This window comes from Syzygium oleosum, unplaced genomic scaffold (genome assembly GCF_021117445.2).
Source record: "Syzygium oleosum isolate NSW1041296 unplaced genomic scaffold, Sole_v2.1 Sole_v2.05, whole genome shotgun sequence".
In the NCBI taxonomy this organism is placed as follows: domain Eukaryota; kingdom Viridiplantae; phylum Streptophyta; class Magnoliopsida; order Myrtales; family Myrtaceae; genus Syzygium; species Syzygium oleosum.
This window is the reverse complement of record NW_026607489.1, coordinates 14,010,500-14,148,459: the sequence shown is the minus strand read 5'-3', so window position 1 is coordinate 14,148,459 and position 137,960 is coordinate 14,010,500. Positions and strand designations below refer to the sequence as shown.

General features: G+C 42.2%; 17 protein-coding genes, 1 long non-coding RNA gene and 2 pseudogenes across 24 annotated transcripts; 12 read left to right on the top strand and 8 right to left on the bottom strand.

The window, feature by feature from the left end:
* Window positions 1-13,649: 13,649 nt before the first annotated feature.
* Window positions 13,650-18,991, top strand: LOC115668705 (uncharacterized). The gene is made up of 9 exons (XM_030590115.2): window positions 13,650-14,189; window positions 14,629-14,730; window positions 14,893-14,975; window positions 15,395-15,849; window positions 16,304-16,482; window positions 16,936-17,021; window positions 17,123-17,256; window positions 17,736-18,041; window positions 18,538-18,991. The coding sequence occupies exons 1-9, from the start codon at window positions 13,833-13,835 to the stop codon at window positions 18,723-18,725; spliced, it is 1,890 nt and encodes a 629-aa protein (XP_030445975.2). The 5' UTR covers window positions 13,650-13,832; the 3' UTR covers window positions 18,726-18,991.
* A 2,085-nt stretch (window positions 18,992-21,076) lies between these two features.
* On the bottom strand, window positions 21,077-22,847 carry LOC115663948 (putative pentatricopeptide repeat-containing protein At1g53330). The gene has a single exon (XM_030585912.2). The coding sequence runs from the start codon at window positions 22,511-22,513 to the stop codon at window positions 21,125-21,127; it is 1,389 nt and encodes a 462-aa protein (XP_030441772.2). The 5' UTR covers window positions 22,514-22,847; the 3' UTR covers window positions 21,077-21,124.
* A 1,067-nt stretch (window positions 22,848-23,914) lies between these two features.
* Window positions 23,915-26,506, top strand: LOC115667962 (ras-related protein RABA1b). Its single transcript, XM_030589485.2, has 2 exons — window positions 23,915-24,210; window positions 25,746-26,506. The coding sequence occupies exons 1-2, from the start codon at window positions 23,990-23,992 to the stop codon at window positions 26,176-26,178; spliced, it is 654 nt and encodes a 217-aa protein (XP_030445345.1). The 5' UTR covers window positions 23,915-23,989; the 3' UTR covers window positions 26,179-26,506.
* Window positions 26,507-26,625: 119 nt separating this feature from the next.
* LOC115663939 (pathogen-related protein-like) lies at window positions 26,626-28,045 on the bottom strand. The gene is made up of 5 exons (XM_056311668.1): window positions 27,728-28,045; window positions 27,527-27,670; window positions 27,306-27,418; window positions 26,927-27,275; window positions 26,626-26,823 (listed from the first exon to the last, which is right to left on the bottom strand). Exons 1-5 carry the CDS (start codon window positions 28,043-28,045, stop codon window positions 26,731-26,733), a joined length of 1,017 nt encoding a protein of 338 aa, XP_056167643.1. The 3' UTR covers window positions 26,626-26,730.
* Window positions 28,046-30,056: 2,011 nt separating this feature from the next.
* Window positions 30,057-32,145, top strand: LOC130138131 (uncharacterized). Of its 2 annotated transcripts, XR_008816540.1 has the most exons (3): window positions 30,057-30,195; window positions 30,362-30,479; window positions 32,136-32,145. It is a non-coding gene; the product is annotated as an uncharacterized LOC130138131 (long non-coding RNA). The 2 variants fall into 2 exon arrangements; XR_008816539.1 differs by lacking the exon at window positions 32,136-32,145 and having other exon boundaries at window positions 30,362-30,751.
* A 3,289-nt stretch (window positions 32,146-35,434) lies between these two features.
* Window positions 35,435-36,792, top strand: LOC115664612 (protein DOG1-like 1). Its single transcript, XM_030586528.2, has 2 exons — window positions 35,435-35,741; window positions 35,868-36,792. The coding sequence occupies exons 1-2, from the start codon at window positions 35,435-35,437 to the stop codon at window positions 36,386-36,388; spliced, it is 828 nt and encodes a 275-aa protein (XP_030442388.1). The 3' UTR covers window positions 36,389-36,792.
* A 1,874-nt stretch (window positions 36,793-38,666) lies between these two features.
* On the top strand, window positions 38,667-40,613 carry LOC115666883 (protein DOG1-like 4). The gene is made up of 3 exons (XM_056311888.1): window positions 38,667-39,114; window positions 39,376-39,391; window positions 40,054-40,613. Exons 1-3 carry the CDS (start codon window positions 38,728-38,730, stop codon window positions 40,341-40,343), a joined length of 693 nt encoding a protein of 230 aa, XP_056167863.1. The 5' UTR covers window positions 38,667-38,727; the 3' UTR covers window positions 40,344-40,613.
* Window positions 40,614-43,570: 2,957 nt separating this feature from the next.
* Window positions 43,571-47,630, bottom strand: LOC115666847 (uncharacterized). Of its 3 annotated transcripts, none has more exons than XM_056311791.1 (7): window positions 46,587-47,630; window positions 46,136-46,234; window positions 45,940-46,035; window positions 44,902-45,516; window positions 44,759-44,809; window positions 43,978-44,580; window positions 43,571-43,885 (listed from the first exon to the last, which is right to left on the bottom strand). In XM_056311791.1, exons 1-7 carry the CDS (start codon window positions 47,553-47,555, stop codon window positions 43,814-43,816), a joined length of 2,505 nt encoding a protein of 834 aa, XP_056167766.1. In that variant the 5' UTR covers window positions 47,556-47,630; the 3' UTR covers window positions 43,571-43,813. The 3 variants fall into 3 exon arrangements, with proteins under 3 accessions (XP_056167766.1, XP_030444353.1, XP_030444386.1); XM_030588493.2 differs by having other exon boundaries at window positions 44,720-44,809; window positions 46,587-47,628; XM_030588526.2 differs by lacking the exon at window positions 45,940-46,035 and having other exon boundaries at window positions 44,720-44,809; window positions 46,587-47,619.
* Window positions 47,631-49,871: 2,241 nt separating this feature from the next.
* Window positions 49,872-52,436, top strand: LOC115666397 (peptide-N4-(N-acetyl-beta-glucosaminyl)asparagine amidase A-like). The gene has a single exon (XM_030588134.2). The coding sequence runs from the start codon at window positions 50,131-50,133 to the stop codon at window positions 52,195-52,197; it is 2,067 nt and encodes a 688-aa protein (XP_030443994.2). The 5' UTR covers window positions 49,872-50,130; the 3' UTR covers window positions 52,198-52,436.
* Window positions 52,437-54,801: 2,365 nt separating this feature from the next.
* LOC130138310 (peptide-N4-(N-acetyl-beta-glucosaminyl)asparagine amidase A-like) lies at window positions 54,802-57,044 on the top strand (annotated as a pseudogene).
* A 2,894-nt stretch (window positions 57,045-59,938) lies between these two features.
* On the top strand, window positions 59,939-62,251 carry LOC115666387 (peptide-N4-(N-acetyl-beta-glucosaminyl)asparagine amidase A-like). Its single transcript, XM_030588125.2, has one exon. The coding sequence runs from the start codon at window positions 60,047-60,049 to the stop codon at window positions 61,874-61,876; it is 1,830 nt and encodes a 609-aa protein (XP_030443985.2). The 5' UTR covers window positions 59,939-60,046; the 3' UTR covers window positions 61,877-62,251.
* A 5,547-nt stretch (window positions 62,252-67,798) lies between these two features.
* Window positions 67,799-69,415, bottom strand: LOC115665026 (protein LIGHT-DEPENDENT SHORT HYPOCOTYLS 7-like). Its single transcript, XM_030586908.2, has 2 exons — window positions 68,721-69,415; window positions 67,799-67,925 (listed from the first exon to the last, which is right to left on the bottom strand). The coding sequence occupies exon 1, from the start codon at window positions 69,291-69,293 to the stop codon at window positions 68,745-68,747; it is 549 nt and encodes a 182-aa protein (XP_030442768.1). The 5' UTR covers window positions 69,294-69,415; the 3' UTR covers window positions 67,799-67,925; window positions 68,721-68,744.
* A 7,742-nt stretch (window positions 69,416-77,157) lies between these two features.
* LOC115665037 (olee1-like protein) lies at window positions 77,158-78,035 on the top strand (annotated as a pseudogene).
* A 4,604-nt stretch (window positions 78,036-82,639) lies between these two features.
* On the bottom strand, window positions 82,640-86,227 carry LOC115665045 (ubiquitin-conjugating enzyme E2 35-like). The gene is made up of 8 exons (XM_030586928.2): window positions 86,094-86,227; window positions 85,576-85,603; window positions 85,183-85,269; window positions 84,539-84,597; window positions 83,637-83,678; window positions 83,486-83,559; window positions 83,061-83,158; window positions 82,640-82,830 (listed from the first exon to the last, which is right to left on the bottom strand). Exons 1-8 carry the CDS (start codon window positions 86,127-86,129, stop codon window positions 82,793-82,795), a joined length of 462 nt encoding a protein of 153 aa, XP_030442788.1. The 5' UTR covers window positions 86,130-86,227; the 3' UTR covers window positions 82,640-82,792.
* A 1,340-nt stretch (window positions 86,228-87,567) lies between these two features.
* On the bottom strand, window positions 87,568-91,350 carry LOC115665016 (probable beta-1,3-galactosyltransferase 14). Its single transcript, XM_030586899.2, has 7 exons — window positions 90,761-91,350; window positions 90,311-90,463; window positions 90,149-90,231; window positions 89,953-90,052; window positions 89,416-89,529; window positions 88,233-88,375; window positions 87,568-87,998 (listed from the first exon to the last, which is right to left on the bottom strand). Exons 1-7 carry the CDS (start codon window positions 91,108-91,110, stop codon window positions 87,910-87,912), a joined length of 1,032 nt encoding a protein of 343 aa, XP_030442759.1. The 5' UTR covers window positions 91,111-91,350; the 3' UTR covers window positions 87,568-87,909.
* Window positions 91,351-99,854: 8,504 nt separating this feature from the next.
* LOC115667580 (cold-responsive protein kinase 1-like) lies at window positions 99,855-103,794 on the top strand. 4 transcript variants are annotated; one of them, XM_056311754.1, is made up of 8 exons: window positions 99,855-100,010; window positions 100,542-100,727; window positions 100,984-101,099; window positions 101,216-101,426; window positions 101,497-101,734; window positions 102,159-102,309; window positions 102,912-103,309; window positions 103,499-103,794. In XM_056311754.1, the coding sequence occupies exons 2-7, from the start codon at window positions 100,661-100,663 to the stop codon at window positions 103,299-103,301; spliced, it is 1,173 nt and encodes a 390-aa protein (XP_056167729.1). In that variant the 5' UTR covers window positions 99,855-100,010; window positions 100,542-100,660; the 3' UTR covers window positions 103,302-103,309; window positions 103,499-103,794. The 4 variants fall into 4 exon arrangements, with proteins under 4 accessions (XP_056167729.1, XP_030445012.1, XP_030445008.1 ...); XM_030589152.2 differs by lacking the exon at window positions 103,499-103,794 and having other exon boundaries at window positions 102,912-103,399; XM_030589148.2 differs by lacking the exon at window positions 103,499-103,794 and having other exon boundaries at window positions 100,003-100,104; window positions 102,912-103,399.
* A 93-nt stretch (window positions 103,795-103,887) lies between these two features.
* On the bottom strand, window positions 103,888-106,444 carry LOC115667573 (ABC transporter G family member 10). The gene has a single exon (XM_030589134.2). It carries the CDS (start codon window positions 105,883-105,885, stop codon window positions 104,035-104,037), a length of 1,851 nt encoding a protein of 616 aa, XP_030444994.1. The 5' UTR covers window positions 105,886-106,444; the 3' UTR covers window positions 103,888-104,034.
* Window positions 106,445-108,202: 1,758 nt separating this feature from the next.
* LOC115668664 (uncharacterized) lies at window positions 108,203-112,621 on the bottom strand. The gene is made up of 6 exons (XM_030590078.2): window positions 112,454-112,621; window positions 111,521-111,918; window positions 111,392-111,444; window positions 111,036-111,073; window positions 109,603-110,038; window positions 108,203-109,367 (listed from the first exon to the last, which is right to left on the bottom strand). Exons 1-6 carry the CDS (start codon window positions 112,471-112,473, stop codon window positions 109,137-109,139), a joined length of 1,176 nt encoding a protein of 391 aa, XP_030445938.1. The 5' UTR covers window positions 112,474-112,621; the 3' UTR covers window positions 108,203-109,136.
* A 3,924-nt stretch (window positions 112,622-116,545) lies between these two features.
* LOC130138228 (TMV resistance protein N-like) lies at window positions 116,546-122,545 on the top strand. Its single transcript, XM_056311667.1, has 4 exons — window positions 116,546-116,692; window positions 118,425-118,708; window positions 119,996-120,494; window positions 122,159-122,545. Exons 1-4 carry the CDS (start codon window positions 116,546-116,548, stop codon window positions 122,543-122,545), a joined length of 1,317 nt encoding a protein of 438 aa, XP_056167642.1.
* Window positions 122,546-124,352: 1,807 nt separating this feature from the next.
* LOC115664280 (UPF0481 protein At3g47200-like) lies at window positions 124,353-125,900 on the top strand. Its single transcript, XM_056311806.1, has 2 exons — window positions 124,353-124,700; window positions 124,916-125,900. The coding sequence occupies exons 1-2, from the start codon at window positions 124,512-124,514 to the stop codon at window positions 125,843-125,845; spliced, it is 1,119 nt and encodes a 372-aa protein (XP_056167781.1). The 5' UTR covers window positions 124,353-124,511; the 3' UTR covers window positions 125,846-125,900.
* The last annotated feature ends 12,060 nt before the right edge of the window (window positions 125,901-137,960 follow it).

Here is a 137,960-nt window from a genome sequence, read left to right as displayed (position 1 = left end):
TTGTTATGTTTTGATGCCCCTCTGTCGGGTTGTAGTTTTAAGAACTCTTAAGTTTTAATTTATAGCATTCTATTTCGACCAAAAAAAAATAATCTTGAATCAATTCAAGATTATTGTTGGAGATATGCGAGGATTATTTGAGGATCAATTCAATATTATAATTGATCGATTGTATCAATTCAGGATTAAATTTGATTTCATGTAAAGGATATCAAATTGAATCAATACAATACACAATATTCTCTCAACTTCCTCCTTTTCACTTTGTGTCAGTCAACAAGCTAAGCTTGAATAAATTGAAAGAGTCGGCTCATTATGTGTATAAGCGGTATGCCTGTGACTTTTGTTGGAAAGATGGAGGCGTAGCTTGAGCCGTCACAGCGTTAAACCTAGAGAAACTTGTCGGAAAAATTCTAAACCTATTGCGCTTTTACAAATTCAATCTCAAACCTTTTAATTTTGCTATTTAAACTTTTTCAAGTTTTGCTAATTGAGTAATTTTGATCGAAAATCGCTGACGTGAATGTCAGCCATTCTACATGGCACGGCCAGCGCTGATATGGATATTTTTTAATAATATTTTAATTTTTTTTCGATTTTTTATATCTTTCTTTTTTTTCTTTTTTGGTTCAAAGGGCTGGCGGGGCCGCTGGCAACCCCTGCCGGCCCTTGGTGAGGGCCATGAAAGAAAAAGGAAAAATAAAAAATTCAAAAACTATTAAAAAAAATTAAAATTTGTCAACATTAGTGCCGGCCGTGTCATGGAAGATGACCGACATCTACGTCAACGATTTCCGGGTAAAATTAGCCGGATGGACTCAATTGGCAAAACTGCCTTCTCTCTTCACCTGATATTTCAATTTGGTGCAAATACAACAACAGATTCTTGAAGTCTGAATTTGCTAAACAGGCGTAAATTAGATGTCATCATGTTAAGGTCCATCGATTCTCAAATCGTGACGGACTGCTATGCATAAATGTATACGATATGCATATGATAATGGTTGGGCACATTTAAAGATTGTAACATGAAGTGAGCCCATAAACCAGGTACTCAGAAGCTGATCCAAGTACACATTCTTGCACGTGAGATTTTTGCATTTCTAAGATGTACAAAACTTTATCTAGAAATATATATAATTGGTATATATGAATGGACTTCACTATGTAACAAAGAGGTACACGTACACATGGCCACATCATGTCCTTGAGTTATCTGTCTTTTCCTTTTTCATCTTGACGTGCGTTTTCTGACAGTATGATTACTTGGTGGGAGTTGGCTAGAATTTAGGCAAGTTTACTTATCATGCAATATCATCACGGAACTTGAGTAAATCTCGTCGACTGTTTGAGGATCGCCATTTTACTGTGTAACGCCTACTTCTTCAAGACTTTTAAGTCGCACTGTTTTCTTCTAAGTCAGCCATAAGTTGCGCGAAAAGCACTTTCGTATCAATCGCGAGTGTTGTTTTCCTTCTCCTTTTCCTTTGTTCAATAGACAAACTTGTCGAATCACAGTGAATCGACTGTACTGAAACGTGCATGGCGTGAAGTAGTTTGCCTTTCACCCGACTGGAGACGTGAAAGTCTGATGCGTCGTTCAGCTCCAAGACATTCACCGTTCAGGACGTGGATCATACCGTGTGCAAGCATGGTCTTCTTTTCGAAAATTTGGCTGCAAGCAGGATTTACTCACTAGGGAAATGAGAGCAGGACGGTACTGTTACTCATGTGAGAGTAACGGTCGTATGTACGCCACATATTTTTGGGATATGTTCACTAGAAGTCCTAAAACTTGTCACTAAAGTGCAATTGAGTCCTAAAACTTGTCAAATTGGTTCAAATGAGTCCTAAAGTTAACACCGTCAAATTTACTAACAGAAAATACTGACATAGCTTATTTTAATATTTTCTCTCTCCTATGTGGCTAAAACAACGTCATTTTGGCCAAAATTTGATTTTTAATACTACTTTTATTTAAATTAAATTTTAAAAAAGCTAATTTTTTTTTTTTAAAAAAAGAGGAGGACAGGTGGGGAGGGAGGGCTTGCCCTCCCCGCCACCCTGCCATCGCCGAGAGGGGCCAACGAGGGTGGGGGGATAGCAGGCGAGGATCGCCAGGCCCCGGCAGGCGAGGGGTTGCGGCCCTCCCCCAGATTGGGTGATGGTCACCGGCCCTCGCCTAGACCTGGCCAAGGGTTGCTAGTGGCGGCCTTCCCCCAGATCTGGCGGGGGTTGGCCGCCACTGGCGACCCTCGGCTAGGTCTGGGCGAGGGCCAGCGACCCTCGCCTGATCTAGGGGAGGGCCTGCAGGTCCTCACCTGCCGTCCCCCCACCCTCGTCGGCCCCTCTCGGCGATGGTGGGGCGGCGGCAGCGGCGGCGGCGTTGGAGAGGGCAAGCCCTCCCTCCCCGACTGTCTTCCTCCTCCATGTTTTTTTATTTATTCATTTTTAATTTTAACTTATTTTTAAATTTAATTTAAATAAAATTAATATTAAAATAATGATTAAAAAAGCCACGTCATTGCCACGTAGGTTATAAAAAATAATAAAAAAGCCACATCAGTATTTTTCGTTAGTCAAATTGGACGGTGTTAACTTTAGGATTCGATTAAACCAATTTGATAAGTTTTAGGACTTAATTGCACCTTTTGCAAGTTTTAAGATTCAATTGTATTTTGATGACAAGTCTTAGGATTTCTAGTGAACATATCCCCATATTTTCCCAAGGAAATCGGGTGACAGGTTTACCGGGTTCCTTGGGAAAATCATAAATCCCACTTGGTGGGTTTGCTAGCCCAACCGAGTGGGATTTCTCCTATTAGACAAAAAAAATAAGCCAAAATAGCAATAAGGGAATATAAAAGGAACTTATTACATCATCTGTGTTAGATATCTTTACAGTAAGTGCAAAAAAAACTTATCTAAACATCTTTATCTCAAGAGAAAATAAATGTAGGATTACTATTAATAGCAGCATTGTTGCAAAACATTTTAAACTTGTAGTTATTTAATCAACAACTTGTCTATTTCACTGAGAAAATAGAGAAAAAAAATTTAGCAACCCCAAAATTGAAAGAGCCAGTTAGTGAACCTAGTTTTTTTTACCCAAAAGTTAGCGTTCCAAATCGATGATTTGAGTGAATTCATCAAAATTAAAAACTTAACTGTGGGTTATTTTACCACTTAAGTAAAAGTTCATGCATTTTTTTTTTCATTTGAAAAGTGAGGATAGTTTTGTCCAGTATGTAATCCAGGCAATTTTTTTTTGGGTATTTGGCTGAGAGTATTCTAAGGGAAAACATTTTTAATGCCATTAAAAGGAACTACAGAAAAAAAATTGGGTTAATTCCAAAAAAAAGCACCAACTTTAGGTGGAGGGACAATTTTGGCCGGAACTTTTTTTTGTTCCATAAAAAAGCATCAACTTTAGGTCGAGGAACAATTATGGCCTGAACTTTTTTTTGTCCCGTAAAAAAGCACCAACTTTAAGTCGAGGGACAATTTTGGCCTGAACTTTTTTTTGTCTCATAAAAAAGCACCAACTTTCACTTAAATCTCAAATCTGGCCCTTATTGACTTAAAACCATTGATTTTCCAACTTGACTATTCCACTTTAATAATAAATTCACGTGACTTGCTGACTGGATTTAAAGCATTATTCATTGTCTTATTCTCTGAACCACAGCTTGAAGAATAACGGTGAAACTGTTCGTCTCCTTCACTTCACCGGCAAGTAAAAAATATCTCCAGATTGAATCTTTCTAGCCAAACTTCGTCGTTTTGTCGTAATTTGAAGCTGTAGACCACCGTCCGTCGACAGACGCTATGGAAGAGATTCGCCAGGCTCACCATCGTAACTTTTTTTCTCAAACAAGGGTAACTTCAGACAGAAAGTTAATGGGGGGCCAAATTTGAGATTTAAATGAAAGTTGGTGCTTTTTTAGTTGGGGCCAGAATTGTCCCTCGACCTAAAGTTGGTGCTTTTTTATGGGACAAAAAAAAGTTCGGGCCAGAATTGTCCCTCGACCTAAAGTTGGTGCTTTTTTATGGAACAAAAAAAAGTTCGGGCCAGAATTGTCCCTCGACCTAAAGTTGGTGCTTTTTTTTGGAATTAACCCGAAAAAAATTCTAAGCTCAATATTTCAGGATCTTGTCATTTCATAATAAAATAATAATACCCCATGAATTTGCTTTTCAATATCTCTAAAATTCTCTCTGACTTTCCAAAGCTCCGGTTGCCAAATCCTCATAAATGGGATTCTATGGTCATTGTAGCACCGTTATTTGCGGTAAATAACGGTACCGCCGTATAAGCAGAACCCCACTCACTATAGGAAAGTGTGTATGTGGGTGTCTTGTGTGGAGGAACAATTATAGTAAACGAGCATGAAGTGCTCATCTGCAATGGTCGAACGGAGGCATCGCTTAACAAATGTAGAGAGTACAACTTTATTTTCCATCTACTGTCAGTCTCACGAATCATATGGTGAAGTTAATTCAATTATGATCACCATGCCCTTCGCCGCCGGAGCTCGGACCAGAATCTAGAACTAAACTCGGCGAAGTTCAGCAGATTGATCACTTGGGGGGAGCCTCTCTTCCGTTCTTGTTTTCTCAAGCGCTTCTTGATGATGATGATGTTGCTGATGACCACCGTGGCCTGGTAGTGATGGAGCTGCGGATCTATTGGCCATCAGTGCATTTCGGGCTTCTGAAGAGAGCTTTGACGTTGAAAAAGTCAACAACAGAAGGAAGAAGACGAAACTTGCGCGCAAGTGAGCCATCTCGGGGTTTTGAGATAATTAGTTTTAAGTGAAGGAATTCTTGGAGATGGTTAATGTGTGTTGCTATGTCATCTCAAAGCAGATATATTTATGGACATATGTATCTGTTTTCCAACATGGAAGTTATGATAAAGTGGGCATGATTTCTCACTTTTAACTTCCCTTTTTCTTTTTCCGTACGAGCGAACCTAATACATGAACTCAAATGAATCTAGACTCTCAAATTCGATTAGACTCACTGTGACACTCTGGATCTATACTATATAATATTGTCCGCTTTGGGCCTGCTGATCCTCACGACTTTAAAACGCGTTACACGTATATAGAACCCCAAGCTTTATAGGCCAATCCAGGACTTCCTCCTAGGTGATATGGGACAAGAGAGGCTCCCCCTCCCTTCCCTGCGCACGTCCGAGGATCGAGGCACGGACGCACCACCATGCCTCCTCCCCGCGCACCGCCGCCTGGGCCGTCACACTCTCCACCCCTTACGGGCACAACGCCCTCGCTGTGGCTCCACACGCGGTTGGGAGTCAGCTCTGATACCACCTGTAACATCTCGGGTCTACACTATGTAATATTATCTGCTTTGGGCCTACTGACCTTCACAGCTTTAAAACGCGTTTCACACAAGCTTCCGCTGTGCTAAGAACAAAGCCTCGAGAGGGATGGCGATGCGTTCACGCCTCAAGGAGGACAATATTGGCCTGAGCTGAGAGATGGCAATGCGGCTGCACCTCTATCCAAGACAACGCGTTTTAAAGCCGCGAGGGTCAATGGGCCCAAAGCGGATAATATTACATAATATAGACCCGGGGTGTTACACCCACATGTGACTCACCATTGCTTCAATTTATTACATACGCATATACATGCACATACATATATAAATGTATACATAACATTTGTTGGTCTTTAGAATCAGAGTGCGAATAAAGATATTTTGTTTATGGCGATTGGACCATAATTAGGATTGCGTGATATATACTTATAAGAATGATTAATTATGGTCATGGTACTGATAAAACATGATTGGAGAAAGACCACATGATACGTATCAATTACGTAACAACATAGATGTAATAATTTCTTGTAGAATAGAAGAAGATTTGGTCCACTAAATGGTAGTTGGATTACTAAGTTGGATAACCCTCATATCAATTTCCACTTGAGTGATAATATTTTTTTATTGGGTGCGTTTATTTTATTGAAAACTTTGTGACAAAGGAAAATATTTTTAATAAAAATTATTCTCTGGGAAAATAGTTAGTTTTTATAGTTTTTATTTGTTTGGTGATTTATGGAAAGTGATTTTGTTCTTGCCAGAAGGAGAAATCGCTTTTTGCAAATCTAAGCTTGTTATTTTCAGTAGGTTGATTGGTTTTTCATCATCCAAACACAAAAAGTGAAAAAATAATTTCCCGAAAACGATTTTCTTTCAAACAAACAGACCTTAAGATTAAGATTGTTATTATGCCGGTCATCCCTCCGTTTCCTTTTTTCTTTGTGAAAAAGACATTATCTTGGCGAAAAATATTTTGCATGAAGGAACTAATTTGCTATGGAGTGTTTTTGTTTTTTTGAACCACCGGCATAATCGGGATATTTCTCGAATCGATGGGCATCATTATTTTTCAAACAAATATATTTCATCAAATACGCATTTCTTCACACTTTATTTCTTTTATTCACATCGCAATAATTGTTAGCTCGATATGTTTTTGCCAGAACACTGCATGATTAATGAAGCTTATGGGCACTTTCATGTTTTCCAATCTCCCTATGATCGAACCTGATTTCTGTCTTTACTATGAACTTTGAAAAATAGAACTTCAAGAACATTTGTTTTTGGTAATCTATTTTGGTCTAACTATCGTAGATAACAGTCACGTTCCGTTTGTTTAATGGAAAATTAATAATTTGCAAATTTTTTTCTAAAAACTAATCGTTTATATTACTTGAAATAATTTATCAATGAAAATTGTTTTCATTATTGACAACAATTTACGTTTACAAAATTTCATTGACGATAAAAATATTTTTCACTCATTAATTTTTGTAAACGATACAAGCAATTATTATTAAGAAATTATTTTTTAAATCATTCATTTTCCGCCAAATAAATGGAGCCTACGAGAGTCTTCTCCAATTTTTTGCAATTCAAAGTTTTCGACCAATGTGTTACGAACCTATGTTAAGCATGGCATTTTTTCTTAATCGGTCCAGTCACGATAGCCTTTGCTAGCAAAAGTTTTAATTCATGTTGTTCACAGAAATTTAAAACCTACCGAATGCCACATTTTTATTTTCCAAAATGGTCGTGATCATCTCCGTTTGGCCACAACTTGATATACATTAGTTCAACAATATGAGGGCATACACTATGCTTATTTCATCTCCAGAAAGCTTGAAGACACAGGGTATTTTGCTCATGTTTACACCAAAAAATGGCCAACTTGTTGACATGGTTCGTTTGTGCCAAAGATCATCAAGGGACATGTGGCGGAGACTTGAGATAACGTGGAAGCAAATATCATCAAGTTGCCAACATAAGAGACACGTCTCTGACATGTGTCATGTGTATATATTTACACCAAAAAATGACCAATTTTTGGGTATTATTGACAAGACTGGTCACGACTTCATCAAGGAAATTTCAGTTCTGCGCTAGCTCGGGAAAATGGTCATAACTTCTTTGATACAGATCGGATTGACCTGATTCCAAAGCCAAAAGAACGAAAACTCCTGGATCTACAACTTTTATGTTTTGAGTTTTCTCAGAAAGTCACTGTAGAAGCCATCAAGGTTAAAGGAAGTCGACGGTCGTGACTTCATCTTGTCGAGGACTTCGACGAAATTTCGGTTCTGCGCTAATTCGGGAAAATGGTCATAACTTCTTCGAGACAGATCGGATTGACCTGATTCCAAAGCCAAAAGAACAAAGACTCTTGGATCTACAACTTTTATGTTTTGAGTTTTCTCAGAAAATCACTGTAGAAGCCATCGAGGTTAAAGGTAGTCGACGGTCGTGACTTCATCTTGTCGAGGACCTCGACGAAATTTCAGTTCTGCGCTAGTTCGGGAAAATGGTCATAACTTCTTTGAGACAGATTAGATTGACCTGATTCCAAAGCCAAAAGAACGAAGACTCCTAGATCTACAACTTTTATGTTTTGAGTTTACTCAGAAAATCACTGTAGAGTTTTCGACATTAAGAGGAAGTCGACGGTTGTGACTGGTTGGAGATGCAGAAAGAATAAGTAACCGTTAACATAGTGGAGTCAAAGCAACCGCCAACGTAGTGGAGTAAAAAAAAAACCGTCAAGGTAGTGGATTCAACGTAACTGTTGGAAACCACTAAGGAGCATACATGCTATCTTAAAAGAACAGTTACTTGGAACCATGATTCAGAGTATTTTGCTCGTAACACACTGATCGCTTGATATATAAGAATTGAAGCATCTATATTCCACCTCCATTGCAAATTGAAGCATCTACATTCCAACCTCCATCGCAAATCTTGGATTACATATGGAAGCAAGAATGGTACATGTGTATTTCACTCCATGTATTCATTTATTTATTTATTGGAACGGCCGGACACATAAGTATCCGTTAGTGACCCACACCTGGACTGGGATTCGATTCCGCGAGCGGATAGACCCTACCAACACGAGCATCATAACCTCGACGACCATCAGCAAAACCCTTTGGAAGGGCACTCGAAACGGGACTCTTCTCTGAAGAAGGGAGTTGTTCATTGTCCTCTACGCCCATCAGTAGTAGCTTTCTCGCTTCAAAGCATGGAGAGTTGCAGATCACACCAAACATGACAGTTATCACCAGGAAAACAAAGAGGGATCGAGCCATATGTGTGTGAAGAGATAGGCTTTTTTGGGATAAAATATGTGAGAGTGTGAAGACTCAAGCTAGGATTTTGTAAAGATGAGGGTGAGTCAGGCAGTGTGCTTCTTTCATATGGAGGCTGTTTATGTAGAGTCGAGGGAATGCAGATCAAAAGGTAGCGTGAAGGTCAAGTCATGTCCATCACTCAAGAAGTCAACTATTTTGAATTTGTTGAACGGAAGTGCTTTTCATTCGGATTCGCCATTCGTGCAAGTGTGCACTGTTCAGCACGTAATTGCCTCGTGGGAAGTTGAGTTAGGTAAGAGATGTGATCCGGGAGCCGTCATTATCGTTTTTCTTCAAGTGAGTTCAATGGACTGCTCACCTCTTCGTTCAACAGTTCAATTGGGTGAACATCCACAGATGATTCTTTTGCTGGATTTGCTTTTCAATTCCCATTCTTACGGCCGGGTTTGGCGACGCGAGACAATAACTAAGTACGATATCGGAGTGATTAAATGAAATGAGTTGATTAGATCCCATCTCATTTTCTATCTTTTTACCTCCCCTGGGGTTGGCGCTTGTCACTGAGTAGGATATCGAAGTGATTAAAGAAACAAGTGAACCAACTCCGTTGCCATACTCTATTCTTTCACCTTTAAGGTTGGCGTAACTGGTTGGAACGTAATGAGATTTACTGAAAGTTACTTATTCAAATATCTCAATTTACGTGTAAACTAATTTGAATAAGAGCCAAACCTGCATGCATGAATAAAAAACTCGAATTTAGCCGGCCCGCTAGACTTGCAAGATGTTTCATGCACCTCCGAGTAATTGATCTTATGATGGACATAATTCCAGCCTTTCGTTCAAGAAATAGAAAAGCTCTATACCATTGAGCAAGTCAAGGCTTGCGATCCATATTCACTTTGGGTACCAGCTTTCCTGGATAAAAGGTACGGAAACATTCAGCAATTGGACCATTAAAGAAAAAAAAAATCACTTGCCACTATGGCTGCGAATGGTAATCATTCTATTTCTCTATTTCTGTTCCAGAAATAGGTTTAGAACAGAAATCTGTTTGGTAACGAAATTTCTATTTTTATTTCTGGAACAAATTTTTGTTCCAGAAATAAGTTTGGAATAGAAATCAGAAGTTTAAATTTTTTGTTTCTCTATTTCTGGAACAGAAATGAGAAACAAAATTTTTTTGTTCTTCTCATCACTTTCCCTCACTACTAGCCGGTCGCTCACCCGCCGCCCATCGCCGGCCGCCGCCACCCGTCGACCGCCACTACCCGCCGCCGGCCGCCGCTGCCAGCCATCGTCTCTTGCCGCTACCAGCCATCGTCTCTTGCCGTTGCCGCCGGCCACCGTCTCCTGCCGCCGCCTACCCTCCTCCCCCTACCAGTGGCCTATGACCGCCACCCACCACCAACCACCGTTTTCCGCCGCCACCCGTCTCCCACCCCCGGCCTCCCTCCTCCCGCCACCGCCGTCCGCCTTTGGCCACCGCCCACCTCCCATCGCTGGCCGCCGTAGGTCGGCCACCATCTCTCGCCGCCACTCGCCTCCCACCCCCGGCCTCTCTCCTTCCACCACCGCCGCCCACCTCCCACCGCCAGCCGCCCGGCCACCATCTCCCACCACCGACCGCCCTCCTCCCACCGCCACCTGCCTCCCACCGTGGGCCGCCGCCCGCCGTCCACCGGCCACGATCTCTCGCCGGTCGCCGTGGGCCGCCATCCACCGACCACCGTCTTCTGCCACCGGTCGCCCTCTTTTGGCCGCCACCCACCTCCCACCGCCGGCCACCGTTGGCCACTGCCTGCCGTCCATCGGCCACCATCACTCACCGTTGGCCACCGTCCTCTCGCCGCCGCCCGCCTCCCATCGTCGGCCACCGTTTCCCGCCGCCACCCGCCCTCCTCCCGCCACCATCCACCGTCCGCTGACCACCCGAGAAGAAGAAATTTTGTGCCGTTATCAAACAAATTTCTATTCCAGAAACAGAAATTTTGTGTAGTTATCAAACGTGTTTTTTTGCTAAGAAACTCCTCTAGGAACAGAAATAGAAAAATCAATTTCTGGCCAGAAATTGATTTCTGAAATAGAATGGTTACCATTCGCAGCCTATATTATTGGAGATCGACCACATCAAATGAGTTACTCGGACGACAAGATCTCAAGAAATTATTGGATAAACTAAATATATTGCTTACGCACTAGAAAGAGCTAAACGATGATCAGAGCGTAGAATCCATGCTACCCATTGTTTTCCCATCATGATTTACTCGGATTGACTAGATGAACAAGATCATGTCAATGTGAGGCGAATGATTATGATGTTGATATGAAGAACTGTTTGTCTTTGCGGATATTCAACGAGAACGAGAGAAGAAAAATCTTCCCAACTCTCGTGGATTCAATGCACCAGCCGTGGTGGTAGAAGAGCAATCTCTCCTTTTGGCTCGTGTCGTTTTCACGTACAAGATTCTTCCTCGTCCTTAGTTCAATGCTTAACAGTACGATGAGAATTACAGCTCTTCGCGACTTCTAAATTGAGCAGTCCTCTCATGGATGCAACTTTTCTGAACTTTTAGGAAGAGGGTGGAACCCACCTCGAGATGAAACACAAATTTTCATAATTTATCTGCGAAGCAATAGGTTTTGTATTTGATACGATATTATTCGTGTATCACTACGAATTAGTACGCCGGATTAAGGTTCTGATAATCCTTTGAAGCTCTTCGATCTATCTAATGATAGCTTCCTTGGTAAAGCACAGTTAGATTGAGCATAGTCTTACAAGTTTACCTGCTGAAGAAATGACTCAGGGCGCGAATGATAACTATTTTGTTCCAGAAATAATTTCTGGAACAGAAATAGATTCCAGGACGAGTTTTTTAGGAAAGAAACCCGTTTGATAACGACAAAAAATTTCTATTTCTGAAATAGAAACCTGTTTGATAACAGCATAAAATTTCTATTTCTTGGAACATAAACCCATTTAATAACAACACAAATTTCTATTTCCCAGAATAGAAATCCATTTTTTTAGAAATAGTTTCTAAAATGAAAATCAATCAACACACCCAAATCCTAGTATAGCCCTAAAGGCTTATTCATTCAAAGGATTGTGTTGTTTTTTAGGGGTAAAGACCCCTTTTGGGGGTTAAACCCCTTTTAAATCCCTAAACTAAGGAGTCTTCAAAAATATCATTTGGGCACCTCAAGAAATTTAAATTTCACTTAAAATGGGTAGCTACAGTTATTCTAAGTCATTCTGTGAAATTTTGAAATTTTTGATTTTTTTTGAAAAAATTCACCAAATTTCCTATTTCCCCAAAATCTGACTTTTTTTTATTTTCTGGAAATTTTTATGAATTTTTCTGTAATTTTTCAATTTTTATGGATTTTCTGAAATTTTTTTGAGATTTTTAGGAATTTTTTGGATTTTCTGAATTTCTTGATTTTTTTTTCTGATATTTCTAATTTTTTTTAGTTTTTTTTATTTTCCTGCCGGGAATGAACCGGATCGAATCGGTTCGGACCGGGGCCAAATTTAGAACAGATGTGTTTTGAAGAGAGAAGACATGTTCTTTTAGAAATGATTTTCATTTCTCATCTAGAAACAGAAAATCTACTGCTTTTTTGTTTTGATTTTTTGTCCAGAACCAGTTCTAGAACAAAAGGTTGTTCCAGAAATAGAAAAATGGAATTGCGTTACCAAACAGGTTTCTATTCCAAACTTGTTCCCGGAAATAGAAAATTAGTTCTGAACAAAAACAAAATGGTTATCATGCGCGTCCTTAGATGATAACCAGGCTATTAACAAGGGAAAACTTGACCAAATATTAGAAATAAAGGTTCCGTACTATTGCTTAAAATGATGAAGGACAATAGGAAGCACTAGAAAGATTGCTCAGATCAAAACAGACTTACATAATATCCCAATAAAAACTAGTAGTATAGTGGGTCAGGTCGGGCCGGGTTTTTCGTGCTACCCGACTAGAACAATAAGAGAAGCATGTTCTTTCAGACTCGAGTTCCACCCAAATCACATATGACCCAAACTCAAAACCCGGGTCGGGTTTCGAGTGTTAATAACCCTCTGGTTTTCTATTCCTTGTCCTTTGAGGTCGAAGGTGGGATTAAGATAAAATGTACCCTTTGATCGTCGATAAATACACATTGCTGGTTGGGACTTGCAATGTCTAAAAAAATAGGGAGACGATAGGATACCATTGACAATACCTTCTTTGATTTATCATTTTTTTTCCAAGTTCAAACTCAATAAGTGATAAAATCTTTATATGATGTCGCATTGTCTAAATCCAATAAGAAATATAAGCTGGCAGATGATAAATCGCTAAGCTTTAAATGTGGTGGTCATCGTGAGCATATGGTAATGACAAAGATAAAGTGCAGTGCCACGACATGGGCACTGAAACAAACACTCTCTCCGCTCTCGCTGCAACTATATATAATAGATTATAGATATATAAAGTCATTTTGAAAATTTTCACATTTTTTTCAGGAAAGTATTAGCTATCCCTTGAATATTTGTTAAACCTTATTTAATGCGCTTTACTAGACGATTTTATTAAATCGTAATTCTTCAATTTTCAACATGTCTGAAAAATCATTATTTTCTCCTTTAGTAAATTTAATTAGTGCACTATGGACATTTATTAACAGGACTTTTTAAAAAGAAAAATAATCTTCTTCCTATTACAATTTTTTTGGACGAAGACCAAAAAAAAGGTAATAAAATTCTTATTTCTTATACATTATACAAACAAATCAAAGTGTTTGCTTTAAATGATGGCATTTTTTATTTTCACACATTAGACTTTGTTCAATAGCAAACACGATAATATTACCAAAGGGTATTGCCTTTTTTTAATTTTTATCAAATTATAGAGTCTTGTTAACGACCGCTTCCTGACATCTGTTAATCGTATTCGCGGTAGTTTTTTTTACACAGGTGTTCAAACAAAATTCATATCTAAGTAATGTGAATCTTAGCATTCAAAAAAAATTATTTAGGAAATTTTGGTATAATTCAGAAATTAAATTTTGGCGGGCGCTTAAACCCCCGAAGGCGTTTAGGGTTCCCACGAACATATAAAATCAGATTGCGCCACAAAAAGATCCGTTGCAATTTGCGGAATTGCCAGCGGCGCTGTGTCAGCCATGTTTGAATTCGATGATGCGATGGAAGCGGAAGCCGATGGCGGCGCTGTTGTCGAGGAGGACAAGGAAAGCCGCAAGAGGAAGCTGCCGGCGAACGCGGAAGCCGACGGCCGCGGCGCCGGCTCAGCGGGCGACGGTAGGCTTCTCAAGAGGATCATGCTTTCCTTGACGAAGCCGTCGTACGTCCTCGGGCTCGGCGGGGGGAGCTTGCGGTCGGAGAACCGCCGCAGGTTGTATCGGCTCCTGCGCAGGCTCGCGAGGCGGCACAGCTGGGCCGAGGCGAGCGGGGTTCTGAGCGTGCTCTTGAAGGGGACGCGCAAGGATAGGTGTCCCGAGCACAATCGGCTCAAGTATTCGGTGAGACACGAATTCATTTCTCTAGACTGTTTAGGTTGTTGGATTTGTATTTTTCTTTTGCGGTGATTGTTAGGGCTGTGATTTAGTCACTGTTACGACCGGAATTGGGAAAAATTAATTCAGAGTAAAGAAGAGTGCTGCCATATGGGCGAGAAGAGAAAAAAGTGACCGTGTGCAAAGGTTAGAATCGCTGCTTCATGATTTCTTTCGGTTCAGGAATCGTAGAGAAGAAGGCACTCTTTGGCTGCATGTTAATTTGGAGATGGAATTTCTGAGTATCGATTTGCAATCAGCTTCTCAAAAGTACAAAATATGTTAATGTTTAGGCTAAACTTAGTGGTAGCCCCGGTTTTTTTACAGCAGTTCGACCTTGGTGTTTGGAGTTGCTTCTCTCCCAAAAAAATTGGGTACAGGCGGACTGTGATGCCATGTTTTTCAGGTGCTAATGGAGGTCCTTGAGCATATAGAAGCCAAGCATATCAAGCGCATTTACGATATTTGGATGGCAAGGATAGGATCAAAAAGGAATTGCCCATCACAGGTATCTATTGAAATTCTTGTGTCTGAAGACATTATTTTGACCTTCTTTACTTATTTTTATATGTATATAATTTGGAATGAAATGGTTATAAGTTCTTTGAGTGTTTCTATTTCTGCTGTAGTCAGCGGACTCTTATTAATATGTGGTCGTTTCCGTGGGCAGGATAGGCTTGCAGTTCATTTGGAGTTCATCCTCTTTTGTCTTACTCAAGGGAATATTGAGAAAGCACATCAGAATGCTCAATCGTATGATTTTTCCTCTCTCCTGAACTGATGTGTTACTCATCCTTGACGACTGGCTTCTCTTTAAATATGGAAATAATCCTTTCATTAAAACTCAAATGCATTCAGGAATAATCATCCCTTGATTTATGCGCTTTGTGCCTTAGTTAATATTTTCTGAATGATGATATGTTGTGACAAGACAAAGAAGGACAATTACATGCTTTTGGATTTGTGAGACTTGTTGGTATTGTGCATTGATAAGGACTTAGTTCGAAGGTGGTACCTCTTTAATGCACCTTTACTCAGCATAAGAAAAAGCTTTACTTAGCATAAAAAAAAGCTTTGCGAATCAAGGCGTAATGAACGCATATTGAAGGTTACATTAGATAAAAAAGATTGAAATCTTTATCTTTATTGACACTACCCATGTGTTTGCTCAGGCTCACGCAAGAACAAGAACTTGGGAGAGATTCTACTTCATATCTGATATTAGGTTTGACATTTTATCAAAGGTGGTATTTGAGTATCCCAAGAGACATGCAAATGATAGATTTGGAGCAAACTAATGCTTGTCAACAAACTGGGATGTTGGAGGAAAGATTTGACATTTCAGTTAGGAACTCAGAGGGATATCCTGCCGTTTATAGTTGCAAGCCCAGCACATCCTTACAATGCAATTCTGACACTTCTGTCATGAAGGATAAAAGGATATTGGTGGATACTAATCATGAAAGACCTACAAAAGTCCCTGTGGAGGTTGAGGCTAATTTGGAGCAGGAGCAATCACAACATAGTATCCAATCACACCGATTTTACATGAATTCTTCTGAAGATGAAGCCTCACGGTCTACTGATGTTGGAAATGTACATTGTGCTTCTTTTTTATCTGATCTAGGTGAGTGGTGTCATTTTTCGACAATAGTTTTGCTGTTTTGGTCAGCTTAAACACTTGATTTCATGCTAGGCATATAAGTTGCGGTGTAACAGAATGCTTCACTATTGTATATGGAGATTATGCATTCTATTATTTAGCAAAGAATAAGTGGTATGTGTAATAACTAGTTTTTGAAATTGGTGCCAAAATGAGATGGCTGATTCTATCGGGTGTTGAATATGTTCCATTTGCTTATATATCCACTCGCATTCTGTCATATCACTTTGTAAACAACTTTGTAGACCAATCTTACTAGACTTTGTTTACCACTCACATTTTGTCATATCACTTTGTAGCGTTTCTTTAATACAAATCATTGAAATCTTTGTTTTCTATTGCTTTCACTTGCTACAGTCTATTAAGAGTTTTTGGATTCTTCATTGATTCCTGAGTGTTTCTCATGGTCTTTAAATAGTTGGCCTGGATTCGTGGCTGTTGCCAATAAAACTGCCACAAAACATCAAGAATTCTGAGGACTTCATCCAGCAGTACCTGGAGATGCTTAATGGTGATTACAAGGACGCAGTAAAGTATTTGCGACTAGCTCTTGATTCATCACCCGCAAAATCAGATGCCCTTCTTCCTCTGATTCAGGTTTAGCAAAAGTTTGTTTGATGTAGACTCTAGAAATATCTTGAGAAATACTTTTGAAAGAATCTTTCTTACCCCTATAGTGGTCATCTTGATCCTATCTGTTGGTGCGTTGCCTTATGTCAATGCTCATATTATATTAGGGCTACAAAGTGCTTTTAACTTGTTGATCTAAAACAGAAGGAGTTCTTGAGTGTCTGCTTTCTTTGCACATTGCCTCTGCCTTGCGTGAACAAATTGATTACGGCATACCCTTTTTATCTGGAGCTAGAACTTTGTTGTGTATTATGAAATGGTTAAGACTAAGTGAGCTTAATCCTGCAGAAATGCAGAAGACAAATCACTTATTGGGGTTCTCTCCTAACTGGTTAATTAGTTTTTGCATGTATGCACCATATCATTTGCTTCTCCATCATATTGCAAGAATCTCATTTGATTTTTCCAATTTTTTGTTAGTTGCTACTGATTGGCGGACAAGTAAATGAGGCATTGAATGTGCTCGAAGAGGTCTGTCATCATGTAGATACTGCCCTTCCTTCAAGGTACTACTGTCCTATCACAAGTTTAGGTTTGGATACAAGCGAACAAAGTTGGAAGTAACATATACAAGTTTCTGTGGAAACTAACATTTGAATTTGATTAGAGTGCGAGCTGCTCTGTTGGAAAGTTTCGCTCGTGAAAATGTTGTTGAGCTCTCATCATGCTATGAAGAAATCTTAAAGAGGGATCCAACGTGCTGCCATTCAGTGGCAAGGCTTGTCACTATGCATCAAAGTGGTATGTCAATGAAGCCTCGCTGTTAATCCCCATCCCCCCAATTTTTCAACAAATTTAACCAAATGTAGGTAAAGAAAGAGGAAAAATTTCTCCATACTGCACATCTCTCTCATAAGGTGGGCAAAGGTTTTAGTGCACATGAAGGTCGGCAAATGGGCTAAGATCTTCTTGGCAACCAAATTGAAGTTTGGATGGTTATTAGTTTCTGACAATGGGAACTTAAATTTTATCTAAGGATTGTCTTGGGACTCGACATTTTTCTGTTTTGTATGCGGAACTATGTGCATCGTGAGAATTTCAGACAGATGTATTGTCCAGCTGCTTTTGTTTTTCTTCTTTCAGCAGCTATTATTGACATGGTTAGGGGTGGATTATTCCATTCATAGGAAGTTACTGTGATGGCATCCATACAAAGCAGATGGCACTTCTTGATAAGCTTTATAACTTTCCTTATGTTAATGTCCCATCATAACATGCAGGAGATTATCATCCTGGATCCATGCTGGAAATGATCTCTCTGCATCTGGATGCTACGTATGCTGAACACCAGATATGGAGGGAATTTGCAATGTGTTTCCTCAAGCTTGCTGGGCATGAAGACGATTGCATGTCAGTGCACTTGGATGGTAAAGAAGGTGGATTTAGGCAAAACTATTCTGTTCGTTTTAATAGGATCCCTGTCCATTTCCTGAGGAATGACTTGGGCAAGAATTGGAGGTTCCGGTGCAGGTGGTGGTCGACGCGTCATTTCAGTTATAGCATTCTTGAAACAGAGATTGCAGCTGGTAATTCATCTGATTTATGTCTGAGATGTCTGCATGGTTTGTCATGTCATGTTATGTATAGTACCTTAAGTTGGCTTTGTGGACTGTGCAAATCAATGTCGAATGTGCCATTTAATGGTGTATATTCTCAACCACTTACCAAAAGGAGATTCAAAACCAGGTTTTGTAGGCATGATGAACTTTTTACTCACTCCTGTCTTAAAAAATTAAAGTTACCGCAGTGCATGATTAGCCGCTTATCAATGGGATAGTATTCTGAAAATAGGATGTTCACATGATAGACTGGCCAAGATGATGAACTGCGCAGCTCCATGAGATAGAGTGACAATTAATTCAAACTCAACAAGTGTAATATTTGACTTCCTTTGAGTTTAATTATTTAGCCAGTGGTTGTTTTCGCTGGTCTTCAATTGATTTTAGTCTGTGTCAGGTTTTATCAGTTTTCCGTGGTGCATTCTAGATTAATTTCATTTTTACATTTGCCTTTTCCCTGCAGGTAATATTCAGCTCCTAACTTACAAGGCCGCATGTGCTGCCCATATGTATGGGCAAGAGTTTGAATACGTTGTAAAGGTTTACAATAGTTTAGAAGAGGGAACTAATGAGGACTTCTTGTTGTTCTTGCGAACGCACTTGCGAAATTCCGTCAGGCTCCTGTCAAGCTTTCAGCCGAAACAGGCATGACTTTCACCGTGTTGTTTTCTAACTGGTGAGTTTCATCAGCATTTTGTGTGCCCATGGCTGAGAAAGGTGAGGATGCACGGTCGGCAAATCTGATTTGCTCAAACGAAAAGGTTTATGTTCACATTCTGTATAGAATTGGTGGTTAGGGGTGGGAGTTGTCACTTGTTTGGGTAAAAGCATCTACAACGTGCATACCAGGAAACGTGTCACAGATTTTGCTCCTCCTGTGCTAACATTCTCCTTGTATGATTCTGAATTGTGTCTCAGTTGTTTTTTTATTTTTCAATTTTTAGGGAGGTTCCTTAGATATGACAGGCAAACTCTTTCATGCATTTTAGCCATGACCGGCAGTTGCAACTCCTGCATAAAAATTGAAAAAGAACGGTCCAAGGCTACTACTACCAAGGAATTGGGAGTTCACGATCTGCCGTGTCTAAAAAACACGCGGGCGTGAAAAGTGAATTCATGTCGTGCATACGCTATGCGAAGGATACAAATTATGGGCTCAAAATCTTGCGTCCCCGCAACATTTTCTACTTTTTACTAAGGACCATCAAGCTGATAATCTCAAGAATAACTACACCCCAAACAAACCGTCCCAGCCTAACTGGAGTGTTTTGAAGGATGTTTCTGTTGTTGATACCTGTTTGTAGCATATATCACGCTTGTCACGAGCAAATAAAGCTTGAGTTCACAAACGAGAGGAGTGCTTAGCCTTTTTAATTTCACTCTGAATGATATTAAGATGCTTCTGAGTGATATTTAATCTGATAAACCATACAAGCGAACACCTCACTTGGTAATTACATTGTTGGGTACTCATCATCAATTTGTGAAACGCCTGCATTATCTGCGAGTGCGGTGCCCTAATACTATGTTGAGAAAGGAGGGATTATGATGGAAGAGAGAGGGATTCTGAAAATTTACAATCTTATTTGGATAGAGGGAAAGCAATGGAGGGAAAGGACTAAAGGGGGATTGGTCGACTCAATTGCATGTTCGTTCTAAATCCCTCCATATCCAATTAACGCTGTGTTTGTTAGGGAAGATTAGCTTGGGGGAAATAAGAGATTTGAATAAATATAAGAGAAAGAGGATAAATGAACTGAAGAGATAGAATTATACTATTGTTTGGATGCAAACGAGGGAAAAGAAAGGGAAGAACTGCATTATCACATAAATATCTTTTTATGTACTTAAAAAAAAAGAGGCAATAAAAGCAAATATGAGAAAGAATTTCAAGTTTATTTGTTAATTATTGGAAAACCAGTCACTTTTTCCTTCTTCAACTGAGATAATCTCAATGTTTTGCTGCGTTGAGTCTTCTTCATAAGCCTTTGAATAACCAGTAAAGCACCTTCATCTGAACCAGCTGAGTGTCGTACTTCATCATCAGGTTAGGCCAGCAATAGATCTAGGTAGACTGCTCGCGCTTCTGCAACAGTGGCCTTCTGAGAGCTTCCGAGGTAGGATTCATCAGTCTAGTGCATCTCATTTGATGTCGCTTTCATATATGCTTTTGATCTGGTAAACGAAAGACTCGAATGCGAAACACTGGTGATCCGGTCTCCAGTAAACAACTCCTGGTTCTATTGCGCTTGCCACCCGCACCGACATCCTAGTCAGCAGATTTCATCTTGACGATCAACGACCCTACGAAGCTCCGGATGGACTTCACAGTATGGCAAAGTATAGTGACGAAATAGTGAGGACTCAGGCCAGAGAGGTGAAGACTATCCAGAACAGATAATGGGCCACTCTGATTTAACCTCTTCTCTGTCAATCTGTTCTTGTTGTTTAACTTGTCCAGCTTCTGTTTAAGAGATGCAAATTCAGAGTCCTTGAGTTTCTGCAGCAATTCCATTTTCTTGCCCTTGTTTTCGTATGTTTTCAAAAGAGACTTCTGCTCTTGGATTTCAGCCAGAAGCATTATGGTTTCCGGCGAATATCAAATTGTCTCTTCACATGAAATCGCTCCAACTCGGACAACTCCATCAACTCGAAACAATCATTTGGCCGGCGGACTGAATCCCATCAGCATAATAAAGAGGACTGACCAAACTGTAACTGGTTGGTGAATATCAAATTTTGCGTAGTAGAGGACTCTTTAATTGCTCTGTCTCATTTGAGAACCTACCGGTACTATCACATGTATGAAAAGCAACTTATTCAGAACCACAATCGCAGAGGCCCACAATTGATCAGGTTATCGCTAAGTGACCAGACCACAAAGCAAAATATCAGGGAGCAACTGATGGAAGGAAGGGCGGGCCATCAACCTTAAGCAGTTGTAATTAGAAGCATCTGGTGATGCAAGGTGAATACTGCTCCGCGGACTTTAATTGGATGAGTTAAGAGGTTTTGCATGAGATACAAGAATTAATTGCAAAATTTCCAGATTATGAAGTTATTAGACGATCTACAAGCTCGACACTGGAAAACTCATTGTTCTTGCAAGCAAGCGAAATCATCCTTGGCCAATAATCAGCCTTCACGGCCTTTCCTTTCCTAAGACTATTCAAAACCTTTAGCAACAATTCATGATTCCCTTCCTGGCATAAAAGATCCACCAATTTATAAATACTTGCATCATGAGGGGTGTATCCTTTAAATACCATTTCATCCAACAAAAATGCTGCTTCCTTAAGCTGCATCTTCTCGCACAGACCACTGAAGAGTATCCGATAGGACACGACATCCGGAGTGCACCCACGTCTCGGCATGTCCTCAAATAGATCAGTTGCTTCTTCAAGTTTTCCTTCCTTGCATAATTCGCCCATGATCACATTATAGCTCGTCACATCAGGTTTGCACCCATTCTCCGTCATCGCATCCAGAAGTCCGTAAGCTTCATCGAAGTCCTTCTTCTTACAGGACCCACTGATTAGCACGTTATAAGTCACGGTGTCCGGCTTACACCCATTTTCTCGCATCTCCTCCAAAAGTCCAGAAACTTCAGCCGTCCTCCCAACCTCGAAAAGAGCATGAATCAAGGTCGAATATATCGCAGCATCCAACTCGATTCTCTCTCTCAGCATCTCCTCTTTAAGCTCAAATGCCATGTTCACATCACCAACCTTGCAAGACCCCTTCATCAATGATGCATACAGACGCGCATCAGGCCGGATCCCATGAACTCTAACCATATCATCTTTCAACTTAAAAGCCTCCTCTAACATAGAATTCGAACACAACCCGTTGATCAACGTCAGGAAAGTCACCCCATCAGGCCGGATCCCCCTCAGGGGCATTTCGTCAAGCACCTCCCGCGCATCCTCCAACCTCCCACTCCCGCAGAGAGCTTTGATCAAGATATTACAGGTGCACGCATCTGGGCTCGCGTGATTCCTAAACTCGCCCAAAACCTCATCCATCCTGTCATATTCCCCGCACTTCAGGAGCGCGTGCAGCACGGAATTCAAAGACCTCACGCTCATGCGGCACCGGAAACTGGGGATCGAGCGGTAAGTCCGCAACGCGCGGTCGAAGAGCCTCGCGCGCGCATAGAAGGAGATGACCCGGCAGAAGATGGGCTCGGGGACGGAGAACCGGGTCTCTCGGCTGAGCCGGGCGAGGACCTGCTCCATTTCGTCGAACATCTTGGCGGCTCCGAGCTTGGTGACGATGAGGTCGTAGGAGAGGAGCGAGTAGCGAAAGGGCTTGGCGTCGGGGCTCGGGTCGACGGATTCGAAGAGCCGGAGAGCGAGGGAAGGGTCCTTTTCGCCGCGCAGCAGGGAAGCGAGCCTGAAGGGAGACACCCGCTTCGCGCTCCGACCGAGCATCGCCATGTGAACTTGGGAGCGCGAGCTCGCGTTCGCTCGCTCGTCGTGAAAAGCTTCAGAGCCGGAAATGGGTCGGCGCGGTGGCGACTGACCGGTGAGCGACCGCCGTGTCGGAGCGCAGGTCAATCATCAATGGTCGTTCCGCCGGAGAGGGAGAGGCGGCGGAGTTCGGCGGTCGAAAGGAGTCCCCGGACCGGCCGGTTCGTTGGTATTCGGTGCAACTTTAATGAAGCGTGTATTATAATCTAATGGAATTTTTATAGATGAATTGTAAATCTTACTCCCTGTATTAAATATTCTGGTTATTTTCTTAATCCGTGACCCTGAAGGTCTTGTTTCGAAAGTCGAGGTCGACATAAAATTTTTTTGTTTCGAGAATATTATTAAAATTTTAAGATTTGGTTTTATCTAGTCACAATAGTGCGTTTACTTGAGTTAAAAAAATATTTTAATTTTTCTTTTAACAATGATAGATCGGATTGATATTGTCTACTACGAGATGAACTTAATGTGAGTCGCGCTCATCTACACTTAAAAGCATGGCTCATGACCAGAGATATACTCGAACGATCAGACAAGATGAGCACATCATTTTCACTCAGATATTAACTCACTTTAACCTTTGCATTTATGCATTATTACAAGTCGTTCCTTCACTAAAAATCGAATTACACATGAGGCAGACAATATATTAATACCGATTAAAATTATGTTATCCAAATCGATCTTTTGGTTTATCAATTTAATTAAACGACGAAATTGCATTAGTAAGACTCGAAGAAGATAGAGGTAAAAAAGACTTGGGCGAACTCATCCCCGTTTGATCATAAAACAGGTTCACGAACTTACGACCTTCACCGTGTCAAAATCGTAGTTTAGGCTTTTTTGTTCTACTACAAATAACCTGAAACGACGAATGGGATCGGATGTAATGTTGGCCTTTTTATCTTTTCCCTATAAAAAAAAAAAAGAACTCGCTGTTTTGAATACGAAAAATTTGGGAGGGAGAAAGCGAGATTTTGAGAGCGAGTGTGGTGTGTTTTGTGTTTTTTTGGTAAATTAAAGTTGAACCAAACGAATTCACGATCATTCGCGGGGTCCCACACCCACCCTAATATGAAAAAGAAAGAATCTACGGAGTAGATTGAAGCAAAGCACAGAAGAGAAGGGGCGCACAAAAACTGAAACTATATAAAAGAAATCTCTCTCTCTATTCTCTCTCTCTCTCTATATCATGCGATATCTCTGAGACCATCATCATTTTCGTGGCGCTTTTTTAATTCAAAAAAAATAAAGGCCAAGCGCGCCCCCCCTTCCCCTTCACATTCCCCACTTACCCTCTTCACCCAAGAAAAAGTTCCTTCCTTTCTCGCCTTGCAGCAGATCTCGCACTCCCCCCCTTCTCTCCTTCCCTCTCTCTCTCCATAGGAAGGAAGGAAGCAAGGAAAGAAGGTTAAAGAGGGAACAGGGAGCGCAGCAGCAATGGCGGGTTACAGAGCGGAGGACGACTACGACTACCTGTACAAGGTGGTGCTGATCGGGGACTCCGGGGTGGGCAAGTCCAACCTCCTCTCCCGCTTCACCAAGAACGAGTTCAACCTCGAGTCCAAGTCCACCATCGGCGTCGAGTTCGCCACTCGCACCCTCAGCGTCGACGGCAAGGTCGTCAAGGCTCAGATTTGGGACACCGCCGGTCAAGAAAGGTTCCTCCCTCTTTTGAATTCTTGTGGCCTCTCTTTAGCTCTGCTCTGTCCCGGATTTGGGTTTTTCTGTGGATTTTTCTTGCGAGTTCCGTGCCGAGGTTAGATGATATTGTTGGACATGTGCGTATTCACGAACCCATTTTGAGGTCACTCTCTTGGGAGGGGGGGAGGATGTAGTTTCTTTAAGGCTCTCTTCTTCTTCTTCTTCTTCTTCTTCAGGGTTTCGCGAAACTTTTGATGATGACCATTGCCTTCATTTTCTTGCTTTATTTATTTGCATTTTCGCAAAATCACGTGGAAGCCTTTCAGGGTCCTTTGGGTTCCATTCTGCGGGTCTTGCTAGTTTACTTCTGCTCTGCGTATGCTTGAGGAGTGGCCACACGCATCGTTCTTGGTTCTGTGTGCGCCCTGTTTTATTATGAAGAACATGTTGGACAGTGTTACTGTGTATCTCATGTACTCTGAGCAATCGATAGCTGATTACTCTATGACCATGAAGTGGGGACGTATTCGTGAGAAATCATTCGGTTCGAAGGACAGACCCGCTAAAGCTAAATTCAGATAACTTATCCTAAAATGGTCGGTCAGGACTGCGGATCTTAAATTCGCTTCTATGCCTCTTTAATATTTTAGACAAAAGAATTCACTTTCTCCTGAACTTTTGCTGGCTGCTGATGATTATTTACTTTTCCTCAATAGTTCATTCATTATGCTGAGATGATTGGATAATGTGAACTCAAACTCATTTTTTCCTCTGCCCTGCTGAGGGGTTCATAGCTGCCTGGAAGTGATTGTTGCTCAACTCTTTGTGATTTAGTTCGAACATCTTATGCACACTAGATGACCCTGTAGGAAGCATGTTGAGAAACGCAGTTAATAATAGCATTTTTGGTACTATTGCTGGCTTATACGAGCATCTGGAGCTTTTTCAGAAAAAGCAAGCATTATCTACTGGTCATGCTTCCACCAGTAGAAATCAAAGTTTCGCCGAGGTTAATGTGTTAATGCACTTCGTGAACTGACTATGCTGTTGTTATCCGCTACTACTGTACCCTAAAGTTACCAAACTAAGTCACCTCAAGTGAGGTGATGATACAATATTGTGTTTTTTTGGATGTTGGCACGGTCCTTTGATGCGGGGAGGTTCTTGGAGTTGCATGGTACTCTATTTAAAGTTTATTTCTTAATGCGGCTGGCAAATTTTTTGCATTATCACAGAGACCAGAAGAATGTGTAGTTTTCCTCACTTCCTTCCTTAACTAGATCTCACCGCACGGATTTCGTCAACAATCTTTCTGATAATGGGTACCTTGAGCTAAAGAAGGGAAAAGATGACGATGCTTTCTTGTGTAAAAGTTGTTGCTCCATTGGCATGGATCGTTAGATTAGACAATTTCTAGTCATCACTTATACGACATTTAGCATCACACCATATAATCGGGCAAAAGGTTTGCTTTGTTGCAATTTTTTTAGTGCTCCCCTTTATATGGAAGTTCTGTAGATGTTTTTATATGTTAGGAAATTTGACATTGCAGGTACCGTGCCATCACTAGTGCTTACTATCGTGGAGCTATGGGTGCACTCCTTGTGTATGATGTCACTCGCCATGCAACGTTTGAAAATGTGGATAGATGGCTGAAAGAGTTAAGGAACCACACAGATCCAAGCATTGTGGTGATGCTTGTTGGGAACAAATCTGACCTTCGTCATCTTATAGCAGTGTCAACAGAAGATGGGAAAACCTATGCCGAGAGGGAATCGCTGTACTACATGGAAACCTCAGCATTAGAGGCAACAAATGTAGAAAATGCCTTTGCAGAAGTTCTAACCCAGATCTACCGTACCACTAGTAAGAAGACAGTGGAAGGAGATGATGGATCTGCTGCCGCATTCCCTTCTCAAGGAGAAAAGATAAATATCAAGGATGACGTCTCTGCCTTGAAGAAAGTTGGCTGTTGCTCAACTTAAGGTCGGAGATGATTGTTGCTTGCATAGATTGATACTTTGATTTCAGTTGTATAACATCTTTCATTCCCAAAAGCTGAAGAAAAGTTAGCTAGAAGAAACGAACGAGACGCTAAAGTTGCGCAGCAAAAGCTTAGTACATCATGCCTTTGGTGTGACTGTAGGGTAGCTGCATAAGTTAGTTATTTCTCTGTTCTGATTCACGCAAAGCCATTATTTGGGGAGTTTCATCTTTCTGAGAACTAACAAGATTTGTTGCTTTATGTACTCTTTCATAGTGTTATTACAGTAATGATGGCTGTGTGTGTGCATCTCCAGGTTTCTGAAGAAACTTTTTGATTTCTTTCACCATATAGACAAACACAGCTCACTGCAACGATCTGCAGGCAGGAATGAGCTTATTTTCTTGTTAAGGCTTTGTATCGAATATACAACACAAAGATAGGACTGCTGATGCTAAAGAAGGAGCTTTAGTTTCTTGTTGAGAAGGGACATCCATTTTTAGTAGCTTTTAATGTCGCAGCAGCTTCGTCTTCTCTTTCACGTGCATCAGAGTTAAGAGATTGGCTTGCCCTTCAGGAGCCCCCCAAAGAGTTCTGCTGGATCATAGTATTTTTCAACTTCTTCGGCCCTCATAGATTCATCAACCTGCGAACAATTTCATGTGTTACTGGAAATGAAATCAGGGTCTATGTATAGTTTTTCAGTGTTTTCATTTTCAGAACACTAAACAGATGAACAGTGGATGCACCTTCATAATTCCAACGCCATAGAACTCAACCATCTCTCCAGTGGCAGCGTGCTCTTTGAAAGGACCCTCAAAATAACCCCAGCGCCTGAACTTGTAGGTAATCACTGGAGGTCCAGAGTAAACACTAACCACTTCCCGTGCAAATCCCCTTGGCAATGCTAGTCTGAACGCGTCATGGGACGATTGGAAACTCTCTTGATCTGCTTTGTAATATCGAAATTCCTCTGGTAGTGAATTCTGCATAAGGGCATTGTAGCTACCTAGCCTGAGTGTCTCTTCTCCCGACAATCCCTCTCTGCCTGTTTTATTGCGAAAACCGAATAGTTGAAAAATGATATCAAATATGCTGCTGCAATAGAAGAGAGAAAAATAAAGTCACGGGTTTGACTTGATGGTCTTGAAGTCTTGCAGCCTAGTCTTGTGAGACAGCTCCATTTCCCATGACTTCACTGCATTTTGAACAGCTTCTTCTATTGATCCTTGTGGCCATTCCTGCAAATAATATTACGTACTGTTCACAATCACATATGAGAGAGAGAGAGAGAGAGAGAGAGAGAGAGAGAGAGAGAGAGAGGGGTCAGTGTTATTCTCAAACAAAACCTTGGTTCGTCCTTCCTCGAAGAGCTTGTTAACCGCATAAAAAATGGGGGGTCCCCCATGTCTCCACTGGGTATTTTCCGTCTCTTCGTTCAACATCGATCGATACTTATCGGCCGCAACTTTTACATCCTCCACTTTGCTTAGCTAAGCTCTCAGCCTCTTCACTAGCCATAATAGCTCTTGAAATCGATGTCGTAATACAGGCTCGACTTTGAGTAGAAGAAGACGGAGCGTGATTAATGCAATGCTTTCTCTGCAACGCCTATTTATAAGCACAATGCAGTGAGTAGCTAAGCATAGGAAGAAAAACCCAAGACGATGAGCAATGGCCGAGTCTGTCCAAACGCCGTTCATGCCAAAAGTTCTGCGAGTGATGATTTCAGAGGGGCTCGTCTTCTTTATGTCAGAAGTCGCCGCATAGCAAATGCGATGCATGCAAGGCAAGGCGAGGAGTGAGATAAGCGAGGCGGCATTCCCATGTCTTGCTCCGCTTTGAGTTGAGAACAGAGTCGACCCCATCAACACAAGCAAATGCCAGACTTCTCTACAAAGAATTTGTTTGAATAATATAAACTTGATTGTTGGATTTGAGCGCGTCGGTGTTACTCAAAGAAAACCTCGATTCATGGTAGGTGCCTGAAGAAGAATGAAAATGCAAGCATCTAATGAAGAAGAGGTACTGGAGCATGAAAACAGAAAGAAATCAATAGACGAGATTTATGGTGGGCTGCGTGAACTAGAGAACGAAGACCACTATGTGAAGACCTCATTAAATCCTAGCAGGCGCATCGAAAGGAAAAGATTATGGGCACGTAGAAAAATTTCTTCTCCATTATATGCTACGTCGTTTTGGAGCAAGTAGTCATAGGGTTCAACAATTTTTTGAATAGTAAAACTTTAGCCATAAATAAAAGCATTATAAGCTAGCCACAAAAACAGAGCGAGCTTCACAATTAGAAAGTTGTCGCACGAGCATTTGCATTTCAATAAGACCATCGAGTCTTTATTTGTGCTTTTCTTCCAAATTGCCAAAGTTACCATTATTCTTTTGGTTCCAACAGCATTTTCACATTATACCATGTGGTCTGGATATTGCAGCAAGTAGCGGTGAGTTCTCATGTAAAAAGTATGAAATGAGGCCTACGTCGAGCTATTAGAAAATAGAGCTATTCTTTTCACCATAATTAAATTGTAAAATATACCAATTAAGAAGATAATTTTCAATTTAGAAATCAGGCAATATGAATTGCTAATATATAAGGGTGCGCATGGCAACGATTCTGTGCCCGGAAACTAATTCTGCTCGGAAATGATTCTTTTTTATTCCGTGCCCGGAACAATTTCTAAGCATTTGAAGGCGTTTGGTAACTGCCCAAAATTTCTTTTCTTAGAATAGAAAAAGAACAGAAATGCGTTTGGTAACTACACAAAATTTCATTTTATTAATAATATTTTGAATTTTTAATATTTTTTTATTTTTTTTCCTTTTTTTTTTCTTTTCTTCCTTGGCCATGGCCGGTTGCTGGCGCCAGCAACTGGCCACAGGCTAGGGTTGGCGAGGGCGAGGTTGGCCTCGCATTGGTTAGGTGAGGCCTCGCCGTCGCGGCCGCAAGCCACCTCGCCGGCCACTGGCGAGGGCCGCGACGCCCTCGTCGGCCTTGGCCGGCGGGTGGCTAGCGGCATGCCGGGAAGAAGAAGAAGAACAAAAAACAAGAAGAAGAAAACCAAGAAGAATCGGAAATGGAAAAATTGTTCCAGAATCAAGAAGTTATTTTTTTTTGCTTCTTGATTCTGTTCCAAAACTGATTCTGGAAATAATTTTTTACAAAATTGTGCTCAGGCACAAAAAATTTAACAAACGGATTTCTGTTTCCAAACTGATTTCGGGAACAAAAAAATAGAAATTTTTACTATTTGGTAACTTGCCAAACGAGCCCTAAATAGCTCTCCTCACTACGTTGCTTTTATTTAACTTAACATTCAATAAAACAAAACTCAAAAAAGAAGAAGTTGAGGAAAAAACAAATTTTTTTAACAGCTATTTTACACTAATGCTTGCATTTAAATTAGTCAGCAATACACGGCATAATAATAAATGTAAGGGAAATAACACAAATGGTCCTTAAACTTTGGCTCAATATGTAATGTGATCTCTGAATTTTAGCCTAATGTGCGACGTGGTTCTGAATTTTTAATTTGTTCAATATAATCTCTCAACTTTTGGTACATGTTCAATTTATTTCTTGAACTATATGAAAATGTTCAATTTTGTCAATGATCTTGAATTAATGGAAATGCTATATTAAATATTTTTATATAGTTCAAGAACCACATTGAACATGTGCCAAAACTTCAGGAACCATATTGAATAAATTAAATATTCAGGAATCATATTAAATATTAAATTAAATTTCGGGAACTACGGTAAATAAATTGAAAGTTGAGGAACCATACTACATAATAAACAAAAATTTAAAGACCATTTATGTCATTTGCCTGAATGCAAATAAGCGAATCTGTTCTTTCAAGTATTGAAGGGCTCGCCGGCCAAGTCGCCATCTTCCAAAGCCTTTTGCTCTTCTAAGGGGAGACGGAGATGACCGGAGAAGAGGTGTCGGGTCCCCCCGGGCCGAAGGCCCTTCGTCTCCTGTACTTCGTCGGCGCCGGATGTGAGTCAACCCCCTACTCTCCCTTCCCATTACGACTGTTTCGAGTTCGATTTCTGTGGTTGTAGAGATGTATATGAATGTCGTCCACTGACGATTGCTGCTCAATCGAATCCTCTGTATTTGATTACTGGTTTGTTCCAGTCATTTGCGTTGCTGCGATCAACAGGTGGCGTGAGCTGGAGCGGAAGTCCCTTGAACAGCAGCAACACGGGTTGAAGGATGAATCGCCCCATGACCCGGCTGCCAAAGCTGTGCCCAAAGCCATCGATTGACTGGTTCTTCAGGTTCTTTTCTGGGATTAAAAGTGCTTGCTTTGTCTTCCTAATGTAATTTTGCTAATTTGGTTTGGCTGTAATTTTCGTTCTTTTTGGGTTCATGTCCTGGAGTTTGGACTTGGGTTTTTTTTTTAAAATTTGATTCAGCTGGAAGAACATGGTAGAATTGAGCTTGTCGAAGAGACTCTGATTTGCGGTGGCTGATGTGATAACTATATCATTACTTGAGAGTTGGGACCGAAATGTGAAAGCATACAATGATACCCCCTTACTTCCATTTAGTGTTTATTGTGTATCGACGCGAAGATAGCTTAATATGCTGCACCTATGGTACTTGTTTGGCAGTTGTTTCCACACATTAGAGGTCCTTGGACTCGGTGCTTGATTTGTTGATTGGTCTTCCTTTGGACTGGGAAACAACCAACAGGATCTGTGGCATTGGATATGCAAGTCTTTACCTTATAATCTCATTACTGATCATCAATTCGGTGACACCGCATGCTCAATGTCAATGATCTAGGTACTTTCATTCGCCAATTGACCCAGCCAGTTGATACTCAAGGGCAAGTTCCCGTAATTAGTATACCTCCATCTTCAACTTTGTCTAATCTTATCACCTAGCACTAGCTTCTGAAGCTAGTTCCTCTTGTTAATTGTGACATAACAATGCCCATTGTTTTCTTTGATGACAAGCAACTTCACTTTGGGTTTGGTATTTTTTGTCCCATTAGAATCAAATACTCCCACTTGACGCATAAAACGGTGCTTTAAAGAATTATGAGCATGTGACTTGTCAGGGTGCTTCAGAAATTGCGAACCAATTAACAGAGTCAACTCTTGAAAGAGTAATTCGTAGTTACATATGATACATAGAGCATAAGCTGATTCTGGAAATGCTGTTTATGAGGAAAAAATTGAAAGAGAAGCTGTGTTTATTACAAACAGCGATTGCTCTGGTTTTCCTACAAATTTATGTACTGTTTACACAGAAATGTTATGCCTCTCTTCTCTTTATATGCTCCGACTTCTTAAGTCCATGGAAAATGTCTCTCTTCTATCAGAAAATTAATACTGCTTGTTAATCCTTTATCAATCTTTGCTCCCATCTTCAAGGAGGCCGCTTTTGAGTGCGAAGGTTTTTCAGAAACCATAAAAGTTATTGATCTAATGATAGAGAAAAAAGTATTGTGATTGTTCAGAGTACGAGATGTGACTATTGCTTGCAGCGAGTCCATAGATCATCCCACTTTTTCAGTCTCGTGGCTGATTGACCTGAACCTTGGTCTTCTCATCATCTTGCAAGTTGGGATGACCAGCACTAATAGTTAGCAACTTCACATGCTGTTTTCTGTCAATGAATGAAAGCTGGAAGGTAGAGATTATCGTGTAGCTACTGAGAGCTTTTACCAATATCTAGTATAAGCTGAAGGCATGTGAACTAGTTTTGATCTTCTGCCAGTTTTGAAAGTTTTGTCACAATTGCCCTGTTTGCTCTTTGGCAATTCAGTATCTTGGTTGATGAACAATTTTTATGCGTTTTTTGAGGAAAGTCTGCATAAACATGCTTGAGAGGAGATAAATAGCCATGTATAAATCCAGCATGCTGATCATGCCCTGCAAATGATCCCTTAGTCTAGCCCTCTTGCCTTTCAGTGAATGTGCCAGGAATAGACCAACCACTGAAAGGGGGTGCACCGGCAACTCGAAGCCATGAGAACAGGAGCCAAACTCTAGAAGCCAGTGAACAATTTCCGGATGAATGGTTGTAATTATTTTTCCTTTCTATGATCACGAGCCTTCTTTTTGACTTCACATGAGAGGTAACAGTACCGCACTGATGATGGAGTATTGGTATGATGATTCTTGCTTGAAGTAGTGATAGATAAATTCAACATTTGATCTTTCGGCAATAACCCATATCTCTTCTGAACAAAATTGGTTTATCCGGTGACAGGGCCGGGTAAACGGCTACAAGTCCTTTTGCAAAAAAACATTATATTAGCTTCTCCACAGTCAGTTGATAAGATTCTGTCTAAGTATGCTTTATCCGCTGCGTTATGCAGCTCATCAAGGGACAGTGCTTTGGTCCAAAAATCAGTATCCCCTAGTGAAAGGAAACAGATCGACGAAACACACTCTATCAATTTCCCATCGCACTGAACGGAAAATATAGAAATTGTGATAACAAATTCTTCTTTGACATTTTCAACGGACATTATGATAGTATATCGAGCATTCTCGAACAAATTCCCCTTAACTTGTAATTGGGTTGGATAACAACTGAAGTATATGCCGTCTTCTTCTGAGTACACTAAGGCTTATATGCTGTGACTAACTTAGTGACTGTTTAAGTTAGGATTCTTGATTGGCGGGTTACAAGTTATAATCTATCACCAGCATTCGAAATTCAAGCAAATTGGAATGTGGATAATGTCAATACACGTAATCTCCCAATCAAAGATGGAGGAAAACATGACCCTCGGTAATTTTAAGAGAGAGATCCGAAAGAAATCATCATGGCGTTCTAAAATCACCAAAAATGACAGAACGAGTATTGAACAGCCCTTCTAGGGGAAAAGTGCCAAAAAAGTCCTAAACCTTTTGCATTAGTGCCAATTTAGTCTTAAACCTTTTTTTGATGTCAATTCAGTCCTAAACTTTTTGCATTGGTGCCAATTTAGTCCTAAACCTTTTTTTGGTGCCAATTCAGTCCTAAACCTTTTAAATTGGCGTCAATTCAGTCATAAACCTTTTAAATTGGCGCCAATTTAGTCCTTCCGGCCAATTTTGACCGGAATTTGCAGACGTGGACGCCTGCTGGCCGGCGCTGACGTGGACAACTTTAATATTATTTTTAATATTTTTTTGAATTTTTATTTTTTTTTCCTTTTTTTCCACTTTTTTTTTTTTTGGTCTCTCCCTCCTCCCCGGCGACCGGCCAGAGGCCGGCGAGCTCGACCTCGCCGGCCACTGGCGAGGGCGGCCTCGCCCGGCGAGGGCGAGCCTCGCCTTGGTCGGGTGAGGCTCGACCTCCCCAGATCCGGCGAGGTCGGGCCTCACCCGACCATGGCGAGGCTCGAGCTCTCGCCGGAGGCCCGGCGAGGGCTAGCCTCGCCTTGGTCGGGCGAGGCTCGAGCCCTCGCCGGATCTAGAGAAGTCGAGCCTCACCCAGCGACCTCGCCAAATCCGGCGAGGTCGGGCCTCGCCCGACCATGGCGAGGCTCACCCTCACCGCGGCCTCCAGCGAGGGCTCGAGCCTCGCCTTGGTCGGGCGAGGCTCGACCTCGCCGGATCCGGCGAGGGCTCGAGCCTCGCCTTGGTCGGGCGAGGCTCGACCTCGTCGGATCTGGCGAGGTCAAGCCTTGCTCGACCAAGGCGAGGCCCGCCCTCGCCGGGCGAGGCCGCTCTCGCCAGTGGCCGGCGAGGTCGAGCTCGCCGGCCTCTGGCCGGTCGCCGGACCGGCGACCGGCCAGAGGGAGGAGGGAGAGACAAAAAAAAAGTGGAAAAAAAAGAAAAAAAAAGGAAAAAAAATATTAAAGTTGTCCACGTCAGCGCCGGTGACTGGCCGGCAGACGTCCACGTCGGCAAAATCCGGTCAAAATTAATCGAAATGACTAAATTGGCACAAAAACAAAAGGTTTAGGACTGAATTGGCACCAATTTAAAAGGTTTAGGACTGAATTGGCACAAAAAAAGGTTTAGGACTAAATTGGCACCAATGCAAAGGGTTTAGCACTGAATTGACACCAAAAAAAGATTTAGGACTAAATTGACACTAATATAAAAGGTTTAGAATTTTTTTGGCACTTTTCCCGCCCTTCTAGCATATGAACAGCCTAACTTATTATCTGAAACGGTGGGCAAGACAAGAACGATGACCCAACCTCGTGATATGAAGCGCCGGATTCACAGGGAGGGCGCATGCGGCTCGGACTTTATGGCTGAGCAGACAACTGCACTGCAATTTAATGAAACGATAAACTTTGTGGGGCTTTTCTCGCGGTTCTATGTATCAAGACCGCTGTGACTTCACCGCCGCACTTTGTCAGCACTTACCATCACTGAATCTCATGCAAAATCTCTCTCAACATGCTCCGCAGGATTGTTTATTTACTATTCAGCGGTGGAACTCCAGCGAAACGGCGCAAATCTTTTGTATTTTAATAGGACTTTAGACTAGAAACAAACCCGCAATCATCGTATCGTGTAACCATCGCCCGTAGGTACGATTGAATCGAATTACGGAACCGGAATACAGGCAAAGTATTTCGTAGTAGTCACGAATTTTTCGCGAAAATTGGATCTTATGAGATTTCAAATGATCTGGCAACTATGGAAGAGGGGGTTGGTCGGAGCTTGAGGAGAAATGGAAAGCTCACTTACTAAATATTAAACCGGATCACTTGTCGTCGTAATTGAAATCCTTTAACTAAACCAAGCCGATCACCGTCTTTAAATAATATTTCACAATGATTTTCACAAAAAAAAAGAATTGATATCTCGATCACCGTCTTTAAATCATGTATTGTGATGGGTTCCGCTTAATAGACCTTATACAATTTTTTTTTCTTGAAAGGAGACGTGTGCAGTCTTCGATGAAAAGCTGCCAAGATAAAAGTACGAAATCATGTGAACTCCACGTGTGCATGTTCAAGGAAGAGACGTAATTTAAGATTGAACCCATCATATTTGGGTTGCTATTGCTGGTTTATTTGTTTTTGATTTAGAGATACCTCAGCTTATATCCCGAGTGCAAGCAAAGATGATTCAAGGGTCTAACTTCAGCTTCGCATGCTATTCAGAGATGTTATTGCTATAATGTTAATGTCGTTTTGCCAAATTCAGTCCTCGTTTTTGGCCTTTTCTCTACCTTTTGGAACTGCAGCCCAAGTGCATTGCATTGCACTTCAATAAATTCCCATTCCACACCCTCTCATCACTATTCCTCCTATACCTCTCTCTTAATGGAGTCTCAGTCCGCCGCCGCCCCCGCTGCCCCCGCCGCCGCCCCCTACATGCGAGACCGCTTTGGGTGCTGCTTCCACAACTGGATAGCACAGCAACACCGCGACCTCAACGAGCTGCTGGTGGCGGTCTCCACCGACTCCGGCGATGCCGAGAAGCTCAGGTCCCTCGCCGGGAAGAACATCCAGCACTTCCGGGACTACCTCGAGGTCCGGTCGCAGCTCGCCCAGCACGACGCGCCTTCCTTCTTCTGCCCCTCCTGGTGCACCTCCTTCGAGGACTCCTTCCTCTGGATCGGTGGTTGCAGTTGTGATTCCTCACTTCCTAAATGCAGATGTGCAATCGCGATTATCTGATTCGGTCCCGTCCGTTTTGGTCCCGTTTTTGCAACGAGGAATTGCTTGAGATGTCGACTGATTTTGATCGAGAAAGGTGATTTTAAGCGATCACTTTCTCGCAGGCCGACTCTGGCTATCAGGCTCGTGTACTCGATCTCTGGATCGGACCTAGAGGCCTGGCTCACCAGCGGAGGGAGACGAGGCGATGATAATAGCAACGGCAGCGGCGACAATCTCAGCGCGATATCGGCATCGCAGCTGAAATCAATCAACGAACTGCACATGAAGACGGCGAGGATGGAGGAGAAGCTGTCGAGCCGGATGGCGAGCATGCAGGAGGAGATCGCGGACGACCCACTGGCGCTGATAGCGAGGCGGAGAGGCCGGGTAGGGGAGGAGAGCGAGTCGGTGGAGAGGGTGATGAAGGGGCATGCCCTGTCGCTGGCGCGGGTGCTGACGGAGGCGGACGAGATGAGGCTGGCGACGCTGAGGGAGATGGTGGAGGAGATCCTGACGCCGTTGCAGGCGGTGGAGTTCCTGGTGAACATGAAGAAGCTTCACCTCTCGATCCACGAGTGGGGGAAACGGAGGGACTCTGTTCTCGGAAAGGTCTGAGTCGAACATCCATTCTCCCTTTTCATCTTCTTGTGTTCTCAAGCTGCATGCATGGCACGAGCATGTGCGATTGTACATGATGTATATACACACTACACAGTACGGATCGGCTAGGGCTCTCCTTTCTGTATTATATGCAGTTAAGAAAGTTCAAGTTTACATTGTCGAGTGCACCTGCACAAATTTGTTGGGCTAGTCCGTGTCAGAGAAGATGTTCAGGATCGATTGTTTAAGGAACTTAGTGCATGTGATAAATTGAATCTGGATCACCAAATTTGATGGGACTTGCATATGATATGATCTACATCGTCCTTTCATTGTCGACGGTCCAAATTCAATTTAGTACATATACATTGCTTATGTGATATTGTCGACATTATTTTTTGATATGTATATATAGACGATGTTAGTGGGCCTTGACTTTTCTAATTTAGTGGTGTAGAAATTATCAATATCCATATCAAGAAAATATTAGATATGCCTGTTTTGCCACGTAAGCGGTAGGACACTCCATTCAGTGCTTGTCATGTATCTAGGTGAGCTCTATTGATCAGTCTCTTTGTCTTCTTCACCATTTCTTCCTCTCTTTTTTCCTTTCATTTTTCTTGTTTTCTTTCTTTCCCTTTGGCCTGTGCCAGTACTCTGCCATGGCCAGTCACAGGCAAGGGTCGTCTCGCTAGATCTGGTGAGGACTTGACCCTCACGGCCTGGGCGAGAGTCACTCTCGCCAAATTTGGTGGGGCCTGCCCTCAAGGCCAGTGGTGAGGGCTCGACTCTCGCGACTTGGGCGAGGGTGAGGATGAAAAATCAATGAGTGGACTGATGATGGAGGAGGGGCTGTCGGTGAAGAAGCGACCAAATAGCCACGGGTGTTGAAGGCGTCGGTGGAGTTGGTGGCGGGCCTACAGTCGATGTGGAAGAAGAAGCATATAGGAGGGGGAGGAGGCAACAAGGAGAGAGAAGGAGAAGGAGGAGAGAGATGAAGAGACAAAATCTGAAACTTGAGCCTCACTCGAACACTAGACGATTAATTAGTAGAGTGTCACACTACTTACGTGATGAAATTTGCCCACCTAATATTTTCCATGTGGTGGGATTTTCCCAAATTATTGGGCCATGTCTTTTGACACGTGTCTCTACTCAAGTTAAAATAATTGGGTATTCCCTCCTGGGCATTGAAAAAGTCTTGCGTGCTCAAGATGCATGTGAGCTCAGCCCAATGAAACCCATCGATCTAGCGGTGCGCTTGAATTGGGAATTCTCATTCACTTGGAGCATGCGATAATTGCTCTTGGACATCACTTTAGTACTTGAAACTCTATTTTAATTAGAATATTACCCGCTCGTTTTCGCTGTTGATACAAAATGTATATCGACCAAATGTCATCATAATTGTCGATTAAAGATAACATACACTGAAAAACTATGCATTTGTATTGATCATGCTGTTTTTTAGAGCTTAGGGGGACAAACTTGTGTGTGGTTTATGCTCACGAGACAAGTTTTATTTCCTATGCCATTAAATACAAATGGATTAGTGGACGGACTTATGTTTTGCGTAGCGAGGGTTACCTCCTGCCTCACTTACTTCTTCGGACCTTCGAATTGAGTTTTGCCCCCTTAGGTATACACAAGTCATACCTAGGGCAAATTGCCCTGTTCATGATATTTCCAATGAGATTTATATATCTCGCTCTCTCCCAAGTCCATGCTTCTTAGGTTGACAATTTTGAGCAAATGTCGTACTTTCTCTTAACATTACGAATATACGAACCGGAAAGGACGTTGCACATCACGTAATCGTCTTTGAATGCTAAACAATCCGTAGCATTCTCTACAGTTGCCCAATTAAATATGCTAGGTATCCTTCCATATTGCACAAACATCCGTAGCATTCTCTATATTTCAGAATGGTTCGAAGACCTTTCAGGGTTTCACCCTTTCATAAAACTAGGGTTACTGCTCGTAACCATGCTGCTCTCTTCTCTTCTCCGTATAACCCGCTTCAAAAGCAAAAGCTCAGCCCCGGATCATGCAAGCGATCTCCTCCGGATCGAAACTTTAACAAGCAGACGAAATCAAGTTCGGATCGACCCCATCAAATCCCGGCGCCACCTGTAACACACTCACCTCATATTTCGCCACGTACACCAGACTCGCATGCCAACTGTTAACCCTACACGGCGCTACAGAAGACCCGCAACCCCCGCGCATGCATTGCATACCTTGCATCGCACATTCACACGCATAATCCTCCGCTTCCCTGTCTCTCTCTCACTCTCTCTCTCTCTCTCTCTCTCTCTTCCCCTCTTCATAGCTATATTCCAAAAGAGACGAGGATGAACAGCTTCGACAGGTTCTACGGCGGCTGGCTGGAGCAGCTCCGCCACCTCTTGGACCAGCTGGCCGCTGCGCCCAGGCCCCCGACCACCGCCGACCACCACCACCAGCTCCATCACCTGGTGAGCAAGTTCATGAGCCACTACACGGAGTACTACCGGATGAAGGCCCTCGCGGTGGACTGCGACGTCCTCTCCGTCCTTGCCGTCCCGTGGATCACCGCCCTCGAGCGGTCGCTCCACTGGATCGGCGAGTGGCGGCCCACCACGGTATTCCACCTGGTCTACACCGAGTCGAGCATTCTGTTCATGTCCCACATCATCGACATCCTCCGTGGGTTCAAGACCGGTGACCTGGGGGATCTGTCTCCGAGCCAGTTCAGGCGAGTTCGCAAGCTTAATGAACAATTTTCTCTCTGCCCCTCTAAGGCTAGGATTTGAGTTTCTCCTAACTTAGGAAATCATGCGAACTTTTTGTCAAGATTATTATGGAAAATTTAGGTAGAATTACTTCCTTCGGACCTATTGAGTCATTTTAGGAATTACCAAATAAGACACAAAAACTGTAAGTGCATGTAATCCTTTTTTCATTAATATTCAAGATACCTACTATAGTGCAATTGATTGGGCGCACTGGGAGAATTTTAGCTTAGAAACAGGACAGGTCACCTGTTCGATATGCCCTAGTGCGTGCAACACCTCTTACGTGTCTCATGGGTGCAGGCAACGGGTCTGACCAAAGAAGTATCTAATTTATGAAATTATTATACGAAGGAGCTCGGTTGGTGCATATTGTAGTTTTTGCATTTCATGAGATTGACTCGATGATGACGACCCATTAGCATTTACAAATGTTCTGTGATTCTTGACAATATTCTTAGAAAGTTTCTAGGTTGTATACGTATACGTATATTTCTATTTCAATGAAATGCAATTGGATTGGATCTAAAATAGTGTAATTATATATAGACTCCTTATAAGTTTGGCGATCTAACGGATATATATGCTCTAAAGTTTCCGACAATATCTAGATTGTCAATTCCGTCAGTTTCTATGTTGTGAAATCTGTCAATTGCTATCTAACGGAATGAAAAGTATTATGGCATTATTAATTGATTGAGATACTAGATTATTGTCTAACGGAAGGATTTTTATTTACGATATTTTGAACGGATCGACACATATATACGACATTCTTAACTGATTGATGTACTAGGTTGATTATCAGATGACTGATCGACACGTAGATTCTATATTCATAACCGATATATATACTAGATCGATGACCGGACGATTGACATGTAAATCAATGTCTTGATAGGGGAGTGAGTGAGCTGCAATGCGACACGGTGAGGGAAGAGAACGCGATAACGGAGGAGCTGTCGGAGTGGCAAGACAGTGTGAGTGACCTGATGGTGGCGAGCTCGAGCATGGAGGGGAAGATAGGGAAGCTGGGGGCGATCGTGAAAAAAGCGGACGACCTGAGGCTGAAGACGGTGAGGCGAGTGGTGGAGCTGCTGACGCCGCAGCAAGCCGTGGAGTTCTTAATTTCCGCGTCCGAGCTTCAGTTGGGGATCCGCAGCTGGGGCTTGAATCTCAGTAATGGTCCTCACTAACCTAAACAATAGAACCGTGGAGTTCATGGAGCTTGTCATAGCATCGTATTTGGATAGTCATCTCTTTTGCATGGTTGATGAATGTGGGGATGTTGCTTGCTGGTGCTTTGCTGTGGATTCAGCCAAGAAAACTCGACTGTGTGTTTGTCCTCCATGTGAATATGACTTCGGGGGTGCCTCATTCATTCGAGTTTTAGCTTTCAATGGGAGTTGTTTTTTCCATTTTGTAACCTAATCTTGGTTAATCTGAGAAAATTTTCTTTTATAGTATCCTCTTTTTTGTTTCCTTTTTCTCAAACCAGAATGCTTTCCGACTCGGCGTCATCTGGGCAAGGATGACTTAGCAAAAGAACAAACCAAATTGCTATGATCGAAGCAAAAGGCACGGCACGGCTTTGCCTAGGAAAAACGAAAAAGACAACCGAAAATAGGGAAACGAAAGGTAAAACAAACGGCGGCTTGTGCTTAGCGTTACGACTGAGGTTGACGTGTTGAGATCGTAAGGGAGAAGCGACATGCATGGCGACACTTGTTGCTGAATGTCCCACCTACGTGTTCCGCAACTGCACTCGACAAAGCAACAAATGTAATGCATGGCCACACTCACTTTTTTGCTGGTTTTCTTCTCCCCACGGGTCTCGAGATGCTTAACCCCTCCACGTGTCCTCTAAAACCTAATCCTTTCCCTCCAGGTTTGCGCACGGTTCGAAACCCACCGTGGAATTGAACAGTATTTCGTGAGAAGAAAACTAAGCCGTTGTTGTCTTATCGTGAATCTCTGTTTTCTTTGACCCGGCCCGCGTAGTTCCTAGCTCGAGCCCATCACTTTCAAGAAGAGAATTCATAGTTATTTTCTTCGGCCGTGTTCTGAATCTCAACCCAAAAGTAGAAGTTCGTCGTTCATGAGACATCAACCTTTTTAGGCCCATCTTTATCTTCGCTTGCTTTTGCCTGGGTCCTCTTGTGCACCATTTTCTCTTCCTCTTTTCACTTTGCTTTTTCCTTTTTCCCCCTCTCAGATTCGGCTCTCCCATCTCTCTTTATTTTTGCAAGTTGATGATCTGTCTCTTATGAAGTTCTCATGGCGATAGTAGATTTTTAATGGCATACCAAATTGAATTGAAAAATGAAGGAGAGTAAAGGAATGCATATTGAAAAAGGAATGCACAGTGGGTTCGTTCAGAATTAGGAGAAGTAAAGAAACTGGAAATAGCTTCAGAAGATGAAGATGAACAGGAATCAATCATTTGGCCTAGTCTAATCCTGTGCACAGTGCATGCCCAATGGATCCAAAGACATGGCCATGACATGAGAACCTCCTCGTTGACTCAAAACTCTTCAATGGGCACTCATAGATCCTCCATTCAAAACTCACTGGCCTAGTCTCAACTGTTCTTGTACCGCGTAAGGATAACTATCAAGTTAAGAATAATAACACGCAATCATTTTCTTATGCATCCTAGCATTATGCGAGAGGTGTCAAAAGAAGGAGAACATCTAAGGAAAGGCACTTCGGCGAGGGAGACTTGATTGCATGACCCCATTTGGTGTCACTGACCCCCTTTATTGGCTATCACGACCAGCATTAATTCGTCATTGACCTATCTGTTTTCAGCAACACTTCAATCGTCATTGATTCCGCTGGTGGTCACGCTTGGCTCGCCAATGGAGGCCGAGGGTTGCCAAGGGTCTAGGTTCGCTCATCTGGATCAACGATCGTCTGGAGACATGCGGGTCTGGGTCACCGAGGTCATGTGACCCTCACCATCGCCTCTTTTATAATCTCTCCAACACTCCCATTGCTTCTTATTTATGTTGGATTAGAGATAAGTTTAGTTTGTGTAGGTCTTCCTCTTCATCTTCCCACCGAAAATGGTTTTTTGGGATCGTGTTTGTTCCTCTGTTGCACCTTCTTTAACATGTGAATTTGACACGACCCTTAAAGTTTGCGATCAACTGTTTTTTATTTGTGATTTTACTTCATGAGAGTTATGCCAATGTTTGCACTGTTTCTCATTGATTTTTTTTTTTTTGTCAAAGTGTTTTCCATTGATTGAATAGGCATTAAAGTTAAACCAGATAAGCCTTGTACTCAGAAGCCAAATGGGTTGAGACTTTACTCTCCCAGGTAAACTTCTCTGTTCGTTGATTTCGGTATGAAAAAGCCCAAATTTTCATTGGTTTTCCTTTTCATTTAATGAGTTGACTGGGTTTGAACGATTTGGTGAAACGTGTATGTGGTGGTGTGAGTTATATGAAGGCTAGTGAACTAGTGGCAAGGAAGAGTGATGCTAGTGCTAATGATTGAGTTGATCTTGTCGGTTCAATGAGAACATTTTGCTTGCGGCAATAGAGGTTTCAATTTTGAGTGCCGGAATGTGATTGTGCAGAGGTGAGAGATCTTTGGAGCAGAAGTCGTTGTCTAGAGATTTCTTAATCTCAGAGTCACCTCCCCTAGCCTCTTCGATGGTTTGATCCTAGCCGGCGATTGATTTGCTTTACCAGGTTTGCTTCCACAATGGAGATGATGAACATTAGCCATGCCCTCTGTTTTCTTTTTAAATACACAAAAAGTCACTTAAGCAGAGGGCATTTGCTCTGAGCAAATGTACCTTGAATCAAAGAGTTTTGAAGAAATGACTTTGCATTTCCCCAATACTCTCCCAACCGTACCCATTATCATTTTCTATCATCTCTAAGTTCGTGATTGGGCAGGTCTCTATTCTCCTCAGTATCACCAACCTGCAGGGTTCAATTCCCGACAATTAGCGGGGTTCCATCACGTAAACAAACGATACTTGAATGATACAGCGTTTTGCGTTCTGACAAAGTGATGTCCGCAAGCACAGGAAAAGCTGCCATTACAAGGTTGCAGGGATACGACTTCCAAGTTTAACGTCCAAATTGCACAGGTAAAGGTTGCGTTTGCCATCTAAAGTGGATGGAACAGCAAAGTGTGAACCCTTACATGCCACCCTGTGTGCCATATCAATTGGAGGATAAACCATCGAGATCTAAACAGTCGACTGTCAAGGTCTTGAATTCTCAAGGAAGTCTCGACTCTTGAGCAAAGTGTAACAGGGAAAATCACTCGTGTGGTGTGTTACTGTCCACTTCCCAAATTGAAAATTAGTAAATCTAAATTTGGCCTAGACCACATGTAAGTTGTGCATATTCATAGCTTAATTATGCGAATGTCAGAGAGGATAATACCCACAAAGCCAAGATTGATATCCAAAGATCAATGAAATTACGGGACTCCACGTTTCAGTGATCCTTCTCTAAAAGCATCCATATATCATATATCCCCCAGTGCAACTCTTCCTTTTTTCAGCCAATCCTACTACAGAAGGCCTTCAGATAACAAAAAAGAAACACGCAAATTTATACTATGTTGTTCAGGCCATTCACTACTGACTATTCACAGTAACACCTAATTGCCTTTCAAGGTTGTGATAGTTGCTAACCTCTCAAAGCACCTGTGCACCGATATCTTGACAGGCGGTAGCATTATCTATTGTAGGCGTGTCAGTACCATTATCCTGCAAAAATCAAATCAAATCAAATCACTGGACTTTCAAGTATCCTAAAGAAATAAGACGGCAAGCCAAAAACAGAGATACAAAATATTTACCAGCATATCAGCTGGTTGAACTGAAGATTGATTAAGAGCTTCCAGATCATTCGCAATGGATGGAAATTTATTAATATCCCAACCAAGAAGCTTGCATATAGCTCTTCCATAAGCCCTGTGAGCCCTCTTCTTCGTCTTGACTATTGTTGTGGAATGCTGAAGTAGCCCAGTGCACCCCTTGAACCTCTTCCAGGGCTTCTTTCCAACACCGGCACAAACCAAACAACCGAAATCGCCATCTCTATATTTACCATTGTAATAACTCCTCAGTTCAGCATTCTCTGTGAACAGCACAGTAAAGAACTTAACAATTTCACATTCCCCGTCGTCATCCCCATGCAACACATCTTCACTTTTATCGCCCTCATCTTCTTCCTCATCATCAGCCTCCTCATCACCGTCAGTATCTGAACCAGACATGCAATTGAAAAAAGCTTGGCAACCGTCAAGGACCTTTTGATGCCAAGTTTCGGGTTCTGCTTTTTCCTCAGCCGAAACCAAGTGAGACTTAAAAGGAGGCCACTCAGATGCTGCCATGCCAGCACGGTCTACAGGGCTTTCACAGGGCCATTTGATGCTGGACACTGGTGACGATACAGAATCCTGCACAACACAGTCATTTCATACTTAAGATCATGATGAAGAGCTTGACTGTAATATGAATTTACCAGAAGAAGAATAGACTGGAGTATATCCGTTCAGATGATTAAAAAAAAAGAGAAATAGATATGAGCATCTTAACGACAAAATATTTGTTGGAGGTACTATCATCTGTTCGTACATTGGCGTCCAGACAATTTATGGACATAAAAAATTTATCTGTACTGCCACCCTGTAGTGTTAAATTTAAGCAGATTAGAGAACTTCATCAAGCATCTCAAAGAAATTAGACAGGAAAAGCACCCGACTGAGCCAAATACATACCTGCATATCACCTGACTGAACTAAAGAGTGACCAAGAGCTTCTGAAGTATTCTTAATTGGGGGTAAACAATCGATATCCCAATTGAGAACCTTGCAAATAGCCCTAGCATAGGCCTTGTGAGCCAGCTTTTTTATCTTCCATATAGTAGTGCAGTGCTGAAGAAGCCCATTACACCCCTTGAACCTCTTCCAAGGCTTCTTTCCAACACCAGCGCAAACCAAACAACAGAAATCGCCATCACCATATTTACTCTCATAATATCTCTTTAATTCAGCATTCTCCATAAACAGCTTCATAAAGAACTTAATGACTTCACATTCCCCATCGACATCTCCATCCAAGAGATCATCTTCATCTTCATCATCATCATTTTCTTCTTCATCATCAGCCTCCTCATCACCATCACTTTCTGAACCAGATCTGCATCGGAAAAAAACATGACAAGCCTGGAAAACCTTCTGATGCCACGTCTCGGATTCCTCTTTCACCTCAGTCAAAACTGAGTGACTTGATAGAGATTTAAAGGGACGCCATCCCGATTCTGCTGTGGCAGAACTGTCAACAAGGTTTCCACAGGGCCATTCAGCACTGGAGGTTGGCAACGGTACAGAATCCTGCACACGATGGTTATCATATATTTCAAGGATATGGCCAAGAACTTGTTCTGATAGGAATTCACCCTAAAAAAGAGGAATTAGAAAATTACCTAACAGAAGTATAGTAGCCTTATCATATTTCGCTCAAAGTATTTATAGACAATATACAAGCGTCTTGAGGAGAAAAATAGTTAATTGTCGCATTATTAGTTTGCTCTTCCAGATCTTGAGTTGTAAATTCTTATAGTGACCTAAAGCAGAAATAACCACATATTTTCATCTCACCATTGTGGTTCTTGTTGTTGCTAAATGAAAAATGCAAGTCACATTTCGATTGTTATGTACATTTAATCAGTAACGCAGGTAAATGGATTTCAGTAGACAGCAATGTCATTGCCCCTAATAATATCTAAATTCTTAGTTTCGTCACAATCATCTTACAGAAAACTGTAGCAATTTCTCTTCATCAGCTCTGGCATCTATGTTTTCCCTGTTTAGATTTTTTATGCCCAGGGAATCATCTTCTTTGGCAGCAGTCTGCCAATTTATGGAAATTCTTCGATACACATCAGACACTTAAAGTGAGCAAGTCATGTGAGAAGACTTCCATAGCCAAAAACAAAACCTTCTCTCTTACCGGGCCATCTACCTTCCCTTCTCCATTGATCCCTGGTATTGAAATTTCCTTGTCATAATTTTCAACAGACTTTGTAGCAGCATCTTCTTCACAAACTGTCTGCAATCCATAACAAAGGACACATCAGTAAATATACCATCAGAGTAATATCAACAATAACCAGCCTCAAGGAACATCGAGTTCATTGACATTCTCAAAGTGAGTAATCGTTATGTGTAACCAATGACCTCACGACTCATCAACTCATTGACATTCTGAATTACGTCATTGCTTGTTTTCCGCCCAAATTGACCATTTTTTGTCCCTCCCACAAGCTACATTGTCCACATCTTCGTTATTAACACCAGCATTTTCCTTAATCTCATTCTCACCCTACATATATCGTAGGTACTCTAACAACATAGCTTCCAAGCATCCAAAAACCAAAATAACACAAGAATTAGCCCAATACCTGCACTAAACTCGGACCGGGCAAAGATCGACTCAGCCGCTTGCCCTTCTTTACAATAAGAGGCAATCTCCCAACATCCCAACCCATGACTCTACAAATGACCAAGCCAAAAGCCCTATGAGCCCGCCTCTTCTTCGTCTTGGATATATTAATCGAATGCTGCAAAACCCCACAACAGTTCTTAAACTTCCTCCCACTCATCTTACCCCCTTGCGCGCCACACACAAAGCACCAAAAGTCCCCACTCTCGTGATTCCTCTCGTAATACTCCCTCAACTCCTCATCCTTCACAAACACGTCCAACAGAAACTTGTACTCCTCACTCTCCTGTAACCCGCCATTATCGCCCTCCGCACGATCATCCTCCATTTCATCTCCGTCTCCATCGTCCTCCCCCTCCTCGCCATCCGAATCGCCGGCTCTCGCAAACAATCCGCGGCATCTCTCCAGAGCCCTCTGCTGCGTCACCCGCCCGGCGATCTCGGCTTGCTCCTCGGCGGAGGCGGGCCGGGACGTTTGGCCGGAATCGGGCTCCTTCTGCTTCGTCGCGGGCCATGCGGGATAGGGCTGAGGGATGGGTTCTTCCCGGCACGGCCATTCGTTCTCCGGCTGCTTCGGTTCTTCGCCATCCTTGCGCTTCTTGCGCTGCCTCTTCTTCTTCTTCTTCTTCTTCTTCTTCTCCTGGGCGGCGTCCGAGTTCGGTTTCTTGAAAGGCGCGGGCCTCGAAACGGGAATGGCCCGCGACGGAGGGTGGTCGGAGAGAGGAGGGTTCGGAGGATGAGGAGGGCCCAGGTGCCACAGGGAGTGGAGGTAGACAACCTCGTCCCTCAGTCTCCGCTCGAAGGGATCATCCATCGTCGTCGGAGGAGACGACGAAAGGCGTGATTTTTTTTTCCGTTTCCTTCGACGTCGGCGAGAGAGGTTCTTCTTCAAGGAATTCCTCCTCGTCTGGTCGGGACTCGCGCGCATCGCAGCTGGGAAACGGGAAACTCCATGGCTTCGAACGACGAGAATTGAATGACAGAACGGAGTTCGGGTAAAGTCCGGAAATTTAAAGCTTAAAATTTGCATTGGCAGTTTTGGGCGTGACATCCCTCCTTTGTATGTACAAGTTACTGTATGCCTAGCTAGTATGAGCATAACTATAGTTTGAGCTTTATAGATGTGCTTGCAATTTGCGTGCTAACACCCGCAACGCGTGGGGTGTGTGGAACTTTTGGCATTCTTCAAGATTAGTCTCCTTTGCTTAGTTGTCCTCTATGAGTCTATGTGACTAATTCCTTGGCATCGCGATCCCCCGCGACGGGTGCGTGAAACTTTATGGGCTCGTGAGGATTGCGCGAGGAGCGGGTTGCTTCGGCAGGGAGCGAGGAAGAAGAAAACGGAAGAAACCCTAATCGGGATTCGATTCGGGGATTTCGTGCATTTTTCGCCCGATTGCAAATCTTGTACAAAATTGTCCCCATTTTAGTCGTCGGAGGCGAAGATTTGGCCGGCCGGCGAATTCAAACCCTTATTTGAGGCTAGCTTAACTATTTTAGGCCTTCATATGAGACATGATCCACTTTGGGCTTTTTTTTTAAAAATGACTCCCATTTCGGGCTTTTATTTGAAATTTTCCATAAACTAATTTATAAATGTAACTAATTCCTTTGCTTCGTGATCCGAATGATTTTTTTTCCAAAAAATTGACACGAATTTTAAAAGCGAGGATATCTGCTTATAAAATATTCGATTTGTTAGGTAATCTTTGAAGATATCGAATTTTAGTTATCAATGATATATAACGTGCAATTTTATTTTTTTCTATATTAAAATGAGGTAATGGTGTTCTTTTTAACGGAAGGTGGACATCAAATTGGAAAATTGGCTATATATACAGTATAAGATAAATATAGACAGCATCGATTATTATATTCAATCCCAATTAATTGACTACAGGAGCATGTCATCTAGCTCCCTAGCAATTCATTTTAGTGCTTATCCTTAGAATCCTGAAGATTCGGAAACAAATAGATAAATGTATGGGTGAGCTACAAGAACTGCCCGGACTGGGAACTGTCCGGATTGGACTAGACCGAACCAATCCTGAAGTGAGTCATCGTATTCCAATTGACCCCCTTGCACTTTGCTAGTGCTAAAAATGGCCGTTTTACTGAATACTTGACAATCGCGTGCCCACAGGGCAAAATTTGTGCGAAATTTCCGTTTCCCCCCGGATAAGATCTTCACGTGACTAAAAAGTAAGCCAAAAGAGCTCAATCTTTTTTAGTTCCACCGAAAAAGTCGAGTCTTATAAAGGACGACACTCGATGAGTGAGATTCTATTTTGGGGGTGGTGTGACTTAGAGACATCGTTGAATACATTTCGACCTCATTTTACACTTTTGTTGCTTAACCTTGGAGGCGAAGGACAAAGAGAATGGATTGGGAATTGGAAATGGAGTATCAAAGATCAGACCAAGAGAATAGAAATAGAGAAAGAAATTGGCTTGAGAGAGAGACCAGGTTTCGAATTTAAGGCTTTGAAAGTACGGATGCGGAAGGAGGAAGGCTCGACTGAGGACATCACGGATTGAGAAGACCCTAAGGAGGCGATTATTGCACGCAAGTATTGGGAAATGAAATTTGTGTATTTTTTCAAGATTTTAAGGTTTTACATCGAGATTACTTCAAGAACGACTTGATTAGGGATATCATGGATCGAGAGGAACTTGAAGTGGCTAACATAACCTCAAATAAGAGCTCGGCTCACCAGCCAACTAAATCTTCGCCGGTGCCTAGCACACGCATCTCACCTTCCACTTTCCAAGCCATGGCCGGGGGCATTTTTTCTTTCTTTTTTTTTGTCTTTCTTATTTTCAATGTTCATCTTCATTTTCATCCTTCGTCTGTCCTTCCGCACCAATGCTGAGCCACTTCCGGTGCCCGATCTTGTTCGACGTTTAATGGTCCCAAACAGGTATAAGCTGGACTTTCTGCCCTAAAGATGCTTTCGAAGCAGGGTTTGAAGACTTCAAGGTAATGAATAGAATAATAAGTGTCACAGTTTGCTGAGCTTCGACAAAAGAATCTTCCTAATGTAATTACATTTGAACAAATCCAGGTTTGAAAATTTGAGAGAGTCCTAGGAATTCAATTCCCTTCCTGAAAAGGTTCGACGAACGAATCCTTTATCAATGAGAACACCATCAATGCCATCGAATCCTTTACAATGTCGCTTAATTGCACATGTTACTATGTCGTCCTCCATGGCCACTCGTACATGCGAACTCCCCAATCCCTCCCTTCGATTCCATCTTCCATCTTCACTGAGAAAAAACCATGCTGCACACATAGCACTGCTCGGATGCACAGGCTCGATGAGCCGTCGAGCCCCAACCGGCACACCACAGCGGTGCCGTAGAAGAGGACGGCCATTTTGATCACCGGTGATGAGTAGGTGGGGTCTATTGGAATCCGGTGACTCGTTTCCCGGAGGTATTTTGACGGACGTCACGGTCTGAGCTAACCTATTTCAATTTGTCTATCACTTAGGTAAAAAATGAAAGAAATTCCGCTTTTTTTGGATTCCTTGCGGATCCCGTTATTGATTTCCTCTATTGCTGAACTTTCTACGGTGACCAGATTTGCTTCCTCTATTGATGAACTTTCTTCGTTTGCATCACCTTTCCATTCCGCTCCTAGCGATGAGTTTGCATTGTTTTCTACTCCACCGGACGAAGTCTCCAAGAGAAAGTTCAACTTTGAAGCAAAAGCAATCCCTCAACCACCACCACCATCCATGGCTTCCTCTCTCTTCTTCTTCCTCCTCATCATTTTCCTCTCTCTCTCCTCTCCATCCGCCGCAAACGTCCACCGGACCAAGCTCCTCCGGTCGTCCCTCATCTCCGAACCCGGGCTTCGCGCCAACTCCACCCCCTCGCCCACTCGCTATTTCGAAGTCACCAGGCCCATCAGGCTCCCCGACACCAAGCCTTGCTCGTACCTGATCTTACAACACGACTTCGCGCACACGTATGGCAAGCCCCCGGTTCTCGCCAATTACACCCCTCCATCGAGTTGTTATTCACAGAAATTTGCAAAGGTCGTGCTGGAATGGAGCGCCACTTGCAAAGGCAGGCAATTTGACCGGATTTTCGGGGTTTGGCTTGACGGGGTCGAGCTTCTCAGGAGCTGCACTGCGGAGCCGAGAGCTACGGGAATGTTTTGGAGTGTCAAGAAGGACATTACCAGGTACTATTCGTTGCTCATGAAGAACGGTACTCTTGCCGTTTCTCTTCGCAATGTTGTGGATGACACCTATACAGGGGTTTACCATGTCAAGTTAAAGTTTCATTTTTATCCTGTTGATGATGAGCATTTGGCGGGGGATGTTGGAAATTCGAGGGATTCCGCACCATCTGGGTATGGTTCGAATGCGGATTTGATCTTGCCCATTTCGAGAAACTTGCCGCTGAATGATGGGTTGTGGTTTGAAATCGAGAATGCTACGGATACTGAGACGAAGGAGTTCAGAGTTCCCCTGAATGTTTACAGGGCAGTGCTGGAGGTTTATGTGTCTTTTCATGAGAATGATGAGTTTTGGTATGGGAATCTCCCCAATGAGTATATTGAGGCCAATAATCTTACCGGAGTAGCCGGGAATGGCCCTTTTAGGGAGGTTCTCGTGAGTCTTGACGGTGCGGTAGTCGGTGCGGTTTGGCCTTTCACGGTGGTATACACCGGGGGGGTCAATCCTCTTTTGTGGAGACCCATCACTGCCATTGGGTCGTTTAATCTCCCTACATACGATATCGAGATCACGCCCTTTCTAGGGAAGATATTAGACGGAAAGCTCCATGAATTTGGCTTCAGTGTCACGAACGCTTTTAATGTGTGGTACATTGACGCCAATCTGCATCTTTGGCTGGATGATAAGAGCACCAAAACTGCAGGGAAGCTTCTGACTTACAATTGCATGCCTCTAGCTGTTTCTTCGGTGGTGGATTTTAAGGGCTTTGATGGGAAGTTTTCGACCGGGGTCAGCCGGTCCATATCGTCCCGGGGATGGGTGAAGTCATCTTATGGGAAAATCAAGACCACTTGGAAGCAAGAGTTTAATTACAGTAACGTGATGGTCATGGGGAATCATGCGAATCTGCAAATTATCAACCAGCTGATCCATTTCAACGACCGCCTTCATGCTAAGAAGCAGTCCTCCACCCTTGCATCCATTCGAGTGCGCAGAGATTTCCCGTTCTATCTATACTCCAACAATGTGGATCAGGGAAACGGCACTTCCTTATCCGTGGCGAACTTTTCGATGGCTTTTAATGAGAAAAGGCGTAAGGATTCCGGCTTCAAGCTCTCGAGGAGTTCGCTGAGCAATGTGCAGACCGGGCAGGGCAACATGACCGTGAAGAATAACTTGGTGGCCAGCGGGTTCGGCAGTACTCAGCAAGTGTACAAGTATCGCGCGGGCGAACTCTGCTACTACAGAAATGTGAGCAGCTCAAATTACACTATTCTTCACGACCACATTGTCATGAAATGTAAGAAAGGAGCAGAGTCTCGTTATGCATCCAGAACGAACCGACGGTGGCCTTCTCGCATTCAGGGGTTTATCTGATTTAACCACATGGGGATGCTTCAGAACTTCGTGTCATCTCATCTTTCAGCTTCCTTATGTGCCCGAAATAAAGACCACTGAAAATCAGTACATATGTCCGTCAAGCACTTTTGTGGGTGTTCTTTGAACCTCTCGTCAACATCCCAAGCTTTCACTTTCTTTTCCTTAATAGAGCATATGGAGTAGTTTCATTTCTTTGGCCCCGGCATTGCTGTATAGTATCCAGCTCGAAGCCGATTTCAAGTAGTCATGCTCTTCCCATGTCGTGAAACTTTTAACAACAGTATCCTTTGACGAAACTTTGACGGAAGGTAACTGTGCCACACATGCACAAGTTGGGGAATTTTTTGTGCCACACAAAAGTTTAAGGTAAATGTGTCACGATTAACATAGTTTGGATTTTTTTGTGGCTTTTGCCTCTAGTTTAATGTTCATTTTCAATGGATTTGTTTGGGTATTTAAGGAAGAAAAAGGAGGAATTAATTATCTAAAAAAAGTAGGACCCTCTTTCTTCTATTTAACTAATACCTTCGCATAGCCATCTGAATTTTTTTTTCCCAAAAATTGAAATAAATTTTAAAAGCCAGGATATGCGCTTGTAAAATAGTAGATTTGTTTGGTAATCGTTTGGAGATATCGGGTTTTAGGCATCAATAATATATATGTGCTATTTTTTTTCTGTATTGAAATGAGGTAATGGTGTTTTCGTTGCACGGAAGGTAGACATCAAATCGAAAAATTGGCTTTATATATATTATAAGATAAATATGGATAGTGTCGATTATTATATTCAATCCCAAATAATTGACTACAGGAGCATGTCATCTAGCTCCCTAGTAATTCATTTTAGTGTCTATTCTTAAACTCTTAAAAATAAAGGAAACAAATAGATGCATGAGAAGTTTCCGGCACGGAATGAAGGAGCATATATGTCACGTGCTACTTTTCAGGCCATGGTCTGGAGCATTTTTTTTTTTCTTTCTTTCTTATTTCCTATGTATTAATAAGTTTCATTTCCTCTATTAATAAACTTTCTTCAATTTTCAAGCAGCCGAAAAGTCTTTTTCTCTCCCTCTCCCTTCTCTTTCTCGGCTTCTTCGACCTTCAATCATAGGGAGGGTTTGAGCTAGTCTCAATCTCCCCTCTCTCTTTTTATTTCTTGATTTTGTTTGAGGTTTCTTGTTTTTTTTTCCTTATTTTCTCTTCCTTCCGGATCTAGATTTGGGAGCTTTTATTTACTGGTTCAATTTTAAATCCGAGAGTTTGAAATTTAATCAGTTCTAAATATAGGAGCTATTCTCTCCGGATTTAAATTTAGGAGTTTAATAATGTTTTCGGAATTCAATATCCATGCTCTATCCGTGTAGAGGGCTTATACCTCTAATGATGATCGCAGGAGCTCTGGCATCTCGCTGAACTACGAATATTTGCTATTCCAAAATTTAGATCTAATATTGTCTCCGCACGACAATAGTGTAGAGAAGCTAAATCTAGGCGCGCACCGTTATCTAGTAATGCCGTAGTTATTGGAAAAAAAATTTCGGTCTGTACTTATCACCAACGATCATACAAGATCCATTGGTCAGTCAGCCAGTTAGTTTGCTTAACAGATCCATTCTCATGGAAGAAGTGTGTGCTTAACTATGCTGGTATTCTGTTGATCCTTTTTGTTTTTTATATGCTTCGATTTTCTTTGCGATGAAAATCTATGTAATTTTTTTTTATCGGTGAACTCTACATACTTCTCATATATCATTTTGACCGAGCAACAAATATAATTTTCTTACGACAAAAATCAAAGCCTTCTTCGACTTCGGCCCTGTTTGGTTCAGCATTTGAATGCTGCTTTGGGGCTCTAAAGTCCCTTGAACAAATGTAAAATTGTTTGGCAAGCTTTGAGGAAATGCAATTGCATCTCTAAAACTCTCCAAGGGCCTTTGGCTAAATGGAGGAGCCTTGGAGAAGTTGCATTTTCGGGATGCAACTTCACTGTTCATCGAGTGACTATTGTTCATCTTCTTCAAGCTTTGGGTCCAGCGGCCGATGACCGCCGCCCCAGGGGTAGCGCAACCCCGGCGATTGTCGCCTGGGGTCGCCGGTCGCTAGCCTGGGTGGCGAGACCCAGGCCAGTCGCGCGACCCAGGGCGTCGCCCGAGGTTCGGCGACCCCAGGCGGCAGTCACGCGACCTAGATGACGCCGCCTGAGGTTGCCGGATCTCAGGCTTCGCCTAGGTTGCACGACCAGGTGATGCTTGAGGTCGCGCGACCTCAGGCCGTCTCTTCAGAGGTTAGGCGGCGGTGGCCAGCGACCAAATCTAGTCGTTGACAGTTGGCCGGCGACCAGATTTGGCCGGCGGTGATGATCGATGGGTGAGCTCCACCGAGATTGTTTTTTTTTTCTTTTTTTTTAAATATCAGCAAAAGTCTTTTACAAAATATAATTTTTACTAAACAGTATTTAGGTCAAAGTTGCTTTCAAATGTGATTTTAAAATGCACATTACCAAACAATACTTGCATTTCGGAAAATCCTTTTGGCTAAAAGGCCTTTGCATTTTGCTAAAGGCATTCTTCAAAAGCTAAACCAAACGGCCTTCATCACCTTCCTTTCCACCCCATGTGTTTGATTTTTTATTCCATTACTTGTACAAGTACAACGCATGCTCCAAGAAAACGTTCCATATGCAACAACAATCCTTCAACCACCATCCATGGCTTCCTCTCTTCTTCCACCTCCTCATTCTCCTCTCTCTCTCCTCTCTCTCCACCGCGAACGTCCACCGGACCAAGCTCCTCCGATCGTCCCTCGTCTCCGAACCCGCACTTCACGCCAACTCCACCCGCGCCCCCACTCGCATCTTTGAAGTCACCAAGCCCATCAGGCTCCCCGACACCAAGCCTTGCTCGTACCACATTTTACAACACGACTTCGCATACACGTATGGCAAGCCCCCGGTTCTCGCCAATTACACCCCTCCATCGACTTGTTATTCACAGACATTCGCAAAGATTGTGCTTGAATGGAGTTCCACTTGCAAAGGCAGGCAATATGACCGAATTTTCGGGGTTTGGCTTGGTGGTGTTGAGCTTCTCAGGAGCTGCACTGCCGAGCCGAGAGCTACAGGGATTTTTTGGAGGGTCAAGAAGGACATTACCAGGTACTATTCGCTGCTCATGAAGAACGGTACTCTTGCCGTTTATCTTGGCAATGTTGTGGATAGGACCTATACAGGGGTTTACCATGTCCAGATAAAGTTTCATTTTTACCCTGCCGATGACGAGCATTTGGTGGGGGATGTGGGAAATTCGAGGGATTCGGTACCTGGGTATGGTTCGAATGCGGATTTGATCTTGCCCATTTCGAGAAACCTGCCGCTGAATGATGGGTTGTGGTTTGAAATCGAGAATGCTACGGATACTGAGACGAAGGAGTTCAGTGTTCCCCTGAATGTTTACAGGGCAGTGCTGGAGGTTTATGTGTCCTTTCATGAGAATGATGAGGTTTGGTATGGGAATCTCCCCAATGAGTATATCGAGGCCAATAATCTTACCGGGGTAGCCGGGAATGGCCCTTTTAGGGAGGTTCTCGTGAGTCTCGATGGTGACGTAGTCGGTGCCGTTTGGCCTTTCACGGTGGTATACACAGGAGGGATCAATCCTCTTTTGTGGAGACCCATCACTGGCATTGGGTCGTTTAATCTCCCTACATATGATATCGAGATCACGCCCTTTCTAGCGAAGATATTAGATGGAAAGCTCCACGAATTTGGCTTCAGTGTCACGAATGCTTTGAATGTGTGGTACATTGATGCGAATCTGCATCTTTGGCTGGATGATACGAGCACAGAAACTGCAGGGAAGCTTCTGACCTACCATTGTATGCCTCTAGTTGTTTCTTCGGTGTTGGATTTTAAGGGCTTAGATGGTAAGTTTTCGACTGGAGTCAGCCGGTCCATATCGTCCAGTGGATGGGTGAAGTCATCTTATGGGAAAATCAAGACCACTTGGAAGCAAGAATTTAATTACAGTAATGTGATGGTCATGGGGAATGACGGGAATCTGCAAATTATTAATCAGCTGATCCATTTCAATGACGGTGTTGATGCTACGAGCTCGTCCTCCACCCTTGCATCCATCCGAGTAGACAGAGATTTCCCCTTCTATCTATACTCCAACTATGTGGATCAAGGAAATGGCACTTCCTTATCTGTTGCAAACCTTACGTTTGCTTTTAATGAGAAAAGGCATAAGGATTCTGGCTTCAAGCTCTCAAGTGGTTCACTGAGCAATGTGCAGAAGGGGCAGGGTTACATGACTGTGAAGAATAACTTGGTAGTCAGTGGCTTAGGCAGTACTCAGCAAGTGTACAAGTATTATGGCAGCGAACTCTGCTACTTCAGAAATGTGAGTAACTCAAATTACACAATTCTTCATGACGACATTGTCAAGAAATGTAAGAAAGGAGCATGAGTCTCGTTATGCATCCAGAATCGACAGATGGTGGCCTACTCGTACTCTTATCTGATTTAACCACGTGGGGATGCTTCAGACCTTCTTGTCATCTCATCTTTCAGCTTCTTTATGTGCCCGAAATAAAAACTATTGAAAATCAGTATCAATGTATCGTGACCTCCCTTCGCTTTTAATTAGGCAATTAAAATTTAGGTGTCAACAATATATCGTTGAGCACTTTTGTGGGTATTCTTTGAAGCTCTCGTCAACATCCCAAACTTTTATTTTCTTTTCCTTAATAGAGTCACTATATGGAGTAGTTTCATTTCTGTGGCCCTGGCAATGCTGTATGGTATCCAGCTCAAAGCCGAATTCGGACGTTGAAGTTGATCAGTAGTCGTGCTCTTCCCATGGTGTGAAAATTTTAACTGAGCAAGCTTTTTACCGTCTTTATTGACAGAGCTTTAACGGAGGGTCAATATATCACATAGGTACAAGTTTGAGATATTTGCTGTCACAGAAAAAAAAAGTTTGGGATGATTATGTCATTGTTGGCATAATTTGGGGCTTTCGGTGGGTTTTGCCCCTATTTTAATGTTCGTTTTCAATAGATTTGTTTGGGTATTTAAGGAAGAATTAATTATCTAAAAATGTAGGAACCCTTTTTCTTTTATTTAACTAATATCTTCGCATAGCCATCCCAATGATTTTTTTCCCAAAAATCAACATGAATTTTAGAAGCGAGGAATATGCGCTTGTAAAATAGGAGATTTGTTAGATAATCATTAAATATCTGATTTTTGTCATTAACAATATATATGTGCTATTTATTTTTTATATGTATTAAATGAGGTAATGGTGTTTTTATTGCACGGAAGGTGGTCATAAAATTGAAAAATTGGCTATATATATTATAAGATAAATATAGATAGTGTCGATTATTATATTCAATATATTAAGATAAATATAAATAATGTCGATTATTATATTCAATACCATATAATTAACTACAGAAGCATGTCATCTAGCCCCCTTGTAATTCATTTTATTGTTTAATTTTTAAACTCGTAGAAAAAAAGGAAACAAATAAATAAATGGGAAGTTTCCGGCACGGCACGAAGGAGCGTGTATCTCACGTGCTACTTTTCAAGCCATGATCGGGAGCATTTTTCTTTTCTTTCTTTCTAATTGTCTTTCTTATTTTCTATGTATTAATAAGCTTCATTTCCTCTATTAATAAGCTTTCTTTGACTTGCAAGCAACCGAAAAAGGGCAAAAGTATACTAGAAGTGCCATAACTTGTGTACAGCGATCACTTTGATGCCATAACTTTTTTTCGGATCACTTTGGTGCTAAGTCGGAGGAAAATCGATCACTTTAGTGACTCCGGCCAAAAAGCTGACCTGGCATTTATATTAAAAAAAAATGGTCTGACTTGTAGATGGTGGAAATTACGTGGCTTTTTTTCGAATTTTTTAATTTTTTTTTAAAAAAGTTGCGCGGCAGGCGAGGAGCCCTCGCCGCTGCCGCCCAACCCACCAGCCGGCGGTGGTGGGCGCAGTGGTCGGCGAGGGTCGTCGGCCCCTGGCCGGGCCGCGACCTCGCCGAGTCCGGGAGGGCTGGATCCGGCGACCCTCGCCGAGCCCGGCGAGGCGGATCCGACGAGACGAGACCTCGTCGTCGCGACCCGTGCGACGGCGAGGTCCGGTCTTGCCTCGCGGGCGAGGCGAGACCTCGCCGTCGCTGGGTCGCGACGACGAGGTCTCGCCTCGCCCGGCGAGGCGAGGCCGACCTCGCCGTCGCCTCGGGTCACGACGCGAGGTCGGCCTCGCCTTCACTGGGCGAGCGAGACCTCGCCGTCGCCTGGGTCGCGACGGCGAGGTCTCGCCGGGGCCCGGCGACCCTCGCCGACCACTGTGCCCACCACCGCCGACCCTTCCCGGTGGTGGTGGGTTGGCGGCAGCAGCGGCGAGGGCTCCCTCGCTGCTGCTGTAGGTTTTTTTTTTTTTTTAATATAATATATATATTTTAAAAAGTACACGTCAGCAGGCTAAACGGCGTCGTTTTTGGTTTTTAATGCTGACTGGACCTCTCCGGCGAACCGTGTCAGCGCCACATCGGATTTCCGGCGAGTCACGTCAACATTGGCACTAAAGTGATCGATTTTCAAAAAAGTTGACATCAAAGTGATCTGAAAAAAACCACCCGCCTGGGTGGCGCTGCTGGAGCGCGCACTCTTCCTCTCACAAAAGGTTGAGTGTTCGAATCCTGGGTGCCGCAGGGTGACTTAACCGGTGCACGTGTGTGGTGGCTAGCACGTGTCGCCCCCAGGGTTTACCTCCCGACTGTCGACCGTGCGGGGGTTCCCTGGGTCATAAAAAAAAAAAGTGATCTGAAAAAAAGTTATGACACCAAAGTGATCGCCGTACACAAGATATGGCACTTCTAGTGTACTTTTGCCACCGAAAAAGTCTATTTCTCTCCCTCTCTCTCTTCTCTCTTCTCCTTCCCCGGCTTCCTCAAACCTTCAGTCATGGGGAGGGTTTGAGCTCGTCTCAATCTCCCCTCTCTATTTTGTTGATTTTGTTTGAATTTTCATGTTCTTTTTTCTTATTTTCTCTTCCCTCCCGATCTAGATTTGGAAACTTTTATTTACTGGTCTAGTTCTATATCTAAGAGTCTGAAATTTAATCAGTTCTAAATATAAGAGCTATTCTCTCCCGATTTAAATTTAGGAGTTTAATAATGCTTTCGGAATTCGATACCCTATGCTTTATCCGTGTAGAGGGCCTATGCCTTCAGTTTCAATAGTGACCGCAGGAGTTTTGGCATCTCGTTGAATTATGAATATTTGCTCTTCTAAAATTTAGATCTGATATTGTCTCTATACGACGATGGTGTAGAGAAAGCCGAACCTAAACGCGCACCGCCAATTGGTAATGCTGTAATTATTAGAGACAAATTTATGTTGTATGCTTATCACTGACGATCATACGAGATGCACCGATTAGTTTGCTTAATGGATTTATTATTATAAAAGGAGTGTATGCTTAATTATGCCGGCACTCTATTAATTCTTCTTGTTTTCTGAATTTGGTTTTGTTTTGTAGTATTCCGGGCTTTGTCTGCTTCAATTTCCGTTCTTTGTATCAATCTTTGCAACGAAAATCTATATACTTCTTCTAGGTATAATTTTGAGCGAGCAATTAATACAATTTTCTTTCGGCCAAAAAAAAACACAACCTTCTGCGACTTCATCACCTTCCCTTCCACTCCCAGTATTGGGTTTGACTATTGATTCCATTACTTGGACAACGCATTGTTTGCTACTCGACCAGACGAAGGCTCCAAGAAAGAGTTCAATATTGAAGCAACAGCAATCCCTCAACCCCCCATTCATGGCTTCCTCTCTCTTCTTCCTCCTCCTCCTCCTCCTCCTCTCTCTCTCCTCCCTCTCCACCGCGAACTTCCACCGGACCAAGCTCCTCCGATCGTCCCTCATCTCCGAACCCGAACTCCACACCAACTCCACCGACTCGCCCACTCTCTACTTCGAAGTCACCAAGCCCATCGAGCTCCCCGACACCAAACCTTGCTCATACCTGATCTTACAACACGACTTCGCGTACACGTATGCCAAGCCCTCGGTTCTCGCCAATTACACCCCTCCATCGACTTGTTATTCACAGACATTCGCAAAGATTGTGCTTGAGTGGAGTGCCACTTGCAAAGGCAGGCAATATGACCGAATTTTCGGGGTTTGGCTTGGTGGGGTAGAGCTTCTCAGGAGCTGCACTGCCGAGCCGAGAGCTACAGGGATTTTTTGGAGTGTCAAGAAGGACATTACCAGGTACTATTCGCTGCTCATGAAGATCGGTACTCTTGCCGTTTATCTTGGCAATGTTGTGGATAGGACCTATACAGGGGTTTACCATGTCCAGATAAAGTTTCATTTTTACCCTGCTGATGACGAGCATTTTGTGGGGGATGTGGGAAATTCGAGGGATTCGGTACCTGGGTATGGTTCGAATGCGGATTTGATCTTGCCCATTTCGAGAAACTTGCCGTTGAATGATGGATTGTGGTTTGAAATCGAGAATGCTACTGATATTGAGACGAAGGAGTTTCGTGTTCCCCTGAATGCTTACAGGGCAGTGCTGGAGGTTTATGTGTCTTTTCATGAGGATGATGAGTTTTGGTATGGGAATCTCCCCAATGAGTATATCGAGGCTAATAATCTTACTGGGGCGGATGGAAATGGCCCTTTTAGGGAGGTTCTCGTGAGTCTCGACGGTGAGGTAGTTGGTGCGGTTTGGCCTTTCACGGTGGTATACACGGGAGGGATCAATCCTCTTTTGTGGAGACCCATCACTGGCATTGGGTCGTTTAATCTCCCTACATACGATATTGAGATTACGCCCTTTTTAGCGAAGGTATTAGATGGAAAGCTCCATGAATTTGGCTTCAGTGTCACGAATGCTTTGAATGTGTGGTACATTGACGCCAATCTGCATCTTTGGCTGGATGATAAGAGCACAGAAACTGCAGGGAAGCTTCTGACCTACCAGTGTATGCCTCTAGTTGTTTCTTCGGTGTTGGATTTTAAGGGCTTAGATGGTAAGTTTTTGTTTGGGGTCAGCCGGTCCATATCGTCCAGTGGATGGGTGGAGTCATCTTATGGGAAAATCGTGACCACTTGGAAGCAAGAATTTAATTACAGTAATGTGATGGTCATGGGGAATGACGGGAATCTGCAAATTATTAATCAGCTGATCCATTTCAATGACAGTGTTGATGCTACGAGCCCATCCTCCACCCTTGCATCCATCCGAGTAGACAGAGATTTCCCCTTCTATCTATACTCCAACTATGTGGATCAAGGAAATGGCACTTCCTTATCTGTTGCAAACCTTACGTTTGCTTTTAATGAGAAAAGGCATAAGGATTCTGGCTTCAAGCTCTCAAGTGGTTCACTGAGCAATGTGCAGAAGGGGCAGGGTTACATGACTGTGAAGAAAAACTTGGTAGTCAGTGGGTTAGGCAGTACTCAGCAAGTGTACAAGTATGATGGCAGCGAACTCTGCTACTTCAGAAATGTGAGTAGCTCAAATTACACAATTCTTTATGACGACATTGTCAAGAAATGTAAGAAAGGAGCAGAGTCTGGTTATGCATCCAGAATCAACAGATGGTGGCCTTCTCGCACTCAGAGGGTTTATCTGATATAACCACATGGGGATGCTTTAAAACTTCTTGTCATCTTATCTTTCATCTTCTTCATGTGCCCAAAACAAAGACCATTAATCAGTATATATGTCATGAAGCCCTTTTGTGGGTATTCTTTGGAGCCCTCGTCAACATCCCAAGCTTTATTTTCTTTTCCTTAGAAGAGTAACTGTATGGAGTAGTTTCATTTCTGTGGCCCCGGCATTGCTGGATGGTATTCAGCTCAAACCGATTTCAAATGTCGAAGTTGATCAGTAGTCATGCTCTTCCCATGTCGTGAATTTTTTCACTGAGCAGGTATGATGATCTGTGTTAGCTCAAAAATGCAATTTCCATGCCAATCGGCCTACATGGTATATATGGTCCTATCTGGTGTATGTCGATGCCTCCTTTATTCATCTAAATTCAAGCAAGCAAAAAGGGGAAAAATAAGTATGCTAGTAAAAAACAAGATGATGAAATCATATGATGGTCCTCGAAGTTTCTGTTATGTCTATCTGATTCGAGGCAAAAACTGGTATAGTTACTATATATTCTTCGTATCTTCATTTTGATTGTTCTCTGAATGTTCTTTGTCAATCAAATAACACACCAACTGAAAGTAGTTCTTTGAGAGCTCTATTATGAACACGTAGGTTCTGCGCATTTAAAGTCTCTGCACGGTGGCATGTGCTGAAATAGAAAGTTTTTAAATTCCAAAGAGAAGTTCTGAACAATTCTGTGCAGAATGTGTTATTTTCTCCTTGTTAATGTTATTTTGATTTTTGCAGTATTGAAGCTCCACAAATGTGTTGTTGAATCTTGCAATTTCTGTCCTGCACATTGAACGTTTGTAGTTTACTGCCTTTAGATATTAGACTTCTTGTTACTCAGCACTCAGCAACTATATCTCCAAAATCAGTGCATCTTTTACTTGCTACAATTATAACAGAAACATGTTAAACAATTTGCCGATTTCCAATGTTCTTAATTGAATAAATAACCCACCGATTGGTGTTTGAATACTTTCCCGTTAGGAAATCTGAATCATGCAGGAGTATTGATGCTTCGGTGTTGCATAAAGTAGGGATGTCATTCATCGGTCATTGGTTTCTCTTTATTTTGATCAGTAAATAAATCTTCTGGGTTGAGGATCTCAGATTCATCTGTTCTCACTGAAGAAGAGAGAACTATGGTCTGTAATGGGCTGAAATAGAAGTGACATGAGATGTACAACAATTCTTGCTTGGTCGGAGATGTCGACCGTGCGGCTTAGTGACAAAAGGGTGCACTGGCACAGGTGTGGACTGAGTGGGGACCGGTGAGGGGCCGGTGGGTTTTTACAGGTTCTCCTAAACATTCTATTAAGCGCAGCTATAATCAAAGTTTTCGCATTCGCCACGATACTAATATTAACCCGGCTTACTTGTGTTTGCAAAGAATATATCCGTCTGGGTCGCCTTCTCAATTCACAGCTTCTGACTATGGGCACAAAAGATCAAATACTAGGAGTCGAAGCAGATCTTTATCAAATAGAGAAGCTTCATCGCTCCCGTTGTGTTTCAGCCATTACGTGCACGAGACAGTTGATGCCCTATTATTGAGCACTTTATTTTCTAAATTTAAAGGTTGAAATGCATTATTAGGCATGCTTAGGATTCTTAGTTAGGGAAAAATCATACACTTTTAAAACTCTCCTATCCCTCCAATCATAGCATTATATTGCAGGGTGGGGATCACTGGGATGTGACAATGATATTCATCCTAAATATTTAGATTATATTAATCCCATCCAAGTCAACACCACTTTAGTGGAAAGAAGTCACAAAAATCTTATCTTAGGGTAATATTTTCCTTAACTGGCAAATAATAAACTAGAAATGAAATAAAGATTTGTTGCTCCTTTTATTTGGACCCCCAGGAATCAAGCGTTTTATCCCAGGATTGCGATCCGCATTGACTTTGTTTCCGAATGAGCTGAGACAAAGCCTACTCTAGTCAAGTAGCTAGCCTTACCGATTATATTGCCAAAACTTTTAGTGATGTTGACAATTCCATATTTAGTACTAAATAATCGATATTACTAATGAATTCCAGTGACTTCTTATTTCTAATTTCACTAATTAAACTCGCCAGCACTTATTATTCGTTTCTTGAATTTTTGCGACTTATATTTTAATTTTATCAGTTCAGTTCGATGTTTACCCAAACACTGATGTTTAAACCAAAGAGGAAAATCTATAGCTTTGAGAGCAGCAGAAGACAACTCAGAGTCTCAGACCATGTTCGCATTCTGGAGATACGAAGTACATATGTGTGTGCTATATTCCTCGTTTGGGAGGAATTGATAGAAAGGTAGATTGCATTAGTGTTATCACCCTTTAATGTGCTATATCATACTGATCAAAGTACAGGACTGACTCTCTCAGCTCCTTAGCCGGCAGGCGTACAACTTTTCCTCTCGCTTCCTTCCTTCTTCCCTCTCTCTCTCTCTCTCTCTCTCTCGTGTTTCGTCCGTTCTTCAACTCTTCAACTTCTGGAAGGGAGGGATTTGACCTAGATCTCTCCCTCCCCTCTCTCGTTGTTCTTTCGTTTAATTTTTTCTTGTTTCTTTCCTTGCTCTCGCGTCTAATTTTAGATCTGGGAGTTTTGCTCTCCCGATATTAGATTTGGAAGCTTTTCTCTCCTATCTAACTCTAAATTTAGGAGTTTTAATGAATAAGTATTCCGTCTCCAGTTTTAATGATGTTCACAGCAGCTATGGTGTCAAATTTGTGCTCGTTCAACGTATTTTTGTTAAAAGCTTCGGAGTTTCGCACTTGCTAAATGGCTTGTTCTTATAGGTGTCAGATCTGAGCTTGTTCAACATGTTTATATTGTCTCCGTACGGTAATGGTGTTGGGGACGCCGAACCTTGGCGCACACTGCCGAAATGCAAAACCGTAATTACAGATGGAGATCCTGGCGTGTGGTCATCACTGATGAAAATGTGTGATTCGGTGATCGGTCGCAGATCCTTTCGCTTGGATGCAATCGCAGATATGTTCTTGAAAGACGAGCGTGTGATTATCTTTGTCAATTATGCTTTGATGATGTATATTGATTTATGGTTTTTGGTTTGTTTTGGAGTTTTACATGCATGTCTTGTTATTGTGACTTTTGAAATTTCCTATGGATCGTTTCAGGTATCATTTTGATAATGAATAGAAATATCTTTTGACCAAAAAAAAAAAAGTACAGAACTGAACCCAGCCCTATCTGGTTCCTTTTTTCTCTTCCACCCCAAGCTCCTTCGATGAGAAATTACTCTTGATTGAGGGAGGCTCCATTTTCTCAATTCGAATTGAGATTTTCATTCTGGATTTGATTTGGGAGTATTTATTGTTTTTATTTATTTTTTTGTTTTTTCTTTGCTTGATGTTGATGCTCTTCTCTGCTCGATGGCAGATCTTCCGCTTCCATCATTAAAAATTAACCCACTTCAGATCCTCCAAAGAGGACTTATATTGCACTAGAAGCCCTTATACGACTACTTCGAGTTTTGGAAGCTCTCATCTCCCGATCTAGATCCGGAAGTTCTTCCCTCTCGATTTAGATTTAGATCTGGAGTTCCTTAGAAGCGTTTTTGTGCTCGTTTAATCTCTCCTGATCTAGCTTTAGATTTGAGAGCTGGTTCGGTGATAGTGTTGAGGACACTGAATCTAAGCGTGCATCATCCACTGGGCAAGCCATAGTTTTAGGAAAAGGAGATTACGGTATGTGCTCATCACTTATGATGCGAGATTCGATAATTGGCCGCCGTTTCTTCTGCATTGATGCCAAAAACAAATCAGATCTTGTAGGATGAAAGGTGATTATAAGAGCAGATTGTGCTTTATTGTTTTACTTTGTTGTTTGTTTTGTTGTGGACCTCTCATATATCATCTTGAGATCTTCAAATATTAATGAAATATTTACCTTCAACCAAAAATAAAAAGTACAGGATTGCATGGTCTTCTTTTAGTCAAAGATAGTCCATCGAACAGACAAATTCAAATGGATGCAATGCACTGAGAGATGTATAATGCAGGTGTGAGACTTTCAAGATTTTTATGTTGTATACAGCTTGTGAAAATGTTTATTCGTAAATATTTTATGTTGGATGAGTGCCTTTTGTACTGTGCATTTGGTTGTCGTCCGGATTTGGATTGGAATATGATAGGATAAATGGGGATTTGAATCCTCCACATATCATCGGACTGTAAAAATATCCTATCATATATTTGGTGCAACCTAAGATAGGATTTGGAATCTTTGAAAATTTTCAAAAATCCGCAACCTAAGATAAAATTGAAAATCTTTGAAAATCCTTCTCATTTGAAAATTTTTAAAAATCTTTGAAAATTCCATCTCTAGCTTTACTCTTCCTATACGTGAGACTCAAACCCTCTCGACCACGACTCTGGACGGAAGCACATCTCTCAACCAACACAAGTTCATGTATTTTTGGGACGGCCTCGTGAACAGCAGGAGGCACTTCCTATGGATCGTACAACTGAACTCCATTTCCGAAGAAAGCGGTAAGAGAGGCGACATTGGAGAAGGTGTACGTTATGGGATGGGCTCGTAGGAGGAGGTTTTGCACCACGGTGCCATTGCAGCGTTCTTGATACACAACAGGTGGAAATCGATGCTTGAGAGCATGGTCGCCAAGAAGCTTATGGTTGCTGGTTGTTCTTTGTCGATTAGCACGTGAACAGCCGACTCATGAGTCATGCGTGAAAAGTCGGGCTCGACATGAAGGATGTAGGCAATGGGGTGGAAAGAATGATCTATGCAAACCCGGCACGACGATCGTCTTTAGGCCCCTTTTCATCCTCACTTGTCCTAACATGATTGCTGGCCAACTATGCTGGTCAGAGGCAACGGTGGTCGGAAGTGAATGATGATCGGTAATTTTTTATGGTGATCCTTGTGCGGGTGATGTCGGCGAAACAATATTCGATGCGTCATTTTATCACTCCGTTAAAAGATAAAATATGAATTTTTTACTTATTTTTTGAACTTTATATTCAATACGGGTTTATCCCACCCCCTAGGCCGGATTTCTTATCCGGGATTTTATCCGGATGTATCCAGGTTTATCCAGTCCGTCACCAAACACCGGATAGGATCATTTGTTATCCGGTCCTATCCAGACTCAAATCCGGGCCATGGTAAAATAGGTACATGCGTTCTTTTGAATCCAAGAGAAGTTAAATCTCATGAATTGGAGTTAATTATGGGTCGAAGCTTGTTCTTTTTGCTAGATATAATCAAGAATTAACACGCTCAATCTCAAATGCCACCTCACCTCATATAAGGGTTTATCATATGGACATTTGGAACCAAGACATTAGTGGAAGATTAGCTGTGAAAAGATTCTGCCTAAGCCCTAAAAAACATACGAGGGAGGACTATATTTATAGCTTTATTTGATGCAAAACAGATTGCAATCTATTTAAAGCTCTAATTAGGTCAAAATGTATTTGTTGTCTGAAAAGACTAAAAGAATCCAAGATCCGATTGCATGATGAAAATGTGGGGTATGACGTAATCAAGTGGGGGAACATCTGGGATATGTCCAAACCATGTCTATTTTGGTTACCTCTTCTGGGAAATTAAGGTAATTTCCCGGGACAAGAAGAATCTGTTCAAAGATTGTTAATGATCAACCATGAATGCAAAGAACTGTACGCCAATCTATATGTTGGGAGCATTTTTTTTTTGTGTCAAATAACAAACATAGATCAGAGATGGGATAGTAAAAATTATCGCTGAAAAATGCTAAAAACAAGCAGGTTAACCATGAAAAGAGACAGAGAAATAAAAATTCATTCTAATTGTTGCCCTTGACACTCGCATTTAAACAAAGGCAATAGAAGCCAATATCATAGAACATGGTCTTTTTTTTGCTAGAAATCATAGAACATGGTCTTGTTTAAGAAGAAATGTTAACAGACCGAAAAAAGCAAACAGATAGATTTCGATGCGGTAGAGCTTTCCTATCATAAAAGGAAATTGGCACTTCAAAATGCTTCGATTCGCCTTCCCCTGCAATAGAGAATTCATGATACAATTTTATCAAAAAAGATGTGTAGGATATAGCAATATGGAATCAGTATACTGCAATCGTGATTGATATAAAGGTGTTAAGCTCAAAGATAATACGGTCATATAGTTTGGGCAGGTAAATTGGCATCCTCTTCTCAGATGCCTAGATTATGCTTATGCACCTTATGCAAATTAAACAGAATGATAGCTATGCTAACAAGAAGAACCACAACAACAACAAATTAAAATGATATTTCATTCATGAACTAGAAAGCTAAAGTTGCCGCTATATGATGCTGTGCTCATCCTTGGCAATTGGCAAGCAAAAGATACTGTGACCATCAGCTGGGACTAGATAGCGAGGTAATAGAAAACCCAAATCAGACCTGGCAGACCTCGCGCACAGAGAGAGAGAGAGAGAGAGAGAGAGAGAGAGAGAGAGAGAGAGAGAGTAGTCGATGTGGTTTCCCATGTCTTCACTCCCCGAAGCAATTAAAAAACAGAATAGTGCTTAGAAGTGTAGTAATGTCCTTCTCAAGCCTAATACTAGGCAGATTAGGGTTTTAAAGAACCTAGCTACTTGCTAGGGTTTCTTCAAATGGAGATCAGTGCTCTCGAGCTTAGCTGTAATTAAACTTCTAAAGCCAAAAGTTTGGCTTCTCAAAAATCAGTGACATCACGCTCTTACTCGTCGTCGCGTTATACCTATATCATTTCAATTGGAAACAATTTCATACTACAGCAAGTTTCGCTTTCAAAGAAATGCCTTATCAATTAGGGAAATAGAGACTTTACCAAACTCAAGTAGTAGCTAGATCTTCAAGATTCACTGATAGGGATGTTATTGTAGCCATCAGTTTTGGCCTTGGTTGCGCCTCTTCTCCTGCTCTTCTTCTTGTAAGGGATTCCTCGAGCCTTAGCTTGAGAGTCCTTAACTTCGCGAAGATAAATCCGGATCGAGCCGCTAGCGAACGGGTTTACTTCCGGTAACCCACCGTTCTCTTCATAAGCAGCTCTCAGCCTTCCGATGAGTGCATCGAGGCTTCCCCAAGCTTGTCTCAGGGGACACGTGCAAGGGCCCGGCGGCTCGGGCTGCCCGAAATAGATGCAGCCGTGCAAGTGAACCTTAGTCTTCCCGAACTGATCGAGGTAGCGAAGGAACTCAAGAACATGGTTCGAATTGAACTGTGAAATTGCGATGGGGGGCCTTTGATTCCTTAAGTACTGTCCAAAGGTATTCCAATCTCTCCTTTTCTGCGACTCATAACGACTCAACGGTAGCGCCCTTTGCTGGTGGTGCTGATCATTCGTGGAAGCCGTAGATCTTGACGATCCTTCAGCCATGCCTTTCCCTTTTTCGATTGACATGTTGTGGCTCTAGGGTTTTCTTTTTTTTCTTGAAAGTTTTCGGTAGTAGGTATAACACGGATCGATTTATCCCTACTTGCTATTCAAGAGAGCTAAGAAAGATGGAGGAGGAAGGAATATGGGAGAGGAGAGGAGAGGAGAGGAGATAAAATAAAATGGTGAGAAAAATGTTCGCATCAATGGGCAACATGAGGAGACATGCTATGGTCCCCATGAAAGTGCTTTAGCTCTTTTTTCTTCCTCATTCTTGTTATTTTCTTCCTTTAATTAATGTCTAGATGCATTATTAACCATCGAGGCATTACCGTGTAATCTTGTACACTTCCATTTCCGTCACCCTAGCAATCATTGTTATTTAGGGCCTGTTTAGTAGCATTTATGTTTCTCTGTTTTTTTGTTTTTTTGTTCCTTGAAACAGAAAAAGAACAGAAATCAGTTTAATAACGTCAGTTAGTTTTTTTGTTTCTCGGAACAGAAAAGTGGTCAGGGAATAGATTTAGAACAGAAATAAGAAGTAAAAAAAATATGCTTTTTTGTTTCTGGAACAAAAAAAGAAACAATAGAGAAACAAGATCAACTTTCTCTCTTTCACAAGATATTCTCATACTAAACCTTAAACCAACCTTAACCTAAAGCCCTAAACCTCAAAACCTTAAACCTCAATACCCAAACCCTAAAACCCATAACACTAAAATCAAAACCCTAAAACCAAAATCCCTAAGACCCTAAACCTTCTAAACCTCAAATCTTAAACCCTAAAATCCCAAACCTGAAATACTAAACCCTAAACTCCAAAACTCCAAACTCCAAACCCGAAATCTTAAAACCTAAATCCTAAAATCGTAATTCCAAACCCTAAATCCTAAAACGCAAAACTCCAAACCATAAACCCCAAATCCTATACTCTAAATCCCAAACCCCAATACCCAAAACCCGAATCCCTAAAACTCTAAACCTAAACCCTAAAACCCGAAATACTAAACCCGGAACCCAAAACCCGGAACTCTAAAACCTAAACCCTAAAACCTAAACTCCAAACCTTAAACCTCAAAATCGAAATCCTAAAACCCTAACCCCTAACCCCAAATCCTAAAATCCTACACCCTAAATTGCAATTTCCTTGACCACCACCTTGTATTTACTTTGTCTATAAAGAGTAATTTTTTTTTTATGATTGTATTAAGGTCATCCAATTCTATATCATAATATATCATTATTCTATTTCTAGTCCAATTTTATCCAAACATGAATTATTAAGTCCCATAAACTGCAATTTCCTCAACCACCACCCGGTATTTGCTTTGTTTATAAGGAGTAATTTTCTTTATGATTGTATTAAGGTCATCCAATTCTATATCATAATATATTCTTATTCTATTTCTAGTACAATTTTATCCAAACATGAATCCTTAAGTCTCCACCAACAATTTTATAATTAAATGAAAAAATTAGGAGAATAAATTTTTAGTGTTCTACCAAACACATTTATGTTCTTTTTCTACTCTAAGAATAGAAATTTTGTGCAGTTACTAAATGCGTTTTTTTGCTCAGAAACTCGTCTAGGGAATAGAAATAGAAAAAATTATTTCTGAACAGAAACGTTACTAAACAAATCCTTAATATTTCTAGACGTATCTTCCAGAGTAATCTTTTCTTTTAACTTTTTTGACTTTTTTGTTATGAATTTCACCGAAATTACGTTTTTCACTTTTATGGAAATTCGAAATACATGAAACCTTTCAAATTATATAATCGAATATTGACATGCAGAATCGTACATAACATTTTCGTAAGTTTTTCAAAATTTAGGAAATTTTTTTTATTTCCACATTTTAGAAGGAATTAAAGTCACAAGTGTAAATCAGATGTCTAGCTGGTAAGTGTCGGCAAACAAGCAAGTTTGATTGATCACCATGCCAAAGAACGAGCTATGTTTAGTTTGTTTGTCATGAAATATGCATATACTTTTTCCCTTTTCTTACTTGTATACGCACCAATTTCGGTTAATACGAGTACAAATGCATGGGGACTACAGCTATGAACACTTATGTGGCAAATCATTTTCACATGTAGTTCACTCCGGTAAAAGTAGATACGTATTATACTCATAACAAGTGCAAATAAAGGTATTATGAGCTACCCGGATATTATATGTACTCCGATTGAAAGTCAAAAAGACCGACTCGAAAGGTAAAATGTTAATTGCGGTTTGATGAGTTCAGACCTATTTACAACCCGCTCTGAAAAGATTAAACGTGATCCGAATTCAGATTTTTTATTTCTTAAATCCCAGTTAGATAAACTAAATATCCCTTTGCAAAGTATAATCATTTCTCCCAAAATTGAAGATATACGAAAAATTCAAGTGTAACTTAGGAGGTAACTAGGGTTTTGAGATGGTTTTTGAACCTGGTTGTGTGTAGTTCTAACTTGACATAGCTATTGGGTCTCTACTCCTTCGGTCGTTGATGTGCGTTAATGGAGAATGGCGTCTTTACGTTGTTTCTCTCTAACACGAAACAAATGAAGATGTCGTAGTAGTCGAGGGTGGTTTTCTAGTTATAATAGGATGGTTTCCATCTTAATTTCCCCATTCTCCTTTTAGCTTTCACCACATGAATAGGAGAATGTTTTACAGATTAAAAGTTAATTAGAGAACCTGGGTGATATTCTTTCACTATGTATATCATGTACTAGTTAGCAGAAATCTTGCAAAATCTCTCACCAAAAGCACGTTATCCCCACCGGCTTTTTCTAGTCCTTAACTTCCTTTAAGTCATATCCATGCTTTCTCATATTCCACATCTGTTCCAGCTCATTTTAACTTATGCGTACAGTTCTCATATCCATACTTATCTAACCAAATTTGTATAACCGTATCATACGAGACAGGTCATATTGATATTGATATTGATATTGAGATTAACTGGTGTCACATCATGAAAAAGTATTATTGTCCTCGTTTATGAGGTAAGTTGGCTTCATTAGTTTACCCCATTAAAATGAATGACACATTAGTAAATAGAGATCTAATGGGTTTAATTGGTAAAACGAATCATCAAGCACAAACCCTCTCTCTTATCCCACATATACACACAAATAATTAAACGTCTAATTTCCCTTTTGTCAAGCAATAGCATATTAGTTATATTATTTATCATGAAAATTGAAGCGTGATATAATCAAGCATCTAAATTTTTTTTCGCAACTTGCAGTGAGTTTGATCAACAGATAATTAAGCTTAATGCATCAATAATGCAACGTGCTTCAAGTGGCTTTCCAATCAAACAAACTGAGAATGACAGAACTCGTGATTTAGATGCCTCCCAAAGTCAAAACTATACCCTAAGATTGTGACTGATATATGCAGACTAGAAATGATGTTACCCTCTGGTTAGGACTTTCTCATTGATTCTCGAATCAACCTATAAAATATCCGGCGAGCGCATTTGTTGAAATGCACTAATCAAGAAAATGAGGTTGATTAGACGCCCATTTTTTGTAATTAAAAAATTCCTCATTTCATTTTATAAGAATAAAAGGGACTGATCTCATCATTTTCATATGAGAAAAACCGATATTTCTTTTTTTGCTTTTTTCTTTTTTGAATTTGAGTAACTTGTAAGTGGATACAATTTAGCCCCTCTGCCCAAAAAACAAATATATAAAAGAGTAGTTATTAATTCCCTTTCGAAATGGGAAAATTGCAAATATGAGAAAATTTTTAAAAAAATTATTTTCCTCAAGGTCTATAAAGAATTATTCTTGTCCTCTAATTTGGCGAGTATATAGCCCTTCTACCAACAAATCAGATCGATTATTTCCCAGATAAATGCCATAATTAAGCTTAAAATATATATATATATATATATATATATATGTTTCCTCTCTTTTTGGGGTCGGAAAAGTCAGATTCTTGAAGATTTGTCATTTTTGCACACATGCCGATGATCTTATTGTACGGAATATTAATAATTAATTAACACAAAACGCCATTGGTGACTCGGATTGATGAATGGTTTTAGCTTTTCGTTTCTTTTTCTCTCTGTTTTTTTTTTTCCACCTTAGGGACATGAAATAACAGTAGAATTAGCACTCGCAACATCATTTTCCAATGTTATCGCAAGTCGACAAGTGGCAGTGAAAAGCCACCGCGACTGTATGTGATTTGCAACCTTTTTTTATTTTTTATTTGAATTTGCACCAATAAAAGAAGGACAAAAAATAGAAAAAGAAGGAAAGTTCGGCACTAAGGACTCAAGCGTACGATTTGCCCGTTTGGATTCTTTTGAAAGAAATAGGGTTTAATCGAACTTGATAGTAAACTCCAAGATCTTAGAGATGACTTCAAAAGAATAAGTATACTGTAATTCGAACCTATTTGACGTCCTCCCAATTCTTTTTTTTTTGTCCTCCCAATTCATGTTTACAATTTGGTTTGATTCTAATTTGAAAAAAAAATATTTAGTTATATGTACTTAGTCAGTTTCCACCCTGGCACCCTGGAACCCATGATTTCGTATTCTCTTTTTTTGTTTTGTTTTGTTTCTTCTATTCCCCATAAGTGGGAGTTTTCCAACATTAAAATAAAATAATTTACTAATTATAGTTTGCTTCAGAATAAAAAATAAAAATTTGAGAAGTCTTGGCCAATTTGTCTGTCCAGTTCCTTATGTGGAACCAAGAACTAGAATGGTTATTCCCGATTCCAATCAATCCCCCCGGGAACCACCCAAATACGGTCGGTTTGGTCCGGTCTGGTTTCCTAATTGAACTGGGATTGATGCACACTAGTAATCGTACTAACGATTATTCAAAGGACTTAAAAGGGCCTAATCCCATAAAAAAAATATCAACTTTAAGTCTAATCCCAATTCTTTGGAAAATTTTAGAGAAAAAGTTGATGGCCACAACTTCATTCTAAAGGGAGATTTTCCAATTATAAGAAAGTTTGGCTCCATCGTGGTTTTTAGAGCTTCCAAGGCATCTAATTCACCTAGAATTTTGTTCATTTTGATTCTATTAGTAATTGGGAAAGTTTAGAATACAAGTTGAGAGCCATAGAATACCCTGAACTTTATTTTTGTAAACAAAACATCACAATCTTAACTCTAGCTCCAAATCTACACTAATTAGGTCTTTGTCAAAAAATCGAAGTTGTCCCTAGCTAATTTCCCTAATTTTCACATTAAAAACGGTTTCGTTTGATAATTTTCCATGTCACCTTGCTAACATGAATTTGTTACGGACATGGAAATGCCACGTCAAACAACTAATAATGTTTTTTGGATGAAGGGTTAATGGGAGCAGATTTGAGATTAGATTAAAAGTTTGTGATTTTTTTTAGGCAAAAAATTTTTTGGGGCAGATGGGACTAAGGTTAAAGTTGGCAATCTTTTTTTGGACAAACAAATATCCGGGACAGATTTAGGACTCGACCTCAAAAGATTCGGGATATAATTGGGACTTAACCCAAAGTTTGGGATAAATTAGGAAATTAGGCAAGCTTAAAAGTGAACCTAAGACCACATTGATGATAGTTAACAATTTAAAATTGAGTAAACGCCACCAAAAATCTTAAACTGTGCCCACTATGATATATTTACCATAAAATTTTTTGCGTGACACAAAAAACCCCAAACTTATACTTATGTGACACATTTATCTTAAACTTGTACAGCATGACATATTTACCACAAACTTCTTCCTGTGACACAAAAAATCCCAAACTTGTAACCGTGTGACATATTTATCCCAACATTTTGGTGTTACTGAAAAAAAATTGAGGTTTTTAATGTCACAAAAAAAAATTCGGGTAAATGTGTCACACGTGTATAAATTTAGGGTTTTTGGTGTCACTAAAAAATATTTTAGGGGTAAATGTGTCACACTCGTACATGTTTGGGGTTTTTGGTGTTACAAAAATTAGTTTTAGGTAAATGTATCGCAGTGGACAAAGTTTGAGATTTTTTTGTGGCTTTTTCCCTTTAAAATTAGATTAATGCAGCGAAGAAAAAGGTAATAAGTACTAAGCTTACCATTATGATGATATCCAAGAGAGATTTGGGTCGGGTACGACTATATAATAAAAAAATTAGATAAAGCAATTCATGCGACGAATTATTGTTGTTTTGAAAGCGCCATTGCTGTCGTCTTTAGTGTGGCCGGCCAACCTTACTAAAGTAATTTCTAATTTTTCGAATTGTCATACGTTACATCGCAAAGCACTTTACTCCTCCAAATGTTTGCTCTTTTCTTCTGTCAAACCTCCATTTATGTTGAAAGAGAAACTTGATACGTCGTCCATTTTTGCTCATCTTGTTTTGAATCAACTTGGCAACTTTTCCTGAATTTTTTTATGTGCTATGCATTCCGTCCGCGTGGCTAATTTGTTACACGATCCATGTCCATTATCAACTGGCTCTCCAAACACATTGAAAATTTGGCCTAGAGTCGCTCCGCCGATTGGAACACTTTAAAGAACTCCTATGTCAAATACTTCCATTCCTTTCATCAGACCATCCGCAGCACTCATAGCTACAACTCTAACTCAATTATTTCCTAATAATTGCTGTACTTCACAAGTCATACAAGCTCCGGGGTTCATTCATCTTATCGTAGACAAAGCCACTTTAGATTCTGCAATATACTATTAAAAATTAATTGTTCTTTTTATTTTTTATATTGTGGAGTATGGAACACGGCTCACCATAGTTGGTACAAACAATGGCTAAAGTTGAATACAAAAATTAATATATATATGTATACAGTTTACTATCCGTATTTTGTCACTTAATAATACATGTAGTAACCGTCTAAGAGGAGGCAATGGAAATTTATGTGCATTATGAACTCAAAGTGAGATCTCAAGTAGGGCCAACATTATCAATCACAAGGTCGACTAATAAGATTAATGATGGCATGGCTTGTGTGCAAAAGTGAATAAACCCAAGTCCGTCACCGCATTCGTCTTTGAATAAACCCGGCCCCAGCACCTGATCTAACCTTTAGCCGATCTCTAATGCTTATGAATGTACTTATATCACTTAATTCGTGTACATGTTAGGAAAACCCACCTAACAAGTTGAGATTTTATTCTGAATTTTCAACTATAGGTCAAACATTTGACCAATTAGCTAGCTTGGTTGGATCTACTCTTTTAATCTTTTTATGGGTACGTGAGGATGCAATTGCAGTATAATTGTACAAATAGTTATTGACAAAAAAAATCCAATATCAGGAAGATCCTTTGTTTTCAGTCCTTGGTCTCAAATCATTCATCAAATGTTCATCATCACACCACTAAATGCAGATAATCTTTATTTAAGCTGTCAATTCTGGACCTTTGTTTGCATCTTGCATAGTCATAAGATTAGTGGAGAATTGTTTGGAATTTGCCTACTTGGATGAGATTCTTGATCATAGAAAATAATAATAATAACGTTTTAAGCCGCCCGTTCTTATATCAAATTATCGATTTTAATTTCATTAATTTACCAACTTTTTTTTACCAATTACATTACGACTCTCATCGGAATAGCTTACTACATTTTATTTTATATGATCGTTTCCAAATTACCGACTTTCGTAGCGACCTACCGGCTTTTCTTTGTGTATCTTGCGACGCATTGATACGTGTAAATCTTCCGTCTCTTCTAAATTCACATGAGTAGAGAGGGAGTTTTGCATCTATTTGATTTGATGGCTACTATCCTTTTAACTAAATTTAGATGTAATTAGCTGTTTCATGATCCTAAAAGAAAGGTGGCCTTATTTGTCACCTTGAATGGAGAGCGAGTTTTGCTCTTCTTCCCCCTTAATTCAAGCTCTAACGCAAGAACAACACCCTCCTCTCTTCCTCAACATGTATAAAAAGCTTTCTCCGCCAATCGATCAAGCGCAAGCCCTCCTCTAGCATCTCAAGAAGCCAAATCCATAAGGAGACTCATAATAATGGCGAGAACTTTGGAGGCCGCCACTCTCGTCGTCACCGCCGCCCTCTGCCTCTCGTCCCTCCTCGGCTTCGCCTATGGCCATGAAAAGTTCACCGTCATCGGCAAAGTCTACTGCGACACCTGCCGCGTAGACTTCGAAACCAAAGTCAGCTACGGTCTACCAGGTACTGTGCGTGTTAATATATTCTCGTCATCGAACAAACGATATGCACGTCGGGCATATATATTCCCTAAACGAAATATAACGAGAGCTATGTCGTCGATTGTGCAGATTCCAAGGTACTCTTGGAATGCCACAACCGTACCTCCGGGGCCCTCACTCTGTCGGCCGAGGCGGTCACCGACAAGAGCGGCCAGTACACACTAGCCGTCGAGGGGGACCACGAGGAGGAGATATGCGAGCTGCGAGTGGTCGAGAGCAGCGACCCCGAGTGCAGCACCCTCTTGGCAGGCGCCGTGCACAATGCTAGAGTGGCTCTCACCAATAAGAACGGCGTCGTGCAGGCGGTCCGCTTCGCCAACCCACTCGCCTTCAGCAAGAAGGTGTCTCTGGCCAACTGCGCACAAGTCCTCATGGAAATGGGTGTCTTGCCTCCGGGCCTGGAGTTCTGATTAGACAAAGGATGAGGACCAAATTGTGGCGGTGGCGGGCCACTCTTGCCAATATTCTAAAATAACTAACAGTTGGGGGAGAGAATTTTAATTTTCAATTTGTGGGCAATTAGGCCGTGACATTGTATGCGACGTCCATGAATTTATGAAAAGAAAAAAAAAAATTTCCTATTAACGTCTCAAGTTCTGTATATCAATGCCTGATCATTGCTTCATAGACCCAACTTCACGAGCTTACGATCAGGGCAATGCCATGATGCAAATCCACTCTCACTATATGTATGGAATACGATTACTATATCCGGGTCAAGCCGGACAGAACAATGACATCGATAATCACCAAAATAAATTCCCAATAAAGAACCGCGATTAGATGCAAGCTGCAGCAATGAGGATCGATCGCGGGTGGCAAAGGCCTCCCAGGGTAGATGTCGGTGAGGCAGCAATTGGCTTTAAACCGGATCTTCCTGGTGGGCGGATCATCGACCACGATCTCGCCGCAAGGGGTCCAAATCATGAGGTTCTTGGCTTTTACGCCCTCGAGATTCCTGATCCTCTTCCTCTCCAAGAAACCGGACATCTCGGCGTCATAACTAACGAGCCCCCTATCTTCATTTCCTTGAAAGGCGAAAGCCCAACCGGGAGTTCATCATGTTGTTCGTAGAGAGAGAGAGAGAGAGAGAGAGTATCCATTGGAGAGCTTCTTTGCCCTTCTTGATGGTTGCTCCTTCTCTCTCTGCCATGGCCTTCAGAGATGTGTCTTGTCCCAAGCTCCGTGACTTAAATCTACTGGTAGGCATTTTATTAATAGCCGTCGAAGTTCTCCTAATGCAATCGATCATAATAAATCGGTGACGGGACATCCTCATCGGAAAGACACGGCAGATTGCATTTTTGCAGTTGCTTGAAGAACATCGCCGTTTGAAGTAATATTGGGAAGGAGTAGGAGGAGATCGAGATTTGATTCCTGTCCACCATGGGATACCGTACTGCTGCAGTTTAACATTAGCTTTGAAATGTACATTACTAATGGCTTAAACACTCAGCTTGCTACGGTGTCCCGAGATGCAACATTTGATGCTACAAGAAAACTCTAGTGTTTCTTTCACCCGAATTGAGGGTTTGTGCATCAGATCAAAGTAATTTTTGGTACAAGCCCTGGACAACAAAGCTGTTGGAGAGTCTGAGACGGATACAACTACCAGAAGCTGAAAATATACACATCAAGAAGAAAAAGACGTCTATGTTATCATCCTAATGGATGATAACTACCTGATATTCAGTCCAATCCAATGATAAGGTACTTAAAAAGAAAGATAAAGCTGCCATTATCCAGCATGAGGAACAGGGAACTCAATAATTGACACATCAATTCTCCGTATGTATATATAAGAATATCCAACATCAAATGGTCATAGCATTTCCTCCCATTTCCATCCGAGTGAATAAGATTACACTAGGTGAAAAATCATTCAATTGGGAGAAGTTTTTCCTCCCACGTCGTCACGCACCACTAGCGTACGATCTTGTCCATTCCTTTGCTGCAGGGTCAAATTAAAGGGGGCACATCAAATATAAAGGATCAGGACAGATATATTAACTTTTGGCATTTCACTGGACTGTAGCAAGTGATTATTTACGCAAGCATAAAGATAAGATCGGCGAAATGTGGTAAATATGTCACGTGAATCTTAATCATTCAAAGTGCCACATGATCGGAGAACCGATTAATGAGGCCCCCTAAAGCTACAAAAGACATAGCATTACCTGTTTCAACAGCTTCAGCCTCATTTGTCTTACAATGCTTAGCAATATTTTCAGAAAGTGGATCATCGGGGCAAAAGAGTTTGAATGCTGCAGAACAGTCCATCAGAAAATGCTTCCATCGGCTATTGTATGAAAAATTCAAAACAAAAATGCTGAACCTCAAATCCCAAATTCAGTAAACTTACCAGTTCGGACAACAAACTCGAATGCTGTTGCATTAGCCTTGATAAGAAAAGCACGAGATAAAAGGAGAGTGAATGCCGTGAACCAGCAAAACAAAGATCTACGTCCATAACAATTTGGTAGAATTTTTCTGACCCTTAGCTATTTAGATTGTTAAAGAGACAATGTAGCCTCTTCAGTCCGTTTCCAGAAGTCTCAAATATGCAAGGGAAATCATTAAGAGTTCCTTTGAAAAACAGTTCGAATCTGCAGTGCAGGACTCCACTTGTCTTTCATGATGTCGAGGCATATCCTACCAAGCTGATTGGAAGAAAATCACATAAAAAAAATCAGATGGAAATTCCAACCAAGAAAATGAAAAGGAAATTGCAGTAGTACCTTGTCGATGTTGGGATGACATTTCTGTGAGAAACGTAACCTGCTGCACAAGTGACGGTCACCACTATTTTCTGATAAAGCAGTTGAAAAACTCATGACAAATAACAACTTAAAAAGTACTTCAGTGAAGACCGAGGAGTCAGCAATGCTGGTAATGTCCAACTTCCTCAGAAAGAGTTTTATAAGCAACCATGCGCCTGTGTTCGCATCTTCAATGAAATCAATCAGGACGGCTAACAGATGAATTGTAAAGAGTTGCACAGACAAGTAACATGTAGACTGGAGGGAACCACTCGGCAGTCAGCATGAAGAGGAATCGTATACGAACTACTGCAGTAAGCCAATCATTTTATGCCTGCCAAAGTCAGCTATGCTCTAGCAGGTACCATACATTGTCCTATGTTGCTTAGTTTCCGTTATCAAACAAACAATATGTATGCCAGTAGACTAAATATAAAGAGAGCTATGTCCATCGTGCAGATTCCGAGGTATCGCTTGGAATGCCACAACCGTACCTCAAGGGTCCTCACCGTCACGGCCAAGGCAGTAGCCGGCAAGAGCGGGGAGTACAAATTGGTTGCCGACGGGGACCACGAGGAGGAGATATGCCAGCTGCAATTGGTCGAGAGCAGCAACCCCGAGGGTGATGTGATCTTGGAAGGTGCCGTGCACAATGGTAGAGTGGCTCTCACCAAAAAGAATGGTCTGCGCACAAGTCCTCCTTGACATGGGGATCTTGCCTCCTGGCGTGGAGTCCTATTAGCCAAGATGAGGACCAAATTGCGGCGGTGGCGGGCCACTTTTGAGAATATTGTAAAATAGCTTAAAGTTGGGGGAGAGAATTTTTATTTTCAATTTGTGGGCAATTCTGAGGCTGTAACATTGTATGCGACGTCCAGGAATTTCTGAAAAAAGAAGTACTTCCTATTAACGTCTCTACTTCTATCTATATAGATTCCTTGTCATCCTGTCGAATTGAATTATTGCTTCATTCACCAAGCTTCATGAGCTTTCAATCAGGGCAATGCCATGGAGCAAATTTGGTTTCACTACATAAATCGATTCAAGCCAGACGGAACAATGACATCATAATCACCAAAACAAATATCCAAAAAAGAACCACAATTAGATGCAAGCCGCAGCAATGACAATCAATCACGGGTGGCAAAGGCCTCGATGGGGAAGGCGACGGTGAGGCCGCCAATCGCTTTGAACCGGAGCTTCCCAGTGGGCGGGTTGTCGACGAAGATCTAGCTGCAAGGGGTCCAAATCATGAGTTCCCTGGCCTTCACGCCCTTGAGCTTCCTGATCCTCTTCTTCTCCAAGCAACCGGACATCTCGGCATCGTAACTGGCAAGCTTCCCTATCATCTTGAACTTGTGCTCGATCCTCTTCTCTTGGACAACCCAAATGTACCCGGTTCTCTCCACAAATCCCACCTCAATCAATTCCTGGAAGGGCAAAAGCCCAACCGGGAGTCCATACTGCTCAAAGAGCGAGTTATCCATTTGAGAGCTTCTTTGCCCTTCTTGACGATTGCTCCTTCTCTCTCCGCCATGTCCTTCGGCAGACGCATCTATGCCGAGCTCCGCAACCTATATATCTACTAGTAGGGACTTTAGAAGCTATCAGAGAACTTACAAGAACAATGCAACGCATGAGAGAAAGACAAACAGATGGGGCTTAGCTTAATATGCTGTCGAACACTGGCCCAAAAAGGAAAAACAAGGGAAGTATTGGAGAACAAGCTCAACTGTGAAAATTGTGATATTCAGACGCATCAGTACATTGGAATGATCATCCCGTTAGTATTCTATTTCTCATAGCCGTCAAAGTTCTCCTAATGCAGTCGATCATATGTGGATTGCATTCTGTAGTTGCTTGGAGAACGTTGCCCGTTGGGAGTGTTATCAGGAACTAGTTAGGAGGAGACCGTGATTTAGTTCCTGTCCACTTGCACTACTGCAGTTTAACATTATCTTTGAAATGTACATCAAACACTCAGCTTGCCACACTATCCCGAGATGCAACTTTGGATGCTCCAAGAAAACACTAAATTTTATTTTATTTTATTGGGAAGTCATTAGGTGTGAAATCCTCTTTTTTAAAGCCTTTTAAAATCTCGACTGGCCTGGCGCCCGTTGAGATCACTCCATAGTTTTTCACCCAACTCAAGGTCATCTTTTACCCGCGTAGAGGGTTAGCGCATCAAATTCAAAGTCATTCGTGGTACAAGTCCTGGACAACAAAGCTGATTGAAAGTCCCGAGAGCTACCACTACTAGAGGCTGAAAGTATACACATCAAGTTCTCGTTTTCAGAAAAGAAAAGGACGACTATGTGATCTTCCAAAAGGATAACTACCCGATATTCAGTCTAATCCATGATAAGATACTTAAAAAGTAAAGATAAAGCTGCAATTATCCAGCATAAGGAGCAGGGAACACAGTAATTAACACAGTTAATTCTCCGTATGAATATACAAGAATATCCAAACATCAAATGGGCATAGCATTTCTTCCCATTTCCATCTTTAGTCCAAAGTGAATAAGATTACACTAGGTGAAAATCATTTCAATTCGGGGAAGTTTTTCCTCCAACGTCATCATGCACCACTAGCGTACAATCTGGTCCATTCCTTCGCTGCAAGGTCAAATTAAAGAGGGTACATCAAATAACAAGGATAGAACAGAAAATTAAATTTTGGCCTTCCACTGGACCATAGAAAGTGATTATTTATGCAAGCATAAGAAGCGAAAAAAATCAAATCAGCTAATAAAAATTTGTCATCTGAATTGCAATCATTCAAAGTACTGCATGATCGGAGAACCAGTTACCGAGACCCAGTAAAACCACGAAAGACATAGCATTACCTGTTTCCACAGCTTCAGCCTCATTTGTCTTCCAATGCTTAGCGATATTCTCAGAAAGCGGATCATCGGGGTTTGGAGCACTCAAAAGAGCTTGAATGCTGCAGAACAGTACATCAGAAAACACTTCCATCGGCCATTGTACGAAAAATCCAACATAAACATGCCGAACCTCAATTCCAAATACAGTAAACTTACCACCGTTTTGCATGACAAACTCAAACAAATGCTATTGCATTAGCCTCCATAATAAAAGCACAAGATAAAGGGAGAGGGATGCCGTGAGCCAGCAAAACTAAGATCTACATCTATAACAATTTGGAAGAACTTTTGTGATCCTTAGCTATTTAGATTGTAAGAGTGCCAATGCAGCCTCTTCAGTCCCTTTCCAGAAGTCTCAAATATGCAAAGGGAAATCATTAATATACCTAAGAAGTACAGTTCGAATCTGTAGTGCAGGACTCCACTTGTCTTTCAGGATGTCGAGGCATATCCTACCAAGCTGATTGAAAGAAAAATCACATTAAGAATCAGATGGATATTCCAACCCAAAAAAGAAAAAGAAAATTGTAATAGTACCTTGTCAATGTTGGGGTGGTATATTTTTGTGAGAAACCTAACCTGTTGCACAAGTAATGATTAGAAGCTAAACCCCACGAGTCACCACTATTTTTGGATAAAGCAATTGAAAACCTCAGGACAAATAAAAACTTCAAAAGTACTTAAGTGAAGACCCAGGAGTCAGCAACACAACTTCATCTGAGAGTTATCTAATCAACCATATGCATATGTTCGCACAACCAATCAAATCAATCAGAATAGCTAACAGATGAACCGTAAAAAGAGTTACTTAGACAAGCAACATGCAGACTGGAGGGAGCCACTCAGCAGTCAGAATGAAGCGAAATCCAATATGACCTACAGCAGTAAGCCAATCATTTTTTTTGCCTGCCACCTGAGGCAAATCCTACTCCACTTTAAACATGGTTCACTGCGGACAACTAAAGTTGCCCAAAAATCAACAACCCCTTGGAACCATCTAAGGAAGACCAAAACAATTCATAAAAATTGACTGTGATTGCTAAACTTTCTAGATAGTAAAAGCGAGCAAAGAGTCAAGACACGGTTCTGACAGAAATGCAAAGGCTCTAGAAACAAGAGGAAAGCCATTACCCCACCATGAACCCAAGAAAAAAAAGAGAGAGTTTGAAAAAATTACAAAGGGAAAGATGAATCAATGTCCTATTCATCTATTTTTTTTGGGTAAGCAAGTTGCTATCTTTAATCTAGCCTGTAACTTTCATTGTCAACACCAAGGCATAAATCGATTATGTAGCTTTCACAACCCATATACAGAGCACTTGCAACCTAGCACCTCTACGTGATTGAGATTCTGTGCTGGAAAGAACCAAGCAGCAGATACCATGACGATAGAAGTTACTATATATCGGAAGAAAAGACCGTGCTTAACTGAAAATTACCTTAGGAGCAGCCATAGGATATTCTTCAGGCAAAAACAACTCTAGTTTGAAAACTCCTCCTGCAAAAAGATTGCAAAAGGACAAGCAAACAAGTTAACTATGAAATTAGTTATGACAGAACAAATTTTTCGAAGCTGTAGTCAGGAGATTCGAAAGTTAAATGGAGGTATACTAAGATATATCATGGAAAACTAGATTATCAAGGACAAGCATGCACTGCAGAAATGGGTTAAACGAAAATGGGTAGATGCGACATGAACGGACTGATGCTTTTTCCTGCCGAAGGAAAAAAACAGACAACCTATCTAGGACAAAATGATGACCACAGACTCCACCTATGAGAAGTTATTTCCAATATAACACAGGACAGGAATCGATCTTTTGCATTATGCAGGTGCACAAATGTGTGTAAAACTAAGCGTCTGCTGTCTCTCGGATTTTAGCGAGCAAATCAATCCGTCAATAACAACCACCAACAGCTCTCCCCACTCCTTAAACACCCCAAAAAAAAAAAAAAAAGTGCACAGCTAAATAAACCCTATGCAGACAGGTGAGTTCAACTGATTAAATTCGGTAACATCTTCCATGAACGTCTGTATGCATCACAGGAAGGTGTGCATAGTTACATCAGGTTAACTGAATACCTTCATAAGGAGATTGCGTAGGGCCAAGGATCATCACGTTAAAGTACCGCATATTGTCCTCCGAAGGTGAAGCACTGATGCCAGGAGCTGTACCACAGATCTCAGAAATCAGTTGCTCAAACAATACATCTAACAATTCGACCGAATTACAGGACTCTCCTAATGTCTCTAAATGGACAATTAAAGGAGAGGAGCATGAAACGGGCGCCCAACAGGAGAGAGTCTCTTCGAATGGAGAAAGATACGAAACTCACGACATAAATTAGAAACGCCAAAACAAAATAGATCAAAGTACAAGACAGCCTTTTTAAGATTCCAAGACAGAAGAGACTACTGGACGAAGGACAGGACGGCGAAACGAAGAAGCAGTCTGTCTGATGAGTAGGAGCTTACCGGGTTCGCTGAGGAGACGCTGCGTTTCCTGCTCGGCCGCAACACCGGAGCGATGCCAAAGAGAGAGAGAGACAGAGACAGAGACAGAGAGAGAAGAAAGGGAAAAGAAAATCACGTTAGCGCTCGACTCGATCGAGGCACAAGCGAATCCCGCACAAAAAAAAAAAGAAAAAACCGAATTCGGAATCGATCCGCAACAGAGCCGGGAGCCGCGAACCGATCAAGCCGAAAACCCTAAACACACGCGCACGCAGCACTCGGCTAGCGCACTAGCTGAACCGAATCGCGCGACGCGACCTGTTCAGCTGAATTTGGACATCGACGGCAACACGGCTGATCGAAGCGGACGGTCTCGTTCCGACGAAGGAGCGAGCGAGCGAACGAACGACGACAGTAGGCAGGTCGTGAAAAGTACGGTTTCTCTCGAGAACGAAGAAGAGGTGAATTCGCACAGCGATCGGGATGGAGGCCGAAGGTAGGAAGTGAAAAGCGAGAGAGATCGGAAGAGCACGGAGTACCTTTATGATCCTTCGGGGGAGATTACTGCTCGCCATTGCAGAGAGGGAGGTCGATGGCAGAGAGAGAGAGAGAGAGAGAGAGAGAGAGAAATGAGTTAGTAGCGTCGACACGCGACGGTTCAGCCCCGCGGATATTTAAGCGGCATTTTCCGATTTTTGGTGTAATTTTTGCTAGTAGAGTCCTCAACAGGTTTTTCTATTTTATTTTTTTTTGGATAAGGGCATTTTTTTCTTTTGAAATAGGATAAGTGTATTCGAAGTTTTGAAACTTATCCCGAAATTTCAATTGAGTTTTAAAACTTTCAAAAAAGTAAAATTTAGTCCCATAACTTGCCATGAAATACAATTGAGTTCTAAAACCTGTCATATTCATCTAAACATGTCCTTCTGTTGGTTGAACGTTTTGAAAATTATAAAAACTCAATTGCACTTTGTGATAACTTTTAGGATTTGATTGTATTTTTTTGAAAGTTTTAAGATTCGATTGCACTTTCGTAATAAATTTTAAAATTTTATTGAGTTTTTTTTTATAATTTTAAAACTCAATTATACTTTGGTGACAAGTTTAAGAACTTCTAATCTAATGCACTTTTCTCTCTTTTTGTCCTTTTTTTTTTTCATTTTTTTAAGCTCGAGGTCTACTAAAATGTTAGAAATGGGGGAAACTCTTGAAATTACTGATTTTAATGCCAGTTATGGAGCTGAAAGTCGACTAATCATTCAACAATTGAGAGACAAAAACCGAACTTGATTTTTATAATTTCTGTCGTCGGATTTCCCGACATGTTGCGTTAGCTTAACAAGAGTAGGAGATCGTCGATTTGACCTCCGCAAAAATGTTCGCTCCGTTCCACCATCCACGTGTACAAAAAAGATCAAGAAGGGGGCAAAAAGATCTTTCTAGCTATTAGATTTCATCTGCATGTTGAGTGGGGGAGTCAAAGATTATGAACACAACAGATCATCAGTGAGTTAATCATTGAAAAAGAACAGAACCAGGCTGGCAATGAACTCCCGTTTGCAGCACCGATTCATGCCTTACCTTTACTTAGACTTTAAACAGAGTTCTAATCATGGAACTGGGCCTACTAGACCTTGTATTCAAAGGGAGCCTGCTTCTATTTTGCATCACCAGAAGAGAAAACTGGCACCGATAGAAGCAGGTCTGGTTTTGCCTTGTCAATGAAAGAATCGTTGGACCCCAGCGTCGCACCTCGCTAATATTGTCCGAGGCAAACAATCGAAAAGTTGCACTGGTGCAGATAAGCTAATCTTGCCAAATGCACGCAAAATCACTATTAATCCTCTTACTTCAAGTTTTTTTTTCCTGTTCTCCATAAAACATCAAGCTCTTCTTGAAAAGATGTATAATTTGAAGCGAACTCGTCTAATTATTTGGCCAGACGGAGAAAACTTGGAGAGAGCTCCTACAGGGAGCAGTTTCGGACGCGCCCTTCACTTGGAGACATCAGTATGAGAAATAATAATACTTCATATTCAAATGTGTTTAATGAAGAATACATTCAATTTTAAAAGTTTCGACAATGGTCTAAAAGAATGGTAGAAAAAGAAGACTGAGAAGCTAACAAGTACTGCTCCTTGGCGTTTTCTAATTCTGGAGGTGTCTGTCTAGTGACCACTAGGTATCGATGTATCTGTTCAAGTTTCTATACTAGTTAAAGGGAAAAAGGAGATGAATTTAATGAGGATCCACAAATTAGAAGACGTGTGGAGGCAACAATACTGATTCACAAGCGAGCGGCCGAAGAACCTGGCTATTCATATTAAGGGGTCTGGGAAGATGGAAAGAGGGAAGCTAATCATCGTCAGATGGCATAGTAGGGCTTCTTGAGCATCTTTCCTTCTGATGAAGTTCCACCAACCGCTTTTCTGGATCACAGAGCCCTGAATGACATTTAAAACTGACTGTTAGGCATACCTCTAGAAGATCTATTCCCAAATACTTATTTACACATCCATTTTACCCCTACGATCGAAAGAACTTAGCGAAAACCAAAAGTCGTTGTATGCTCTGGAACCACTATCAATATATAGAGTCGGTTGTCGAGTTTGACTTAAACAGAAATAAGCTACCATGTTGGACCTCAATTGAGATTAGTGTTTGTAAGAGCTGCTCACCTGAACACTTTGGAATATCCCAAACAGCAATAAAGGATGTGGTGCAATCTGATTCACAGAGCAATTGATTGTTCTCGTGGTTGACATTCATGGCAAGCATCCATGACCCAATTGTAACATCCTCATTGCTGAACATCCGGAAACTGGAATAATGAAGAAGACATTTATGAGATACAAAGGTAGTAATTTCGCAGAACAGAATAGTGTCGCACTGCTGACAATTGTGGATAACATAAGTAGTGATGCAGGGCCTTCAAAAGAAATGCAACATGCCAAGTAGCAATTTTTGACATGTGGAAACATATTCACAGGTATCAGGGCTTTGCTTTTTTAACATTCTTCCTGCATAGCAAAATAAAGTTTATCTTACCATGCTCTCTTATTCCGTACATCCACACGCACTCCACCCTTGGCAGTTCTACTTCCCATTCCTTTATGCTACCCTCAATAATGGGCACAATTGTCCCGAGATCTATTTCTCTATTGCTAAACCAAAAACTTATTTTCTCATGCTTACCTTGTTATGCTTCCTAAAATTAATTTACTAAGAAAACATCATGTAAAGCTCAGTAATAACAATATAACAAACTAAGCCTCGTTCTACTAAGTGTGTTCGGCTATGTGAATCCTTTCAGATCACTGTCCTCAATTCTTTATCAAGTCTTCTGTAGGATCTAAAATCTCCATCAGTAGCTTTTCTTATCATCTTCTTTGATGTCTCGTTAAATTTTTCTCTACGGGTTTTAACCTTAGTCTCCATTTAATGATTGCATCTTCTCACTAGAGCATTGAAGACCTCCATTAGACAGAGTATTAAAAGCACAGATTCAATAGACCTTTTTTTTCCTTTTTTTAAGAGTGCAAATGGGGTAGGCCTTTGTTTTTTGGGATTTAAGAATTTGTAGGAGAAATCTAAGCTAGGCAAGCTCTACCCTAGCAATTACTACTGATGCGGTGCCAACTACTGATAACCACGCAAACAATTAATTCTTCGTGCTTAGCACATTTAAATAATGCACATGTGATGGATCAATCCCATGTTGCTTAGGGGCAATGAAGGGCGGAGATTCACAGTGCAATCAGCAAGTTGCTAAACAAGATATATTGAACAATGCCCTCCACAAGTGAGAATAGTAAATGTAGGTAATCAAACATTATATATCGAGTCGATTCGGGATCTTGCCTATTGTTTCGAAGAGCAACCAAGCTTGCAACAACATCAGCCGAAAGAGCATATAATGGACCATATGCATGGAGGAAGTACTCGCTGCCAAGCAAATAGTGCAACGGCTCATACCTGCATCAGTTAAATACAGAATGAAACCCTGGAGAAAGGGGAAGACGGAAGAAATTTGTCATGAAGAAACTCACACTAACTACATAAATGCACCTACAAACCACATGGCCTTGGAAATCATCGATACTTTCTCTTTCCAATGACTCGATCAACGAGAAACATCAGATAGCTGTCATCTCTCTTTTCATTAACACCATGGGAAACATAAAACAAAAAACTACAGCATGGACGAACAAGAAAATTGTCACCTCTGCTAAAAATGGGGCATTGACACTATAAATCTCTATTTTCAATTGATCATTCGACCATAAGCATCAAATAGCTGTCATCTCTCTTTTCATCAAGACAATAGGAAGTAAAAATGGGAAAGTACGCCGTGCATGGATAAGAAAATTGTCCCGTGATCATATAGGCAAGACTAACCATTTAAGCTTTGGGTTAGCGAAAACTTGCCCCTTTTTCATGCACCCAATGTAAGTTTGAGTATGACTCCGTTCTTTTGCCAAGAGCAATGAGAGCCGATCTGACGAATTTCAAGAACAAAATAATATTGTAGGGTCATCGGAAAAATATCAACAAAAAAAAAAACAGTCATTGAGTCTGACATAAGCTTCATTACCAGGTCTTAGATATATGTCATCGTCGGCCTTGACATAAAACTCGGAATCATAAAGTGCATAAGCAGCTTTAAAGAAAGCTAGCCTGCAATTACAAACAGACAATGAGATTCAGAAAATCCATTAAGGAGATTAAAAAGAAAGTCGATAACCTCCATACTAACGTTTTATAAGGAAGCATACTGTATTCCTCTTCAATGTCCAGCAACAAGAAGTCGGCATACTCCGCCGCTTCCCTCTTAAGCTCCGACATCTTCGACTGATCTTTAGTTCTGCCAATCACAAACCTGAATGCCAAGCCAGTGGCTTCCTCCAACCTGCAATCAATCTTACAACTCAATCTATGAATTCCGCCATTGCTTCTCAGAACCTCCATTTGAAGTCAAAGGAAAATCAGAAACTACCGACTCTGGAATGATTCGAAACACATTACCCAGCAAACTACCTGTCTTCTACAGTTACATGCACCGGCCATTGAACCTAAGTAGGTCATTTCGAATCTAAGCGATATTGCTATTTTTACCAAATGAGCTTGAATCAGCACGATCTCATCCTATATGGTTTCCAAAACGAGACTGAACATGGTTTGTAAAGTTCTCGGAGCAAATCGGTACCGTTGGAGCCCCTGCCGATCGGACGGCATCCAAGTCTGGCGCAGGGATCTCCGGCGACCGGCCGATCCGAAACCGGTCTGAATCCCCACAAAGCCCATCACTTTATGACGGCTAGCACTTCGAGCTCCATCTCCACCGGAACCCGAGCCGCCCTCGCCGCCGCCCTCCCTCTCCCAGACGACTCGAACCGATCGCGGCTCGTGGACGGAGCACTTGCCCGGCCGGAGGATGGCGACGAGGCCGAACACGAACCCGGAGAGCCCGATCAGGAGGCAGCAGCCCAGGATCAGGACGGTAGATCTGCGCCGCGAGGGGCGGCCCTGGTGGAAGAGCTTGGGAGACGAGGGCATGGCGAGAGCCCGAGGGGGGGGAGAGGGCCTAGTTCATCGAAGCGGGGGAGGAAGTCGCGGCTGGAGTATCGATCTCTCGCGCGCGGAGACGAGCCGGAACGGTTGCGGCGCCGGCGGAGAGGCGTCGGCCTCCAGCTCGAGCTCCTTTGCGGAGGACGAAGGCGGAGGAGTGACGGCTGAGCTTTGACTTCGACGGGAGAGGAAAGCCAAAGTTGCAGTTTGCAGGAGGAAGGAAGCAACAGGAGGAGGAGGAGGTAGGCAAGCCATTTTCTTTTTCTTGCTGAATTTTGTGAATTTAAGAAGATCTTTTTAAACGATTTAGATCTAATGTATCCATTGGCTGATTTTCGCATTTAGAATCAAGGGATATGTTCATTAGTAGTACTAAAACTTGTCAAGAAAGTGCAATCGAATTCTAAAACTTGCAAAAATGTGTAATCAAGTTCCAGAACTTGTAAAATTGGTTCGATCGAATCCTAAAGGTAACATCATCCAATTTACTAACGGGTGGTGTTGACGAGATTTATTTTAATATTTTCTCTCTTCTACATGACGATAACTTGAATTTAGAGAAAATATTGAAATACATTATCCAGCGAACTACCCGTCTTCTACAGTTTCTCCCCGCCATCGCCCCAGCCTCACCGGGACCTCCCCGCGATGGTGGGGTGGTAGCGGTGGCGACGGCAGCAAGAGCTTCTAGCCCTTCCCGCTGGCCTTCAGCTCCCCCTTCTCCTTTAAAAAAAAAAAAGGAACAAGTACACCACAAGTCCTAAAACTTGTCACAAAAGTGCATTTGAGTCCTAAAACTTGCAAAAAGTTCATTTGAGTCCTAAAACTTGTCAAAATGGTTCATTTGAGTCCTAAAGTTAATACCGTTAGATTTACTAACGGAAAACGCTGACGTGTCATTTTGTAATTATTTTTCTTGTGACACGTGGCGCCACGTCAGCAAAAATAAAAATAGAAAAAGCTGTAAAAAAACAAAAAAAAGGAAAAAAAAAAACAGAACCGGCGGTGGCCAAGCTCGGCGGCCACCGCCACAGCCGCCGGGAAGGACCGACGGAGGTTGCCCCCCAGATCGAGGGTCGCCGGCCCTCGCTGGGGACTCGCCCTGGGCCGGCGAGGGTCGCCGGGCTTTGGGAAGGCCCAAGCGACCTCCGCCGGTCCTTCCCGGGGGCTATGGGGGCGGCCATCGGCGGTGGCCGCCGGGCTTGGCCACTGCCGGTTCTGTTTTTTTTTTTTTTCATTTTTTTGGTTTTTTTTGGTTTTTTTACAGCTTTTTCTATTTTTATTTTTGCTGACGTGGCGCCACGTGTCTCAAGAAAAATAATAAAAATGACACGTCAGTGCCACATCAGCGTTTTCCGTTAGTAAATCTAGCGGTGTTAACTTTATGACTCAAATTAACCATTTTGACAAGTTTTAGGACTCAAATGAACTTTTTGCAAGTTTTATGACTCAAATGCACTTTTGTGATAAGTTTTAGGACTTTTTTTTTTTGGGTAAGAGTAAGTTTTAGGACTTGTAGTGCACTTATCCCAAAAAAAAATATAAACATTTAGCTTATTTTTAAAATTTAATTTAAATTTTTTATATTAAAATAATATAAAAAGTAATGTAAACGCCACATATGATGGAAAAAAATAAAAAAAAAATCACATCAACATTTTCGTTAATAAGTTAGACAATGTTAACTTTATGACTTGATTAAATAAATTTAATAAGTTTTAGGACTTGATTGCACTTTTAGCAAGTTTTAGGATTCAAATGCATTTTGGTAATAAATTTTAGGACTTCTAATGAACATATCCTTATAATTTAACTTCCACTTTTTATTGGGCTTAATTCCCTAAAAAATCACTAACCTTAGATTCGGAACCAATTCTGCACTGAATTTTTTTTGTCTAAAAAAATTTACCAAACTTTAGGTGGAGTTCAATTTTGCCCCGGACTTTTTTTTATCTAAAAAAAACCCAACGTTGAAGTCTAATTCCAAATCTACCCCGAACTTTTTTTTTTCTAAGAAAAAAATCACCAATTTTTACTCTAGTTCCACATCTGCCCCATTAGCCCTTTGTCCAATAATCGCCGTTACTCATCCCTAATTTTCATATCGCAGAACGGTTTCATTTTAGAGATAATTTTTCATGTCACCTTGCCGATGTAAAATTGTTATCGACGTGGAAAAGCCTCATCAAGTTGGGACTGGACCATAATGGTAGATTTAAGAATAAATTGAAATTTTGTGATATTTTTTAAAGAAAAAAAATTTGGGGCAGAATTGGAAATAGATCTAAAATTTTGGGTTTTTTCTAAGAAAAAAAAAAGTTTGAACGGATTTGGGACTAAACTTAAAGTTTAGGGTTTTTTCCGAGATAAAAAAAAGTTCAGGACATGATCAAAATTAAACTTAAAATTGTGCTTTTTTTTTTTTTGAGAATTAGTCCCATTTACTGTCAGCTTTAAAAATCTGATTTTAGTATTAAATTCATTAAGTTCATCACCTGACACGAGTACATTTGTTAATCAAAATTTTAAAATTATGTTACGCATTACGTGTATTAATTCATCCCTATATGTAATGACTACCTCGTCACAGCACCATCGCATCAGCTTAGAGGTGGCCACGGTTCGGAATCGACCGGTTCCGGTTCGGAACCGGCGGTTCCGGTTCGGAACCGGCGGTTCCGGTTCGGAACCGGCGGTTCCGGTTCGTGGCCAAGTGTGAACCGGAACCGGAACCGCCTCTGCCGGTTCCGGTTCCGGGCCTGTTCCGGTTCGGAACCGGTTCCGGGCCGGTTCCGAGCCGGTTCCTATTTTTTTCTGTTTTTTTTCTTTTCCTTTTCCTTTTCTTTTTTTTTTCTTCCTCCGCGGCCGGCCATAGCCGGGGCCGGCGCGGAGGTCGCCGGCCTCTAGGCGAGGCGGCCCTCGGCCTCGCCCGACGCCGGCGAGGGCCGCCTCGCCTAGAGGCCGGCGACCTCCGCGCCGGCCCGGCTATGGCCGGCCTCGCCCGACGCCGGCGAGGTCGAGCCTCGCCGGTTGCGGGGAGGCCGAGCCTCGCCTCGCGGGCGTCGGGCGTCGGCGAGGCCGGCCTCGCCCGGCCCGAGCGAGGGCCGCCCTCGCCGACGCCGGCGAGGCCCCTCGCCGACGCCGGCGAGGGCCCCTCGCCCGACGCCGGCGACCTCCGTGCCGGCCCCGGCCATGGCCGGCCGGCGGCAGCGGAGGAAGAAAAAAATATATATATAAATTATAATTTTAAAAAACAGAAACAAGGAAAAAAGACAAAAGAGAAAAAGGAAAAACAGAAAAGGAAAAGGAAAAGAAAAAGAAGAAAAACAGAAAAGGAAAGACAGAAATGAAAATAAAAAAAATTAAAAAAATACTATTCTTGTGATAGAACATTATTTAATATAAATTGTGATTAAAATGTAAATTGTACTCAAATTTGGGGACAAAAAGACAAGAGAGAAAGAAAGGGCTTCAACTTAATAAATTATCATTAAGCACATTACAATTCGTTACAACGATCTTAAAAAAAAAGGAGTACAATATATATACCCTAAAATTATCCCAAAACCTAAGCATTCCGTGCGCAGGGGACCAGAGGTCACATATCGTCGGATTATATTTCGGTTTCCCTAAGCTCACGTGGGCGTACCTGGTATGAGAAACAAGAGTTCCCGAAATATTTGCCAACTCCAATAGTTCTTTTACCCTCAATCGTCACTACCCGTTCCAGTACCGATAGTGGTAGCGGTAGTACCTCCGTCGTTAAAGAATTCGGATTCATTATTCCGATCTATCTCTTGTTGCCGGTATTGAGCTTTCGTCCAATCAGCAACACAAGCTTGCATCTCTACTGATTCTGGATATAATCTTGAACGATGTTCGTTCAAAATATTACCTCCGGCACTGAATGCTTGTTCGACCTCAACTGTGGAACATGGGGTTGAAAAAATCTGTTTTGCAATAAGAGAAAGGATTGGGTATTGGCTTGCGTGCCTCTTCCACCAATCCAAAATAAAAAAATCTGTACCACCTTCCGAGCTCATGAAACTCAAATAAAATGGTTAGATAACTCTCTAATTCAGAAATATTTCCTATTACTCCCTTTTGTTTTTTTTGTCTATGTAATAAAAGTTGGTACCCTTTACTAATTTTACCTGTACTGTCATTTTGTATCTCCGTAGATTGAGAAGATCTAATATCACCTAAATTATATTTAGTATAAAATTCATTATATAATTCTATTACTACGTTTTTAACCTCACGTACTATGGTTGTAACATTTGTCACATCATAATGTAAACATTGATAATACGCACACAAAAAATCATTTAAGCCATCCAATTTGCAACGCGAATAAAAAACACAAGCAACTAAATAAATCATGGGAATTTCACTATAATAATGAAGCCATTTCATTTTCATTGCAACTATAGTATGTTGTAATTCAACATCATTTTCATATTCATCAAAAGTTCCGACAATATTAGTACACTCTACTAAAAATAAATGTGTAGTAGGATAATAAACACCAGACAAAGTATAAGTTGCATCATTAAAAACCTTTAAAAGATCTAAAATTTTTTGGCAAATATGCCACTCCTGTGGGTATAAATTAATCTTAGGTATATTATTAGAAATGAATGCACATAATAAATCTTTATATGCTAAAGATTCATTAAGCAAGTGGAAAGTAGAATTCCAACGAGTTGGAACATCTCTTGGAAATCTTTTTGGCTTTTTGCCATTATCTCTACAAAATCTACCCCATTCTTTCATTTTTTGGGGATGTTTCCATAAAAATTGAATCGCCGTTTTTATTGGTTGAAGAAAAATATCAAGAGTTTTCAAACCATCTTGTACACATAAATTTAAAACATGACAAGCACATCTAATGTGAAAAAATTTTCCGCCAAAAGCGGGTTTACAAATATTTTCTAACTCGGCAATTGAAGCGGTATTTGCTGCGGCATTATCAAAACCAATTGAAAAAATTTTGTTAAGCAAATAATATTCTTCTAAAACTTGCCTAATTAGTCTATAAATATTATTTGCCGTATGATGATCATCGAAAACTCTAAATGCAATAACTCTTTTTTGAATAGTCCACTCGTCATCTATCCAATGACATGTTATGCCCATGTAAGAATGATTTTGCCAATGATCACTCCAAATATCACTACCTATATGCACGCATCCATTAAATTGCATAAAAAATTTTTGTAAATCATTTTTTCCATTTTTGTAAAGATCTTTAATTACTCGTTTAGTTGTATTTCTAGAAACTCGTTTTGCTTGTGGAGCACATGCTTTTTGTACAAATTCATTAAAACCAAATCTTTCTCCAAAATTAAATGCTAAATGCTCAACGGAAATAAATTTGCCTAATTCTTCCTTATAAGTTTTTTCATTAAAACGAAAATAAAGGGGAAGTGTTAGGATTGACGTACCCGGAAATTTGTTGTTGCCCGATATTGATTCCCGTTTCGGTTGGATGTTTGCTCATAAGATGTCGTTTAAATGTTTCATATCCTTGTCCACCTGTATATTTATATATTTTTCCACAATATTTACAAATTATATCATACCTTTTTTGACCGATATCAAACCTTTCCATTTTCGTGAAGTGATTCCAAATGTCGAATGTAAATTCCCGTTCCGCTTCCTTTGTTGTAGATATTTCGGCAGGAGGATGAAAACTTTCTTGCGTCGGGATGCGCTCCACATCGTGAAAAATGTTGATTTCATCATCTTGAAAATCTGCATATTCACGAGGATCAAAAGAATGATGGGATTCCGTCGCGATATTCTTACTTTTACCAGTTGGCACTCGACTTCCACTTGCCATTTTTCGAATGGATTGAGAGAATTGAGCGGATTAATTGGGAGAATTAAGAAAGAATTGCGTGGATTGAGAAAATTGAGAGAATTTCAGAGAATTTGAGAGAATTTCGAGTATTGAGAAAATTTGAGACTTGAGAGAAGAGAATTGGAGAGAATTTGAGAGAATTGTGTGTGTATTGTGAGAATTTGAGAGAATTTATAGAAAAAAAATAGAAGAAAATTTAGAATTAAAAAAAATAAAACATAACCGTTGCAAAATTGCAACGGTTATGTGTTTTTTTTTATTATTATTATTATAAAAACGCTCGTTGGGGCGTAGCCGTTGCCCCAACGGGCCGTAGCCGCAAGGTGCTGCGCCTGCTGCGGATAAATAAAATTTTTTTTTTTTTTTTTTGGTTGGGCCGTTGGTCTGTCCCCGTTCTCCCCGCACCGCAGCCGCTGCAATGGCTGCAAAGATGGCTCTCGAGCCCCGCACCGCAGGCCGTGGCTGTAGCCTCGCAGCTTTTTTTTTTTTTTTTTTTTTTTTTTTCGCAGAACCGGCCCGGACCCGGCGGTTCCGGGCCGGTTCAAATTTTTCTGGAACCGGAACCGGGACCGTATGCCACTGGCCGGTTCCGGTTCCGAACCGCGGGCCCGGTCAACGGGCCGGGCCCGGGTTTGACCGGGCCGGTTCCGGTCCGGTTCCGGGCCAAAACCGGCCCGTGGCCACCTCTACATCAGCTATCGTCGATCACCACATGCACCTCCATCGCCACCATGAAACCATTCCGCGCCTTCCTACTCGAATATCTTCGCTGTGGGTGAACTCAATCCGTGATGGTGCCAAAACATGACAAACTCACGGTTCATAAGCCAAAAGGATTGACTTACCGCTAGAGCATTATTTGTACTAAATCCATGTATATGTGTTGCGATTGCGAGGTTTCCATGCGCCAAGGACAGTGCAACATCGCCAAAGGCTTGACCAAACCCTAATGGAGCTTCCGGAACATTCTCAGAGACGAGCGATACGTTAATTGTTCCGTGTTCTAAAGAGTTCTCGGTATAAATGCCAGTAGTTGGTGGATGAGAAAATACGATCTCGGCTACTCAATCGAATGTCAATAAATGATTGTAATGAGTCGAGTCTTTGTATAAGTGAGGATGTTCTCCCTCTCATTTGAAGCATCTAAATCAATTGAAGTATTTTCATTCTCTCCCAGAACTTCTCTTTCTAGACTTTTTCTCTCTACGATTCGGATGTGCTAGTGAGTGATCGAGAAAATGCTTAGCTTGGGTGCTCCAACGATCCAAAGAAGCCTAAGAAACTGTACGGGATCGATCCCAAACAACCGACTCGTAACACATGCGTAATAGCTTAGACTTTTAAAACAATCGGCGGCAAGATGTTTTCGAATTTCACATGATGTCGGAGCGTGTGCTGTTCGGGTTTTCTCTTTTTTCACGGTCTTATCAACGGGTCGGGTCCGACACTCGTCTGGATCGAATCCGCATGGATTTTTCCTTCTTTGGGCCTTGGAAGAGCACATCGCAAAGCGACGAGCGGGCCTCGAGAACACCAGTAGATGATTCGGATCTCAGTCCAAGTCAGCCCACTCCGGCGAGCAAGGGTCAGACCCGACCGCAACCGTGGATTTGAAATGTCCACTTGGAAATCGACGGGTGCACGGCGAATTGCGATTTCGGAAGCAACGTGCACCGGATATGTGCTCCCGCTCAACGTAGCCATCCCATCAAACCGACAGAAATTGGAAAATGGTAGGGGATTGATTAGGAAAGGATCAAATTCTTGCACGGGTCCATCGGCTCGGAGGGTGCCATTGACGAATGACGGAGCTGTCGCGGAAAATGAAAAGCGCCCTCCGTGTATTATGGTTGGTGCCCAAATGATTCGGAGATTTTTTTCAGTTTGTACATGAATTGATGGGTCAAGCGCGAGCATTTCGTACGTGGGATGCTGGCTGCCGGTCACGAAAGTGATCTGCCGCAGATACGTGACTCGTTGAAAGAGAAATAGTAAAAGGACAGGTCCATGGGAACGCGTCCATGTGAACGCGTCCATGTAAAAATAGCTTGAACTTTTGGGCCTTTAGACTTGTCTAATTCTCGACCAAAAAAAAAACAGACTTGTCTTAATTCTTCTTTGGGTGCTGTGGGCATTGACCGTTGATTTTTTATGGCGGGCATCGATCTGGAAATGGCACGGCTTGCAATTATTGATCTTTTCGATGATAGAATGGGGTTATTAAAAAAGCGGACTTTTCCAGCTCTTGTCCTTCTGTACTAGCTTTGAGGTCAACTCCTGAATTTTCTTTCCCCGACTTTAAAAGAATTATCAAAAGCCGTACAAAGCCATCGCAGAAAATGCACATGTGAGAATTGGTCTCGCAATTTCTAGGGGGTTTCATACTTTTTTTTAGTATTAAACAAACGTCACATAAAATTTAAACAAAATAAGGGGTGTAAAATAAATGTTATGTCAAACGCACTAAGTAATTCGGGTTCCATCCACCTTGCGAAAAACGAATGATTTGAAGAAAATATTTTTCTAGAAATTATTGCTTGAATCTCTTATAAAAAAAAATGAACAAAAAATATTTTAATCGTTCACAAAAATAATAAAAATATTTTTTATTAATCAATTATCTTAAGCAATATAAGCATTACGAAAATATTATTTAAATATTTTTTTTCCTTGAAACAAGCGGGTATTTAGGTCAAAAACCTTGTTGTCCATAGTTTAGGACAAAATCACTGTCGCTTTTTAACTATTTTTGTTTATCCAAACGAAGAGAAACTCGTGTTCACACGATATCAATAGTGAGATGGAATGAGACGGGTCGTCTTCAAGCTGGGAAGTGGTCAAGAGTTTACACATTGATTACGTTCAGCTGAAAGCTTGGACCCATCTCCAGCTCCTAAAATAGTAGACCGGTCACCTTCCTCCGAAACATCCTTCCAACGCTTGTGTCCTCTCCCTCTCCCTCTCCCTCTCTCTTTCTATCCAGCGTTCTTTAGCCGTCTTTCAGGAGGATATAGCAGCTAAGGTTTGATTCTTCTTCTTCTTCATGGCAACTAGTCGTGCTTCAATGGAGTTTGGCATGCGCTTCTTTCATAGCTTCTGAGGTTTTTAGCAAAAGGGTAGTTCCCATTTTTGAATCTTCTCGTCTGTGTTCGGTTTAGCTTGGCTCCACGGTAAGCAGGAGGGCATCAGCAGAATTGGGCCTAATCTTGTTGGTTGTGAGTTAGAGAAACTGAACACAGTATCTGAGCTTGTGCTTTCCTTTCTGTTGCTTCCTTGTTCTTCAGATTTGAACATTCCTTAGGGATGAAATGATATGCAAAACCGTAGGCTGGAGGGTTGGGGATCACTTAGAATTCATCCTGAAGGAACATTCATAATGAGCAATTTGTCTTTTTGTTTTGATAAGTTACGATTGATGATGGTAATGATGAGGGATTAAGGGTAGATCAGATGCTGGGGAATTGATATTTACATTAACAGAATCGTAAATTCTTCATTGTTGCTGTATTAGGCTGATGTATGAGTGTTGGTTTTGTTTTCACCTTTTTATCAGGTTTCAGTGTGGAAGACTACTCATCTTAATGCACGGTCGGTCTCACAATAAGACGTCTCTGAAGATCTTGGCTTAATTTTTCGGTGGAGATATTGATTTGCTTAGGACAAGCCGGTCCGATGCCTTGGTTTTCTTTATTTTTCAAGTGCTACAGAGCTCCCTCTTTAAACAGAGAGGTCGATGACGGTATGTCTTTCCCCTTTTTATACCTGATGCCACAAGTATTCCTAGTCTATGTTATGGATTTGTGAAATAAAATAAAGAAAATTCGTTTCTGTTGGATTTCCTATGTGAGATGCAATGATGTAAATCTTGGTTAGATCCATAATAGGCTTGTCAGATCTTAGAACTATTATCCTGCAGCATCAGTCGGTTACTTTATGCATCCTGTCAACCTTCCAATTCACGAGAAAGCTTCTGATTGATTCTCTCATATGTACAGAGGTTTCAGGAATTCAAAATACAAAATTGTACAAGTATGAAGAGTTGGTCAAAGCAACCGCAGATTTTAGTCGATCCAACAAAATCGGTCATGGGGGTTTTGGTTCTGTCTACAAGGTAGAGGAGCCATATTTTTGGTGTCTTTTTCGATAGTCATGGTTCTTTTTTCTCTTTCATGGATAAGAGTAACATAATCGGGCGATAATTGGAAATTTCTCAACTTTTGTGAACAGGGTGTACTTGAAGATGGCACCTTGGTCGCCGTGAAGGTGTTATCTGCGGAGTCGAGTCAAGGAGTGCGGGAGTTCTTGACAGAGATAAACATGATTGCAAATATAGAGCATCCTAACCTAGTTAAGTTGCATGGCTGCTGTGTGGAAGGAGAGCACAGGATTCTGGTATACGGTTATCTCGAGAATAATAGCCTCTCACAAACACTTCTTGGTGAGTTTACTTTTGCATATTTAGTTCTGCCATTAGCCACGGTGGTGTGAGATTTTTCTCTCCTTTATAGGCGGTTCCCATAGTAGCATCCAATTTCAATGGCCTACACGACGTGAGATTGCCATAGGCGTGGCGATGGGGCTAGCATTCCTCCATGAGGAAGTCCAACCACCAATTATCCATAGAGATATAAAAGCAAGCAATATCCTGCTAGATCGTCACCTGGAGCCGATAATTTCAGATTTTGGTCTTGCGAAACTTTTTCCGAGCAACATGACTCACATCAGCACCCGTGTTGCTGGAACAGTGTAAATCACAAACTTCTCAATTCCTCCTGTCAATATATAGTTGAATCTTTCAGAAAATTTTCATAACTTATTTGCCCCAGTTTAGAACTGCCGCTTCATCTGCTGAATAAGCATTCAAATTCTGCTGTCACTTGAGTATCTTCTTTGTTCGTTTGACCTGAATATGTTGGTGAGATTGCACTGGAGATGTTGGCTTATGTAGTAAAGCTGGGTATTTGGGCCCAAAGAAAGCAGTTTTAGAAACTCCAATCAAGCTTCTGGAAATATGTTTTCAAATCATGACTGAATGCATTAAAACCGGTAAAAGATGTGATATTCTTCAACATTTGTTCCTGATTTCTTTCTCTTTCTGCAACTCCTCCTGTTTCTGTCGATATCTTAGCTCTTGGTCAATAACATGGTTCTGCCTATGTTGTTGATGCAGGGGTTATCTGGCGCCAGAGTATGCAATGCGAGGTCAGTTGACAAATAAAGCAGATATATACAGTTTTGGGGTACTGCTTTTGGAAATCGTTAGTGGGAGATGTAACACAAACCGTAAATTACCAGCTGAAGAACGATATCTTCTTGAAACGGTAACTTCTCATCCTGTAGATTCCTATTACTAGAAGCTTATTTATATCCCTGAATCACAAGGATTCCCCTTTTGTTAATCTCTGAAAATCAGTAGAAAGCATAGAAAATTTGCTGCTCATTATCTTCCAATCCTGGCCAAGTCCTTCACGGAAACTGCCCATGTCCTGTACCGAGTCATACAGCACAATACAGACTTTTAATCTAACGAAGCTGCTGGTTAGAGGGACAAATTCCATCTCTGTGATAATTTAGTTGTCCTACTTTCATGGATGCTAGTTTGTGCTAACTTGTATAAACCAACTACATTGTTTGGTTAAACAGAATCATTTACCTAGGACTGATTGCAATACTTTAATTATAGGCATGTATGATGCGCATGAATCTTTCTTTTCTTCGTTTTGTTCTGCTCTTTATTCTTTTTTTTGTTCTCATGTTATTTTCCCAGTCTTCTGTACTCTCTCTGGTGAATTTCCACAATTTTGAGCTATCATTGTACTTAGGAGAGAAATCTCTCGCCCATTCACATTACCAACATGTTTATCTGAAGATAGAGCTCAGTACTATGAAAACCTAGCATTACTACATGTACACCGTGTTATAGGCATGGAAGCTACACGAAAAAGGGGAGCTAATGAGCTTAGTGGACGCATCTCTGGATGGGGAACATCATAGGGAAGAGGCATGCCTATTCATGAAGATCGGTCTTCTCTGCGCACAGGGTCTACCGAGGCTTCGACCATCCATGTCGACTGTCGTGAATATGCTAATGGGCTTAGCTAAGGTTAATGACAATGAGATATCGAGACCTGGGTCAATTTCAGATTTCATGAGTCTAATTGCTGAGGAAGGCCTGAAAGCTCACTCGAAGGATTCATCTTCCCCTGCATCTGGGGAGTCAAGCGGGCCAGACAAATCATCTTTGTGGTCGAAAGACATGCCCAGCTCATGTGCTACAATGACCTTCAATTCTATTTATGATAGGAGCATTTGAACTGCGATGTAGGTTTTGCATGTAAAGAGAGAATAGATATTTGAGAAACTTTGCTGTATTAAGGTTCGTTGTACAAAGTATTCTGGCTTGGTTGAGTATTCAGGTTGCCTTTTCTTTTTCGGAACTTCTGCGCTTCCTTTCTTAAACGGGCTTCGTTTGTGAGCACAGTCTGACAAGTTATAATTATCTAACTTCAGAAATGAGCAGTCGAGCATCAATGTCGAAGAAGGGGAAGCGTTGGAAACAGTATTTGTCCTGATCTCCAAGTATGGGACGTCGACAATATGGATAGCCTATGCATCTCTAATAGAATTGAGGTCACAGCTCAGCTCCAATGTCAGAGGTTTTCACTTAAAGATTTGTATTGCTAAGATCATCAATAGGGTTCTTTCTGTGTGGTGTGCTAAAATCTCGGAGTGAAATTGTATAGGATATATAGTAATTAGCCATACCTCAATCATCACATCCCAAATTTTAGCGAGTTCATTGCATGCTTAGCTGTGTGCTTGTGCCAACTTACCGCGGTGCACGATCGAAGATGGAATAATTTGCCTGAAGAATAACTCATGTCAAGTTTATGCACTAATTTGAATCATACAAGGCAAGCTTCTACTAATGTCAAGTTTATCGAACATCTCAACATGTGGGTGCAAATATAATATCATGAACAATTTGATAAGTTTAGAATTGTAACAAGAAAGAATGGCTAGAAAACAATCTCTTCTTAATTTAACTAGTTTCTTGTCCTATAGCATCTATACCACAAAATGGTAAGACAAAGGACTCTGTAGCCGACAATGAAACCGCACATCACAGCTATGTTGGTCCACTTCTCTGATTGCTTTAATCCTTGCTGTCTCAAGAACCCACTTCCATATAAGCTGCATTCCCCATTCTCAAACTCTAAGCACATGCTTTTCCCTTCCAGACCTCCATATTCATTCAGGATGAAACACTCAAATGGGTACTTAAACAAGCTCATGTAATGCATGAAAATCCAGTATCTGGGGATTTTCTCCTTCGATATGAAATAACCGGAGAAGAGGAAGAAAGATCCCATCAGTCCAGCGATAATCGAAGTCCCCATGATGAAATTTGGCACGAGAGCGCTGAAACAAGCTACGAAAGAATTGGACATCAAGAGAACCAACCAAACCACCAGCGCGAAGTAGAAAAATGCATCTGTGCTTCTCCGAAATCCGACCAGCCAATAAACTGGGATCGAGTAGAGGAAACCCACCATCAAAAGAAATGGGAGGAAGACGATGACATTTGACACAACGTAAGAGGATACCCTGTAAGCTCCTCTTGAAGTCTCCCTCGTCAGAATTCTTCTTTCTTGCAGGTAAATGGGTAGGCCTTCTGTTGTGGAAGAGAGCAAGAAGGTTAGGCTGAAGGCGAAAAACCCGAGCCGAGTTTGTAGAGCAAGTTCTCCTAGATTGTCTCCGACATTAAGGAAAATGGTGCCGAGCACAAACCCTGCCACAAGGGCCTGTATTACCCTTGTGGCAAAGAGCTGCTTAGTCCTGAAAATGTTTCTGCAAAATCTTTGCCCCAGTATTAGAATCTCTTTGAACCAAGAGTTCGGATACGAGAATAGCTTCTCTTTTCCTTTATAGGGCCACACAATCCCGGTTCCTGGTGCCTCGTTTTCATTACCGTCTTGAGCGTTTCCTTGGAGAAAATGCTGGTGGTTGTGAGGTTCTACACCCAAGCCTTCAATACCATCAATGGCATAGTCAAGCACATTGACATGGCACGGTATGTTCAAACCAGCGAATCTAAGCTTCTCTTCCAGAAGAGACAGAGGACCATTATGAATAACAAATCCACCCGAAAGCAAAACAACTCGATCAAACAGCTCGAGGATTCGATACCCAGGTTGGTGAATGGTCAATATGATTGTCTTACCTTGATAAAGTGCCATGGACTTGAGCATCTTCACAATATGGAGAGCCGAGGCTGAATCCAGTCCTGATGTTGGTTCATCGATCAAGATCACTGCCGGGTCATGGACTAGTTCCACCCCAATCGACACCCTACGCTTTTCCCCGCCCGAGATCCCCCTGTTCGATGACTTAGCCCCTATTCTCGCTCTTGCAACATGATCCAAGCCAAGCTCCTTCATTAGTGCTCTCACTCTGGCGACGGCCTCTTTTCTGCCTCCGTGAAGCCTGAAAAGCGCGCTATACATGAGCGTTTCCTCCACAGTCAGCGAAGGAAACAGCGCATCATCTTGGGGAACGTAACCAGATAGCCTCTGAAAGCTCTTGGGATCGATCGGCTGATTGTTAACTAGAACTTCCCCGGACACTTGCCCCCGGGAAATTTTCCCGGCTAGGACTTCAAGCAAGGTGGTTTTGCCAGCTCCACTAGGGCCAGCAATGGCAGTGATCTGCGCAGGCCTTGCCTCACAGTTCACGTCCTTCAAAACGAACTTTGCGCTCGAGCTTTGATTCTCGTTGCGAAAGATCCAAGAGAACTCATCAAACTTGGAGCACAGTTTGTAGGACAAACTCCTTGTCTCCAACTTGTATGAAACTGTCCAGCCACCGGAATCCGGCGCCGTCAACGGCAATGCCATCGAGATAGTCGGAAGATTGGGAGGGAGAGGCAAAAGACGAGGAATCTTAGGGAGATGTGAATAAGTGGGATAATGTAAGAGGATGAATAGAAGAAGATGAGCTAACACAACCAAATTGGTTGCTATTTGGCACACGTCAAGCCAATTAGGGGGGTTGGCATGCAAAAATTATAGGGGGGCATGCGGCTTGACTTGAGTTTGTATTATAATTTCTATGCTAAATATGGGACCTCTGGTTGGTCGGAAGGTGGCGGAGAGTTTGAGTGCGTGGGAAGAAGAAAAGGCAGAGCAACTCGGGGGGTGTCTTTTCAGGTGAACAAGAAGATTGACTGTGTGGTGTTGGCGTTAGTTGTCGAGCTATCTTCTCCAATGGCGTGTGGTGCATAAGTTCACGTAACATAAGAAACATATATAGAAGTCAAAAAATCATCAACCTAAGTACTTGCAAAAGGATTGAAGTTCTTGTGAAGATGTGAGGCACATTGACCCGGGACGGGACCCGGTGCATCATATCTAATCACTGAGGCACTGATGGATCCATGTACCACCGGAGAGGTCCAGGACACAAAAATCTAGGAACATCTTACAGCTACATAATTTTGGGAACCATTCTCAAAAAGAGGACGGATGCGAAAAAAAATAATCTAAATAAGGGCATGAATTGCCTTAATTTTCTCAAATAAGAACCTTAAGTAGTTATAACAATTTCAAATAAGGACCTAACCTCGCCGACTGGCCAGAAGTGAGAGCCTGCTGGCCTCGCCAGAACTGGGAGAGGCGACAACCCTCGTCTAGGTCTAGGGGAGGGCCGCTAGACCTGTGCAAGGGTCGCCAGCCCTTCCCTAGAACTGGGCAAGGACAAGCAACCCTCGCCCAGATCGAGGCGAGGGCCAACGACCCTCTCCTAGATTTGGGAGATGGTTGCCGCCCTCTCTCGATTCAAGCTGGCCCTCGCTAAGGCGTCGGCGACCCCGCCGCCATCGTTGCCGCCCTACCGGCAATGGGGCGACGGCCATAGGCGGGAGGGCTAGCCCCACTTTTTTTTTTTTTTTTAACTTTGGCTTTTTTTTATTTTTTGAATTTGTTTTTTATGGAAAGACAAAAACAAAAAACGAAAAAAATTAAAAAAAAATTAAAAGACGAAAATGCCCTTGACCCTAGTGAAGTCAGGTCTTTTTTTGAGACTAACATAACCACTTCATGCCCTTATTTGAGAAAATGATGACACTTCATACTCTTATTTGATACAAGGTTAATTTCAAGCCATTATTTGAGAAAATGAAAGCACTTTATGCCTTTATTTGGAATTTTCTCAAAAAAAAATTGTGCAATTATTAGATGTTTGAAATTGTGCGGACATAGTCATTCATAGTATAAAGATATGCAGTGAAGGGGTCTTAAAAATATGGAGGAATCGGACAACCGATTGATCTTAATGAAGCACATTCTCACCAAGGAAGAGAACTTGTGTCCTGCAAGGATCAGGCTCACATGGGCTCGTAGCTAATGAGATCACGAGAGGTTAGAGATGAATTAAGTCAAAATGGGTCATAAACCCATTTTTTAATCCATGTTTAATGGATTGAGTTGTTATATGGATTAATTATATTCAGTAAGTGGGTCATAAATGGATTTAGACTCAACTCTATGGATCATAAATGAATTTAATATAGATGTTAAATGTGTTCATAACTTATTTAGACGTTTATGACTCTCTCTTCATTCTCTCTCGCCCTCACTTCATGCTTTCACCTTAATTTGGGTATGCATAATGTTTTAGTAATATAAGCTGAGTCAGATATAAGTTACTAGATTTGTATTGTATAAAAATGAGTCAATTTAGGTCAAACCATTGTCGATCTATTTTAATTCCGACTCGACTCACCCGTTTGACAAATTTACTCTTTCTCTCGCAATCTGACAAGCGATCATACCAAGATCAACTCGTCAAATGAACAGTCCGCATCAGCTTGGTTACAAACGTAACTACGTGCGTCATTCTACTCGGATTGTGCAAAGCCTACACCGCTGATGCACACGTTCGGAGAATTCTCATTTGCTTCTGAATTCTACTTGTGCTTATGATCTTTTCTTTTAAAGTCAAGGATACAGAATCCAAGTCTTACTTATCGATAATTGAATATCCAAAAAGTGTGAGTACTCCGAAATTCGCAAAAAAGATCACAAGGTAAAAGCAAATGCCACCTTAAAGAGGCCTAATTGCAGATTTTTTCCCTAATAGTAGTGCCACACTGCATTTTCAAAAAAAATTTGTTAACTAGGGCTAGTCCATCTATAACATTAATATACTAAAATAAAAAAATTGATGTGGATTATAGAGATACTAATCATCATATCGACAAGTTGCTTTTTCCTGAATTGCTTGCGCTTTCTGGCATTTAATTTATAAGAGCCATAAGCACAAACAAGTTTTGAATGAATTCTGAAGGAAACTCAGCTTCACCAGCTGGTTCTATTTCCAGCTCCGCTGCCAAGGGTGCTGCATCTCACTGCAAGCACAGTGTAGCGCCCACGGATGCAGAGAGAGAGAGAGAGAGAGAGAGAGAGAGAGAGAGAGAGAGAGAGAGAGAGAGAGAGATGACAAGATAATTCGCTAGTGCACATGATAGATGGCAAAAACACCAGGAACGGAGCCAAGCAAACATATGTGCGCCGGTAATCTAAGAAGCTCGCCTTTGTTTGCTGAGAAGACATCCAGATAGTGATGATGTCGAACAAATCCCTGTCACCAGAGTAAAAAATGCAAACCAAGTTAGTGACAAAATGTAAAAGTACTTGAAAACCCAAAGGCAACTTCCTTTTATGGATAAGTGAACGATGTAACCAATCCATTCCAAGATCCAAAAGTACAACTGATAAGAAAGACACTAAATGCTAGCCGCAAGTAATGACATCTAGCCTAGCTTGCGACTTGCCAAGGAACATAGGCATAATAAAAGAATCAGAACAATTGAAATTAAGCGAGACCCAATCAGCTGAGGCATGAGCAAGTTTGTTTACATCTCTATTCTTAGGTCACCCGATCGAGTGTCCAGCTCAAGTGTTGGCTGGTAAAATCAGTGACAATAATAAATAACACTTAGCACAAAGTGATCGCATTATGCAGCATAATATATAGCTATGAATAGGCAGATTCTCCATTATTGAGAAAATGATCACCTTCCCTTTCATAATCACATTTTTCAGTGAGACAGGACACACGGCAACTGTGCATGCATAGCTCACAGACTTCACTTCTCACTGGATGAATGAACAGAAGATGGCATGAGAAAAGCCTCTAAGTCGTGAACTTTGCTTTGATTTTTGGCCGCTTGTATCTGATCAGCCAGTGAAAGTTTCCTTTGTGCCTTTTCTCTCTTGATATGCTCTAAATCCAGTTTCTCCCAGACTGGAATATGAGCAAGAACTGCATCCCCTTGACCAGTGACTTGGACAACTTTTAAGGGTCTCTTTCGGTTAATCTAGAAATAAAACATAAAAATGCAATCAGCCTAATACAGTTTTGAGGAGGAACAAAAAGATTGGTACATCTGAAACGAAATATCTGTCAAAGAAAAGCATAGGACCAATAGACGCATTAATGTTGAGAATGAACTGCGGAGCTACAAAAGTTATGGTCGCAGCTGACATAAAGAGAAGGTCCAAAGCATCAAATGCAGGATGATTCTCTTAGACAAGACATGAAACTGCACTTACCTTCAGCAATCTCTTCTTAAGCTTCATCCCTCGAGCAACTGCTAAGTCATCTTTCTTCTTCTTTGTTTTTCTGCATGATACTCTTTTCATCTTTTTTCGTTCCTTTGCTTTTTCCTCCTTTTCTTTTCTCTTCTGAGCAAACCTAGCCATCTTTGCTGCTTTTGCCTCTGCTGCTTTATGAGCCCTCCTCATCTTTGCCATATCTTTAGCTCTTTCCTTTTCAGTAAGCCGATGAAGATGTTGGAGATCGATTTCATGCTTTATTTTGTCATAGCTATCCCAGTCCAGTTCTCTCTGATCACTCCATCCTGTCTTAGCTGCCTCTGCTATGTTAACTGCCCATGATGAGAAGAATTTCTCTTTCAACCTTTTACGCTTTAAACGCTCTTTCCAAATGCGCCGAAGTGAAGAGCCAATCTTTGCTTTGATCAAATCACTGTAAAATAATTAGACCAATTCTGAGCTGATTTTCCCCACAAAGAGTTAATAACGACTCTTAGACATTTAAAAATAAGAATAAGGTCCTTCAATCAAAATAATATTATCAGTCGCGCAAAATACTTTTTTGCCACTGGCATAAGCAATGACAGATTGCAAAACTCAAATCTAGTTTCAGCTAGTAATTATTACTTCCGTGTTAAAATTGCCACAATCTTTGTTTGGAGCCCTCCCTTCTTTAACTTTCTTCCGGCTTAATATGTGCAAGAATTTTTTGGCAACTTAAAACATGTTTGGGGTGTTTGAGGTCCCAGCTACATGTTGCTCATACTTTGACAAGCTAAGATAGCAAGTTCCAGAATTGCAAAGCAACCATCTTCCTAAATAACCAGGGGAACAGATACAAGTCAAAGCATTTGAGGAAAGAAATCTTGAGAGATGCTACTATTTGAAAAAATATATCTATGTTTCTAATATATTATGGATCTGTAGATCAAAATAACCATCAATGTCAAGTGAGTTTAATTATATATCAGATACACTGCAATTCTGAACAAAATGAAACCATCGATGTCAAGTGATTCTGATTATTTATCAGATACACTGCAATTCTGAACAAAATTATTTTATTTTTTGGGGAAGTTATTCTCATGTTTGGTCACCGTGGACTTTATACAAGTAATAAATGCTGCGCTCTGCACCAAGATTTATCAGTAAGATGATTCAATTACTGCAGAACATCATATTTTCCAAATACTGGAATATGGATCTACTCACTAATCTCCTTCTGTAACTTACAAAGGCAAGCCAAACTCATTTTTAGGTTCAATGGAATATGCGTTCAGTTGAGTCCATGTACTCCACTCTCAGCATCTTGGCCTGTGAAATGACTTATAAAGAGCACACTCACTAGTTTTTCTGATAAAGTGAAATTTGCTTCATTTAGAGAGTTAGATCATTGGAAAGACTGTTCAAGCACTGAAGACACAAATTACCTGTGAGTACGGGGATGTTCAGACATCTTCTGCCTGATCTGGAAATAGAAACTGGAAAAAGAGTTAGATGAAAAGGAAGTAATCCAGGCAGAATTAAGTCTTGCGAGGTTTTCAATATTAACAACAAATAGTGAATTAAGAAAAAGGACAAGTAGGTGCGTAGATGCTTGTCTCCAGCAACAGAGCACGTGCAGCTCTACAACAAAGTCTACAAGAATGCATAGCAGTAATGCAGGAGTCACTATGTAAAATTACTCCAATCATCTTTCGGTCATTCAAAACAAAAAATTGCTCGCCAGCAAATTCCAACAATGCTAAGAAAAACATGCACCCAAATCAATCTTACATGACTTCACCTTGGGGTCTCTCAATGCTTCGATTGTTCTCTGCTTGATTCGCTTTCGAGTCTCTGCACAGTGTAAGAGATACTAAACTCCAAATACTCCATTTTATGAAGGTTTGGGATTCCTGAAGAAGAGATTTACCTTCACTATGTTTCCTGCCAACATTCCACGGCATTTTCCCTTTGTTGGCTTCTCCAATTTTTCTCCTTCTCTCACTTTCCTTATAGCTCTCGTCATTCAAACATCCCGAGGGGACAATCTCGCTATTTAGTTTTACTTCCCCGCAGTCATTATCAGGAGCACCTGCCGCAACTTCTGACCAGCCACATTCCCGCAATCCAGATGTCTCTCCTGGATCGACCCTCGCCTTTGATGATCTAAGGGGGTCAAGCATGGTGGTGGAACAGATCGCGGCAAAGGAAGGTGAAATGCTCCGCTTTGGACAGACGAACCGCATGAATTTGATGTCTGCAACGTGCCCAACGAGTGGGCACAGAAGATTGTTCGGATCACAGTTGAGGGCCGGGACCGCCAATTTTCTGTAGGTTTCGCAAAGCCACATTAAACACAGCAGAATCCGATTACCAGATAAAAGGCCAAAAAAAAAGTCTAGTCAATTGCATGAATTCGACGTGGAAAACCTAAAGCCCCCGTCCATCAACGAGATTTTCCAATCTTCCTCAGCGTCGGACGAGGCGATGATCCTATCGCAGACGAAGCCAGCACAACGACCGATCAAACTCAGCTACGAATGCGACGCTAATCTTCGGATGAAGCGAAACATGACCTCAAAAAGGCGAGCTTGGCCAGCGAAATGCAGCTCGGTTTCGACGTTCTCCGAGCGCGCCGCGCCGCAGCGATGCGGTACGCTCGCGACGAGGAAAACGGCCCAATTCGATCGACTCGGCAACACGAATTCGAACGGCGGAGAGTGAATCCGACGCTCGCTCGGCGGAATGGCGGACGGATTATGCTCCCGACTCCAAGCTCTAACTCTACTCTCTTCGAATCGAAACTCTACGGAAGGCGAGGCAGCGCAGAGAGAGAGAGAGAGAGAGAGAGACAGAGGCTTACGACGAGTGGAGAAGCGGCATTGGTGCAGAGGAGAGAGTTCCGGCGACGTTGATTCGATGCGAGCTCGGAGACGAAAGCGCTGATGAGAATGGCTTCTTCCCTCTGTCGCGCGGCGAGAGATCCCACCCAGATAAGAAGAGTACATAGCGGGAAAGGGCAGCTTCATTGGAGAGACTAGAGAGTCGGACCGTTTGGATATCGACGACAGATTCCGGGTCACGGGTCTATTTGCAGTGCTGAGTAGAGGTCTATCTTTCCAAAGCAAACATCTTTTACTCCGAGGGTTAATACTAACCACCGAAAATCATACGTCGATAGATATGAGATAAATTTATCTCTAATTAATTTTTTAATTATATAAAACTTTTAATTGATATATTTATAATAAATACATTCAAAATTAATTTTTTAATTATAAAAAATCCTAAATTGATATATTTGTTATGAATTTATCATTCGTTAATTTTCTTTAAATTAGATTAATATTATGAAAAACTGCAAATCGGTACATCTGTGATAAACAGAGGGTGAAACCCCAAATTGATACTTTGTCAACTACCATGTATTGTCCAGCTCAGCAATTTAAAAGTAAAATTTAACGGAAACTACTCACAGGTGTATTACTTTGAATTTTGGGTAAATTTATCATGGGCGTACCAGTTTGAGATTTTTCGTGGTATTAATCCTTATTCAAAATTCAAAATTATCCCTTTTCATTTTGACCCAATAAAAAGATTATCCCTTTTCATGATTTTCTTATCTCAGCTCTACTGTTAATCACATTGTTGAAAATACTTGCTGTGCATGCGTCCGCTTTTCTTTTCACGAAAATGTCGGTGTACCTCATGTGATATCAAGTGGTGCAGTATTGCCGCTAGGGATTTAAGACATCTTTTAAGAAATATTCGGAGGGCAATGGTTGCTCACTCGATGACGCCGGTCACGGTTAGAGGTGTCAAAATTGGTCTTAAATTCATAGATGACCCATTTAAAAATAAATGGGTCACATATGAGTCACTTTAATTTTAAAGAGTCAACCTTAAATGGGTTTTAAATTTTAAAGCTTAAAGATAAATGGGTCTAAATGGGTTGAGTTTGGAACCCATGTCCAACCCACCTACTAGACCCATCCACACACTCTCTCCCTCTTTACAAAAATGTTTAAAAAAATCGAAATTTAATTATTTTTTTTCTCTTTTTCTTTTATTTTTTATTTTCTCTTCTTTCTTTTTCTTTTTTTTTTTAATTTCGGCCGATGGTCGGCCACGGCGACCGGCCACCGAGGCGGGACGACCTCGCCGGAGGCTGGCGAAGCTCGAGCTTTCGGCAAGAACGAGCTTCGCCGGCCTCCGGCGAGCTCATTCTCGCCTGTGGTCGGTCACCGGCCACGGCGGCCGGTGATCGGCCAAAAAAAAAAGAAAAATAAAAAAATAAAAAATAATTAAAAAATAATTAAAAATTCGATTTAAAAATAAAAAAATATTAATTTTTTTTTATTTTCTTGAATAATGACTTTATGGAAAATATTTTCTAGAAATGTCGCATTTTTCGTAAAACAAACAGAACCTCAATTTTAAAAAAAATTATAAATTTTTTTCACTAGCTTTGTATTGCATAAAATGTTTTAGCAGTATAATTTGATAAAAAAATCATAAGAAATAAGTATTCCTAGATTAGGTTAAATATAAAAGTGTTTTAGCAATATGGGTCGGGTCGGGTCGGGTCGGGTATGGGTTGAGTATGGGTCGGATCGGGTATGGGTCGGGATATTTACACTATAAATAAATGGGTTATAAACGGGTTAATGGATCAATTTGGGTCGGACCATTTATGATCCGACCCAAATCCATCCGACCCACCTGTTTAACAGGTCTAGTCACGGTACACGACGAGCGTTGGTGGAGGTTCTCATATCTTAGATTTTGGGAGAGGTAGAATTTGGGAGCGGATCCGCCATCACTCAGTTTAGGGTTCAAATGAGAGTCGGCCCGATGCTCTCGAGAGAGATTGTGAGGCTCACGGTAAACAGCGACGGCGATTGCATCATCTGTCATCTTGTTGGCCTAAGGCCGCAAGGGCCACCGTGACCATTACAACCGTTGTTGATTGCGCGGTCGTTGAGTATCACGTATGAATATAAGGGAGGGAGAGAGTCCTAGCTATAGTGGCCCCAAAAAGACAACCTGATTATGCATTTTCTCAAGGGTGCCAAACTTACATTTAGGCTCCGTTCGTTTGGCGAAAAATATTTTTCAGGAAAATATTTTCTGGATTTTCGGTGTTCGGGGGGCAGAAAATGTTTTTCCTCGGAAAATGTTTTCCCTCATTGAGGGAAAACATGAACAAATTTCCGGAAAATGATTTCCGATTTTCAAAAGCAGAAATCATTTTTCGCCGGCCTCCCTCTTTCCCCTCCAGTCATTGGCCGTCGGTCTTCGCCCACCGGTCGCTGCCCGTCGCCACCGGCCTCCGCTCGCCGCTGCTGACGGTTGGCCGCCGGTCGTCGGCCACCGTCGATTGCCGGCCACCGTCGCCGCCGTCGGTCGCCGAACACAAAAAAATATTTTCCGAAACTTTTTTATATTTCAACCGAACACCGGAAAATTGTGTCATTTTCTAGGAAAATGACTTCCCGAAAAATAATTTCCAAAAACATAACATTTTTCGCTAAACGAATGGAACCTTAATGTTCATTATTGCAAAGATCCAAGAACATATATTCCTTCTTTTTCGAAAAGATATATGGGCAAAGTAAAGGAACAATTCTTTTATTGAGACGATGATACATAAATTGTTGGCAGCATTACATTGTCATATTCCGCAAAGGTTAATGTTTACCTATTATACTTTTATCAATCCAGTCATAAACATTTTAGTTATGCCAATTGAATCTAAATCTTTTCACGTTTTGTCAATTGAGTCCGTCCGGTCAATTTTAGTTGTAAATCACTGATATAGATGCTGATCATCCTACGTGGCACGACAGGTGCTAATATAAGACGTCCAGCGTCCACATCAGTGATTTCTAGTCAAAATTGATCGGATAGACTTAATTGACAAAATATGAAAATATTTATGACTTAGTTGATAAAATGTGAAAATGTTTATGATTTAATTGATAAAAGTGTAATTGATTTATAACTTTTTTGGTAATTTTCCCCTTCCGATTAGTTTATGTACGGATTTTCTTTCTGTAAAATGAATATATGCCTAAAATTTCCATCGCATCTGTAAAGGGGAGTAATAAGATATTATATACAAAGTTTGTCGATTTTGATATGTATAGATGAGTATGGACTTCGAAGATTTTTAGAAATTGGTAAGATAAACTCTTTTAATATATATATAAGATAATTTATACGAATCTTAAATAATATTTTTAGGGCTACGCTTTTTTCACTCTTTATTCTGTTGAAACACTCCTCTACAAGACTGTCTATATTCTGACAAAAAAAGAAAAGAAACACTGACTATATTTCCCTCTATTATTAGCATTCCTCGACAACTGTTCTAAGAAAACTTTTTTTTATTTATTGATTTTATATGTTTTTTATGTGTTACGCATCCACTTTCCTTTGTGATCAAGCGTGGAAGTTTCCATTGCTCTCGGTGGTTACACGAGGGAGAAGGAAGAAGACGAAAGAAAGTGGACGTGGGATTCGCGAGAAGAGAAAAACGAAAATCAATGAAAAGGCACAAAAATATTTTAGCTAAAGGCTGCGAAAATATTTCTTTTCTCGTGGGACCCAGAAGAACGGACGATGGGGATGACCCACTACTGACGGCGCGGTGGTTCCGACTTGCAAATCACAGAACCGTTTTTTTCCGACTGCCGCATGATTCCTCAAAGGGACCGCAAAGAAAAAGAACCTGATTTCCTTCTAGAGAAACACCCTCTTCTCTTCCTCTCACCTTCTTCTTCTTCTTCTTCTTCTTCTTCTCTCTCTCTCTCTCTCTCTCTCTCTCTCTCTCCACTTCCTCGCTCGGTTTATATTAGAGTGGAACATCATCATCGTTCACCGAGCTTCAACACAGTCCATTGCACAGAACAACCTGGAACACCTATTATCGCCATGAATCGTCTCGGTTTCAATGGACACTTGTTATTCAACCCCTAAGCGCTACCACCATGACGTGTTCCTCAGCTTCCGGGGCGAAGACACGCGCTACACTTTCACCGGCCACCTCCGCCACTCCCTGCACCAGAAGGGAGTCGACGACGATGACCTGTTAAATTGTGTCTTGAGTTTGAGCTCATATATGAGACCTGATACACACGAGGAACATTTATTGCTCAAAGTCACGCACAAAAATGAAGCGTTGAGCGGACGGAGGAAGAAGAAAAGAAGAAGCAAAGATTGAATGTTTTCTTCTGCCCATAATTGTCTTTTATTACTTAAATGCGCCCATGGAACAAGTCTTGACTTTTGTCCCCTACTTTTACGCATGTCAATGGAGTTGGACATTCAATTTCTCCACCATTGAATGCATACACGTGAATTGTGCATGCATGCCCATAGAAGATTTTGGGCGCCGAATGACTTTGTCCCCGACTTCAAGTCAACTTTTGTAGGCTTCATTTGTCTTTTGTTGTTAAACGAAGAAGGGACAATATCAGGGAAAATTTCAAATTATATTATTTATGATAAATTTATTTTGATTTTTTTTTGACATCACAAATTCTTAATTATACTGATTGTGACACATTTACTCCACAATACTGTAGCCTAAGAAAAATCGGCGAGGGGTGCCCTCTTTGGATCTAGCAAGGGCAACTTCACCTGAGTCGGGTGAGAGACTCGGGAGAGGGCAACTCTCGCCCAACGCCGAGGACAACCCTCGCCGGTATCTGGCGAGGGACTCAAGCGAGGCCGATTGGTGAGGGTCGGCCTCGCCTGGGCGGGCGAGGGCAGTCTCGCCTGAGTTGGGCAAGGGACTCAGGTGAGGGCTGCCTTCGCCCACCTGGGCGAGGGCAACTCTCGCCCGATGCCGGTGTCGGGCGAGAGCGACCCTCGTCGGTGTCGGGGCGAGGGACTTAGGAGAGGGCGACTCTCGCCCGACATTGGCGAGGGTTGCCCTGGCCTGGGCGGGTGAGGGCAGCCTCGCCTAGGGCGACTCTTGCTTAACACCGACGAGGGTCGCTCTTGCCAGATTCGGAGGGGTCAACCCTCGCCCAACACCAGGGAGGGTTGCCCTCGCCGACTTCCCTCCGCCGTGGTCGGTGGAAGGATGAGAGAAAAAAGAAAAAAAAATGGAAAAAGATGAAAATGTGATTGAATTACAGTGTTATACGGTAAATATGTCACAATGTACATCGTTTGGAGTTTTTGATGTCACAAAAAAAATTCAAAATAAATTCATCATAAGTGATATAATTTGAGATTTTTGATTGCATTGTCCAAATAAAAAAAGAAAGAAGGCAGAAGTCATGTTCATTTTTTTCTTACGTTGGTGCATGATGGTCATGCATACACGCCATCATTAATTGCATGGACTTATGAAGAGGGCGCCATTTGTTCTCCTATAAGAGGAGAACCGCATAGGAGAGAGACAAGTGAAGAAGCCGAGAAGAGAGCTCCAGAAGAGAGGCGTAATCTCGGAAATACTTGTGCGTAGAGAGAGAGAGAGTCCATTGAGTTGAGTTATTAAATATTGTGGATATTAGGTATATATTAAGGCTGAGAAACACTTGAGCGTGAGTGATTATAATCCTCTAATTCTTCAAATTATTAATATATTATTTGTTAATTCTCTCCGTGGATATAAGTTCCGGCATTCGAACCGAACAACATAAATTTTTTGTGTCCTTTTATATATTGTTTATCATTTTATTTCTCTATCAAAATTTTATGGCTCCCCACTTAATTGCAAAGTTATGATTCGCCTTCACCGCGTCGCCGATCATTCAACACGGTCTTAGGAAGGGGGACGAGATCTTGCCCGCTCTCGAGTGAATGATCGAGGAGTCCAGGATCTCCATCGTTGTGCTGTCGGAGAACTATGCCGGTTCGCCTGGTGTTTGAACGAGCTTGCAAAGATCACTGAGTGTTGCCGTCGTGACGAGGAGAAGCAAGTGATCGGGCCGGTGTTCTACCTCGTGGAGCCTTGGCAAGTGAGGCACCAGAAAGGCGCCTTCGGCACGGCGTTTGAGAAGCAGGAGCGCAGATTCAGCGAGAACGCCGAGCGGGTCATGAAATGGAGGGAGGCGATGAAGAGCGTCGCTAACCTTTCCGGGTGGAAATTGAAGAAGAATGAGTAATCTCAATCCTGACTTTTAAAAATCTGCCATGATTATTCACATTTTTTGCGTGCCTGCTTCCCATCTTTACTTTATTGTTCCCATATTACAGTTTACTTTCTGAACATGCTCGTCTCAGTAAGAATACCATTCTGTGCCCCGGCGCTATTTCTGAACAGAAATGATTTTTTTTGATTCTGTGCCCGGAAACAATTTCTGAGTATTTAAAGGCGTTTGATAAACTGTCCAAAATTTCTATTCCTAGAGTAGAAAAGAACAGAAATGCATTTGGTAACTACACAAAATTTTTGTTCCCAAATAATATTTTAATAATATTTTTGAATTATTTAATTTTTTTTTTTTTTTTATTCATTTTTTTATTTGGCCATGGCCGGTCGCGCAGCGACCGGCCACCGGCCACGCCCAGGCCGGCGGAGGCGAGGTCGCCCTCGCCGGCGAGGGCTGGACCCTCGCCGCACAGGCGAGGCGGCCTCGCCCGGAGACGGCGAGGCTCGGCCTCGCCCGGATCCGGCGAGGCCGAGCCTCGCCGTCGCGACCCACGGCGAAGCCGACCTCGCCGTGGGTCGCGACGGCGAGGCTCGGCCTCGCTCGATCTGGCGAGGCCGAGCCTCGCCGTCGCGACTCCACGGCGAGGTCGGCTTCGCCGTGGGTCGCGACGGCGAGGCTCGGCCTCGCCCGGATGCGGGCGAGGCCGAGCCTCGCCGTCTGGGCGAGGCCGACCTCGCCGTCGCGACCGACGGCGAGCGAGGCTCGGCCTCGCTCGATCCGGGCGAGGCCGCCTCGCCCGGGCGGCGAGGGTCCGGCCCTCGCCCTCGCCGGCGAGGGCCGTGACGCCCTCGCCGGCCCTGGGCTGTGGCCGGCGGCCGGCCCAGCCCAGGGAAGAAGAACACAAAAATAAGAAAAGAAAAAAAAGAAAGAAAAGAAAAAAAACTGATTCTCAAAATTGTGCCGAGAAACAAGAAGCAACTTTTTTTTACTTCTTGTTTCTCTTTCAAAACTGTTTCTCGGCATAAATTTTTGCAAAAATGTGCCAAGGAACAAAAAATTTACCAAACGCATTTCTGTTTCAAAACTATTTCTGGGAACAAAAGAACATAAATTTTCACTATTTGGCACGTTACCAAACGGGCCCTTAAACTACTATATGTGTCCGTTCCAACCACCAAAAGATTTTCGACAAATAACCGAGCGGCACTGAAATGACAGACAATCATCTGCTGCAGTAGGATGATATAGTCCTTTAAAAAATTCAACTCATCTAGATGGCTTTGGGCCTTTGGCAGGTGTGAGTCGACATTCATTCAGTCACTCGTCAAAGATGTATTGGGCAAGCTGCATCCCAAATCTCTGCATGTTGCTGACTTTCCAGTTAGTTTGCAACCGCATGTCGATCTGATTAATTCAAAGTTACAGTGGAACTGCGTCGTGGGGCTCTGTGGGATAGGTGGAGTAGGTAAGACGACTGTTGCTAAAGCCGTATATAACCTTATTGCTGATCAATTTGAAGGCAGTTGGTTCCTCGCCAATGTTCAAGAGAATTCCAAGCTTGGGGGTCTAACTCGATTACAAGAAGCTCTTCTTCATGAAACATTGAGGGATGTCAACTTGAAGATTGACAATGTTGATCAAGGAATTCACACTGTAAGGGATAGACTTAGCCAAAAAAAGGTTCTTGTCATAGTTGATGATGTGGATCACTTAGATCTAGTCATGGCCACGGGCCGGTTTCGGCCCGGAACCGGTCCTGTCAAACCCGGACCCGACCTGTTGACCGGACCAGCGGTTCGGAACCGAAACCGGCCCGTGGCCTACGGGCCCGGTTCCGGTTCCAGTAATTTTGGAACCGGCCCGGAACTGGCGGTTCCGGGCCCGGTTCCAAAAAAAAAATTTAAAAATTAAAAATTTTAAAAAAACCTGCAGCAGGGCCTGCACGTCTACAGGCCCTGCTGCTGCCCGTTTCCAAGGCAGCCTGCAAAGGCTGCCTTGGAAACGGGCAAAAATAAAATAAAAAGATAACCCACCGGAACTTCTCCCGCTCTCTCCCTCTCTCTAGCCTCTATTGTGACTGATGTGGCGCGGATGCGGCGCCGATGGAGCTAATCCCCGGCGGCGGCGGCGACGGAGGAGCTGCGAGCGCCGGCCAGTCGATCACCGTCGCGATGCGCGGATGCGAGGAGCCTTCGAGAGATCGAGACGACGCCCGGGTCCGGAAGTCCTTCCCTCCCTCCCTCTCTCTCTCTCCAGAGTCCAAACCACAACGAACTGAACGAAGCATCAAAACTCAGGAGCGCGCGAGCGCGAGAGAATCCACGGCAGCTCCGCCGGCGATGTGACGATCCGGCGGGCGGGAAAGAGAGCGCGCGAGGGAGGAGCAGCAGAAGAAGAAGAAGAAGAAGATCCGACGTGCCGTCCTGCCGCCGGATTCGATGCACCCGTACAATCGACTCCCGAGCAGCGGACACTTCAGGTTCGGAACCGGCCGGAACCGGAACCGGCCCGGAACAAGCCGGTTCCCTGGCGGTTCCGGTTCCGGTTCATACATGGCCATGAACCGAAACCGCCGGTTCCGATTCCGGTTTCGTGGCCATGACTACTTAGATCAACTGGGAAAACGAGTGGGTGGACCCAACTGGTTCGGTCCGGGAAGTAGAATCATTGTAACTGTGACACCCTGGATTTAACTTATTCGAGGTATTATCCGTTTTGGCCCGTCTCATATCGAGCCTCACGGTTTTGTCCATTGGCGTACAGGCAAACACTTTTCCAGGAGGTCATCCATCTTGATAGTGCTTTGGCTTGGGCTCACTTAACTTTAGAGTTCCAAAACAAAGTTTGCCATTACGTCAAAAGGCGCCTCCATGAGTTAATTCTAGTTTTCACATATATATCTTTGGATCGTTTTCCCCTATTCGATGCATAGTTCGATTCATTCTTGCCCCCTTCACCATTCTAGAAACTTGCCAGGAGCCTTTCCTTATCCAGGTCCTCTGGCCTCGGCGACCACTCTCCGCCGTTGTCGGACCGGAATTGTCTGCTTTGGCTTGTCCCATATTGAGCCTCACGATTTTTTCCATTGGCGCAAATGCAGACACATTCCCAGGAGGTTACCCATCCTGGTAGTGCTATGGTTTGGGTTCGCTTAACTTTAGAGTTCCAAAACAAAACTTACCATTACGTCAAAAGACGCCTTCTTGAGTTAATTCCAGTTTTCCCATATATATCTCATGATCGCTCTTTCCCTGTTCGGTGCATAGTTCGATTCATTCCTGCCTCCTTCGCCATCCTAAAAGCCTGCTAGGAGCCACTCTTTATTTATACCCTCTGGCCCCGACGACCACTCCTCACCTTCATCGGACCAGGTCGTTACAGTAACAACTAGAGATAAGCATGTATTAGTAGCTCATGATGTTGATTGGAAAAACACAATCAATTGTTTACATAATCAGGATGCTCTTCAGCTCTTCTGTTGGAATGCTTTTAAGGAAATCCATCCTGGAATCGATTATGAGAACCTCTCATATGTGTTGATAAATTATGGTAAAGGACTTCCGTTGGCCCTCATAGTATTAGGTTCCTTTTTGCGATGTAGAAGCATATCTGAATGGAAGAGCACACTGGATAAATTGGAAAGAATTCCCCATGAAGAGATCTACAACGTACTCAAAATTAGTTTTGATGGATTAGAGGAACAGGAGAAGTTCATTTTCCTTGACATTGCTTGTTTCTTAAGGGGGAAGAGTAAAGACTACATCATGAAAATTTTAGATGCGTGCGACTTCAATTCGTTGATTGGGATACATATTCTCATAGAGACGTCTCTTGTAAGCATTTGAGCATGGTGTGATACAGATGCATGATTTGCTGCAGCTGATGGGATGGGAAATTGTTCGCCAAGAGTTTATTAGGGAGCCTGGACAGCGCAGTAGGTTGTGGTTAAAAGATGACGTGCTTTATGTTCTGAGTAATAGTTTGGCAGGTTCCTACATACGCCATAACGTAAAACATGTATTTTTTTGGGAAATCAATGGTTCCACTTTTATTCTTAGGTTTAGGACAGGCCATGTTACTTAAATAGTGATGTTCTTTTCCATTACTTAAGTGATAGGAAAAGGAAAAGAATAGTTACGTAAAAGCAAAGGCTAATTGTACCTGGAATCTCGTTCCCAGCCTTTTGAAGCTGCTGCCCCTCAGATTACCATAAGTTTCTTCAGGCCAAAATTAAATTCAAGTGATGGAATAGAACATCCAGCCAACTCAATCCACCTTAGCCCGGAAGGAAGTCGGAGAGGAGCACCAGAAAAATGTGCACCACGCATTACAAGCAGCCTAAGACTCGTCATATTTGTGAAGGCGTTGTCACCCATGTGCACCTCTTCAGGTTCAGGTAGATATATAACTATGCCTTCAACTGCATTTGTCCCCTGAAAAGCAAATGCTTACTACCAAACGATAAAAATTATTTGAACCGTCGAACTCACAGTCCTATTAAATAAGCTAGAAACAACGTTAAAATTTAGTAAAATGCTACCTCAATCACGACTCGGCTAAACTAGACTTTGACGCTAACATAACGACTAAAAGGCATCCATAAATTGCTTATCCAAAGCGATTATTTAAAGCTGTCTGTAACACGGAGCGTGAATGTGAAACTTGATTGCGCCATAACTTTCTCCACCGAATCCTGTTTCAAGCGAGCTAATAGTCAAAACAAAGCCCATTCAGAGCACTACAAGAACCCCAGCTTGGCCATCCCAAAATCGAGCCAAAAACCGACGAAAATCGACCTAAAAGCCGCTGGTTGCACACTGTTCATCACGGGTGCTTAACTTCAAAAATTAGTTTCGGGCAAACGGTAAATCCAAATCGAGTTCCGCAATATCCCACGGCTCCACGATACTCTAAACTACCAATTCTATATATATAAGCGGCTTAATGACTTAAAAATTGGATTACGCAGCTTGAATTTCACCAAATTCCAAAATTTGAGCCCTAACCTGAAAAATACTTTAATTGAACGAACAAGGGGCTCGAATATTTACTTGGCGTTGCAATACAAAGTTAAATCAACTTTGGCGAGATGCCCCCGCGGCGAGAACCCCCTCTCCTTTCTCTTTCCCTTTCCTCTTCTTCTTTCCTCTTTCTTTTTCTTCTCTCCTCTCTTTTCTCTGTTTTCAGCCGAGTGAGCTCTCGGTCTCCTCTCTCTCTCCCTTGCTTTTCCTTCTATAAAGTAATGCCCACTTTCTTTATTTTCTTTGACTTTTCAACCCCTTTTTCTTTTCCTTTTTTTTTTTCAAAAAAATCCAAATATTACAAAAACTCCTCTAATTATGCAAACTTGTCCTCTACGTCAATCACTCTCGACTGTCATAGACAAGCCTTGATTCCACCTGGAATTTCTCATTTCTCTTGGGCTTATATTCTTTCCACAATGCATCGAGGCGATGACAACGATGACAACATGCCTCGGTCTCCAGGGTGGGTCATGGACATCAAGAGCCACCTCAACCGAGGGTTCTCTTCCGATGCGAAGAGTTCGTGGACCATCGGACGAGTCCCTCGCAACTGGACTGCAGTTCACAGTATCGCATTCGATCCAGCAATGATAAGCATCGGTCACTTCAGATACTCATCGGATCGATACGAGGTCATGGAAGAGCACAAGATGCAGTTTCTAATCCGTCTTCTGGGAGGGAAGTTAAAGCAGGGGAGAAGCGACGGAGATGTGTTGAGGACGACCGAGGGGGGGAGAGAGTGTCTGATGACCGTGAACGTGAAGAAGACAATGATGATGGTAATCGGATGGCGAAAGCTATGCTTTTGGATGAACTTGTGGAAGCCATGCAGATATTGAAGCGGGAAACGCTGGCCAGTTATTCGGAGGATTATAATTACATTGACCGAGAGGACGAGTTTGTGCGGATGATGGTCATCGATGGTTGCTTCGTGATCGAACTATTACGCCTTTACTACGACCTTTTCCACACCAAGGTAGAACGGCATTCAAATATTAAACAATGTTGTTCGTTTATCAGCTTAACTTTTTTGAGTGAATTAATTGTGGTCTATCTACAACTTCTTTTCTATCCTTCAAACTGATCGATCCAAAAGAATATTCCATTAGAAGCTTAAAATGCAAACTAAATTAGGCAGTGATCAAACTTCTGTTAGTCATAGCTTAAATCATTGATCGTTTTTGCTTGCAGTCCACTGTGGTGGCAATTGAAGACGATCCGATCCTTACCAATCCCTGGATTCTAACAACCCTTCGACGCGACCTTCTATTGCTTGAGAACCAACTACCATTCTTCGTTCTCGAGAAACTGTACGAGCTGATCAACAACAAGAACAACATTGATCATCAACAAGCTGTGCCGCTGGAAGAACTCGCGGTCACCTTCTTTGACCCACTGTTACCCCAACAGAATGCTGCCTCTAAGTTGGACACCGAAAAACCCAAGGCTCATCTGCTCGATGTTTTCCGATCTACCTTCCTCAAATCGGTGAGTGAGAAAGTCCCCAAGAAGGAAACGAATCGAGTCAACTCGCGGTTGAATCCCAATGGCAGTATGAGGGGCCTGGTCCGATACTTTGCGTCGGAGCTCCAAGAGGCGGGCATGCAATTCAAGAAGTGGAAGGGCCACGACTTACTGGACATCGAGTTCGATCATGGCACTCTACGGGTCCCTCCGTTGTCCATCAGTGACAACACCGTCTCTCTCCTTTTGAATTTCGTTGCGTACGAAATGAGCGTCAAACACCCCGAGCCCTTCTTCACGAATTACTTCATTTTCTGGGACAGTTTGGTCAATAGCCCCAGGGACATTCAGATTTTCCGCAAGCACGGGATCATCAATCATCTGGGAAGTGAAAAGGCGGCGGCGGAACTGTTTATGAGGTGTAGAGAGGCCATTTACGATCTCGATCTGGGCTACTTGTACAACGAAATCAAGGAGGTGAATGATTATGGCGAGCAGTACTACCAAAGCAAATACAGCCACTGGTGGAGAAGCCTCATCCGGGAACGTTTCAGCAGTCCGTGGACATGCCTCTCTCTCTTTGCTGCTATTATCCTGTTGCTGCTTACCCTCCTGCAGACGTTTTACACCGTGTATGCTTACTATCGGCCGCATTAAGATTTGTGCCTGTCATTCTATGACAACATGTCTTGTTGGCTATCGCTTTTTAGCATTTGATGTCCTGTATTTGTCTGTCTTGGTTGCATAGTGGCTTTACTTGATAGAAATTGTATTGTCGCTACATTTGAAATTTCTGATTGTTGAGGTGTCGAATTCAATTTTAAACTTTTTGGTGGATCTATTGACTAAGATAAATAATGCCTGAGTAACATAACATGCTAGGATCGGGTATTATACGCTATCGTGGTACATAATCAGATCTGGTTCAATGGGCATGAAAGATATGCTTTTGGAATTCTCTAAGCAGTGGTTAGGACACTGAAAGCATATTGTTAGTGTTCAGCAGAAGCTCAGGAAGAATTGCTACAAGCTCAGCGCTACTTGTTTTCAGGGAGAGGCAGGCCCAACTTTGACAAAGGTAATATTTTGTTCGGTAAAATTGTCCACAAAGTTCTAAATTTATCGTGCCTTTGCCAAAGGTAATTTTCAGGGAGGGTTGCCGGCCCTCGCCGGACTTGGTAGGAAAAATAGGAAAAGAAAGAAAGAAAAAGAAAAAAAGATGAGAAAAAAATAAAAAAATCATTTTTTTTCAAATATTATAAAAAAAAATTATCCACATTGACGCCAGTCATTCTACGTGGCACTACCGACATCCACATCAACGATTTTCAGGTTAAAATTAACCAGGTGGATTCAATTAGCAGTTGTACATAGGAGAAACAGGTAAACATGTTTTTGGGCTTCACAGTTAATGATTACTACAGAGACTTAAGGGTATGCTTCCTCATGATGCAATCATCTCATTAAATAAGTACAAGGTGTGTCACAGGGGCCACCCATCCGCCTGCTCTTCTAGAAAACCAATTACCCTAAGTCGGAAGCTATGTAATCTTTACAAATGCAAGAAGGAGCTTGTCATTGATGAATGCCATCTAAGTTTCACTTGACAGCATTTGATGCTGCGGTTGGACTTCAGCATTCTTTGGGAGTCTATTGCAGCTATAAGTGTCAAGGTTAAGCAATATAAAACCCTTGCTCTTCGAATCCAATTCTAAGTGAAAAGAACCTTATCCCCCCTCCCTTTTCTTTTCCCCCCATTTCTAGGGGCCTCGTCCTCACCCTATTCATATGCCAATAAAGGAATACACCTATAGTTGATCACGGCGATTCATTAGCTTCCAAAATAGCACCGAAGCGAACAAGAAAGAGAAAGCACAGCTCGAAGGAACAGTGCGAAGAGAAGATTTCACTCCAGAGCTTTCTTGTATTCTCCTCAAGCAAACCACCTGTAGCCTCTGTTTGGTTGCCAAATGCACTTTCTTAACAAATAAATAAATAAATAATCCGCATGATATATATATCAGAGAACGGAGGAAACTCTTTTTAACTAGCTCGAGAGAAATATCTTGTCCAATAACTGCAGGCTAAAATTACATGACAAGAATCGAATTTTAAAAATAAAAAAATTCGCGGGGGAAACACGAATGAGTGAGATCCTGTTTCAAACTTCCTGCGCTATCAGCGAGCTCAATCCAATTATACAGTGCAGATTTCTTAACGGTGCTATCTGCAAGGGCTTTTTGTTTCATGGACACCTTGCTCACCTGTTTCTGGCCGGCATTATCGCTCTCCTCATATTTATTCCTATAAACAGAGAGCTAGAACTCTTCTATTGCATTAACAACTCCTAGTTTGCAGGTAAGCTTGAAAAGGCAGCTCAAGGTTATACCAAGAATCAAGTTCTCAGTACATCCCTACGTCAAAAGGATGCAAACAGGCACAACATGAGGAACCTTTTTCCTTACCTAGCTAGGCCTTCCTCATCAGGCACTGTTTCATCTTTAATTTCCGGCAAGTCATCTTCTTCAAGAGCAAGGGCCTGCAAAACTGCATATGTCCCTGCACGGCTGCAAAATGTGTCTCACATAAATGACTTCGAAAAATTTCACAAGAAATTGCATTTTAGTAAAGCTAACGGTCCAGTTTTTCACGACAAAATCAAAGTGCTTCCAAACAGTTCGCCATCAAGGCAAATAGATCAAATCTCAATGGCGCATATAATATCAGAAAGAAAGTGATATCTCAGTACAAGGTATGGCAGACTTTATTCATTGAAACCAACATGCATGGCACCGTGGCCCCTATACCATATGTAGGTCAACTTGCATGCCATAAGTTACTGTTTGTGGATCGGATTTTTTGCTTTTAGAACAACTTCATAGTCCTCACACCACAAGTGGTATTCCCTCGTTTAGCGAAGGTACACACATATCCATCAACAAGCACATTATCTTCATTCAATCCAATCACACATATCTTGTACGTATGATTATCCGCGAACATTGACCATGTCTGTAATATCCTGAAAATTCGACTCAATTTGGTGATTTATGAATTGGTGATTTCGCCGACGCTCTATTAGTTAATTCTCGCCCTGACTTGATCACTCGGGGAATACTAATCAAATGGGTAAGGCTATCGGGGTATTTACTTCCAACAGCCACCCGTTAGTTCGAGATGTACTATAGCTGCGATTGATCGATCGGCCACGAAGTATGATCCGATTTTGAGTGTCGAATGCTCAAGGATTTCACACCCGAATCATAAGACGTCGCCTCGTAACTTTTACGAATTGGCCATCGAAAATTTCAATTTCGGAAAAGAATCGAAAAATCGGAAATTTGACGAAAGAAACGGAAATGAGCCGAATAAAACCCGTTGGGTCTCACACCCAAGAAAGGCCGGCCATTAAGGCTGATAAGGTTAAGTTGGCCTGTAAATTGGTATACGAGCTGAGGACAAGTAGTAATTTTGAGAGAGTAAAATTGAGGAAAATTTCAAAAAGAAAAAGAAAAAAAAGAAAAAGAAAATGTAGAAGATATTTTGGGGGATGATCACGTGCACCACCCCCTCCTCTCTCCCCTCTCTCTCTCTCTTCCCTTCCCCCTTTTCTCGGCTGACACCCACCAGCCCCCACCAACTATCCATCATTTCCCCCACTTCTCTTCTTCTTCTCGGCTGGTCTTCCTTCCGCCCGACTTCTTCACTTGCTGCCACCGCCGGCCTGTCCTCGCCGGTTCAGCCACCTTTTGCCTCCGCCACTTGCCGCCGCTGTTCGGCACCCTAAACCACCACCACCAGCTGCCATTATGTCCTTAGATCAGCCCTTGAGCCGACCCAAATAGCCTCGAACAGCTATCTACAGTTGCTCCTCCGTCACGTCCGTCCGCCGTCGTTCATGCTAGCCGAACGCGTCCGCTGTTGCAGCTGCTGTTTGCTGCTGTCCAGCCACCTAGCCGCTGCCACCAGCCGCCGTTCCATGTCCGGAACAACCCCCGAGCAGCCCCACAACAGCCGCTCCCTTTCGTCGCGCCCGTTCGCCACTCGCCGGAGCGATCCGAGGACATTGCGGACCGCCCTCGTTGCTGCCGTCGTCCTCGCGTCGTCGCCGTCGTTAGCCGAGTAAAGTTAACTCCTAATCCGTGTTTAGGGTGTTAAATTTGTTTAGGGTAGTTTAATTTGTGTTTAGATTAATATTAGGTTTGTTTAGTTGGGTTTCGGTGTTAAATTATCGGTGTTTGCGCGATAGGTTATCGTGTATGTATTGATAAGTTATTGTGGTGTTGTGATAAGTTATCGATTATTTTATTAAAGTATTATTTTCGGAATTAATTATTATTTTATTATTTTCGGATTAAATATTAATATTTTATTATTAAATAATTAATTTCGAAAAATAAATATTATTATTTTTGGAAAATTTCTAACATGAAATTGTGATGCCAATGTTGGATTTCGTCGTATAAGTTGGCGTATTTGAAAAACGGTTTGAATGATTTTGATTTGAGAAAGTATTTCGAATTTTGGAAAATTAAATTATTCTTGGATATTGTTAAATAATTAATTTCCGAAGTTATTTATTATTATTTCGGAAAAGTCTTTAATCTCAAATTATAATTTCTAGCTTGAATGGTAGCGATTATACCGTGAATAGTAATACTGAATTGACTATATGATGAATTGTTTTGAACGGAAGTTTTCAAGGAAAACTTATGAGATTTTTGGGATTAAACTATTTTATTTTTATGCCAAGAAATGATAGTGATGCTTTATGGTTGATAAACGTGTTTGGCATCGAAGCTTGCTAGATTGATTGATTGTTTGCATGGGTGACCACTTGGTTTGTTATGCGGCATTGTGTGAGCACTATTCATGGACGCATGGGCTAATTGAGAAGATAATAATTGGCCGGAATGCTTGTGTGCTCGTGTGGTCACACGTCGAAGCCGTCTTGCTGTGTATCGCTTGACGTTGCCCGATTTATCGGATGCCCGGGGGATTATCCGGAGTGCCGATACCCGGATGCCTTGTCGCGGCCCGAGGCGGGACTCGATGCTCCTTACGGGATACCATCTTACTGTAGATCGTTTGATGTTGCCGTATTGGAATGCCGTCTTACTGTAGATCGTTTGACGTAGCCGTGCCCGACGGGGCGGGACGGAGCCCGGTTATACCGGTAGACTGCTATCTTGCTGCAGATCGCTTGATGTGTAGTGGCCCCGAGGGGGCGTAATAACTGGATACGTGTGATGCATAGTGCTTGATTATGGGGTAGAAACTGCTAGGCATGGTATGGGACTTGCCCAAGCGGGTTTTTGCCTTATAATCGAGACACGCGCGACTGTGATGCATTAATGCATGGAAAATCTCTTTAAATGCTTCGAGTATGTGACATATGCATTTCATCAACGAGTGTACCAAGGCGAGGTAAGGATGCCTGTGGTTGTTTAATAATGTATTGTTGGTGCTGTGTTGCCTGCTTAGGGACCCCCGTGTGAGTAGGCCTCATAAGCGGGGCTTAGGCCGTTAACTTATTGAGACTTTCGTCTCATTTGTTGTTGTTAACCCTTTTTTCAGGCCCTTAGCATGTCGACGCACCCAGTGTGGTTCAGGTCGTTTGAAAGCTGGTTTTCGGAGTTTGACCTGTTGGTGGAGTAGACTGACCCCAGCTTGATATCTTTTTGCTGGCTTTTTGTGGCAGCGCCCGAAAAGGGCTTGTAAGAATATTCCCAGGGGTTAATCAAGTGGAAATTAAAATAGTGTTGTTTGGCTGTTGTGATTTGTTTTCCCGACTATCCCTATTTGTTGTTGTCCGGAGATTGTTGTGTTCGTTTCTGCATGCGTAATTAAAAAATAAAATGAAGGGTCGGCGACGAGTCCTAGGACGTCGCATTATAATGACCATAGCGGGATGTTGCGTGTCCGTAGGGTTCGGGGCGTGTCAATGTCCATCCTACAAATAGCTGCCAGATTAGCTATTTAAAGTCCTCTACATCTATACGTTGACCGTAACAACTTCACAATCAAATGGGCGTACTTCAAAATAACCGACAGATTAAGCGGGACACTTCCTAAGGAAACTAGAATAAGTAAACCTTCAGCGTTCACAACCAGCGGAAGAAAGAGAAATTTTTGCTTGCAAAACAAATATTAAATACTTTCTTGTCCCATCGACACTATTTTACATTGTCTAGCACTTTTTTTCTTGCCTTTTTGGGATCATGTACTAGTTTAGTTTTAATAATTCTTGTATATCATGATTCAAATCGAATATTTTATCAATTGGTTGGGGACTCTCGTTGCTTACGTTCAAGAGAGATGGCTACTTAGGGTGTGCACGGCAACTTGTCAAATAGTGAAAATTTTTATTTTTTTATTCTCAGAATCAGTTTGAGAATAAAAATCCGTTTGTTTAATTTTTTGATTCTGGGCACAATTTTGCAAAAATTTGTTCCCAGAATCAAGAAGCTAAAAAAAGTAGCTTCTTGATTCTGGAAACAAAAATGAGAATCAATTTTTTTTTCTTCTTCTTTTTCTTGGTTTTTAATGTAGCTTCTAACGTTCGCTGCGAGGGCCGCCCTCGCCGGATCTGGCGAGATTAAAATATTATTAATTGTGGACACCTAAATTTTGCCTAATCATTTAGGGTTTAATTGCATAGAAAATTAGGGTTTAATTTTTTTTAATCCCTAAACAAGAATATTTTTATTTAGTCACATGGCATATAGACATTAGGTTCCTTTTGCATTAATAGGATCTATTAGAGCATATCCAAAAAAAAAAAAAAAGATTTCCGGGCCAAGCCAGTCGGCCCATTCCTTTTCTTTCCCTTTTTATTTTCGTGTGGCCCATCTCTGTTTTCTTTCCTTTTTTTATTTTTTGCGCGGGCCAACCCTTTTCCCCCGGGCCCGGCCCGCGCACTGTTCACCCACCCCTTAGCTTTCTCAACGTTTCTGAGCGTACGGGGGGAGACGAACAGAAGCTGGAACAGAGGACATATGTGACATTCCGAATTTCGGCCCATTTTTGAGATTTATAAAACGTGTAATTCGTCAGTGCGCTTATAATAGAATCTCGCCCGGGAACTGATCACTCTCGGGTTCTTGTTTTTTTTAAAAATAGAGATTTTGCTAGAATCGCACTCGATTGAATTTGGCCGTTATTTAGACCCCGAACTTGACAGTCGATTTTCGGGAGTTTCGGGACGAAATAAATTGGACGGTGTCGATATTATTATGGCTAGCGTCAATCTTACCAGGAATAGTGAGAAAGTGAAATTTTCGGGTGCGAACTTAGACTGGTAGACCTCTCTCGCGATGTGTTATCGTTTTTGAATTCGAATCGTGACCGTTGAATCGCGATTATTACGATTTGACTTTTCCTCTCTCCCTCTCTTTCTCTCTTTTTCTCTCTCTCCTCCCCCTCTACCGCGCACGTTGGCCCCCCATGCAAGTGTCCCTTCACGCGCATTTTTCCCCCTCCTGTCAGACCTTCTCTCTCTCCTCTCTCTTCTTCTCTCTCCTTTCTTCTTCTCCTTCCTTCTTCATCCTTGGCCGACCGGGTTCCTCGCCATCGCCATTCCGCTCGCGCCGCCCGACCGCTCGCCGTCCCTCCGCCTCCGCCCGACGCCGCCCCCACCGGGCCGACGCAGCCGTCCCTCCTCGCGCCGTCGTTGCGCCACCGCGTCGCCAGGCAGCTCCGCCCCGACTCGGCCTTCTTCTCCTCCCAGGCGCGCGAGCTCGGCTTGCCGCCGCTTGCTGCCACGTCCGACGAGTCCCAACCGCCGTCCAGTCGTCCGGCCAACTCCCCAACACCGCCCCGACGCCTTGAGCTCCGCCGTTGCCGTCGCCCAGCCAGCCAGCTTGCGATTGCGCCCGCGGCTCGCCGGTGATGCCACCGGCCCAGTCGGCCGGCCATGTCGCCGGGTCGCCACCGTGCCGCCCAGACCGCCGTCGGTCCGTGCCCCTCAGCCCCCATCTCCCTCTTCCTCTCGCCCTCACCGCCCCGGCTCACTTCCCCTCCCCTTCGCGCCGTCGCCGCCGCGTGCACCGTTGCCGCCGGCCGCCTCGCTCGCCGCCAGGCCAGCCCGGTCCGCCCGGCCGGCGGCCAGAGCCGGCTCAAAGCCGCTTACCGGCCGTGCCCGGCTTGCCCAAGCCATGGCCGACCCGTTGCCCACGCATCCCAGCCGCGGCGCCCGCTCGCCCGGCCAGTGGCTGTCGCCCCGAGCACGTCGCCTGGGCGCGTCGCCCAGCCGGCCCGTCCGTGCGCCCCGGGGCACGCCGTTCGGCCACCGCGCCCACGCGCCGAGCAGACGCCGTCCGGCCACCGTGCCCGTGTTGGCCAGTCAGCGCGCCCGTTTGGCCCGCGCCCGTGCCTAGTCCAATACTGTTCACCCGAGCCGATTTTCTCCGGGCCAAAACCTAGTTAGTGACTTCCTAAACTCTATCTAGTACTTTGGGTACTTTATGGACTTGTTTAGGGTTAGAACGGTTAGGGCACAGTTTAATTTAATTATATTGCTATATAATTGTGTTAGTTGGATTGGATGAGATTATATGCATGATTTGAATGTTCGTATGTGGCCGATTGAATGTCGAGTTTGTGGATTGGTGTGGCGTGCCGTGAATTGAATTGAGTTGTGAATGTGGATTGTTGGGTGCAATTGGCGTGAAATTGATTGAATTGAATGGCGTGTGTATGCCTATCGATTATAAGCCCGGATTGATCGGAGGGCTACGGACTTGTGACGTGTTGAAGGCGGTCCGTGTGAAGGCATGAATAGCCGGTGTGCCAAATGGATGCGGGCTTGAGACGTGTTGACGGTGGCCCGTTAAAGGTGTGTTGGACCGGGACGTGTTTACGTCGGTCATTAGAATTAAGCCCGGATTGATCGGAGGGCTACGGACTTGGAACGTGTTGACGGCGGTCCGTGTGAAAGCATTAATAGTCGGTGTGCCAAATGGGCCTGACGCGCAGTGGCGCGGGCAGTGAGAATGGACCTGAGGTGCAGTGGCGCGGGTCGTGAGAAAGATGTTCGGCCATGCATGCGATTTGAGTGTGATTGAATTGACTGGTTGAGCGTGTGATTGAATTGGCTGGTTGAATGTGTGGTTGAGTTAATTGAATTGATTGAGTGCAAGTGTGGTTGGTGTTTGAGCGATTGTGATATACTATTGAATTACTATTATTGTATTATTACGTTATGACTAACGTGTAGAGTTGGCATGTGCTTGATGACGAGGTAAGTACAATGATGCGAATTTTATATGTTATGGGGTAAATTGTATGTACGACTTGTCTGGGTACGCATTGGCCTGTGTGGGGTATAAGGGGTTGCTTATTGAGACTCGTTCTCACGGTTATTATATAACCATTTCAGATCCGCGACCATGAGTGATTGGAGACGCTGCAAGGGTATCTCGGAGATCGAGGACGGGTTAAGTACCCGGTATTTTGAGTTCCCCTTTTTGTAGAGGAGTTAAGTTTGTGAACTATTGTCTCTTTTGAGGAATGTGGTTCTGTTGTTGTGGCCTAGCTTGGGATTGTCTTTTTGTGAGCGTCGTATGTATCTGCCAAGAGTAGGAATTACAGTTATTGTTTTGTGCTATTGCCACCCCTTCATCATTATTAATTGTATGGGTCGTTTTATTTTGTTTCCGCGTGTGCCTAATCTCTGATGTTCGTTTGAGTCGGCGACGCGTCCTGGGACGTCGCGTTTAATTATCGACCATCGAGGGGTGTCGCGAGCCCGTTAGGGTTCGGAGCGTGACAACATACGAGAACAGGGAGCAGAGGGAGCGGAAGCTAGAGAGGCGCGGGGCATGCCGACGTGATCCTCGGGTCGAGATCAGGTCGGCCACGGTAGGTTGGCGGTGGCAAGGGCCATACGCACCTGCCTGCTGGTCGGCCTTAAATCGGAGAGAACGGAGAGAGATCTAGGGGGCGGGGAGAACCGAGAGAGGAAAGGAGAATAGAGAGAGAGATCTGGAGAGAGAGTGAGGCTAAGAGCGTTGGAGAGTGAGATCTGAGGTCGAGCGGCCTCCCATCGACGACCGCCGCGCCTCAGCCGTGGCCGGTGAAGCTCCGGCGCACCTCATTTTGGTTTGGTTCGATTCGGGGTTGATTTCCCAAGAATTTCGGCTCAGAGGCGTGCGAGGTGATCGGACAAAGTCCGATCTATCACATTTGCTCCTGTCCGCCGCCGCTGAGCCGAATAGGGAGAGCCGTAAGTGGCCGCCCCCTCCTTCCCCTGTTTCTGTTGTGTTCCTCTGTTTCGGGCTCACTAGCCGGAGCTCGCGGCCGGCCGGCTCGCGCGAGTTCCGGCCCGTGAAGCCTTGCGCTTGCTCCTGCTTCTCAGCGTGTCTTGTGTCAAGAATTTTGGTCCGTTTTGAGCTTCGATCGAGCCTAGGATCTCTCATTTTCACAGCGCACGCCATCTATTTGTCAAAATGCCCGAACTGTTTTCTGTTGCATTTGGCTGGTAGAGGAGAGTCAAGCGGTGACCGGACATAGGCCCGGTCGCGAAGGGACGAAACCCGGCCATGTAGGCTGGGTGGGCATGAGCCAAACGGCGGCCGAGCAAGGGCTCGGCCGCAGAACCACAAGCACTGACCTCTTTGGTTAAGGCGTGTCTAGTGGAGGCCGAGCACGGGCTTGGCCGCCGGACTAGAAACCCCGGCCGCGAAGGCCGGGGATTGATGGGTGACAGTCAAGCATGGGCTCGGCTGCCGAATCGGAAACCCTGGCCGCGGAGGCCAGGGCCCGGCGGGCGGTGGAACGCCGAATGTGTGCTCCAAGTCGGAGCGACGGCGGGCGTTCCGGCCATGTGGCTGAGTTTCCCGGCGATGGAGGCTGATGGTCGGGTCGGGCACTCGGGTCACGGGCACTAGGATTTAGCGCGAGTCGCGTCGGCAGCCGCGAACCGGGTCGGTCGAACGGGTCGAAACCGGGTAGGGTTGGCTCTAGGGTTTCGTGTGGATGAGCCGAAATAGGTTGTGGGTCGATGTTTTTAAGGTTTTGAAATTTCGTTTTCTTGTTAGGCTATGAGTTTTTGTTCTTTTAAAACAAATTTGGGCTGGGCCCTTTCTTTAAAAAAAAAAAAGGAGTTTTGCTAGACTGGGCTCAATATATGAGCCCGGTTCGGTTGTGGACCCGGGCCGATGCGCCCGAGTCAGTCTCGATCCGGGCCAGCACACCCGGGTCAGTTTCGATCCGGGTCGGATGTGGAGATCCGACCCGGGTCCGTTTATATATTTATTTTAATATTTAAAAAAATTAATCAATTTTTAAAAAAACATTAAAAAATTGAAATATTTTGAAAAATCAAAAAATGTTATTTGGACTTTGGAATTGGTTTTTCTTGCCCTATTGTGTGATTAGTGTCATGTTTGAGCGCACGTCGCTTGGTTCACACACTTTGAATCGCACGTTTAATTTAGCCTCGTATGTAATTGATTACGCATGTTAGGTTCATGTGTTGATTGTTGCTTTCCCTAGCTTGGTTAGGAATCGAATTTTGAGACTCCCGATTAGTGTGAACACGTTAGGCGGTAATTGAACAAGGTGGCACTAATTGGTCAATTAGTGTAATCAAGTCCCCGTACCCATTGAATCTCTGGTTCGTAGAAGTGAAGCATTTCTCCCGTGCTTCACTTAGGTGTCTAATCGACCCACTAAAAATTGATTAGTGGCGACTCTTAAATGAAATTGATTTGCATATTAATAACTTAAACCTAAGTCGCGAATTTGTATGGGCTTGGGATAACTCGAGCTAGGTTTAACTTAGTAATCCATTAGCCAAACTACTTTGGCGGCAAGGCCAGTTCAGGGAGGTCGTGGCATTAATAAAAAAATATTATTAAAATAAAAAATATTTTACTGGCCATGGCCGGCAACAGGCCATGAACAAAAAAAATATATATTATTAATAAGAAATATTATTAATAAAAATTATTTTATCGGCCATTAACAAAAAAAAAATATTATTATTAAGAAATATTATTAATAAAAAAATTATTTTATCGGTCATGGCTAGCAACTAAGCCATGAACAAAAAAAATATTATTAATAAAAAAATATTTAACCGGCCATGGCCGGCGACCAGGCCATGAATAAAAAAGTATATATTATTAATAAAAAAAATATTTTACTGGCCATGGCTGGCGACCAGGCCATGGCCAAAAAAGAGAAAAAAATATTTTAATAAAAAATATTATTGATAAAAAAATATTTTACCGGCCATGGCCGGCGACCAAGCCATGGCAAAAAAAAAGAAAAAAATATTTTAAATAAAAATATTATTAATAAAAAAAATTTAACCGGCCATGGCCGGCGAGCAAGCCATGGCAAAAAAGGAGGAGAAGAAAAAAAGAAAAGAAAAAAAGGAAAAAAGAAAGAAAGAAATATTAAAATATTATTAATAAAAAGAAATTTTGTGCTGTATTTTTGTTCTTTTTCTATTGCGGGAATGGAAATTTTGGACCATTACCAAATGCCTTCAAATGCTCAGAATCAGTTTCCGGGCATAGAATAAAAAAGAATTATTTCTTAGCAGAATCAGATTCCGGGCACAGAAATTTTGCCATGCGCATCCTTATTTTGCAATTCGTGAGAATAAGCAAGGCCATAATGGGCCGAAAGTTTGACCTGTCCATTCATCGTCGCCAGGCCTATTTGATAAAGTCCTCTCGTTTTGGTTCGAGTTCCACAAAAGAAAAAAACAGTAAAGGCCCAAGCAAAATCCACTAGAAAACAAAAAACTCATGAAGAAGAA

Excerpts from the sequence above, each read along its gene's own strand:
- LOC115665045 (XM_030586928.2), bottom strand. The coding sequence starts at position 86,129 with ATGGCGAGCAGTAATCTCCCCCGAAGGATCATAAAG. Across the intron at positions 85,270-85,575 it reads GCGTCTCCTCAGCGAACCCG|CTCCTGGCATCAGTGCTTCA; the intron begins GTAAGCTCCTAC and ends TCTGTGGTACAG. Across the intron at positions 83,159-83,485 it reads ATTCGAACTGTACTTCTTAG|CATTCAAGCTCTTTTGAGTG; the intron begins GTATATTAATGA and ends ACTGTTCTGCAG.
- LOC115666847 (XM_030588493.2), bottom strand. The coding sequence starts at position 47,555 with ATGCGCGCGAGTCCCGACCAGACGAGGAGGAATTCCTTGAAGAAGAAC. Across the intron at positions 46,235-46,586 it reads CCGGTCCGAGTTTAGTGCAG|ACAGTTTGTGAAGAAGATGC; the intron begins GTATTGGGCTAA and ends TATGGATTGCAG. Across the intron at positions 44,581-44,719 it reads CCTCCAACAAATATTTTGTC|GATTCTGTATCGTCACCAGT; the intron begins GTTAAGATGCTC and ends TGTGTTGTGCAG.
- LOC115668705 (XM_030590115.2), top strand. The coding sequence starts at position 13,833 with ATGTTTGAATTCGATGATGCGATGGAAGCGGAAGCCGATGGCGGCGCT. Across the intron at positions 17,022-17,122 it reads GATACTGCCCTTCCTTCAAG|AGTGCGAGCTGCTCTGTTGG; the intron begins GTACTACTGTCC and ends GAATTTGATTAG. Across the intron at positions 17,257-17,735 it reads TGTCACTATGCATCAAAGTG|GAGATTATCATCCTGGATCC; the intron begins GTATGTCAATGA and ends CATAACATGCAG.
- LOC115663939 (XM_056311668.1), bottom strand. The coding sequence starts at position 28,045 with ATGGGGTCGACTCTGTTCTCAACTCAAAGCGGAGCAAGACATGGGAAT. Across the intron at positions 27,671-27,727 it reads TTCTACTCAAAGTCGAGCCT|CTAAGCAAAGTGGAGGATGT; the intron begins GTATTACGACAT and ends CTGAGAGCTTAG. Across the intron at positions 27,419-27,526 it reads TCGAGGAAGGACGAACCAAG|GAATGGCCACAAGGATCAAT; the intron begins GTTTTGTTTGAG and ends TATTATTTGCAG.
- LOC115664280 (XM_056311806.1), top strand. The coding sequence starts at position 124,512 with ATGGCGAAAGCTATGCTTTTGGATGAACTTGTGGAAGCCATGCAGATA. Across the intron at positions 124,701-124,915 it reads ACGACCTTTTCCACACCAAG|TCCACTGTGGTGGCAATTGA; the intron begins GTAGAACGGCAT and ends TTTTGCTTGCAG.
- LOC115667962 (XM_030589485.2), top strand. The coding sequence starts at position 23,990 with ATGGCGGGTTACAGAGCGGAGGACGACTACGACTACCTGTACAAGGTG. Across the intron at positions 24,211-25,745 it reads GACACCGCCGGTCAAGAAAG|GTACCGTGCCATCACTAGTG; the intron begins GTTCCTCCCTCT and ends TTGACATTGCAG.
- LOC130138228 (XM_056311667.1), top strand. The coding sequence starts at position 116,546 with ATGGACACTTGTTATTCAACCCCTAAGCGCTACCACCATGACGTGTTC. Across the intron at positions 116,693-118,424 it reads ACGATGACCTGTTAAATTGT|GATCTCCATCGTTGTGCTGT; the intron begins GTCTTGAGTTTG and ends CGAGGAGTCCAG. Across the intron at positions 118,709-119,995 it reads TGGAAATTGAAGAAGAATGA|GTGTGAGTCGACATTCATTC; the intron begins GTAATCTCAATC and ends GGCCTTTGGCAG.
- LOC115666397 (XM_030588134.2), top strand. The coding sequence starts at position 50,131 with ATGAAAGAAATTCCGCTTTTTTTGGATTCCTTGCGGATCCCGTTATTG.
- LOC115663948 (XM_030585912.2), bottom strand. The coding sequence starts at position 22,513 with ATGGCGATGCTCGGTCGGAGCGCGAAGCGGGTGTCTCCCTTCAGGCTC.
- LOC115667573 (XM_030589134.2), bottom strand. The coding sequence starts at position 105,885 with ATGGCATTGCCGTTGACGGCGCCGGATTCCGGTGGCTGGACAGTTTCA.
- LOC115666883 (XM_056311888.1), top strand. The coding sequence starts at position 38,728 with ATGAACAGCTTCGACAGGTTCTACGGCGGCTGGCTGGAGCAGCTCCGC.
- LOC115665026 (XM_030586908.2), bottom strand. The coding sequence starts at position 69,293 with ATGTCAATCGAAAAAGGGAAAGGCATGGCTGAAGGATCGTCAAGATCT.
- LOC115667580 (XM_056311754.1), top strand. The coding sequence starts at position 100,661 with ATGCCTTGGTTTTCTTTATTTTTCAAGTGCTACAGAGCTCCCTCTTTA. Across the intron at positions 101,100-101,215 it reads GTTTTGGTTCTGTCTACAAG|GGTGTACTTGAAGATGGCAC; the intron begins GTAGAGGAGCCA and ends TTTTGTGAACAG. Across the intron at positions 102,310-102,911 it reads AACGATATCTTCTTGAAACG|GCATGGAAGCTACACGAAAA; the intron begins GTAACTTCTCAT and ends ACCGTGTTATAG.
- LOC115664612 (XM_030586528.2), top strand. The coding sequence starts at position 35,435 with ATGGAGTCTCAGTCCGCCGCCGCCCCCGCTGCCCCCGCCGCCGCCCCC. Across the intron at positions 35,742-35,867 it reads CCTCTGGATCGGTGGTTGCA|GTGATTTTAAGCGATCACTT; the intron begins GTTGTGATTCCT and ends TGATCGAGAAAG.
- LOC115668664 (XM_030590078.2), bottom strand. The coding sequence starts at position 112,473 with ATGCCGCTTCTCCACTCGTC. Across the intron at positions 111,074-111,391 it reads AAGCATTGAGAGACCCCAAG|ATCAGGCAGAAGATGTCTGA; the intron begins GTGAAGTCATGT and ends TTCTATTTCCAG. Across the intron at positions 109,368-109,602 it reads TTAAGAAGAGATTGCTGAAG|ATTAACCGAAAGAGACCCTT; the intron begins GTAAGTGCAGTT and ends TTTTATTTCTAG.
- LOC115666387 (XM_030588125.2), top strand. The coding sequence starts at position 60,047 with ATGGCTTCCTCTCTCTTCTTCCTCCTCCTCCTCCTCCTCCTCTCTCTC.
- LOC115665016 (XM_030586899.2), bottom strand. The coding sequence starts at position 91,110 with ATGCCCTCGTCTCCCAAGCTCTTCCACCAGGGCCGCCCCTCGCGGCGC. Across the intron at positions 90,053-90,148 it reads TGACATATATCTAAGACCTG|ATCGGCTCTCATTGCTCTTG; the intron begins GTAATGAAGCTT and ends GAAATTCGTCAG. Across the intron at positions 88,376-89,415 it reads GTTGCTCTTCGAAACAATAG|TTTCCGGATGTTCAGCAATG; the intron begins GCAAGATCCCGA and ends TCATTATTCCAG.